Here is a 140,896-nt window from a genome sequence, read left to right as displayed (position 1 = left end):
GGCAAATGACGCACCTCATTGTCCGACTCCACCAGGACTTGGTCATACTCGCTCAGCGCTACCAGGAACATGATGGAGGTCACATTCTCAAAGCAGTGGATCCACTTCCTGCGCTCGGAGCGCTGACCTCCCACGTCCACCATCCTGAGAGAGCGAGCGTGTGCGTGAGAGAAAGGAGAAGAAGCACCAGCACGGCAGACAGGAGAAGATGGATGGACATGGGGGACCAAGATGGTAAGGGAGAAGGGAGGGATCGGCAGAGGGAAAACAACAGGGAAGCGTAAAAGAAAACAAAACAGGAAGGAGGGTAGAAAGGAGATAGGAAAGGAGATAAATGCCAGGGGCGAAGACGCGAGAAACAGAGCAAAAATATTATTAAAGGGGTCCATCCAAACCAGGAGATGTTCTAATGCAAATACTCTAACCTAGGGTCAGACTCGAGTGTGTGTGTGTGTGTGTGTGTGTGTGTGTGTGTGTGCGTGTTGATGTGAAGCGATACCAAAACAGCCATTCCTCACCTGCACACGCCGCACTAGGCACCAGGGGCTAGTACCACGAAGCAGGATTTTTGGGTTAGCATGAAAACTTGTCAGATTTAAGGTGTTCTGGGCTAAATAAAAGTGAACGAAGTTGAAGTCCGTTGAAAATCGGTTACCTAAAATCCAACAAGTTATCCGTTTAAGCAAGAAATCCTGCTTTGTGATACAGGACCCAGATACCAAGAGGGTCCCCTTACTGTATGCAAATATCAGATGTCTGCAAACTTTACTATAGTGATAATGTAGATACAGGGATGAGACAATGAAGTCAAACAATAAGACCTTTAAACATATAGATCAAACAGGGAGGGAGGTAAGGAATGGTACTGAATTTCCTATTCATGTGGCTGCTCATCGTGGATTTCAGTTTGACTAATACTATTAATGACACATTAATATACAATCTTGTCAGTAACCACTAACCAACACACTTACAGAAGGACAGTTCTTATGACAGAATTCTTAGTTTTTTTTTTTTTAAATCACCGAATCGACTTACTTGAGCAACCAAGTCAGAAATTTGGATACTCCTGATAGCCTGGCCTGAGTAAGATCACTGTCCTTCCGACAATGTTTTTCCAATTCAGCACCAAGAATAGGCCTGTATGGGCAATAGTGAGATCATCGTTTCCAAAGAGATCTGAAGCACCTTCTTAGTCTGGACCCAGGGCTCTGAATTTCTGGGTTTTATTTCCAGTCTTTCGGGAAGCAAATAACATTTCTACCCAAACCTAGTGTAGAAGTTAGCCAATCAGGAACTCCAAATGGAGTCACATGTCAGAATGAGTTGAAGTGTGTTGGTGTAGGGGTGAAGAGAGCACATGTACTCCACCTCCTCTCCTCTCCCCTCCCCACCCCGCCCCGCCCAATCCCCAGGCACACAGAGAAGCAGGACCACAATGCACGGCGCTCCACCCATTTCCCCAGTGAGCGTCCACAGCAGAAGCCAAGCAGCGTATGAAGAGGTGCAGCGTCCGGCAGGTGAGAAAAGAAAGGGGGCAGGTGGTGACATCAGAGGGCACCTCTAACAGTCCTTCGTGGTCCACGGCTCACATTTCCAGTCAACCAAAACCAGCCCACTGGCTCCGAGCTTAATGCTTAATGAGGGGGTTGGGGGTTGGTGGGGTTCAGGAAGAAGTCCCACAAATGACAAGTGCAGTGGAACTGGAGCACTGGTATCCGCCAGCAGGCAGGGCTGTGTGACACACCTGCACTTTGAGGATCAGAGACAAAGGTCCAGCTGCAACGGTCTGGTGCAGATTAAACAAACGTGAAGGACGGAACAAACAGGACCCATTAAAAAACGCTGGAATACCCTAAAAGCAGGTATAAGGGAACCAGTCAGAATCTCCAGGCAACAACAAAGCCTGTTTTATCAAGTGACACACTATTTTATTTACATCATTGTATTCAAGACTTTTGACCAGAGGTGGACATTTCAGGTGCAGAAAGTAAAAATCCAGATCAATATTTTGTTTCAAACCACAAGCTTAGTATAAAGAGGCACAGTCAGAGTACTCAGCTGGTTGGCTGAAACAAAATCTTGGTCTGTATTCTTACTTTCTGCACCTGAAATGTCCACCTCTGTCTGTGTCCAAAGAGATTTACAAGGAACAAATCAGGGTTAAGGGCCTTGCTCAAGGGCCAAATGGTGGCCACAGGATTTGAACCCATGACCTTCTGGACAAGGGAACAGGTCCCCAGCCCGTCAAGCACCACACCACCCACTTCACCCTGATTACTCTACTGCTTCACTCATGGCTGAAGGTAAAGCTGTGGGTCAGAGACCCCCTTACTGATGGCCCCTCTCCATCTCTAACTTTTGTATTCATAGCTTATTAATGTCTGATACAAATATAAAAGGATAACTGTCACAATGTCATCCCTTATGTTCTGTAATGCCTAAGTTTGTTGCTTTAGATAACTGTAGTTCCTTACTAGCTAATATTCTTAATGAGCCGCCTATATTGTCTACAAGAGGCTCTTGCCTACAATTTAAACTATTTAATCATATTTATGCTATTTTCTAATGAGAGTCTATATTAGTTACATTGTCTGGGAATGGACACCTCTGCTCTGTGCGTATATATCTCCATGACAGCACCCGCTAAGCTGCTACGGATCTACTCTACCTCAGCCTACTGCGGCCACCGGGGGCGCTGACAAACGGGGCCCCTCTAGGAACAGCCTGCCGAAAATAACACTCCTTCACATCAGCCGACCTCGTTTCCTGTAGAGAGGCTGTGTGACCTACTTATGGGGATGGGCACGCCAATGTAGGACGAGCTCAGCTGAAGAGATGGGGGGGGGGGGGGGATCATTCTTTACTTCCCAACTTCAGCAACGAGACAGACGGCTCAAGCAGCAAGCCTCTGAGAACAGAGGGGGCCGCGCTTCTCGTAGGGGGAGCCTTAAGCAAAGGGGGACCATGTTAAAGGGAATACTCTAGGTGGTCATGTGACTAAGAGCCATCAAGCTGTATCTGCTTCCATCCTCCTGATCCCACAGACACAGACCCAGTAACAACAGAGGTACAGAGGCATCCCTCTGGTTCACCTCTCTGGTCCTCCCAGTGACAGCTGACCACCACGCATCCCAGTTCCCACACAGCCTCTCTATCCCATGACACAATGCTGCCCCCACTCCGATCTTCCGGTACGGTACCACCTACCAACACGTACACACACACACCTTGCCGACCCAAAGCCCCCGTAGGCCACACGGCTTAGGGACAGAAGACCGGGAAAGTTCTACGGCCGCAACGTAGAGACGTTACCCACGATACCCACTGGAAACCTGCGCTGGCTTTTAAATCGAGCCCAGTCTCAGTGGAGTAAGACATTCCAGGGGCGGGGGGGGGGGGGGGGAGAAAATCTCACACACAAATGGCTAAAAAAAAATGTATGTCATGATAAGTAGTACTAGTAGATGGGCTGGAGATAATATCTGTTGGGGGAATATGGGGGGGGGGGGGGGCGAAGGGGTCCTAATAACGACGAACAGGGAGGCGCAAAACGGAAGCGATGCATGACGAATGGCTAAAAGACAAAACGGGGACCGACACGGCCCTTAAACACACAGGTCCGACTCGGTCTCCAAACGCACGATGAGATGCCCAGAGAGCATCGAGGGCGTGACATCGAATATACAGGACATGCATAAACGCACGGCCAGCATTTACACAGGCACATTGGATTAAAACACAAACGAAAGGACTAGAGTTTGTAAACCGTGGGCATCTTCTACCTGAAAATGATGCTTTGCAAGTCGAACGGGTACTCAATGATCCCTGTGGTGGGGATGCGAACCCTAAGTACATCTTGTTGGGTCGGCAGATAGGACGGGTCGGCGATACGATCCACATCACTTAGATAGCTATAGACAAGGAGAGATACAGAAAGAACACAAAAAAATTGAAGTATGACAGTAGTTAGGGCAGCCCTCTGCCCCTCTACTGGAGCAAGTGGTTTGGTCCGGCCCTGGAGTAGAAAAGCCCTCAGGGGATACCACACGTGGCATTCTAAGAGATGCGGGGGTGGCCACTTCAGTCTGCTTCCCTACACCACCAGTAAGTTAACCCCAAGATCTCTCAGAAAGCGTGCACCGAGCCCCCCTACCGCCAGCCGCCTCCCTGAGACTCACATGGTGCCTGCAGACTCCGTTTAGAAGAGCACTTTCCCGTCAGTCAAGACCCGGCGAACGTGAAGCCAAATTTCACAAATGACCTATACAAGCGATTAGCAAGAAGCCTGATCGAATGAATGATTCTGCTTAATAGCACATCCATCTTCAATATGAATTATTTAAGCATTTACTGGCTGCCAATTTCCTTCCCACGTACTTGGGAAATCGTCCAGACCCTTTGTGGCATTTTTCAGCGGCTTTGCGGATAATCTAAACAGCTGGAAGGATGTCACATTTAGCGATAGGCGAGGGAATCTCACCAGCTGAACTAATGCAGGTTTGGAGCTTGGGACTGTAGCCAAGCCTTGGGCGCGAGCTCAGGGAGGGGAGGCTACACCGGGTCGGCTGGACAGACAACAGAGCAGCCGCGAGAGCAGCGGCGGCGGCGGCGGGAATAGCGGCGACGGCGGGTGGGCGGCAGCCGCAGCAGTGGCAGCATTCTGCACCGATACCTGAAGATTATATTCTCCAGGTCAAAGGGGTACTCAATGATGCCGGTAGTGGGCACTCGAACCCGCAGCACGTCCTGCTGCGTGGGGATGTACCCCGTTGAAGACACACGTTCTAAACTGCTAAGGTAGCTGTGGAATGAAGGGGGAAAAGCCTACATATAGGTATACAGGCGCACGCGCACACACACACACACACACACACACAATGCAAAAATATGCACAACAGAATACAACCTATAATACATCCGACATACAATTATATACACATATATAGACAAACATATGAAGCACATCGGAAAAAAAAAGGCATTAAAACCGAATAAAACTGGGATAAGTCGTACACAGTCCACTGCCGCTTCAGAAATGGCTTCATCATGTTCATAACAGCTGACAGAGCGACATGGTGGCAGAGCAGACTAATCCGACAAGGTGCTGCAGAGAGGAGCTCGGCATCCCCCCGCCGTTCCACACGTTACTAGAATGGCTTGCCAGTGATGGCCCATCTGCCCGGAAGCACTGGATCCGCCCCCAGTCTCGCTGAGGTCCCTGACTGACAGGCTGACTGACCAACTGGACACATCCATGACACAATCAGAACTAAACTAACAATATCAGTAAGATCTAAACATTTTGGCCCCAACGTAGCGCAAATGTTTAACGGAATATTAATGCTACGCTTCGCGTCTTGGGATGTCACCCCAACCCACAGAAGGCCAGAATGAAACCCCCCCCCCCCCACCTCCCATCCCCCAACTCCCAGCATTGGCACCACTCACTTTGTCCCAGTTTTTCTGCCTTAGTGGGAGGGGATGGCCTGATTGGCCAAGCACTACCCCTGCGGGAAGTCAACTGCCCTGCAATTGGTTCGCGCAACTTGCAGGGCCAATCTGGCGTATCAGCGGGGGGTTTAGGAGGTTGGGAGGGGAGGTTGGTAAGTTTTAGGCTCCACCCAGAGAGTAAAAAACAGCTCAGAGATTTGACACAAAACACGGGAATAAATAGATTCAAACAGCCGTGTAACTTAAGTCCCATTATCATCCGAGCTCAGCCAGCCGACCAACAACCAGCTAGTGACTAACCACACGGAGCCTGCCAATTTCTACGCATAGGAACGATTCTGCCTATGGCCTGTGCTCCAGCAGAATCAACCGTCAAATCGGCCGCCAGCCTGAAAAAGGGCCTTCTGTTCTAAATGTGCCCCATTGTAATTGAAGTGCCACTAATGAGGTAAGAGTAACCAGGGATTTTTAGGTCGAAACTGGCAGTCGAAGGCTGTCAACATGGAACAGTCAGGGATCCTTCCAAACTCTTCAGAACAAAGTCAAAAGCAGGTCGCCCTGGCGACGACAACCAGACCCTTATACTAGAAGAGCAGTTTCTCGCGCCATGGCCACAATCAGAAGTGGAGCTGTTGCCCCTCTTGTAAGATGGATCACGGGCCAACTCTGCTGTGCCAAGGACGGGTGCTACATTTAACTAAACCAGGCACACGGACGGAAGTCAAAGTGGCCTGAGAGGCAGCCATGCAGAACGGAGAGATCTCCGGCTACCTTGCCGGGCTGAGAACAGTGACTGGCATCGACTTTCAATTGACCTTCCGACACCTCGAGCCTCGGAGAGCACCCTGCACCCCGTCGTCCGTACGTACTATTTGGTGGAGTCAGACAGTTGGTATTCTCGCCGGCGGTCGTACGACTCCTGGATCCCAGGGTCTGCCCACAGCATCTTTACGGCGTTAACGTAGGGCTGCTCGAAGGATGACACCTTCTCAATGTCCACCTCCTTCACCACTGCGGCGTTAGCCTGGACAGAGGGGAAGTAAGCAAAAGATAGCATGCAAATTAATCATTTTGCCTACAAGCTTCTAACCATAATAAAACACTACAGACACGCATTAAAAACCTATAGCACTGCTGAAATTTCTTTCAAAATTCAACGGGTTTAACATCCAAATAAAATCATCCAAAAAATGTTTTTATTTTTTTTTTTCGATAAAGATCTTGGGTTGTCCAATGCCTCTCGCCAAGGCTCACCTTGTTCTGCTCATACTTATACTGAATCTTTAGGGTTTCCATGGCACGGATCATGGACTGCATGGAGGTGAAGATGTTCTGGTAGACCAGCTTGGTGAAGCCTCGCTTGTCCTCGTCGGTGTAGCCGGCTCCATGGATGATGCGCATCTGTTTGATGAAGGTGCTCTTTCCGCTCTCTCCGGTGCCTGGTGACGCATGCAACCGGCATATCGACGTCATTACAAAAAAATGGCACGGCGAAGTTACCAGGCGGGAAGAAACAGAGGCATCATGTTGACCAGGGCTACTCAAAGCTGACCAGACAGACATTTGGGACTGTAGTTGAATCAATGTCCCAATCAGATTAATAGATAAAGAAAACATGAAAACTCAATGCTGATCTATCCACATACTAGAAAAACTATCGCATCAGCGCAGCATAAGTTCCTTGTTAAATGCACCATCGGGACGGATTCTAAAACGATATTGTGCTTCTCATCCACAGCACAAAATCCTTTTTACTGAAGGTGTTCGACTCGCTGACATTCAGGTTGACAGGCTGACTTACATGCTGTCAAGATGACCTTGTGTGGGTGGACAATAGACACTTCGTTTTCTCTAATAATTTCGAAGAAATTACTTTACAGGTTAAACACAGTCAAGCCCGAACACAACGACTACGTAGGAGTAGAAAATCATGGTGGAAGGAGGCCAGGTAAGAAAGGGGACATTCTGGATCCATGTCGTGCGGCATTAAAGAACCCCCGCCCTGCACCCAGGCCACAATTCCAGTAAATGATCTCCTCAATCCTTCTATTTACCATACAGAAGCCATCAGTCCTGCCTTGCTAATGCACAGGCGGAGGTTATATACCATCTTAGAGTGTGGTGCCAGTGGTGGCCGATGGATGTGGACGAAACTGTAGAGCAAAGCCGGCTTGTCTTCGGGATGGTAACAGCGGACTGACTTTCACTCCACCGGAGAGCCCCTCCCCCATCAGACCGGCGTCTGGGAGACGACACCTCAGCGGCTCCGGCGTTACACACTGCGCTCCGCAGCCCGAGGGGTTATGTGTGTGCGAGTTACGTAATCCATGTAACCCACGGTGCCAGCTATATATGGCAAGCTGGCAGTGCCGCGTCAAGCTGCAGAAGAGTACGAGTGTGTTTATGTAAGCGAGGCGGGCACAACATGCAACATCTATACACGCCAGCCCAGCCGATCACACACCCCTCGAAAAGAGGAGTGATCACACACCCCTCGAAAAGAGGAGTGATCACACACCCCTCGAAAAGAGGAGTGATCACACACCCCTCGAAAAGAGGAGTGGACCCCCCCCCCGCCCCCCCCCAAGTATTAGCAATGCTAAACTAGAGGGCAGCTTCAGGTCAGGCCTGTCAAAAGCAGACACTAGCGATTCTTGTTTGTTCAATTCAAAACCCCCCAGGAGGGTATAAAAGGATGGGGGGGGGGGGGTCTAAGTAGGTACTGCTAACCCCAAACGGTGCCACTATATACAATGTGGCAGTGGCGTCAAGCTGCAGAAGAGTACGGGAGGCCAGTCGAGCCCCTGGGCAGAAGATTGTAAATAAACAATAAATCATTATCTCCATTAAATCAGACACAACTTTTCAAATTGAGTTTTCAATCTTCCGGTTGGTTCTAAGTGTGATGACGCTTAGTGAGGGGGGGGGGGTTCCAACCAGGGTCACATTGTTACACACAAAAAAGGGCAGCGGAGGTGAGGACAGGAGTCGAACGGTGCCCCCACCAGGACAGACACCAGGGAAACCAATGAGACTGGCACGCACTTCCTTTAGCTCTGTTATGCTATGATCTGCTATGCTACCTACCCACTACTAAAGAAAATAAGGGAAAAGAGAGGCCTCTGTATGTGTCTGGGATGGGGGAGGGAGTTTCAGTCAGACCTGACAACCAGCTAACATATACCTACGCACACAGTGACACATGAAAAACACACAGGCACACATACCACCAAGCACCTGACTTCTCTCCTCGACATTAAACCATAAAGGCACAACAGCTGCCGCTGACTGCCGGCAGAAACTGCACGGCAAATAGAAAACGGACCGACACCAAATATTTGCAGTGCGAGAAACGCACGCACCTACATTCGCTGTTTGAAGCCACGGCAATTTTAGTCGCCACAGCAACCTGCTTTGTTTTGCAAAGATGGCAAATATGATTGACTGCTCGTAGTGGCTACTCTGCTCAGTACCATAATCCGGGGCGAATCTACCACTTCGGTATCTCCCAGGCGTTATAAGAACGAACAGAATTACTGAAAAGCATCACCGGAAACAAAGATCTTTCCTTCTGACCGACGTCGGTGTTAAAGAGTTGGAATTCATACATATGGGCGATGGCAGCATTTTCTCGTAAGGCCGCCCGTCCCAAAAACCCTTCTAGAGGAGAAACACAAAATGGAGCCACGTTAACCGACACGGCAGAGTCAACATTTAAGGCTGCGAGGAGGCAAAGGCGGCCGCTGGTCATCAAACACTTCTAGGCCAGCTATGCCAGGGGCTCTTTCACCCAGAACTCGCTGCTGGCACTTGAACAAGGGGCAGCGCCAGGTTCCCCTGCTTGGGGACATTTCTGCACTGCAGCTGGACGGGCACCACAGAGCGCTGTCACACTGGCTCACTGCACACATGCTCCCATTCAAATCCACCTCGGGAACGGGATAAAAAAAAATTTAAAAAATGGCACCGGAGTGAGGGCTGGGGTTGCCATGAGGATGGAGACAGACTGCCCCTCCCAAAGTGGTGCTGGGGCCATGCGCTTTTCTGAATGCCATTCCTGGACCCGTCTACCAGCTAGCGATACAGTAAGAGAATAATCTTAGAACAAAACAAAACTCGCCAAAAAGCTGCTCCGACCCCAACCTTCACAATGCATTTCTCTATTGTGTTCACTGGCCTCACATCCCCTCCTCCCCGAACAGACATTAAACTGAACGAACAGGAAAAAAAAAAAAAATTACGACATATCACATGATGCCGATTCAAAGATAAGTTGGCTGATCCTGATTTACTGCCCAAGCCAGCTGAGCCAATGAAGTACCGTTGCAGGTACAGCTGAAGGACGTGTTGCTGCTTTGCGTTAGACGCTGATCTTTAGCCGGCCAGTTAGCTGCTTACTAATTAGGCAGCCGTGTTCTGTCTCTCTCCCTTATCTGCATTTTTTAGGGTGAGCTGAGATCATAAAACCATAATAATGTCAAGGGTTAGTCGATAAGTGCATTTTGAATCAACAGCCCCTAATATTTTAATGTGGCATCAGTCATTAAATCGAAGCCACACCTCACACCCAGGAGACCACAAAGAGGCTCCCCTTTGTTGCTCCCCAGCTACGCAGTTAAGAAAACCAACGCATCGCACACTTAAAGACTGGGGCCAAGCGGGCTCCATTCACCTCCCAATAAGCAGACGCATGGCGGATCTCTCCCAACCCCCAGCACGCGCACACACATTCACGCAGCGGATCTGTGACACACTGGTGCAGAAGTGTGCGCGCTCAGTCTCGGCAGCGCGGCGCTTGGAGAGACGCGACTGTGTAGGAGGTGGAGGGATTTAGAAACCCATGTTGCCGTAGAGACAGTCCTGAAAAGCCTGGAACCCTACCGACCAGCCTGACTCGCAGGCAGAAGCATTTAACCGTCTGTGTTTCAGCAGCACCTGTTACCACCACCCCCCCCCCCCCCCCCCCCAGGCTGGATCGATATCCGGCGACTGGACTGGGGAGGTTCAAATCCCAAGATGGGCCCAAGTGCTTCCATAAATGGCCACCAGTGCAGAACTAAACGTAAAGGGGGCCACGACAAGGTCCCACCTCAGAGATCCTTTGTCACAAAACTGTCTGGTGCTTACACCCTGCCGTTTGATAGGCTGACACACATTCGCAGCAGCCAATCATGACCTGATCCATGTCATCTGGCTTTTTAAAAATAAATGCCAAAGAACACACCACTGGCGTAACGTGCTTCTCAAATCTGTCCCACCGCAGCACTGGAAGCAGAGACCCAGCCGCTAAACCAAAGGCCCGAGTCGCAATACGCCGGGGCAGCAAATCCCATGTCGTGCCAGCCATTCGCATCGCGGTGTGGTGGCCCTTATGCAAATACCTAAAGTCAACAAGTTAAGATCAACAGGGGGATTGTGCTCCACGACTTCCTCTGGCTGAGCGCACATCTTTTCTACGACGTACAGAGAGCAAAAGTGAGATAAGAACCAGTATAACCACCTCACAAAAAAGGGCCAGTAACTCCAGGAATCAGGACAACATACTTCTGACAACAGAAGGTAGCCATTTAGGCGCGTGCAAGTTCAGCGCGACTAGATCATGAAGTGGCCTCCCAAGTCCAACTTTATAATGACACTTCACTGATCACCGTGGAAATTTTATTTTCCCCATAAATTCTATTTATTTAAATTTGGGAAAACAGAAATAAGAATGACAAATTTCAGAAAAGTCAAGCAAAAACCACAGATTTAATGTTATATTAACGCCAAATGGGTGGAACCGGAAGATGAGAAAAAGAATTACAAAAGAAAAAAGCACCTCAGATACGGAAATCTCCTCGATTCAAGTTCAGAAGTATGGCTAGCTTCACGTCCACATCGCCGCACCCATGTCCCAAAACAAGGCGCATATCTGACGGGCTTCGAGCACAGTATAGCTGCCCAGGATCGGCACACGGAGGACAAGCAAAGTCTTCAGTTTATGACATAAGACTACAGCAACAGCACATCCCTCAGCAAACACGTATGGTGGAAGCTTAGACCCCCCCAGATGGAAGCGGTGGTCCTCAGATCACTTCACAGCACATCCACCTCAAAATTACACGCGCGATGCTTTGGGTGCTTGGCAGCACGTAGGCAAAGCTCTGGTGCAGGGACATGGGCAACAAGCTGCCAGTGTAGCTACGGCAGCCTCAAAGCCAGCATTCGCTTCAAACCGTCCCAGACGGGGTTGAGTAGTTTCTCCAGCCTGCTGCCATTACACATCCCGGGCGGCTACGAACTTCCACGTCAGCCACCACAAGCAGAATCTCCGAAAGGAGAAGTACAAAAAGCACACAGGGCACAGACACGCATTTTCGTAAGGGGATGCGAGCTCAACAACACGTCCTCGGCAGAACAGACGAAAGCGAGGAGCGAGCCAAGCTGCAGCTACGAAGCATCCTGACCCATTTCTGAGGATGCGAACGTGCGAGCTGTTACATAAAGGCCCGCCAGGGTCCGTCTGTTTCCATGTCGATAGCTGGAGCCGGTCGAGTTGGGTGGATATCAAACAGCACAGTTTGCTATGACGCTCCTGCCTCATGCTCGCAAAACAGCCCCAGGGCTCTGGGGCTTAAACGGATTGAAATGCAGCAGGTGCCTTGGGGTGCCGTTCACCGATGGAACGAGATGCCCAACGACCCGGTGCTCCCCACTGCCGACCAAAGGCGTCATTAGGGCCCATGCTATGAGTGTCAGAGATCAGGGAGACAGCACAGATATTGGCAGTCGGCCTTCACTGGACTGGACGTGCCGAAGGAATTTCTTTATTTCCTTCCAAAACATACATTGTGGCATTTGTGCAATGTGGGTGACTGTCCTGTGCGAGTTCCAACCTTCCATTTCTAGAGGTTTTAATTTAGGCAAAAAACCAAAGTGGAACAGGAGGACAGTATTTCTCGGGATGGGGGGGGGGGGGGGGGGGGGGGTGTGATGAGAGTTGTAACCACCCTTTGCATCATGGGATAGCATGACTCCCGTATGCCGTGCTTCACAAGATGCGCACCCAAAGGCAAGATGTGAGATCGAGAGAAGCTGCTCCGTGGAGCAAAAATTGAGTCTGAAAATAAATAAATCCATTGTTAAAATTCCTTTGCAGCAACAAAACTATGCCAAGCAGCAGTTTGCTATGTTACAAAAAGGGGGGAAAAAATGCAGAAAGCTCCTGTGACCCAAAATGACCCCCAAAACCTCAGCAGCAGCTGTTTAAGGCTTTTATCAAAGGGGAAAACATACACACCTTCATCCCCGCTGCAGCCCACCCTCTCCCACAGAGTGGGCTGCGTGACCCTGCATGTCAAGCTAAGTGAGTCCCGGCTCTGGCTCTGGGTCTTGGCAAAGACCGGCAGGCTCCTCAGCACCGAGAAAGCTGCTGTCTGGTGTCACACAGCAGGAGTAACAAGCGGCGTGTGGCTAGTTTATGAGCTGCAGGCCTGACAGGTCTGTCAGCTTAAGGGTTGATAAAGAAACACATGCAGCCTTGCCACACCTCTAACTGAATAAATAATTGCTGAACATATATATATATGGATGAATTCACAAACCAGCTTCATGAAAACGAATCCTTTAGTTGGTATTTGCACAAGTACGAGTACAGGTATGTTGTAATTCTTCTCACATATACCATCTTACTCTCCTTTCCAACACACACACACAGTTGAGAATGGCCGGTCAGGGCACTTATCTGGTGTCCATGGAGTACTTTGGTGGGGGGGGGGGGGGGGGGCTGTACTTATTCTGCTGAGGCCAGGGATCAAACCGATGATCTTCTGATCGCAAACAGAAGGCTTTACCTGTTGAACCAAGCACCACCCCCCCCAACCTGCAATTCATATTTAGTGCTGCCGATCTTTAAACACAGCTTTACGTTCTCGAGGAGTTAAATTTAGGATTTTATAGGTCGCGACCCCAACACTGATGGATATGCACCCCTGCCCTACCTGGCCCAACAGCACACATTTACACCAGACACTAAATCACCGATTATAAAAGGTTACAAGGAAAAGTCGTAGAGGTAAAAACACACCATACTCCCCAGGTCAGGTTTCACCACATTTTCTAGGCTGGGGGGGGGGGGAGAAAACGCCACACCGATGATTAACAACCAAAACGTATCCTAACAGAACCTGATGTTACAGTTAGAATGCGCTGATGACAGTGGCAATGAACTGACAAGCAGGTAGAAAAGCACAGTGCGCAGAGTGTCAAAGCCTCACGGCTGAGGTGCGTCATGGCCGCCCGCGCGTACTACGGTGAGCGGGCGGGTGTCTGCTCGGCACAGGTAAGCCCAGGGCGTGGCGAAAAACCAAACACCAGCTCTTCAAAAACCACCTAAACCTGTAGGCTAACTACGTCACCGCACATCATAAGGGAGAGAGAGGGAAAAAAAAAAAAAGCCAGAATGAACCGGTTCGCTCACCGCAGCTCCAGTGTGGACGCAGCCCTGCATCACAGGACCAGTCTGAAAGGATCCTCTCCCTCCCTCTCTCCCTCCCTCCGCTGCTCGCTCTCCCGCACACGGAACTGCTCCACATTCGGGTGCCATTCGCCATTTCGCCACATCCTGCACCCCCTTTGTGGTCAGTTCAAGATGACAAAACGTGGTGCTTCAGATTCACTTCAGTCAGCAACTGTTACCGATCGGGAACGACGACCTGCTCCTCAATAGGCCTCGTGAGGCACAAAGGCAGGGTTACAGAACTGTGCCAGTGAATTTATTCTTCTTGATGCATTTTGCCTTCGTGCTCCATAATGTCTCTGCCCTAATTTAAATTCCTCAGCCAGTCTTGTGTTCACCCATGGGCGTGTAGCCGTGAAGTGCACTGGCGTGCGGGTGCAAACACCCAAGGCTGTTGTAACTCCCCCGCCACCTACGGCCAGGACCGAGGAGGGGATATGGGGAGACTCTATATACCACCCCCCACAAGGTTTCCACCGGAGCTCACTCGACTGGGGGCAGTTTCTATTTATGCCAGCCAGGAGCACTACGAACACCTTCAAACGCTCCACCAAGGAGAGCCGGGATACTGGAAGGAAGAGAGTAGAAGGGAAGGGAGGGAGGGCGACGACGACAACCTGCGAGGAAGTGTAAGCGTCTGCACGAGCATGTGACTTAAACCCACAAACCGCGACGCAGAACTCGCTGGGGGCATGTGCACTTGAATACGGGACCATAGAACTCTGGCTGGTCAGCAAGCGGACCTTCATGGACCTGTAGAAGAAAGCAAGCACTGGCAACAGCTCATACAGGGGTATTCCAAAACCAGAACTTCCCCTGCACATCCAGAGAGCAAACACGGAATGCCACTCCTCTGCAAAGTTCTAGTCTCATGACCCCACTTTGCTCACTGACAAAACGTAACCAGACAAACCATGTCCCCCCCCCCCCCCCAAATAACTACTACATAAATACAGTTAGGGGATACAGCCAATTAAATGGACCTTCACACTGCCTGTCTGTAGAAGATGAACTTCAATCTTCAAGGAAGATCAAAGCTCAGCTCTGAGAATTTCCTCAGAGACATGGTCAAAGTTTGTGGGCCTAGTCCAGAAGGCCAGCAGCTATGGTGTTTCTTGCAGCACAGATATTAAAACAGCACTTCACTGACCATGTGACCACACCGGCCTGCAGTGACAAGCCGAGCTGAACCATACCGGCTCATGACAAATCCCCAAATGGATTCATGCCTTCACTTCATAACTAAACTCAAGCGACGCAAGCCCAGAGCATAACTATAGTGAAACATGCCTTATTAAACACTTAAAACCAGAACGGTCCTTTTTTTATTACCAAACCCATTCTCAGCATTTACAGAGAGGTGCCAGCAAGTTCCACGACATATTTACTTTGGAACTGAAAGTAAAAATGCCTTTCGGTTGAAACTCCACCATTCAGGGCAATGTGGCAAACCGTCCTTCTTCACATACCCTTAACTGAAAGAGGACATCCACTGGCTGGACAAATATCACTGGCATGCATCAGCATAACAGCCAGACAAGTAAGACACACAGAGACAAAGGTACGTATCGTTTTTTAGATGACTGTCAAAGAGATGGTGGTGTGCAGTGTGGCGGATTAGGGCTCCTAGTCCATGTGCAGAATTTCATGGGTTCAAATCCCATTGCTATGAGAGAGATTATAGCACATTTGGGGCAATGAGCAAAGCCCTAAAACCTATGCTGGATGCTGCCTGAGCCTGTTCTTTGATCCCAACGTCCGTATGTCACTTTGAACAAAAATTTTAAAGTTATGCCTCAGTAGGTGCAATAGTTATCTGGAGAAAAAGTTCGCTGCTGTGGGGTGAGATCCAGATCAACAGTCCCCAGGTAAAATTTTCAGCATGGCTTTGCTTATTTACAAATGATTACCAACAATTACCAACAGCAGAAACAGAATTTTGCAACACTATGAAGAGAATCTTCCTGCCCTCAAGTGCTTTTACGGTGACGATATTTACCACCCACAACGCCAACATCGCACAACCACCTATCGGCAGGCCAATAAATCCCCTGTCCATTTTGAACATAAAATACCACCGACATTCACCCATAAGCACCCTATGGGAGATGACTAAACGTCACACAAACTGTGCCGGTAATCTCCACTGGACGAAAACATACGACCGGGCCACATTAGAACAGCTTGTACCACAGTACCGCAGCCAAAAGCTCAAGACGGGGCAAAACATGGCGGAAAAACTCGGAAAACCCATACGCGTCGCGCTGCAGAGGACGTCCTAAGAGGTGAATTCGTTGAACCGATGTTACTATAATAAGAAGCGACACATGGGCTACCTTCGTGTCCACCGAGGGGGGTGTTCGAGACCCTTCCACAATGTGGCTTCTGAACACATGGCAAACGCAGGCCGTATACTCCTCCTAAACATGGGGCAAGTTTAATAAAACCTGTTAGCAGAGATTGTTAAACCGGCAGACAGCAACTTAACCACGTTAAATGTTAAGGACCTCGCCAAGACCCACAACACGCCCAGTGAGTCGATGGACACTGCTTGCCTTCCTGCATGCCGGCTCCCACACCATAATGAAGCAGAGCACATACAGCCATTGTGAGGTCATCTATTCCCAACAAGCTGTCCGTGGTCCCCTCCTCCTATATGCGTGACATTTAAACAAACAGACTTGCATTATGAAGGTTGCCAGTCTGATGCCTAACATTGTCCTGGCTGTTATGAGGACACTTAAAATGAACTGTCCCGCAGGAACAAAAATCTAGCTATATAAGCAGACATAGCTAAAGTGCTACGGATAAGTGCTGGCTAAATCTTGAAAGAGAGAGTGATGAGTTGTTTTGGGGTCCGATTTGTGGGGGGGAAAAAGAGAAAAACTGAATTTTGTATGACAAATTAGGCTCGATTGCTTGCGACTATGCCCGGAGAACCCCTAATCATTTTTAAAATAAATTACACGTTAATGAAACAGAAATACATCATAAAATAATTAAGAACTTCATATCTCAAACATACCATTTTTTGTGAATTACAAACACCCATCCATCCATTTTCCATACCCACTTGTCCTATGCAGGGTGGCGGGGGTCCAGAGCTGGTCACAGAAGCAACAGGTACAAGGCAGGGAACAACCCAGGACCCATGAGAGAATTACAAAAATGCATAACATAATTTTTACTCTTAGCAGTAAGAAAATCAATAACTGCTTCCTGCCCCCGGATCTAATCACTTTCCTAACTGGACCAATTAACAATCCCACCTCCCCAGTCTAAAAGCTTGCATATTATCAGATGCAAACCAGTAGAATTATAACACTTGCTTTTTAACAATAAAGATCAGATTATTCAGGGAGATCACTTACCCTATATTAAATCCATTTCTACAAAGAGTTCGAATTTCTCACAATAAAATCTAAATGACTGCACATCCACTGAGAACTTAAGGAATTCCAGTAAGCAGTCTCCTTTACAATAATCCATTGGGGGAGGGGGGGGCTGTGATTTTTCCCTATATGGCTTTTAAATAATGATTTTTAAGAGCTAAATCAAATTAACTGACTTCCTGCAAGAAAATATTGAGAATGGCAAAGCAAGTGCAAAAGCTTCTATTCCTGCTTGTTGCAAGTTCCTGAAACATTTCTTTGCTAGTTATCAGAAGGTTCACCCAGCCTAATGCACAATTTTAACCCAACATCACTAGCTGACCTGGACAGACTGGACAGAAGAGGCAAAGAGAAAGGCATCAAACCTGAACATCAGTTCTACCCCATAAACACCTCTTTCTGACCTGCATAGGGTCACCATGCAAAGGGTGACTGAGCAGCCAGTCGGACTAACGGGTCCCCCACCCCCTGCATCTAACTTGGCAGATATCTCACTGTCTTCTGCACACACTCATAAAATCTTAATACTGCATGATACTCACCACTGTCATGCATCTGTGATGCAGTTATTAAAACGCTGCCAAGAAATCTGTAACACTGCTGATGTTAAAAACCATGTTTAAATACGAAAATGCTACACTTTTACCACTTGCATGATAAAGTACCTAGTTTAAAAGTAAGATGGCAAGCCTCGGCCCTGAGCCAGCAAACTCCGGGTGACAAACGCAGCCACTGTCATCCATCTCCCACCTACACTGGCTGACAGTGTATTTAAAGCGCAATAAGTAAATTCTTGAGTATGAAATGAGGCGCTTCATTCACGCCGATCACTGACAAATCGCATCTTCTAGCAATTTCACCGAGAGGCGCCAAGCGAACTCGACACCAGCATTTCCTGCACGTCCCGTATCTTAACCGAAAGCCATTTACATGCGGTTCAGGAGAGCGGCTCCATTTAACCAAGCCATGAAAATGAGATACAAGAGATTCATGTAAATATACCACCGGCGGTCGCCAGTATTAATTCAAGCATCGGGGATATTTAAATCCTACTCGGATACATCTTTATAACCGGGTATATGCCCATATTCACAAAACTTCACTCATAACCTTATATAGGATAGGATTTCCCGAGACATAAAACACGTTCAGCTGTATTACGTTTATTAAACCCAAAAACTTTATATCTGACAGCATGGACTTTTTTGGCATTTGGCCCCTAAAATTTTCAAAACAAACAAAAACAATCTCATTAATTCCTAAAGCCGCGGGTCAGAGACACCAACAGGCACGGGAGCCCCAGCAAGGGCCAGCGTTTCGGCTGTAACGCTCGGGGACGCTCGGTAACGCCCGGTAACGCTCCCCACAGCATTAGCCACCATTTTCAGGGCTTTTTAATCAAATGTAACGCGGACAGGAAACGCTGGCGGATTACGGTCTTCCAGGGCGGGGAGAGACACCGACATCCACAGGGCGAACGCGCGGAAAGGAGCGCAAAAATCACGGACGCCGTGCCGAGCGTCGGGGGGGGGTGTCCGTGCACACGCTAAATCTGCATTTATATTATGTTATATAAGAAACCCAACGCTGACTGCTATAGCATATATCACTGCCCCCAAACCAGCACCCCCCCCCCCCGGTGCCCAGTACCCAATGCGCTGCCCGTTTTCCCAGCCGTGTTGGGGAAAGTGAGCCCCGGCCGCCCTGCGCTCTGCCGTGCCTGGGTGCCGCTGTCACCCGGGCTTTGCATAGAGAGGCGCCGGGCTTCATACGCATGTAACGCCCAGTCCCCACACAGCACATGTACCGTATTATACGTGTTTTTAAACATCTCTGGATTTTTAAAAGCCACGGCCCACCGAGCGCATACACGGCTAGGCCATCCATCCACCCATACAGCCCCGTCTTCTTTACCCATCAGCGGCCGTGTGGGGCCGCGCCTGTAAAGTCTCTTCAGCGCCGTTTCTTACCGAGCAGGAGCAGCTTTAACTCCCTCCTGGCGTCCCGCTTGTCTCGACGGAGCTGCTTGTCGATCTCGGCGTTGATCCGCTTCGACTCCTTTGCCTCTTCGCTTAGGCAGCAAGCCATCATGGACTCCAGAGTCATCCCCCCGGCTTTTCACGGGACTCCGCCGACGCGCCGACGCTGCACTCGGGGCTTGGTCGCGGGGAGTCGCGACTCCCCTCCCCCGGGTCCGGATATCGGGAAGAGAAAACGATGGCCTGGAGAGTGGAGGGGATGGAGCGGGGGGGATGGGGGGCCGGGGAGCTGGGGGGGGACGGCCTCGCTGTCTGGTAGCCCTCTCTAGCCGAGCTGGAGTCCGACCTCACTTGCGTGCGAATTTCGGAGGAGCGGCGAAGAGGAGGAAGGAGCGGGGGAAAGAGGGATAAACGGGGCGGGAGGGGGCAGCAATCAAGCGGAGAAGGTGGGAGTGGGAGGGAGGCCCCGGTGTCCGCCTTCGTGTCCGAATGCCTCCGCTAACTACCGAAGCCGCTGATTCGGAGAATCCCCCGGTAAACCCTCGCCTCTGCCCCGTCTGTTTCCCCCCTACGGTCCGCTGCCCGTTTCACCAACGGGACACGCCGGGCAGCCGCCACATCCGCACCGCAGCTCTCTCTCCACTGCCCGCAAAAAACCGCCCCGTTTAACTAGCAAGGCAGCGCCGCCGCAAAAATAGTCCCCATTCACTTAAAATCCCCCCCCCGTCAGCGGAAGGTAAAATAAATACAATGAAAATACGCCCTAGTCGACTTAAAAAGGAAAAGCTGTGCGATATGGCGAGATAGCTTGCTAGTAATCAGGCAGCTAAGTAGCCGATAGCTACATAAAACAGACGCCTATTTTAATTATTCTGATTTTAACATTCATTTACTGCTTACTCGAAGGCGAAAGATTTACAGGTTTAAAAAAAAGAATCTCAACGTGGATCGGGGACTCATCTATACGCACTCATTTCTCCCCCTTTATTTTTCCCCCCCGATGATCGCGTCTCCTTCAGCCCCCCAGTGAGAAATCAAGCAGAAAACAGGAGGGTAACGGCACACACTAGCCTGACTCGGACCAGCCTGGCCAGTCAACGTGACTGACAGGAGGAAACGAAATGGCCGTAAGTCCGTGTGTAAGTGCGGCTAATCAGACCGAAAGAGGCGGGATGAAGGAGCCCGACGGAGGCGGATGTCTAGAAGCGTCAAGTTTGGTCGAATCGCTATTTAGATAGAGCCCGTTTCTTGCGTTCGGGTGTGCAGATATTCAAAGTGCAAATTGTTCTTTATGTTCTGTTTGCAACTCGCCAACAGCCTATGAAATAAAATCGTCCAAAATATGTTACTGTGAGCGACATATTCTGTATCAACATGTCCTGCTCCGGGTAATCATAGATACTTCATAATAATAATAATAATAATAATAATAATGATGATTAATTAGTTATATTGCTACTTCATTTATGCGAGTGATACCTCAACAATTAACTCGGTTGGACTATAAATGTTAATTAACTTACGCCAGTAGTCTAACTATCCTCGTCGTTGGAAGGATCCTTTATATGAGTGAACGCAAAGAAGTGACCTATTTCTTTTTGTAGAATAAGCCCCATTAAACGTTCTGGATTTGTAATTGCACCTGTAGCACTACTGGATGTTTGGTGACGAAAAATTACGATGAAAATGTAATTGGCTTTTATGTAGGCTTTGGGGTTTCATTAGTGCGCTAAGACGAATGTTGCGGTTGACATTAACCTGAATATACAGTAAGACAATATAAAAAAAATGATCTGGTTCCATATGAAAATGCGTGTTTATTGTGGTTATGAGCATTTTGTGCATATTAGCACACTTTTATCTTTACTTATTGTCTACAGTATTCAACATTTGTTTTCACATAAAGAATTAGACCTACTCTTCTTTTTCTCGTTCATTCCAAATTAGGTCAACTTAATTATTTTTACCCAATGAGACTATGATGATTTGATTGTCTTTGCATATCTGTTGAACTTTATCCATTTACTTGTAATTCGACTTCCAGGAGGGAAGTGCTTTGTCCCAAAGCATTTTTTACATTTGAAGATACTGCTGTAATAATCATTTGTATATATGAGTTGATTTCATTTACTCTGTATTTAACTAACCAGTCAGTTATCTCTTAACAAAAAGCATAAATCATAATCCCCCAAATTAGACACAGACCTAAAATATGCACCTTTTCCCAGAGAAAAGTAGCATTGCTCTGTCACTCAAGTTAATTAGCTTTCTTACTTTAGACTTGGTATTCAATTTATAGAATTGATTAGCTATGTTTAAAAAATTCCACAGGGGTCTTTTCTATGTATATAATATTGTTTGAAAAAGTACTTTTTTCACATTGTACTCCATACGTCTACCAGATTTACAGCAATTATTTCATAATGGTTAATACCCGAGGGTCAATAATAGCGGGGCGGCATGGTGGTGCAGTGGTCAGCACTGTCACCAAACACCTCTGGGACCCGGGTTCTAGTCTCCACCATGGCTCCATGTGTGTGGAGTTTGCATGTTCCCCGTGTCGTGGGGTTTCCTGTGGGTGCTCTGACTCCCCCCCCCCCCCCCCAGTCCAAGAGCATGCTGAGGTTAATTTGAGTTACCAAATTGCCCATAGGTGTGAATGTGCCCTACAACATGTTAGCACCCCATCCAGTGTTGTTCCCTGCCCTGTGCCCATAATCTCCAGCCCTTCCATGACCCTGAATAGGACAAACAGTTGCAGAAGATGGATGGATGGATGGATGGATGGATGGATGGATGATTTTTCTCAGCAAATTGCTGGTTCAACGCCGTGCTTAAGAGAATAATTCTATTGTTGGGCATTGGAACGAAGCACTTAACCGCATTTGCTCAGGGACTGGCAATTGTTTGTATCTTTGCATGGAAGCATCTCCCGAATACATTGATGTGTTATATTGACAGTTATATAAATAGTGTTATATTTGTTTACAACAAGTACTCCTCAGGTAAAAAGGAAAAAAAAAACTCAATGCATACTAAAATAATGAGGCATACAGGGACGATTGTGCTGTCATTAGCTCAGCTGCTGTTTAAACCTGGTTAAAACAAGTTCAGTTGAACAGTTTTATTTAGGTCCACGATGATTAATAAAATAGATTTACATAAATGATGAACATTAACTTTATGACTATCGTAACATTCTTTTTAAACACACAATTTTAATAACATATTTTGAGGCATATCCAATATAGGAAATCAATCAAATAAATGATTATAATTGTATCATCTATAATATCTTTTTTTTTTGGGGTGGGGGGACACAGTGGTTAGTACTGTTGTTACACACCCTTGGGACCAGGGTTCAAGTCTCCACCCCACCTCTAAGTGTGTTATTGTGGGTTTTTCTCCAGTTTTCCCCCACAGTCCAAAAACACAATAACGAAAGTGCCAAATTTCCCATAGGTGTGAATGCTGTATGTGTCAGTATGTGTGTGAGTGTGCCTTGTAATGGGTTGGCACCCCGTCTTGGGTTGTTCCCTGCCTTGCACCCATACCCCCCAGAATAATTTCTGGACCCCCCACGACCCTGAATAGGACAAGCAGGTATACAAGATGGATGGATGGATGATTGTGCTGTCATTAGCTCAGTTGCTGGTTAAACCTGGTTTAAAACAAGTTCAGCTGAACATGGTGAATAGGGGATTGAAGATTATGAGAAATTACTTGTTTGTTTCATTAATTAGACACACCTGTTACCTTTTAGTAACAGGCCTAATTGAGGAGAAACTTTTGCAGATGTGCTAGGTCACAGTAAAGGTCAGTTAATCGCAAAATGTTTGTCTTTAAAGATTAAAAATGAGGATTAGCAAGTACAAAGCATAACTCTCCATTTTTTTTATTCAAGCCTAGTGCCTTAAGATTTTAAAGGTAGTCTATGTAAGCCTAGCCCATCAATTATACACAAATTTGTTTCATAAGGATTGCTTAATACAATTGCCTACAAATTGAAATATTTAAAATTACTACATTGTTTATTTGTAACGTCTGATTTTGAGGCATATATCAACTACGACCATCTCTACTTAAACTGCAACTGAACCATGTACAGAGCTGGTATGAACTGAAGAAACAGTGAACTGAAGATAAACAGTTCCCACTAGTGGCTGTTAGGTGATTTCTATAGGGGCTCTGCAAGTTTGTTAGTTTAAAACGGAGGTGCGATTTAAACTGCAGGCTTGAAGGACACAGAAAGAGAATTTAATGGAGACTACGTGAGTTGTCTCAATTTAAACTTCGTTTAAACAGTAATCTACATTTAAAATAATGACAGCGCAGACGATTAGGACAAATAACCAGAGTGACACCGTGTGGACATACATTTTCACTATTTACCTGAAAACCACGAATAACGTTTGCCACTAGATGGAGACGGATCAAACAATCCCGTCCCTGAATCGTTTACCTGTATGGAATATCTTATTGTGGAAATAATTGATAGATTTGATATGGATTAAAGCGGAAGGCCCCAATGCAAAATATGACATCATTTTTAAATACACGATATTAGAACAGTTTACATTTAATTTAAACATTTTAATTAAGCATGCAGTATGAAACATGTCATTAATGCAGCATAACCTGCCCTACGTGGTGAAAGTATCACTAAACCGGTTTTCCTTCTAAAGGAGAAAAGAATTCTATTGCTATGCTATTTAGCTTTTGTCACGTAAATTGAATGTTTGTTTTTTGCAACAAACCTACTAGTTTTGAATCGCAGGACAACTGCTGTCCACGGTACGATGCTACTGTAAAATCTCTATTGCATGATCTATTTTACCTCGTGATATTCTGGTTTTTGCCATTTTCCTTCGTTTGACCAACAAGATATTGCTGATGGTTGTTATATTTCACCATGACAAATTGCATACCAATAAATGGAATCGTGCACAGTAGCTCAATGGGTATATACGTAGTTTCTCGAGGAGTAACGTTCATGACTGAAACAGTTCGGAATGTATTGCAAAACAGACATTCCTCCAGAAGATATGTAATCACTTAAATTTTCTACTCTATACATCTAGTCTGAAAGCTAAAACGCAGCGTTTTCCAGCGAGCGTCCGGAATATGATTACACCCAAAAAAGTGCTTTCGTTTAAAGTGCGGCTGATTACTTCCTTGAGGCGAAATTTTTAAGGTGCCTTTCAGACTCTCAGTCTCTCTCATTCCAGCTACGATCGGCATCGACAAACACCACATTCTACATAATACGGTGTTTGTATCTACATTCTATTACAGCTACCGAAACTACCGCAGGATGCGCGTGGAATTTTCATGCTCAGTTTAACACGTTGAGCGTTTTGCATAATACGGGAAGAAGTGCAGAAATATCAACTTAGTTTTGTAACTGGGGAAGCACCGTGTTTTGAAATGATCACAACTGGCAGCGGATTGTTCTTGTAATGGGTGAGAACAATATTCCAGCGCGTCTCCTAGAGGATCATATATGTTTTATGTGGCCTTGCTATGAAAATATTTACTTTAACACCAATCGCAGTTAAGGATTCCGGTATAGTTGTTGACATTTTCTGACTACATAATTGGATGGTGGAGTTATTTTTTTTTTAACTAAACCCGCAGGCCGCAATATGGTTGTATTAATTCCTGGAAATACAACGGGTTAAAATTCAGAACTCATATGATCGGTTTTAAGAACAAGCTATGGAAGGGTGTTGGCAATGGTGCCACCGAACATGCATTTGCTTCCTATCTGAAGAAGAGAGGAAGGAGGTCGCCTTGGACAGAGAAATCGAAAGGATCTTAAACCTTCAGAAGAAAAAAGAACGCAGGGAAATCAAAGTACTTTTACTTGGTGAGTGAGAGTTTGTGAAGAAAAGTATCACCCCCTGATTACTCGTTGTGTGTTTATGTTTGCGAACATAGCGGTGTGAGTAGTGAAATTTCCATAATCTTTTATTTTATTTATTAATTAATTAATTTATTTATTTGTTTGTTTGTTTGTTTGTTTGTTTGTTTTCAAAGAAGCCCCAAATCTTTTCTAGAACGCGGTGCATTTGCAGCACTTCTCAGTCGTTGTTCGTTGTTTTCTATTGTCCTATAACAATATATTAAGGTACTGGGGAGAGTGGGAAGACCACCTTCATCAAGCAGATGAGGATTATCCATGGCCAAGGGTTCTCGGAGGAGGAGCGGCGAGACTTTGCCAAACTGGTCTTCCAGAATGTCTTTACTGCTGCAAAGGCCATGATACAGGCTATGAGCACGCTGAGGATTCCCTATGGCTGTACTGAGAATGAGGTGTGGCTGTAGGGTCCGTAAATACCCCATATGTTAGTGCTGGGTGCTCCATCTGTGAATGGGACAGGTGAAGTGTGACATGCGCTGATGCGTAACGCGAGCCCGTCTTATCCTCAGCTGTACGCGCAGTGGGTACAGGACGTGAATCCGCTGCACGTGACCAAGCTGGACAGGAGTTACGTCGATGCAATCTGCCGCCTTTGGGCAGACCCTGGCATCAAGATGTGCTACACCCGTCGCAGGGAATACCAGCTCCTGGACTCGACTGAATAGTAAGTACCTATTAGCACCTGTATTTATACATACGCTTCATTAATTGTCACTGAATCAGTAGATATACAGACTTCTCAGTGGCCTCATGCCCCACGTATACAGGCTTTAAAAGACTTAAAAATATAGTCCTAGTATATTTATTCAGTTGGCAGACAATAAGGAGTTTTTTAAAATACAGATTTTTATTGAGAACAATGCCACATTCAAAAGTTATTTCCAATAGCGGGGCCAGAAATGACAGCGTGGGTGGGCCGGCAGAAAATCAGGTGGGCCAGTCCCATAACGATTCACTTGGCCAGGAAATCTCACTACAGACTAAACTACATATTTTTAATCAGTTTTTAAATGACTTGTGGCATCACTAAGACCAAATGAACAGACAAAGAAAAATCTATTTGCCTCTCAACAGCACTTTTCCTCTAATCACACACGCGCATACTTGCTAGACATAATCACTTTATTGTACTGTATCACACTGTATCACACTGCATCGCACTGTATCACACTGCATCGCACTGTATCACACTGCATCGCACTGTATCACACTGCATCGCACTGTATCGTACTGTATTGCACTGTATCGTATTGCATCGCACTGTATCGCACTGTATTGTACTGTATCGCACTGTATCGGTGGGGTGGGCCCAGGATCACCGTGACCACCTGTGCCAGGCTGGTCGGTTCTTTCTGAAAGAATAGGATCTGGTCTACAGTGATCAGAAAAACTATGCACTGCCGAAATGAACCATGTCCTGCCAGTAGAGGGAACCAGATATGTGCAAACGCATACATTCAGATCAGAGCTTAAGCACTTCATTCCAGAATGTAGGACTCCCTACAGTACTTCCATTAACACTGTCCTGTAAAGTCCACAAACTGCTTTGTGCTGACCAGTTTTGCTCAGTTGTTTGAGGTTCAGTGTTTCTCTTCACCTTACGTATTAGTCAAATATGATGCCTTACCAAATGAGAGGAAAAAGATAAGAATTATAAGAAAATATAATTTAAGCCATAGCTAGAATGGTGTTTTTTCGGCTGGGGACTGGGGGGGGGGGGGGGGGGACGGAGGGCCTAAATTGTTCAAATTAACCCTGGCAACAAAGGAAAGCAAATCGAATGAACTAATCATGTTATGACTAATTGTAGTAAGTTTAAATCAGAAGCGGTTAATAGTAGAGTCTTTAGGCGTTGGGTACAGTCACCATTGACATTTAGTCATGATATTTTGCTCCATTCGCCATATGTCCCTCAAAAGACAAGAAATCTCACAGAGCATCGCAGTTGCCATGGTTTGTGCTCACGATCGCCATTACGACCCTGAGAGCAACATAAGTCACCCCTTCCTTCCTGACTAGCTTCATGACGAACTTGGAGCGTTTGGCCACCCCCGGCTACATTCCCACCGCTCAGGATGTGCTCCGTGTCCGGGTTCCCACCACCGGAATCAATGACTACTCCTTCACACTCGAGAAGATGTCCCTCAGGTAGGTTGCCTAAGCACCTCATCCTAGAAGAGATTTTGCCACACCAAGCCAACATTGTGTACTTGATGGTGAGATCCTATCACCTTCAGATAGTTGACTCTCCTCCATCTTTTAGAATTTAGGTGCTTTTAGGGTCGAAAGACTCTATTAATTCCAAATAAAAACACTCAGAGCAACTCAAGGCATTTGATCTGTAGTACCTAAGAAACTGTAACAGGTTTTGCATCCACCATCGATCAAACTGGCGCTAGAGACACAGTAATGGCATGAAGCTTTGTTTGGGTGGTTTTATGCATTTGCCCGTTGATCACCAGTCCTGTCAATGCAAGTAACTGTTATTGAATTCATTCTCAGGGACAAACCTCTATCCCACACCTTGTTGTATCATATCACCACTATTGGTGCATCCCACCGGCGAAGGGGATTTGTCTGCAAAACTCATGAAGCCAATTATCCTAACCCCCACTGGGTGACACATCCATTGTAACCTCAGTGTTTTATCGATTGTCGCCCCACCCCCCACCCACCCACCCCCAGTATTACCCCATCTCTGAACATGAAGACTAGTTTGTTGTGACATGATGTGGAGGATAGGGGTCGTAACGGCGGCCGTTCGGCAGCGAGTGCAATATGCGGCCCCCCTGACCGTAAATACGGCAAGGCAAGCTGTGAGAAAACGGGCCTGGTGCCTGACAGCAGGAGGAGGGAGAGCAGTCAGACATGAGGGTGGGGGGTCGGAGGCTGTGTGTGTAGCCAGGCGTCTGCACTGCACTGGACTGATTACTTCAATTGTACCAGCCAGGTAGTGGGGGCAGAGTGGCCTTTAATAGAAAAAATTAAGTTGGTGGGGGGGCATTCTCCAATACACTAATATTAATATTTTAAAGCAGTCTATATCTTAAAACTCCAAAAAGAACCAATATTTGTCAGCCTCACATTCAATCAATAGAACAGGTGACACTGACCCTGCGATGTCTAGGTGTACGATTGATCTGAAAAGCCATTTTTGCACGGCATTTTGCAGTCCCGCGGCTGTCCCATGTGAATAACTGGTTCGTTTAAAGCGAGCAGGTATTGATTTCTGCAGTGAGCGTCCTGCGCCGCCTGACCCTTATTCTGTGCAGGATCGTGGACGTGGGGGGTCAGAAATCGGAACGCAGGAAGTGGATCCACTGCTTCGAGAATGTCACCTCGCTCATCTTCCTGGCCTCTCTCAGCGAGTACGACCAGGTCTTGGAAGAGAAGGAGACGGATGTAAGTAAAAAGCTGCCTTTGTTCCTGCGTGTCTTCATACCCCTCTCAATGTCCGCATTTGTTCTTCCTTCTGTAGCAGTGCTCCCACGATCACATTCATTCCCTAATGTTTTTTCCCCCCTCATTGTGGTTGGCATGACAACAGCGTTGTTAAAGCCCAACATTACCGCCACCAGTCTCTCTCATTCTATCTACCCACCCTCCCTCCTTTTCTCTCTCCCACTGTATTTTGTATCTCCTTAATTTTTTTCTGTGCGTTCTACTGTCTATGCATTTAGGTGCAAGACGTAACTTTAGTGTTTTGGTAAGACGCAGACTCCCCTACCTTCTTGAGTACACCTACACAATTTTAGTGTGAGTGAGGATGCTTAATTTTTTCATTCCATCCTGTCTTCCAACGTCCAATGGTCACACGCTGACTTGTTTTTTTATGATTAAACTCTCCACCAATAGAGATGATGCATGAAAATCAGGTCTATTTTAAAAGGCTTGCAAAACATGACTGAATATTACGTACTGAACAGCTTGAAAGAAAGATCATTTTAAAAGCTTTAGATCTAGCACAATTTTTCTTTTTTTGGACAGAAAAGTTTGACCATTTCAAAACTCAAGGTTTGAAAAGTATCAGAAAATAAATCTAACCATATGCCAGAACAGGTGCAGTTTGAGTAGCAGAAGAAGATCCAGAATAGTTCATTATTTGCAGCACAGAGATGTACACACCTAACTCTGACCTTAATGTTTGGATTAGAACTTTATACTTGGACTTGGGGATGGGCTCCCCTTTTGAGTCTGGTTCCTCTAAAGGTTTCTTCCTACTAGGGAGTTTTTCCTTGCCACTTTTGCCTCTGGTTTTCTCTCTGGGGACACCGGACAGGGATAACGTTAAGTGCTTTGAGATAATGTGATGCTGTGAAAATCTGCTGTGTAAATTTGAATTGAATTGCATTCCCAGTGTCCATCACTTCCAGTTTGAGGTTTGAGAGCTAGTTTACTGTTAGTTCTGATTTGAGGAAACTTAATCATAACTAGCTGGGGATAGTTTGATTACAGGACATTTCATGAAATGTTTCTGCATATAATATGTAACATACACAAAGGGTAATGGAAAACATTGGCTGCCGGAGTAGAGAAGGTTCAGACCTTAGTAGTGGCAATAGGGCCAACTTCACCATCAGCTAGATATTGAATATGCAAACAAGTAACACTGGAATGAATGGGCCTTTCTCGTCTGTATTGGCCCTTAGGTTTCAGTGCTGGGTCCTGCTCCCAGCTCATAACCCTGCTGTGATTCCTTCCTTCTCCCCCAGAACCGGATGGAGGAAAGTAAATCGCTCTTCTACACCACCATCCACTCGCCCTGGTTTATCCGATCCTCCATCATCCTCTTCCTCAACAAAAAGGACATACTGGCCGAGAAGATCCAGACCTCCGACCTGCAGACATACTTCCCCAGCTTTAGCGGTACAACAGACGTGCTGAACCCCTGCTGACAGAATTCCAGCATTGACACAGGCCAGAGTAGTACGAAGTCTAATCATCACATTAGCCATGTAAAAATATTCTCAGATCCCGATAAGTGGCAGTAGGGCAGCACTCGCACTTCAAATACAATAAGCAGTAGTTTGTGCCCAATTCATGTCCATATTCAGTACTTTTAGGTTGGGTCACCGGACGTCCTAATGACACTTTATACTTTTATGAAGACCTTTAGATATTTTAGTGAGTCATTGCCATTTGTTAAATAGATACCATATCACTGAGTCACTAATACTTCAGTCCTCTTCAACCCTGGCTGTACTGTTTATACTGGGGGTATATCTGTGTAATGAAACTCCAGTGTGGATGAAAGTATTACTGTTGTCTTAATAACACACTACAGCAGCTCTCAAGTTGTGTGGCTATAGAAATGTCCTGGGGGTTGGTAGGACCTCATACACAGATGGTGCTCAGCGTTTTTCCTATATGGGAAGAATGAGACTCGAAAACCCACAATGAGCTGTCTTATCATGCTATTAGTCTCTGATTGGTTTAACCCAGTCCCCAAAGGTTTTCCATTGGTTACCGTGCTGTCAGTCTCTGATTGGTGTAACCTGATCCTCACTGGTTTTCCATTGGTTACCATGCTGTTAGTCTCTGATTGGTTTTACCCAGCCCCCATTCGTTTTCCAAGCAGTCATTGACAGGAGATATATGCTCACACAAAGTCTTCTATCTCTCATCACTGCGGAGATGCTCTGGTTCCATTTCACGGTAGAATATGGAATGCGGGAAAGCTGCGGTAAACCCTGCGACATGGAGCTGACAGTCTCTCATGAGCCTCTCCCACACCCTGGCTGTGCTTTGTCTTATTCCCCGTGTTACCCATGGCAACCATATATACCCAGCTCTTCTCCTCACCCAATGGCACCCCTAGGGGGTGGGAGAAAGCGCTCTTGCCATCTGACTGCACATCAGTATGGGGGGGGTGCAGATTGCATATTATGCAGTGTTTTGGTTATTCCCCTTCCAACCTTCTTGCTGCCAGGGTCTGGCGACCTTCATGCAGGTGATGCGTCTTCAGCGCTGAATCTCTTGGGTGTTGGAACCGGGTTGCAGGGTGACGGGATTGACATGCGGTGATGGTTCCAACCAGTGCAGTTTGAATTCTTCGTTTCCCCTATCGCCCAGTACAAATTACAGGACATTAAAACTTTTTTAGATACAAAATGAATGCTAAATACATTACTGTAATAGTCATTTTAATTGGGGGCACAAAATAAAACAATCCTTGTTTTATTTTTTTTGTTTTATTTTTTTTGTATTAAACTATCTGCAGTTAAAAAAAAAAACAGGATTGTAAAGATGCACAAACATCGCAGGAATCTGCAGCCACGCACATGGAGAGCTCCTCTGTTCTGCCATCCAGTGAAATGCTCTGTGGTGAACAGCCGCACTGCCAACTGCACAATTTCAGCAGGTCCAGTTTAAGCTCACAGCTCAAATCAATATACCTAAAGAGCCCCATGCCTCAGGAGTCTGCTCTTCATTATTAGTATTTTACTTCCTCTCTTGCTGCTGCTCCACCTCTTCTGCACCTTCATCTAACAAGCTACTTTTCATTCCTGCTTTCTATTCTTCTTATAGCAATTTTGCAATTGTCAGCATCTCTATTCCTCATTCTTTCAGTCCTTTCTTCCACTCATTCCCACTGGCTGTCTGACCAGTCCCCTCGCTTCCCTGCTCCACTGGGCCCCGCCCCTTTCTCCGCCCCCTTGACGGTCTCTCAACTCCCCGCAGGCAAGAGACGTGACGCCGAGGCGGCCATGCAGTTCATTCGGCTGATGTACCTGCAGCAGGCGGTGAAGAAGGACAAGGGGAAGGACGAGAAGGACAAATCCATCTACGTGCACTACACCTGCGCCACTGACACCCAGAACATCCGCGTCGTCTTCAGCGACGTCAAGGACACCGTGCTCATCCGCTCGCTGGAGGAGTACTACTTGATTTGACCTCTGACCTGTCTGCATCACGTCGGACCATCACCACCACTGGTGGCGGATTTCCTCGGGGGGGCGGGCTAGGCTGACATCTGCATGGACATTAACGCATTGTCTGATGTTTGCCAGTGGCCTAGGCTGTAGCCCCGCATTGTACTTAAATTAATCTTCTCCTGTCCACCATTAATTTTTTCACACCATAATCTTAAGGAGAGGCCACCCTGGGACTGCTGAGGAAGCACTTGTAAAGAAGTTGCAACATGAAATATATTGAAATATATTTATTCTACTCATGGCAATTTACTGGTATCGACACTAAACATCCCATGGGTAATGTGGAACTGCTTGTTATTGCTGAGTGCTGGACTCTGCTGTAGTGTCATAAAAAAAAAAAACAGGTTATAGCTGATGGAGCTAAAGTTAGGTGTCCAGTTACAGGCCAGTGTTAATGCATCTTTGCAGCATAGTGTCTGGCGTAAAACAGAAGTGTTACACACAAAATTAATTTTGAAATAATGCAAACTGTAAAGGTTGTTTTGACAGCACTGGAAAGCAGTGATTATAAGATAAAGTTAAGCTTCATCAGCTATTATGGTGCATTGGTGGGCTTATTTTAAATGTCATCATACAGGGATTGGATTATACACTTGATAGTAATTACTGCCTACTGGTTTTGTGCACATCATTACCTGTTTGTAGGTAATTTAAACATTAAGATTGATAGACTTAAGCAGAAAGCGGATATGTCCCAAATGTGGACAAACAGCCTAGCATCAAACACTATCCGAATTCTGTGCTGCTTCTCTCAGATGTTTGGAGCATTTTTATGTGTTACTAATTCACATTTTGGAATCAAATGACCACTGAACTGGATCCAGCTGAATATAGAATTTGGCTGCATGTTCCCAGGGATGTTCCGTAGCTTGTCGCTGATCTGCATATTGTTATTTATCAGTGCAGCATGCTGATGCAGTTTGAGTCCTTGGATTCCGACTTTTTTCATGATTTTTAAAGTGATTGACCCCTCTGTATGGGATGTTTAAATGATCTTGATGTTTAAAACTATGATATTATGCCAGTCAAAGTGTGTCAGCTTAGTCATTTAGAACGTCTCCCAAAGTCACCCCAGGATATGCAGCAACCTTCTGATATATTTCTGCACCATTTCTTTATTTTTTTTGACTTAACTATTACCTCACCTTGCTAAAGCTAATCAATATCTCATCGAGTTATTTAAGTTAAATTTCATCGCCAGCTAAATTAACAAACACATGGAACGGCTGAGGTGCCCCTGAGGAGCTGAAGTGGTGCTCATCTAGCCATCCAACTAGATATCAGTAACTTTTTGGAGAACAGAAGACATTCTTATTTATTTTTATATCGTGTCACTGTTAATTTGAATGTTCTATAGTCTTAGATTGTAGTAAATATAAACCCAAATAAATAGCCTTTCCTTTGACTACCTAAGACTTCAGCGCAGTACTATAAGTTGCTAGTAGAACCACCATAAAAAATTATATCTGTGTCTGCAGTGTCAGGTCTTCAGAATTACCTACCATGCAATTCCTCCCCACCTTTAAATGGCACAGGACAAATGGTGCATGTTATAATGAACATTTGTTTTACCCGTTGCGTTAATTCTTTCCTGGGCAAACTCCCCGGAGCCCCCCAGACACACGTGTCACAGTCCCTTGGCACAGAGCCGAAGCTTTAGATTGTCCTCACTTATGACAATTTTAAAAGGCAAATTTGTCATGGGGGGGGGGGGGATTGAGAATAGTTGGGATTTCATTCTTTATGGAACTTTCTGCAGCTTCACTGTTTATCTAATTATTGGTGGCACGGGTGACGAGAATTAAACAATGCTGTGAAATATTATCGTAAACCGGCATGGCGCTCCTGCAAAACAGTGAATTGTACAGGTAAAATGGCACATGCCGGAACATGCGGGATTTCCAGTGGCCCGGCTAAGCTGGAGGGGAAATTGATTTAATAGTAAGAATGAAGAGGGGGAGAAGAAAAAAAAGATTAGCCTTTATATTTCTACCTTTCAAATACCCAGGGTGGCTGCCATTGAGGGTTTGTTAATGAGAATTTTCACATCCTGAACCTCTGGTGCTGGGAAGCTGTTATTAAGCTCTTAAGCTTAGCCGCAATGGTTATGTTTTTTTTCCTCACCCTCGTAGCAAACGAAGGCCAACTGCTTCCTTAGAAAATGAACTAAGTTAGGCCACAGTACCGGGGAGGGAGAGGAAGCCAGAAGACGAGCAGTCTGCCCAAGTCCCAGGAGGTGTGGCCTCCCTGCTACAGCTGCTATAACATCCTTTTCCCTGCCATTGGTCATACCGTCACTTTTCTTTTTTCCCCAAATTGTGTAGATGCCTAATTATCCGAATCAGCACCTTCCCTTAAGAAGCGAGACCTGCTCTCTGTCCACTGACTAATGTACCCATTGTTTCCCGAGGTTTGCTGCGTTGACCGTTACATAGAGTCCTGGAGCCTATTAACCAGTCATTACCTGCTCGTCTTGGCCGCCGTTCATCGTAGATGGGGAGTCATTTTTAAAGCCCGGCTCGGCATTGTTTCACCCCCGCCCCCCCCCCCCCCCCCCCCCCCCGAGCCTGGGATGTAGAAATAAAACTTGTTTTATGCTCATTATTATCAATAAACTCAGAAAGGGCACTAAAGGTGCTTATTTGTTCATATCTTTTTTTTTTTTTTGTAATTGCCTGTTTACAGCGGTTGCTTATATTAGTTTTATTTTTAATGTTTTTCCCCTTAGATAACATGTACTTTACTGAGTAACAGATTTGATTTATCTGCTGCTTCTAGTGTTGCAGGTTATTAAGGCCGAGGAACACAGAGGGGGTAGAAGACTCAATTAAAACGGACATGAGACGAGTTGGCGAGCCCCCGCCTGGCCGGGCTGTTAGACAGGCCTTTGAGCACAAAGACTCTGACTTGTTCTTGCCGCCTTGTTGCGAGCGCATGCCCCCCGGGGGACGTCTGCATGCCCGAAATGTGCCTGGCGATGCCTGAGGAGCTTCAAGGCCTGGGATGAATATGAAAGACTGCAAATCACACAGCAAATGTGGCGTGACTCCTTAAGTCAATCAGGATGAGAGAATCTGCTAAATTATTGAATTTAATAGCGGTTTAGTGCCGAGAAATCTGATTCCCGTGCCATAATACATCACGAAGATGGTGAAACTTAAAATGCTACCATCGTATTAACATTTTAAAAAGATACCATTTTGGTAATATCCTTACAGTTTTGACGAATGATTATATCAAGCGGGTTAGTGGTTAGCAGTGTAGCCTGACACCATCTTGTCGTGAGCTCAGGACCCTCACTTAGCTCTGTACGTGTGCAGTTTTCATGTGCTTCCTGTGTTTGTGCAAGTTTCTTTCTAGTCATGTAAAACTAGCCCTCTTTCCTTTGTAGTGCAAAATCTGCGTGTGGTTCACATGAAACTCCAGTCTCACCATGAGCTTCCACTGGGTAACAAGCTATGGAAGGTGGATGGATACCATTTACACATTAACAATGTTAACATATATATATGTTCTCTGTTTATCAGTTAGTTCCAGATACGTTCTTAATGGCAGGTCAACACAATAAGCAGTAATAAACGATAAATGAAAATAAAATAGCATCTAAGGTAAAATAAAAACGAGGGATAATTGTTTGAGCAGGTTAACTGTGTATTCTGATCAAAGGCGGGATGAACACAAGCTGGTTTACACTTCACCTCCTGGCTGTGTGATCACAGACATCACAGCTCCTCCCTTTGCCGTAACCCCAAGCGGGCGGCTCAGGGTGAATGCTGAGACACGTTCCCTTTTCCTTTTCTCAGATGCCTTTTTGAAAAGGCTGTCTCTGGGAGGCAGTGCTGCATACATGCTGGAGGTTTGCAGTGCTGGTTTGAGCCTTGCTATCGCAGCCCCCTTTTTCTGACCCAAACCATTATGAGGTCTGTGATAAAATGACCCAGCAAGTTGCAGTGGTTGTTAACCGAACGAATGGAATTTTGGTGGGGTTCTCCTGCCTCTCACTGTGACACCCTCATTAGATATGGCAGCAGACTTAATGGAATAGTAATCGATAGTCATGCCAGTGAGCACCAGTGACCTGTGTCCGCTCGGAAACAGGCCATGTGCAAAGAGGAATTCCACATGAAGTGATATCAGGCTTATTCTCTATCAGATAATGTTCACGGAAATTATTTTGCAGAGCAAACAGACTGTACCCTGAAGTGTGCTACATCACTGTGATTTCTTAGTATCCAAGCAGATGTTTCACAGCATCTGTCCATCATGCCCCCCCGGGAATCGCACAAAAGTGTCGACGACTGGCTGGGAGCCGCGCGGCCAGAAACGAAAAATGAAAATGCGAACCGGGCGTAGTTTGGTGGAGATCCCTACGGGGTGAAAAAGAGGGAATAAGTGGACTGGTGAGGCGTGTCACAGGATGTGGTTTCAGCCTCATCAGGACGTCCCAGCCACCTGTTTCACCATTACGGCTGAAAACCCTGATGGGGACACAGCACTGCCGTAGGAGCTCATCAAAGGGCTCAGATGGGCAATGTAGCCCCATAGCCCCAATGGGCAATGTAGGACCTCTTACCTCTAGGGTCCACAAGGATGGGGACTGGCTCTTCTTCTCTGAAGAGAGAGAATATAATTATGAGACTCACTGAAGCATGCTGAATTCACATTAAACTTTATACCAGGAGTTTGCAGAGTGGCACACTCAGTAAAGGTTCTCTCCCTGAATGCAGGACTAGTTCCATAGCCGAGGCCAAAGTTCAAATCAGCCGGGGAAGTGGAGTATGACTGATGCTGTGTCGGATGGTCTGGGTGCCTCTCAGTGTTTATCACGCCTTTGTTAACAGTCTTCTCCTGCATCAGATGTAATGCCCAGAGAAAGCCGGTGGGACACAAAGCCTGGCTCTGAAGCCACGTCGCACAGAAGCAGGGTTGCACAACTCTGGGAATTTTCATGGGAAGTTGGAAACTTTCCATGGGATTTAATGGGAATATATGGGAGTTAATGGGAACAAACTGGAAATTTGCAAAATTGCAGGTTAGCCTGTAAAAGGGACCTTAAATTTAGTTACAAAAAAAAAAGATCTTGACCGCACTGATAGTGATAAAAATGCGTAATCAAGTGCTCATCTGTAATTATGTGTGCATGGAAACACCCCAAAATAAACATCTGCATCATAAGTCATATTCATGCGTGTTGTATCATTCGTACAGTTTGCTTTCTTTGCGTATCTGACAGCTCGTGTGGAGTTCCACAGAGTTCACTGTTACCAAAATCCCCCAGCTTAAGTTCACATGGAAAGTTTGTGGAAATATACCAGAATTTTTCCGCCCCTTTGCAACCCTACTCAGAAGTTACCAAAAGTTTTACACAGAAACAGATTTGGTTGAGGGGGGTGGGGGGCTATGGGAGAAATGGGAAAACGTAATTTAGTTGCTCCGAGTCATTAGTGGAAATTAGCAGAAATCCATCTTGTTTTATTTTAGTGCCAATTGTTCCTCACACACTGAGATGTAGATTTGCAGTGTACTGATGCTCCTGGGTTGTCACCTAATTATCTGTGTGTCTCTATTGCAGCAGCTTACTTTCCTGAAAGAATACGAGGTCCAGTAGGAAGTCTCATAAAAGGCTTTATTTAAGGAACTGGAAATGAATTTCCTCAGGCAAAGGTCTCAAACTACCAGGCCGCAGGCCAGATCCGGCCCACATGATTGCTTTGTATGGCCTGTCATGTTTTTACTTCATGTAAATCGCCAAAATCTGTGGTTCGGTCTTTCGTTTGGCACTTATTCCAGTTTTTCATTTAAGCGATCAGCGTAGTGTTCTTACGTATTCGCAAAATATAGATACTTTAAAAAATAATTTCCTCTCTCTCGTTTTGCCTTTTGGTTCAAAATATTTGCTGGAGTGGCCCCGTTGGGAGACGACCTCCTAGCAATGGACCCCCAGTAATTTGGGTTTGAGACCCCTGACTTAGGGGAAAAATGTAAACATACATACATACACACACAGGGATGCACATTACTGGTACACAAGTATGCATTTAGCATATAAAGTGATACGTGCAGCTATTTCTCGGCGTAGCAGTGCAAATGCACATAAAACAATTATGCATTTGCGCTGTTATGACAAGAAATTACTGTGCATTTTAACCTTTACGCTGCATACTTCAGTTGTGGTATATATGCATGTGTGCGTGTGTGTTTGTTTATATGCACACAAACACGATCACGGTCAAAATGTAAAATCAATTTAAAAAAAAATTAAAAATTTAAAAAACAATCATGTTCCATGTTCTAACTCCTGCAGCGGCCTCTCACATTTGCCAGGCCCCTGCCTTGTCACCTACAGACGCCTTTATCCCGTCACACACATTACTGCTGTGTGCTCTTGTGCACAGAGCCCTGGTGATCTGTTCCCTTCTTCATTTTACACCTCCAACAAACGGTCCTCATTAGACTAGCCGTCCATTGTGCTCTTCTAAGGACACGACCAAAAAGTAATATAATTATGAGCCTTTGAAGGTAGCCTGGCAGAGGGCAGATCGCGTTGAAATGATCTGATTCATTACTATAATTACATAAGGAAGATACTGGTAATGTAATACCTTTTTATATCAGTGTTGAGGTCTAGTGTTATTCTTTAATATTTTGGTACCTGGGATAAAGACCCTCCGAAATGATCTGGAGCTGGATAAGTCATATGTACTGAGCTGGTAATCGGAGCGATTATCACCATGTCTGTCTCCATCCTTATGCCCACTTCTGACGTCACATGTGGGCAGCCTGGAACGTGAGCTGGTCGAAACACCCACACTGCTTTGTCATCCAGAGTCCATTCAGCAAACTGGTTCCCCATGACAGCCGCGATCAGGGCGGCTGGGGGGTTTTCGGAGGGGGAGCAGGTTAGGGTAGCATCCTGCACAGCCCTGGCTCGGAATGCACCATAAGCCAAAAATATCTAGCCGCCGACACAGTATACGGCTGTGAGGAATCTGTGCGGTGCATATCAGTACGACAGTAACGAAGACGATACATCCTGGGGATGGACGTGTTACTAGGAGTTTGCACTTTTTCTTGAAAGTGCTGCAAGAAATTCAGCTGAAGTAATTCTGAAAGCGGTTGGTCATGGGCGGATCGTCAGATAATATAGTGGAGAAGCAAAAAAAGAGAGAGATAGTGTTTGAAAACAATGCAGTAAAACCCCTTTTTCAAGTCTCTCATTCCAGGCTCCACACACTAGTACTCTCATATCTCCCAGGTTCCAGACAGCACCACACTAAATAAATCATAGTGAAGAGAGCCAGATATATTCCTGGTGCCATTATTTATCAACAACAAATGAGGGGTTTTCATGAATGCGAACTTGACACTGATCATTAGAGCAAAGCCTCTGAATTGACAGAGAAAGCAGCACTGAGGAAGCAGGTAAAATACGGATTTTTGTGGACTCAAGCTTGTCTTTTTGTTTGTTTTTTTTATTTAGTCTTTTGTGCTTTCGGAGAATCCATTGGGGAGAGAGGGCGGAATAGAAGTGCAAGGAGACGCAGAATGTCAGTAGGTGTGTGACGTGGTCCTTGTAGGGGTGCGAAGTGGCCATGTGCTCACGTGTCACGTTGTGATAGGAGAGGTGAAGTTTGAGGGAACTGGTGTGAGTGTTAACCTGTCCACCTGAGCTGGGGACCATTCCAGGGGACATGGACTTAACTGTGAAGGAGCGCTCGATCGTGTTGTCATCTTCTAAAGCACCCCCTCACTGTTTCTCACACGGATCACACAAAGCCTTGCCGGAACTCGCTCATCACTACTCGATGCTGCTTTGTATAAGCGGAGCGCTGTCAGCGGGTGTGTTTATGTTAGTGCTCCCACTTACGGTGTTTATGTAACGCGTGCATGTGTCAGTTTAAGTATATGCGGCGTGTGTGCGTGTGAAAAATATGTGAGATGTGGGCGCGTGGTACGAGGTCCACATCACCCTCCTTTCACCTTTATTTGGAATCTCAGTCTCGGTGCTGTTTCGTCTGAATTACTGAAGAATAAGCGTAGTACCACGGTCTGCCGGTGCAGGTATGGCTGCCAAAAACAATAAGCGCTTTGTCACGGTACCTGGACTGACACGTCACTCTGGCTCTACATAAATTGGCAACGTATCGTCCGGGGGAACTACGATCTGAGCCACAGTAAGCGTAAGAGCAGTAAGAGGCCCTTCATGAAGTTTTAAGTGCAATTAAACAGTGCCGGCTGTGTGTGGTGTCGATGAATGAGAGAACTGAAGTACAAAGGACTTCTTTTTTTTTGTGAGTGGTTAACACAGAGCTAACAGGACAGATGAATTAAAAAGTTATGTCTATGTAACGTCCAGTAAAAACAAAGGTTCCCTGTGAAACATGGTTCCGGAGTTCAGTATGGCTGACAGAATTCGTTTTATTTATTTTGATGACTGACACCTGAAACACCCAGTGAAATGATGGTTTATAACATTAACTGCTTCAGTAGAGCAATTAATTTTAAAAGTAGCGTTGGCAGAAATGAGGCTGTGGATAGACTTACCATGCACTGTCAATTACAGTTTCATTTAACCCAATGGGAATTTAGACGTAACTAGTGGGAAACGGGTTGAGCATGCCAGTGATTACCAGCCCACAATAATCCTGCTCACTGTGGATTTCTAAGCTTCGTTACTTATTAGGGCAGCGGAGAAAATGTTCATCAATCTGCGATGGATCAAAAGTGACCCCAGGAGCCTTAATGACAAGATCTGACCATCCACCCATTTTCTCCCCACTTGTCCTATTCAGGGTTTGGAGCTTATATCCCACAAGCTATGGACACGGTGCCAACAACCCACTGCAAGACACATTTCTCATTCCCAGTCACACTCACACCCACAGACAATTCAGCAGCCCCTATTCATTTTAGAACCAGGATAGAGACTTGAACCCCGGTCCCAGAGGTGAGTAGACAACATTCCCCCCTCCTCGGATCTGACCACTCCGAATTAAAAAAAAAAAAGGTCATTATATTCCATGTCATTGATCATGAAACCTTTTTCGGAGGATCTTTGGATGCCTAGTGCCCCCCCCCCCCACAACAGCGTTCAAAATGCATGTCCCACCCCAGCAGCCTGCCTCGCTCTCCTGTGCTGCCGCAGAGGGACTGCGATGGCTGCGGGAGCGAAATCTCTCTAATTACTCCTGTAATAAAGCAGTTTCTCACACCGTCTCTGCAGACACCCTCTCCGCCACGGCACTGCCAAGTCCTCCCTTTTGTCTTCAGAGACAAAGGCCGTGCACCAAAGCCAGAGCTATAAAAAAACAAAACAAAACACGAACTTTAAACAGAGCAGTACTCGCATTTTGACCTACTGTCGAGAAAAAAAAAGCTCTAGAAATGTTTAATGAGGTATACAACCGGAAACCACACAATACTCCATGGATGATTTTCTTCTCTGCATATAAACAATGTAAAGGATAATTTACCAGAGGCTAATGACCTCATGCTTTACTGTCCATTATATCCACAGACATGCTGCACCATGAATGTGGCAGATCCACCACAATTACATAGGAATGTACAGAGGTCCGAAAACCAGACAGGAAATATAAGGAGATACAAGTAAAACGGTTTGGGGAAGAACACCGAGCCTGTGAAGACTCAGACCTCATTATTAAAACCATCCTTTGAATCCTTCGAAACACTAAATCACTGCAGTTACAGAGAATATTTAAATTAAGTTTGAGAATGTTTCTGCAGTCATTTATTTATTTGTTTGTTGGCTTGATCATTGGGTGTGTTAGTCAATGCCACATGAAATTAATTCCTCTGAATACAGATAGTCTACACCCAACGGCACTGGGAGGACACAGTGTAATCATTTATATAAGGTCTGTCTATTTTTGGGGATGAATGAAGGTAAATTAAATATTGGGGGGGTTATGTTCCCCCTCCCCCCAGTTCCAACGCCCCTGTGTACATTTTCACCTTTAATGACACATACCTTAGATCTACTCTGTACATTCTTTTTTCTTGTATTTCACTTATTACCCGGCTTTATCCATTCATTATTACCGCTACCCTGTCAATCTCCCTGCTCCTTAATTCTTTTCAGTCCTCTTTTTCTCTCCACCTCATTTAGTACTCACTCTCAATTCTTATCTCTGTTTCTGTCCGTCTTGCTCTTTCCGCCGAGTTCACTTTCTCTCCCCCTCACCCGCTTTCCCTTTCCACCCGCCGTGTCTGTTTTTAGTCGCGGGGAGTGCACCTTCGGAGGCGGAGCTAGGAGAGTCGGGAGAGCTGTCTGCCGCGGCTGACGCGGCGCGACGGGAAGTGCTAGCCCTGAAAGCGATCAGGGATTCACACAGCAGAAAGGCTGCGGGCCCAATCTGGCTGGAGAGAGAAGAGCCATGTGCCAACAGAAGTCTCATTAAGCCTGAATAAGTACATTCTCAATAAGCCTCTCTCATAACAACAGCTCATATGTGTACAAAGCAAAATTGTAGCTTGCGGTCATTCATTATACAATGCTAATATGGCAGACCCACTATTATGACCCTGATTATAGTCAGGATTAACACAAATTATGTGACGAATATATAATTGCTGTGTTGATGTTTCTGTGGTGTGAGAATCGATCTATTGTCAAATGAAATAGCCTAATAAAGCTGGGAATTACCTCAGGAGTCAACCGCCGCAGGCAGAAGCTCAACATGGTACGTCGATTCAAAACTGTCAGCTACCCTCAATACGAATCGTACAAAAAAACCACGTTGAGGCAAGCATTCGACAGCCTTTCCCTACCCCTTTCCTCAAACATAAAGAACACTCCGGAAACACACAGGAGTCCATTTCCCAAAACCACTAAGGTGCTCTTTGCAAACAAAGCTTGGTACAGACGAGGTGAGGATTTCCACTGGAAGGGCGATGCGCCCATCGCTCATCGAGAGCAGGGGAACAGATGGGGAGTGAAAACGCGTATGGTGCAAACCTAAGTGCCATTCAGAGCATTAGTGAGGGAATGCAGATGCACATGAAGAGCCTCCACCCTGCAAGAATACAGTGCCCAGACAACACCAGATGGAGTCAAAGCCAAGACCTATGGAAGAATGCAGCATGACAGAGAATGGGGAGGGAGAGATGAAAGCAAGAAGAAAAGGAAGAAACCCTTCAGAAGAAGGAAGGGGAAGTGAGAAAGAGCAGATAGACATCAGACAAGAACCAGATCAAAAAGAAAACACCCAGGCAGGCAAGAGCAGCTCCATAGTAGAGTTTCATCAACCTTTTTGCACCTTCATGCAATGGTCCAAGCAAACATATGCAGGGGATGTAGCAAGGAAGAGAGAGCAACCCTGTCTACAAGTTGCATGCAATAGGTGACAGAAGAAAGAAGACAGTAGGATTGCTTTGGCTGACATCTTTGCATACAGGCAATCATCCAGAAAACAACTGCACTCAAGTTGAGTGTCCAACTGCACTCAAGTGACTCATTCTTTTCTCTAACAAGTGCATGCAAAGCCATGTGAAAAGCTGAATAAAAACAGCTCTACCGTTAAGATTGAGGGCTCCAGTCTTTACACTTCCCTGATTAGCTCCTTGGTTCTCCGCTATTTCCCTTTCATTCCATCTTGGCTTTTTTGCAGCATTATCCTAGCACAGCTCTGTTACTTTATTACACCAATACAACATTGTTTATGTTTGTCCCAGTTATGTTCATGTTTGTTCCAGTTATGTTCATGTTTGTTCCAGTTATGTTCATGTTTCTTCCAGTTATGTTTGTGTTTCTTCCAGTTATATTTGTGTTTGTTCTTTGGCAGAGCCAGTGCATTTAGGTTGTGTCATGTCTTGATATGCATTTTAAAAGAAAATGGTTCAGTATGAGGAAAACACAGTAGTGTGCATTTAAGAACAATGTAAAGGGTTATTGCAACAATTTCTGCTGTCAGTTCACCCATGACCAGTATGTTTGTTGTTCTTACACAACACTGATCTACAAGGGCGGGCTTTTCCTGTGGACAACGTAAAGCTGTGCTCTAAAGCAATCTATTAAGAAATTGCCTGGCTCTCAGGCTTCAGCTAGTAATTCTGCTTATACTGAGGAAACGAACTTCTGTCCATCACTGTCAAAAAATATCTTTGATGCTCCTCAATGTCCAGCCTAGAAAAAGCTGAGCTTTTTTTTCTCCTCACAAACACTTGTTACCACTGTGAAGAATCACTTCTTTCTCAATATGGCAAAACACAGAGCAACACACTCATGCTCTTCAGAAAACCACATTCTCCTGATATCCTTACTAGAATGTGGACCCAATAAAAAACCCATGCTCTATTTTACTCCACAAAGAGGACAACCCCCCCCCCCCCACCCCCACATTCAATGCAAAGCATGTACGGGTGAGGGTCAAGGGTCACAGTGGGTCCAATGGGGTGTACAGTAAATGTTAAAAACCACTCTGAGGGAGAGCCATTGAAATCAACTGAACACTCTCATGTCTCATAACTCTGCAGATTTTACCCATCTTTGATGAGATATAAAGGACACTAAATGATATATTCACCTGTAACTTTAAAGCTTCCTTGTCTGCTACTGAGTGATTTACTCTTTAAAGAGCTTTTGATCTATAACCATTTATCTAACCAATTCAATCAGCTCTGACCAGCATGGACAATATGGTTAGACTAGCCCCCAGTCTCCATGCGGGGACCATGACTGCTGATCTTACCCATAACCCTTCATCTGTAGCAGTGACTCAGTCTCTGCTGGTCCACTTGCCTCCCTCCAATGGTCAGGCTATAAATACCCTGATGATTTTAGAAGCAACGCCAGCGCAAAAACAGCCATTTTGTGTGTGTTTTTTTCTCTTTTGTAAAGCCAAAGATTAATACCAGAAAGATAATGAGAAACCCCGCAGCTGTCACTGGTTCAGAACCTTTTCGTTCTCTTAAGGTGCCACCACAGTGAGGTAGAAAGGTGCGTATGTTTATGTGTGTGTATATGTGTCAGTATTTGGAGGGGTGCAGCTATGTGGAGCTTTACGGCACAGTCTGAGCCTGAAATCCCATTAGCCGTCCTGTCAGAGTCCGATGCCTCCAAGTCAAGAAACATGGGAAATTAATCCTCTAATATCCTTTCATACCTTTTTAAACCTGAAACAAGGGGCTGGAAGTCGAGCAGGGAAACCAGACGAGGCGTAAATAAGAGCAAGGAAGAGATACAGGCTATTGATGAAGAAGATGGACATTGATGGCACAGAAAGGGAAGTATCTCAGGTGACAAAGGGGGAGTGAATGGAGCAGGAGGCGATTAACAATGGAAGCGAGGAGGGTGTGGGGGGGACGGAGCACTGGGAGAAAGGGGAGAGACAATGGCGGAGTGAAAGACAAGAGAGAGGATAAGACAAGAGGTAGAGAGACAGATGAGAGAAGAAGAGAGGAAGGCGGCACAGGGAATGAGAGGGGCAGAGAGACTGAGGTGGGAAGGAGAGGAAAGGACAAACCAGCAGGTCCTCGCCCACTGGTTCCAGTTTATAGGGATTCCAGCTAAACCACACCAATGTGTATGTATTCGAACCCCTCTGCTGTACTGTGCAAAAGTCATAGCAAGTGAAAATAAATCTTTAAAGTGAATTATCTGGGTGGTAAGTCCACTTTTGCTCAGATTATACAATATAGCATTAGAATATATGCAAATTAAGAATAGCACAGTAAAAACTAGTAGGAATTTCTCCTGCTCTCCAAAAAGTCACTGCTATCTAGCTGGCTAGATGAACACCGCTTCAGTTCCCAAAACTACACTCCAAGGGCTCCTCAGTGTATCTATTAAATTTCACTACTTAACTCACTTAATTAATCGATTAATGTAATTAGTCAAAAAAAAAAAGTAATTCCGATAAAAACTAGCTATACAAAGGTGTGCTAGTGGTCAGGTCAAAAAGTACATGGGTGTATTGATGGTTGCTGCAAGCACTGGAGTGATTTTAGCAGAAGTTTTGAAACGGCTAAGCTAACACAGTTCTACAGGCATAATAGCAATTTTGTACCAACATGAAGATCATTAAAGCAACATTTTCTTTGCATGTCTAAGACTTTTGCAGAGTGCCGTACATCTGTGCTGAACTACTCTGTGCTGTATGTATGTATGTATCTCAGCTACGTTTATTATTGCCCCAAGTCCACTCCAATTCCGCTGGGAACACTGGAAGGGTGCAGCCTCTTTCACTGGTTCCAACATGACCACAAACACTTCATGCAGCTTATTTCTGACTGTTGCCTATAGTCTGATACAACCAAACTACCAGCTTTTAGAGTAAAGCTAAATCAATATATATAAAAATCAATGTTTAAGGGTGTCTGTACTGTAGCACTGAAAAATGTTTTAAACATCAAAGATGAATATAAACAGACTGATTTAAACCAAACAATACAAAGGAATACAGAGCAGTTATATCATGTGCAAGAACGAAAACAATAAAAACTTGACCCCAGAAGTGATCTTATGGCACCGTTTAAACTGTTGCCAAGCAGCCTATCAAAAGAAGCACGGAAAATTCTAGCTGAATGTTGTTTACTCCATCAGAACTCTGTGTTTCCACGGGTTCATTAAGAGCTGTTTTATAGCCCCAAGCAAAGCAAACAGAGCAGGACAGGGACGCCATGGAAACAAGATAGGGGTGGTGGTGCAGTGAGGGAAGGAGTGAAGGGGAGGGCAGGGGTGGAATAGAGCAGATTAGGGTCCCGGTAGGTTATAAAGTGGTCCGTAACAGCGTTAGGGCATGCAGCTCGCCAGAGTATATCGCATGATAAATACCAGGAGCAGATGGAATGTGCAAACACGGTGACAAGATGTGGACACTGGCAGAAGGACTGGGGAGTGAACATTGGGGGGGGGGGGAGGGACGCAATATTCATATCGGACCTCCTTTACATTCGCAAAGGAAAGACGGCAGAAAAGGATGTGAGCCGAATGATCAGAGAGACCATTAAGGTGTAAACTAACCAAGCATTAGTGGTACGTTTGATCCCAATTGACTCATATGATATTCTCTGTTAGAGTGACATCACAGGACAAATCAGGGCTCTCTACAGAGGGTCTGTGCTAATAACCGTGTGCACCTGGCCCCTCTCCTATCAGCAATACCCCCTCGCTCTCAGGAAGTGGTCACATTAGATTATTTTCTAAATGGAACCTTGGTTTGACTCTCAGATACACAGGATGGGGCCCCGTATTAACCATAAACTACATAGGAGATTCATCAGACACCAATATCATGGAGGTATCATGAAAACCAGCCAATGAGCATCCAGCTGTCGAGCACAAAAAATGCACAAGATAGCAGAAAATGTATAACTTCAAAAAAGACCAACATCTACCTATCATTTGTTGTTTGTTCTTGTTAAGCATTACAGGGCATATTTAAAAAAAAAAAAAAAAAAGATTGCAAAAAAAAAATCGCTAAATTTAATCACACTGGAAAGCGTTGGATGTGGAAATGTTTTGAGATTTGCTTGGGAAGGGTAACAAAACAGAGACATGTTGTACAGGGATGGGGTGGGACAGAATTGGGAATTTTATTTAGGGATGGTAGTATAGATGGGTGTAGCTGGGGGACATGAAAATGAAATAAGAATGAAGGGCAACGCTAACAGAGAACTCAGTCGTGCCTTGTCCCTGACCAATGAGAAATGCCTGTGTTCACTTTTTGACAATTGTGACATTTTACTATAAATAAAAGACGCCCGTTCTCCTCTGTCTACTGATAGCGTTTGACATCTAATTGGCCAATGAAAAGATGATTAGTGAAGTCACCTATTTAACTAGTGTTTATGTTTGTACTAATTAACATTCATATTCATGATGTTTCTTTCCATGGGTTACTTTATATCGTTAATTCTAACGACGTTGATAGCTAGATATCTAGCTAGCTAACATCACTGTTAATTGTGAATATAAATCAAGAGTAGTTTGTATCTTGTTGACACTGACATATTTCTCTCGCTGACAACAATCAATAAAGTCCATTTAAAACATTAAACTGTTTACTGACGGCTGTGTAAAGATACGTTTCTATTTGTGGTGCTAAGGCTCTCATTACGTTGTTTTAGGGTTATTTTGTTTCTTTTTTTTTCGTAGCCCTGAAATAATGGATTTTTGCAAATATGTGTTTTTCACTGGACAGCGACAATATATAGATCGGAGGGAAAAAACAGGCGAAGCTACTGAGTGGGCTGGTTACCTGACCTTGCCCTTGGCCCAGGGTGCCCCTTCCGTCCAGCTTCTGACACTGGTATTGACCAAAGAGAGCGATCTGGCACAACGCAGTGAACATTCAAATCATTATTTATCAGCATCTTTATGCCCGCCCCCACAGGCCCAGCATGGGGCATTCTGGGTAAAGCCTGAATGTTTGTATCCCAGGCGGAGTCTTACTGTGGTTGGCACTTAATCTGAACGGTCTTTTAAATGGGCAAGAAACATAAATTACTTTTCATAAAAGCACCAGCTAATCGAAAGTATAGCAACAACAGGGTGTCTGTGCTTATTTTAAGGGGAACGTATCGCATTTCATGGGAGAAAATGAAGGTCCAGTGTTAAAATGAAATAAAAAAAGCATACACAACTGTGATCGTCGCAGCCGCTGCCTTCAAAACGGAGAGCAGTGTGTTCGCGTTCGGGCGTGATTGCCTGTCCCCACACTGCACCGGTTTCCTTGGCTATTACAGCTGGTGTAACTGTTTATTTGAGCTCTGTGGATTCCGTAATTTCAAAAAAGCAATTTTACGGAATGTTATGAGGGTGTTCCACTCTCATCCTCTAATTTGACATTTTTTTAAGTGGTGCCAAAACAAAAGGACTTTGAAGGTGATTGATTTGGCATGTAATAATGAGAAAGGGCACAAAAAAATTAAGCTCGTTAACAATTCTGCTTTGACTCGACTGTTTTTATACTCACCTCCAAGCTTTTAGACAGGGGGTCTCCATACGAGGTCCGGCTCACTCCATAACCAAGCGCAGGAGTAGGTGACGAAAGGAACTAAAACCGGTCATTTTCTGTGAGATATTGCGAAAGAAAAAGATGAACGTTTTTTTTTATTTATTTTTTTATCTAGTGATAAGGGTTGCTGGGAGAGACGCAAAATGCTCACATGGGGCAGAGAGGGACAATATCTGTGTTTTTCAGGAATATTTCTGTGTAATGTGCTCCAGCAGGGCTGGGCGATGTGGGGGGCAGCAGGCTCCATTTAAAAACCATTAGGAAATGTCTTGCCAAGCATGTGCCCAAAACACAAATGTAATATCACATGGCAGACATTCTCATAGAGAGCGGGGAGTTCAGAGAAATCTGAAACTGTGCGCTAGGAAGGAGTGGGCAGTGTGGGCTGAGCCGGGGGCGGGGGGGCCGGGGCACGGATTGTTCCCCTGCATCTGAACGTCAGCTGCAATAAATTGGGCAATACAATTTAGCCTCCCCTCATAATATAAAGTGATGGCACATTTGCCCCATTATCAGAAAGTAACTTTAATGATGGAGGTCCTTGTGCGGATTATAGACACATGCACTGAACAGAGAGCAAAGCCATTGACAGGAACAGAAAGGGTGATGAGGGAGCTTCTGAGAAAGACGATTTCAGTTCCCCGTTTCTCTCAGGACTGTACGCTAGGATGGGGGCAGGAGCAGGCTAGGAAGAATAAAACAGACCACCAGAAATTAAGGGGGACATTCAGAGCACCATGGAAACCCTAAGTGAGGGTTGAGTGCAATACAGACTGTAATAGATGACGAAATCTAATGGGTGAGGGCGGTCGAATTCTGGAAGAACAGCCGGACCAATATGGCTGTGACTCCCAACAGCAAGATCGCCTGAAAGAAAATCTAAATGCTTGCAAGGTCCATTCCAATGGATGGATAATACAGTTCGTTCTAATTGTGGAGCCCAAAGAATGGCATTTCTCATCCATTTGGCATCATCTGCTTCCACTCAGGTGGATCTGAACTTGTGCCAGTTGCAAATGTTGGCATAAAATCAAAGACTGTAGGTTTATATCCACGTAGCACGTCATTTTACCGAGCATGAATCACGTACATCTTCAAAACAGAGATTATTTTTTAAATCTTTCTCCTAGTTAAAATATTTGAAGACACTTGCCTATTTTCTTACAAGGTAGAGGCACGGCCTCAATGGGGAAATAATTCCCTTTGATTTGACGGGAACAGCACTGTTAATCAAAGGCTAAGGTAACGGTGCTCCTTCTGCTTGATGCTTTCGTCTCTGGTTCTAATTAATGCCTTGATGCTAATTCACAGGTGTTCTCCACTGCTGGTCTCCATAGCTACACCAAGGAATCCCATTTCGCTCTGTGTCTGTTTACAGGGCACTTGCTAATTTGGACAACAGCAGCAAGAACAGTGACAGGACCAACAGCATATGAGCTACTGTATACGTTAAACCCACCTTTCTCTGCGGCTACAGTGAGCTGCAATTAGTGATGGAAGATCCCATGCCACCTGCAGGTTTCCCCAAGACGCTGTTTGCATTGTCAGGTCAGAGCTGCAGATACCCCCCCTCTGGCAGCATGTTGTTGGCAGGATCATGACACCAGGGTAACATTGCATTGTTATTTACTGGTTATTGATCCAATTAGGTAGTATGTTGGAGCGAAGCAATTCAGGTCAAGGATTGCATTCAACTTGGGTGTTGCCCAGGACCAAAAATGCAAAGATCATACTTATGGTCTTGGCAAGAGCGTTCTTGCTAATTTGTCTCCCAAGAATGAACTCAGGACATGATGAATCATGGGATTGACCTTGTTTGGCAAGGATGCATCCGATGCATTCTTCATATTTTGGGCAGAGCAAGAACAATATGCGCAGATTTCACTGTCCTCTGTACTTTTGTTCTTGAGTATGGGAACTATACTTCGGCATTGGAAGATTGCATCTATACCAAATTAAACAAATAAATAGTAAAATGGCTGTAAAAGGATAGCGAATGACTTATTGAACCAAAGTCATTAAAATATAGATGGATTCAACCAAGGACCTTGAATGTAAGTATTTTGTTATCTTTTACTGGACCAAAATGTAATCAATAATAAGCACAATTTATGATATACATACATACATACATACATACATCCATTTATCTATCTTCCAACTGCTTAACCAGTACAGGGTCGCAGTAAGCTTGGTGTCCCAGGATTCCCAGGATGCAGGGGATGCCCTAGTCAGGATGCCAGTTCATCACAGGGCATAAACTCACACACCAGGGGCAATTTAGAAAAACATGGAAGAAAAGCAGCACGGACATGCAGAGAACATGCAAATCCACTCACACAGAAGTGGGCGGAATTGGAACCAAACTCACTACTGTGTAGGTGAGAGGCCAGCAGGCCCGCTATGTTTTTTAAATGAAAAAAAAAAAAAATCCAGTATTTGCTTTGTTTTCAGTATTCTACAAATCAAACCACTGCACTGATTTGCACTGTTGCAGTCTGAAGTCGTGTCACAGCACTGCACAGTGACGGGGCTCGGGGAAGATGTAAGAAAAACAGCACCTTCACTCACAGACTAGACAAGAGGGGAGCTACAACTGGCTCAATTTTTACATGACATTCAGGGTAAAAAACATCAAAAGTGATTTCAAGTAGAAGAGATATCGTGATATCAGGTTATATGAGTCTGCACGGGAACCAGAATATCAGAGTAAATATTCCGTGCTTCACACATATTCACTCAACTCAGAGAGTGACGGGAATAAACAGTAAGTTGCTTTTATTTAAAAATGGAGAGATGTATAACAACCATTGCAAGGAGCAGATCCCCTCAGATTTCAGCAATCAAAATCGCACATGAAAGGACTCCAAAGCCACCACAGAACAGGTTTGAATAAAGGTTGCCTCAGTCAACATTAGTCTCAGAAATGCCGTATTTGTCTGTCCGCGAGCAAACACTCCGGGGCGTATGTTCACTTAACAAGTGTGTCGCAGTTTCTCGGCCACCCAAAACAGATGCACACACTGATAAGGGCTGCTAACATGCACCATAATTGGACATTGAGGATGCATCGTTTGAACCAGAACCAGGACAAGAATAAAAAGCAGACATATCTATCCAATTAAAATCAAGACAGAACACTCCTTCTACTATTTTCTCACAAATTAAACTTGGCACATGTGTTAGGATGGTTCACCTCAGGGAGTGGTGAAATTTCTGTTGGTTTCACAAAACACTCTCTGCACTCGTCCTCAGCTAATTAAAGACATCTTTGTTTAAGTCCTCCTTTATATCTTGGAGACTTAATCATACACATCCTGTGTCATTTTCCTGATAGCTCGTTCACTATATTTTCTTTGAAGGAAGCTAACGGTAACAAATGGCAAGAAGCAGCTTTATGGATGTGAAATTATTAGCAACAGTGTACATGCTACAGAGTATTCCAAATCATCACTGCTATTGTTGTTGGAGGGCAGCTTGTATTTTCATGCAATTCCGTGCCTCTTAATTCCCAGATCGAGCCTTTCGAAGTCCAAGCAAACTGTTTATTTTTCATGAGCATGATTTTTTTGACTGTTTTTCCTCATCTGACATGAGAAGATACCGCCAGGCTGGTGAAAAGCCTGTTGATACTGATTGTATCGTTTGTTGCGTTTGTCTTTGATTTTACACACCCTGCAATCATCAATACTTCCAGACCCACCTTCATCTCTGCTTTCAAAGACCCCCGGACAGATGAAGAAGTCTCAATCAGTGAGAGACCCCATGTCAACCTGCTGCTGTTCCCCCCACTGCCCCCCAGTGACAGCTGGGCTTCTGGCCAGACACTCCCCCTTCAGTGACATGCAGACATCAAATTACCACCCTCCAATTTTCATCAGCACCACTGCTGTAAATTTAGCAAACAAATAGAAGACTGCACCATAGCTTTGATAGAAAAATATATCCTGAAGATTGCAACCTGGCACGTCCAGCCCGCCATGTCCACCTGACCCTCCTCTCTACATAACCCTAACAAACCACACCTATTACTCATTTAATACTCTTGTCCATAACCCTCGTGTTAATTACTCCCAGCTGCCTCTCATTAGCTCTCTTGTTAGTCCAGTATATGTGCTTCCCAGTCCTGTGTTCCCCGGTCCAGTCATTGACGTTGTACGTTCTTGTTCCCTGTGCCCTACCTTGTTCCCTCACAATGCTCTTTTTTCTCAGCCTTTGTTCATTGAGTTCAATAACATCCCTTTTGGTGTCCCCACCACACCTACCCTTGAGTCCTTTGTCCCATCTGTCATGACAGTACCAGCGATGACCTACCCCTTAAAATGATTCAAGCACCTGAAGTGATACAGTCTCTCATCCATTTGGTGAACATTTCATTTTTCTCACTGTTCCAATTGTACTTTTAACTTTCCTCCATGTACTTCTTAGAATCAGGAATATTTTTCACTGGAATTAACTCTGCTAAATTTATCTTATTTTATTTGAAAATCAACTGTTAGAGACCTATAATTTGTAACAGGAACTACTATGTGAAGAATCGTGACTGAAAAGTGCACTCACAGCAAGCGTACTATACTTTTTCACTTACCAGAATAAAAAAATACCTTTCAGACAGAGCAAAATCCTTTACTTCTATCTAATGCAGTGCACAAAGGTATGAGACCTCCTAGTTCTCTAGAATTATACTGACAGCGAGCCGTTTAAGCTGCCACTGAAGTGTACCTTTAACTACAAATTTCCTGGGGGAAATTATTTTTTCCGTTCTCCTGCATCTGTTGAAGTCCCCAAAGAAACTGTCAGGGAATTTCATCCCTACTAATGAAAAGTAACGGTGATCGAGAAGTTTGCTCAGACCTTCTAAATGCAGGATTTATTTAAACATGTGTATGTTCTGTAAGTGGTCAACTACTCTGACTTGCCCTCGCACGCAGTCTACCAGAAGGCAACAGCCCTTCGGTTGCCATGGTAACATCTGCCACTCTGAGATGTAGCTCAATATAGTGGCTTGATGCTACTACTGCCTCTGGGGTCAATAAAGTTTGATCTTTGGCAATCTTTTCCATGGCAGGGAACGATAGGATGATCTCACAGGCCAGTAAGAAGCCTTTACGTCTAGAACAAAGCAAGGAGATATGCTTGGTAAAGGGGAACATTAAGCAGAATTATTGTCCCCCACGAAGTCACATTCACAACACAGTTTTGATGCTTTCATAAGATAAGGCTCTCCCAAAGCTAGCTACATCTCAGTTTTTATTGTGTCTGTAAGCTCATTTCTATGAACCAGTGAATTGGGACATTCAACAGTTACAAAAACCAGAGAACCATTGTGTTTAGCTCCATTTATCCTTTGCAAAATCCAGACTGTAGTATCTCTACAGTAGTAGAGATAAATGCAGATGTCTAACATCGAAGTTAAGTAATCTGTAAGGTTGTAAGGCAGACACATCTAAGTGGGCCCATCCCCAGTAAGTACCATCTTGGACCTTCTTTGGAACCTTGTTGATGTGCTTTAAGACGTACAAAGCGATGAAACAGCTCAATTGCTGGTTCATGATGTAGCGGAATTGCAGTATTTATTTGGCACAGAGAATGGGTCATGAATGATAGTGGTATCCTTGTGGGGGGTGGGGACAGGTTACTGTGATTAGGTGTCCTTAGCAAGAAGTACATCCTTGCCCGGATAAAAAAGGCTAAATTGCTGGTAGCTGGCAACAGTCTGTCGAGATAAAAGGAGTGGGTTAGTCAAGCCAGGGTTTGGTGTAAATTTCATTTGTGATCTTCCCCCCCCCCAGTTGTGTACCACCCAAGATGGATAATCGTGTGTTCCATTTGAACTGGGAAGTTCAAAACTGAAGTTTCCGACTGAACCCAATGAAGTCTGATTTCCGACATGGAAAGTTGGAGGAACCTCTGCAGCCAAGATGGCTGCACCCCTCATCAACAGGAGCGAGACCTGTACCTATATACTGTTTATTAGCATTTCTGTCTTATCGTGTCTCATTAAATCGGTTGTACACACAGTATTGTCTAGCTTCGTTCTGTGGACATGTTGCTATGGTGTTTGCATTGTTATTCATTAATATTGCTAACAATAGAGAACAATGAAGCTGGTTAGAACTGGCATTGCTAATGGGTATCCTGGATAGTTGTAGTGGACCGTGGTTAATTCGGATTTGATGTTATTCCTAACTCTGGCTCCCAAGAAAAATGGCACACAAGGGCAGGGGGGTGCTGTGATGATTGGGTGGCTTTAAATATGAACAGAAGGTAGGGATTCCTCCGGAGCTAGTGTTCAATCCCCTCTGACAACATTCATTCTAGGAATGTTTGCTGAACGTTACAATCCAGGCATGGAAATGTTCAAAATGTCCAGTTTTCTTGATGTTCCCAGAACATTATCTCATTACTACAACTAATAATATCAAAACCAATGAAGGGCACGGTAGAGCAGATGGGCTGGCATGGTGGTCCAGTGGTTAGCACCATCGCCCCCTGCCTCTGGGACCAGGATTCAAGTCTCCATCAGGGTTCCGTGTGTGTTTGCTTGTTCTCTCTATGTTCTCAGGGCGTTTCTTCTCTGATTTCCCCCCACAAAACATGCATATTTTTCAGCATTAATTGCATTGAGAGAATGTTCAAATAATAATGTTATCACACTAACCCTTGTTGAATTGTAAAATACGGAAATAACGTTTCATTGACATCACAGTGAGAATGCTCTCTGCCACCTTCGAGAAGACCTCCACATTGTGTCAGCTGAAGTTCTGGGGACGTTCCCCATTATGTGGGATCACAACGCTCTATAAAGGTGTCCGTGCTGTATGAATGAGTGGGTTTAACTATCTGTGCCAACAGGACAACAGACATTTTTCCGAACAGGTAAAAGAGTAGCTGCTTGAGGCTCTGAATTTTTGTTAGTGGGTGGTTTAGAAAAACCATTTTTTTCTGTGCCGAGTAGGATAGCAATGCGATTTGTTTAGTTCTCTTTTTCCACTGCTGTGTTCAGGAAAACACAACAAAATGATAGTTATCTGGTGGTGATATAAAAATAAATAAATACACAAATATAATGGCTAAATGTATTCCATTTCTTTGCAATGATTACATTATACTGGTTTAAGACTTTCTCTGGGTGGGCTGTCACAGACAAATACAGGTAACAGGGGATGTGAGAACAGAATAGGGCAGTGAAGTAAACGCAGGTCTAACAAAATAGTTTGGAAGATTGACACTTAAAAAAAAACTTTTTTATGTTTGGGGAAAACAACAACTCAGTCTTATGTGATTGATACTAAGGCAAATGTTAAGCAGTGAAGCAGTGTTTATGTAGAAAGATCCAGTGATTTAAATAAGGTAGGAAGACGTTTTTAGCTCCTAAAAATCAACCATCCAGATGAGAAAAGCCCTTGGCAAGTGAAAGAATGGAAGGTGGGGGGTGGTTTAAGTGTTCCACCCCCAGAAAACCAACTTGAAGCTGACTTTCCGGAAAAAGAAAACTGTTAACAGTGCCGGGAAGTGCAGGATGATGGAAGAAAGGAAGGAAGGAATTAAGAAAGGCGAGAAACGTGGTCATCCTCTCGGCCATCCTGTTCTCACACACCTGCATGCGTAATCTGTCACTCTACATGCAAATGCAGTGGCAGAATTAGTGTTAGCTGCGTTCCAGTGAATGTCCACCATGCAGGACACATCGGAAAACCCTCAGAAATTACAGTCTCACAGTGTGAGGACCTGACCGAATAAAGAACATTGAAAAGAAATGGACCTTGGGATGATTTATTCAGTATGGTTTATTATACCAACTAGTCACTGGCTATGCCATTAATTGTCACTTTGATAGATGAATGCAATACGCCCCAGATTTCAGAAGAATCACCAGCCACTTTGGTTTATAATTACATGTTTAGATAGGGAGCGTGACCTGCAAAAAACAGGTGGCCCAACCTGTGCAATTAATTTAGATATATTCTAATATCTCTTGTTAAATGTCTCATGAATTTTAAGTTGCCTTAGATGGGGATGCTTGGCAAACTGTCGCAGTTTGCTATCAAATCATCTTTCAGCCTTATATTTCCTGACAACAACGATCTCGCCTCTTAAAAATATGCCAACTGAACCAGGGCATGGAAGCCTATGTGGACCATGCAAAACCACGCCCACGTGGAAATTGATAAAATACCACTCATCCTACATCACATAATGATCCCTTGCTAAGTAGACAAACACCTCCATTTATTTTCTAGCTCTCTGGTTGCTATAGCAATCTCTCGGCCAATCACATCTTACAATTTTCACCTTGTGCTCCCTGTACCCAGAAAAAAAAAAAGAGATGAAAATGTTACCCCCTTTCTCCAATTGACTCTGCCATATGAAATCATTTTTCAGCTGTGAGCCCCTCAGGCATTCAACTGGAAATCTCTACAGAACCTAGAAGGTGCTTCATAGCACATTTCAGTAAATATCTGAAATCTGTAATGACTTGGGCTAAATGACTGAGAATTAAATTACCCACTGAGGGATGTGGTCCATAGCCAAAGCATGTTAGCCATGTCAGAGTAAATGTCCAGTCTGATAGATTTCCCCATTGTTACGCTAAAACATTGGGCCAAAAAAAGCCCAGTATTAAAAGACTAGAATATTCTTTCATGCCTTGTAATTAACCTTGGGTAATTCTTTGCAAAAAAAAAATACAGAGACGAAATATCTTGTTCCACGACATGAGCTTCAGATATATGGTGATGTTAAACCGACAATGACATCATGCAGGAAAAAGAGTGAGAGATGTATATTAAAAAAAAAAACCAACACCCCAGTGAGTGAAATATGGATCATCGAAGCGCTGAGTTATTGGGAATGACCCCAAGGAATGTCAAGCCAGGCTTTATACTGGCATTTCCTTTGGCTCGCCATACAAGGCGTCAATTCCAAGCCTGAACCTGAGAAGATCAACAACGGGCTTCAATACTTCCAACCATTCTCACATGTTTCACAAAATGATGATCTCAGCGGTTAAAACACAAGTAAAATACGAATTACAATCATCTTCCAGTTATACAAGTAATGTTGTTTTATTTCTCATGTGGATTTGGTTTGCAGTCTATGCCAGTAATATTAAGACATAAGAAGCCTTTATTGTTATTGTACAAAACAGAAACAGTATAGCAAAAAGGCTCATTGGGTGAGAACGTATCTAAAATGCATAGATAATAGTGAGTAGAATGATTTAAATTAATTACAATTATGACTGAAATGGATAGTAGCAGTATTCAATAGGTAGCAGAAATGGATATTATAGCTGCGGCAGCGATGATTTGGATAATTTGGAGGTACTTCAGTCTGTCAGTGCTGTTCCAAAGGTGCACAGTAAACCATAGTGAATATGAGGATTATTCTATCATACTGCATTGTATCAAATAGTGTAACAAAGGGAGATTAAAGTAATTTGCTACATTTTATTGGAATTACCATATCAGAGGTACTTTGCGAAGCATTTTGCGGCTAAAGACAAGCCTCATTACACCACACATCATCCTCACTAAGAGGCGGGATCTTCTCTGACTTTGGTTGCTTTCTTATATTTTTGAAAATATTTTCTGCCGATCGGCTGTATGTATATTTGAAGATGCCAAAGCTAATGCTGATTATTGAAGTGCTCTGGAAGGCAGAGGCTGTGAGGTTTCAGCAAAGCACAGAACATGTCTATACATTCTGAGTAACTCTTTAAGGAAGCCAGCCAGAGGGCTTCAGGTATGAATTTAGAGGAGTATTTCTAGATCGAGGAGAAACTCTCAACACTCCTGGAAAAAAATGGTATCTTAGTTTATTTTGAGACGCATAGCAAGTATCTCAGAGAAATCTTAAACCAAGAGCATGCCTAGTTGCCTTTAAGACTCTTGTACTTCTTTAAAGCTTATTGTAAAGTATTCTGTGCAATGACTGCTGCCAATTTCACTCTCTTTGAAAATAACGGAACTCCGATTCTTTATGCTACCTTACAATCCGGCTGTCTGCCCTTCTAAGGTGGTGTTTCCCAGCCTGGTCCTCGGGGACCGACAGATGGTCCGTGCTCCCTCCAAGTTCCCGGAGAAGGGCAAAAACATGGACTGTGTGGAGTGCCAAGGACTGGATTGGGGAAAACATTTCTAAGGGAACTACTATGGATTTAATAGTGTAACGAAAATTTTGTGGAAAAATGCAAGATCTTGTCATTGTCAGCTGAGTCCTAGCAGGTTGTATACAGCTTGGTAATGATGTCTGACACATTGTTTCAAATACATGTTCAGGACTCGAACCTGATCCCCTCTACAGATGTATTTTTATGAGTAAGGTACAGGGACGGCTAAGGGTATCAGTTTACATTCATACTAGGTATATCTTGATTGCTCTTTAATTTGGTAAACGATCATGTTTATACATGTTTTTATGGATTAATAAGATGATTATTCATTACATTTACATTTGGCTCAGGCTTTTCTTTTTATATCTTTAAACAGATTGATATTTTATCAGACTTGGAGACAGGATATTCCTAGAACCAACAACCTTTTGGGTTTGTGAGTTAATTTCTGCAGCCACCATACCACCTGCCGCTGCGCAGTCTGATGTATGTATCAGTCACAAACACTGTGTTTCTTTGACTGCGATGATCTGGTACCAGCAGGTTCCATTTCACCACCTCCATCTTCTAAGTGCTCTACCTCAAGCCAAGTGGCCCCCCTATCATCATGTTAACGTAGACCTGAGTCATACAGGGGCACAAGCCTCAAATTGTTCAAGTGGCTAACTCTGGGAAGCCATATTTAAAATATTTATCAACCAGGAAAGCAGAGGGTTCTCATGCCACTGGTATTACGGTCGGTTCACAGAACTTTTCCCACAGAATCTTTCACAGAACTCTTTCACAGAATCTTTCACGGAACTTTTTCCACAGAACACTTTCCACACATCCAGATTCAATCCGTTTGCACAGCAAAGAGTAATACACTGAGGTGTTGACACCGTCTCTTAAATTTGATCTAACATCGTGGAATGGCTCTCAGGGGTTTTTCGGTGAAGAGGCACTTCAGTGCTCTTAACATTTAGCGCGGTCAATAATCCGAAAAAAGACTCCGTTAAAAGTAAAGATTTTTTTTTAATGATCCATCCACAGCTGTTCTGAGCAAGTGACACATTCAGGTGAAAGTGCAAAGGCCTCTGAAATTCTATTTATTAATTTCATAGTATGTTTGTCTTACAGGAGCTACAAAGAGGCATCGGTGTGGGGTCGAAAATTGTGGAATTTAATTTCGATTTTATTTATATTTCGGTATTTAGACTGGATGCATCAAGCTTTCCCTTCTGAAGCACCTGATAAGTCAAAAGCAGCAGGTTGACTTTTTATGGCACTGAGATTGCGTGAGTCCTGTCTGTGTCATTTAACATGTGATGCAACCCTTGTCAATCTGACGAACATCTAAACCTGAACAACACTGAGTCCTTGTGTAAAAACAAGCGTCAGTGACATATCTAATAATGACGTGAAACACAAGCCCAGTGGCTTAGATTTGACAAGCAAGTAAACACAAGAAAAGGCAATGTAACCAAATGAACACCGTAAAAACAACTTGACGTTCAAAAATACATATATTTTGGTAGAGTAGTGCCATATCTGCCCACCTGCCGCTCCAGCCATCTGATAAGAGTTTGATACAAGTGCAGCAGCAAAATAATTGGCAGCTGGATTCAAGTTCCTCCCCTAATCTACAACGAGCTAAAGGTAAGTGATTAGGAATGATGGCCTAGAACAAAGGGTGGAGGGTCAGAATGAATGCCAGCAGCCTCAGGGGGAGAGGAAAAAAGCCTGTCCAGTGTGGGGGAGTTCTCACGCTAGGTGATTTGTACGAGCACACAAGCACGAGCATGTATGATGAGGACGATTTTGATCTATGGCAGAAGTGCAGCATGTTCCGGCCCGGGAATGTTAATTGCAATGCGAGTGCAGTGGGGGGGTGAGAAATACCCGTTTGTCCTATTTGAAGGCATGGAGGGTTCCAGAGCCTGTCCTGGAAGCTTCAGGCACAAGGCAGGGAACAACCCAGGATGGGATGCCAACGAATCACAGGGCACAAGGCAGGGAACAACCCAGGATGGGGTGCCAACCAATCACAGAGCGTACTCACACACCATTCACTCACACATGCACACCTACAGGCAACTCCAGTTAACCTCAGCATGCTTTTGTACCGTGAGGGTAAACTAGAGAACCCAGAGGAAACCCCACAATGACACGGGGAGACCATGCAAAACTCCACATGCATGGCAGAGTCTTGAAGCCTGGTCCTAGATTTCAGTTCAGGTACGATTAAAGTATAAATGTGAGACCGCATGCCTTGTCGTCCACTATCATGAGGAAAACCAAAGGGACCTCAACTGGAAAGAGACAGATTGTTGTTGACCTATACAGATTAGCAAACCAAGACATTTTGGACAATTCTACGCTTCCAACTTTGTGGAAACAGTTTGGAGAAAATCCTTTTCTGTTCCAGCATGACTGCGCCCCAATGCACAAAACAAAGTCCATAAACCCAGATCTTGACTGGCCCACATAGAGCCCTGATCCCAATCCCATCAAACACCTTTGAGATGAACTAGAATGATGACTGCGAGCCAGGCCATCACGTCCAACATCGTCTTGACCTCACAAAGTGTCTTCTGGAAGAATGAGGAAAAATTCCCACAGACCCCCCCAAAACCTCATGGAAAGCCTTCCCAGAAGAGTGGCAGCTGTCATTCAAAGGGGGGACGAGCTCCACTTTGATGCCTATAAATATCTAATGGGACGTCATAGAAGTTCCTGTAGGTGTAATGGCCAAGTGTCCCAATTCTTTTGTCTATATAGTGTAATATGATTGATCATTCATGCTTTGGGGCAGTTTTTTTCTGTGGGTCCATGGGTTCTTGTTAAGGTAAATGGTGATAATGAATTATGTATCTTGATATTTTATTCTTGCTTGTCAAAGGTTTGTATGTGACTCAGTAGGCTAAGCGTCATGGCCTGTGTCCAGAAGGTGGTTAGTTTGAGGCTGGCTTTCGGCAGATTAGTCACATGTCTGCAGGCCCTCAAGCAAGGCCCTTAACCCCTCCGCCCCCCCAGCTCCCTGGGTGCTCCATATTGACTACCCACTGTAACTCCCACGATTGCTCTCACTGGCAAGATGGGACAAAGAGAATTTTCCCATGGGAATTAATAAAGTATCTTTATTCCATTCTATCACAAATCCAGTTTGCTACAGCTCAGAGGTTGAAACTTGGCTATAGACTGATCTTTCAGTAAGACAAAGATCCCAAAAATATGTCAAAATCGGCATAGCAATTGCTGTAGGAACACAAATTCAAAGTTTTGCAATAGCCTCCAAGCTTGAGTGTTATTGAAAACCTGTGGTCTGATTTGAAAAAGGAAGCCCGCTAGCACAAATCAAAGAAAAAAGAATTTTCATAGAAAATGTTCTGTATGGAGGAGTGGAGAATGCCTGACACATTGTTATCCTGTCTGGGGAGAGGGCAGCTTCAGTAAATATTAAATGAAGGGGGTTCAACAGCTGTCTTAGTACAAAAATAATGTACTATGCAATAAATTGTCACGCTCACCAGGAAACGGAACGGCGATCGTGCGGGCAGGAAGGCAAGGAACAGGCAAGAAGGCGAATATCAGGGCAAACTAGGGGTTTATTGCGGGGCTAGGGCAGGACAGAACACCGACACACAGCACCATCAATGACAGACGAGGAACTCAGGTAAGACACGGACTGAAATAGACAAGCCTGATCAAAATAATCGGACACAGCTGAGGACGATCAGGGAACCACACGTGGGTAATCAGGGGGCGTGGCACACATGAAGAGCGTACGAGCCGGGCATGACATAAATGTTCGGCATTTGAAAAATAGTGCTGATACACACACACACACACACACACACACAGTGCTATGCATAAGTCTTTGGCAGTCAAAGAAAATGGTGTTTAAATGATCTTCATCTTGATTAAGTCTTTGATATTATGTTTGTCAAAGTGTGTCAGTTTAACAATATCAAGACATACCCTAAAGTCACCCCCTGTATATGCAACAACCATCCAATACACCCATTATTTTTTTGACTCAATCACTACCTCACCTTGTTAGGCTAATAAATAAGTTATCAAGTCATTTAACTAATTAAGTTAATTAACTCATTTAGCTGAAGGTGAAATTTAGCAAATATATAGAATGGCTGAGGTGCCCCTGAGGAGAGGTTTGGGAACTAAAGTTCATCTAGCCATCCAACTAGATATCAGTAACTTTTTGGAGAACAAAAGAAAGTCTTGTTAGCTTTCGTTGTGTAATTAGTATATGTTCTAATGTTAAATTAGAATCATAATGGTTGTTATGAGCAAAAATACACTTACTACCCAGATTAAAAGCTTTAAACGTTTTCTTTGGTTTATATTAACATACATAATTTCATACTGACATGTTACTAAACATGTGATAATCAGTGTTCTCATGATTGACTGACGGAGCTGAGTTAAGCAGCCTTTTGGTAAGAAATGCTCATGAATCAGGACTGCTAAGGTGGTCCTCACAATGCTGAAGCAGGATGAATAATATAATCCATAACCAAATGTAAACATGAAGCAAATGAAACTGTTGTGCTTGCGGGGATGGGCTGCAGGCTCCTGGTGAACTGGGAGTGTGTGAGCAGATAAGTGATGGAAAGGTGCTACAAGCAGGTCCTTCGGCGGTTGCAGCATAGCAAATCTCTTTTGTGTTAACGTGTATTTTGATGTTTACTTAGATGTTGGTTTTACCCAAAGCAAGTTATTATTTTGTGCATTGATACGTATTGCTGTTGTAAGAAATTCAGCTACACCGTGATTTTCAGGAACATGATACTAAGTCAGGGACATAGTAGAAGCATGAATATCGTATTTTTTTTGGTGGGGGGGGGGGGGTTGCAAGGTGACATTTTGTCAAGGGGCTCAAAATTCATATAGCTACGACCCAGATGACAGAAAAGACCACTCTGGGACTTAACCACCATGCATGCACTGAACACTTACCCAAATATCTCACTTGATGCCAGTGTGTCTGCATTGTTGCCCAGTTTGTAATATACAGGCCAAGCTTTCAAAGGCAATGTTTACTTTTATTGATCTGCATAATTGTTCAGTAAATAACAACATACCGCCAAGAATCTTTTAGCACACATTAAACCCACTAATAAACTCAGTTTTAATCTCTTCCAAAATACAAACACGTACATGACTCAAACACACTATCCAATCCATCGTTTTCGACAACACAGAATTAAAAGTGTTATACATGAAAAAAGAATGTGACCCATCATTGATAAACACAAAAGGAAATCCGGCATCAAACAAGACCTGACACTTCGTTTTTAATAACCTGCCTGAACTTCAACACGTCAGTACGGCATCTTTAATGTGTTCCAGTGAAATATCATCAGAAACCGTATCAAACCACCTCCCCCACAACGAGCCACTTCGTCTCCGCAGACGAGTGGAAACCTTTCGCAGTCCGTAATCCGACGGATTTCTGCCCATCAAGGCCTCTCACCCCTCGGCGTAATTAAACCGCCGTACGACTTGGACTAGCGATGGCAAATTAATGGGAAATTTAACACCTGCAATTTGACAGTAGTTTAATGAACGCTAGAAATAGAAATTGTAATACCTTAATTAATGCTCCCAGTAGTGGAAAAAAAATCATGTTAGAGAGGCTCCAGTATGAGATCTGAGAGTCTGAAACACAGACACCACAGGTTAGTGGTCTGCCGACAGATGGATAAGAAGGCTTCTGTTCTGAGAGGCAGTTTGGCCATGAAAAAAACAACTCGTTTTTAAATCACTAAAGCAGTGCCTGCTTAATTCCCCATCTTGATATAAAACTGCGAATTGCAATCCGATTACTTGTTTGGTTGATGATGCTGAAAAGAGGAAGACCTTTCGTTTGGACACCGTGTCAAACGTTACATTCTGGGTATTAAAAATGTGCAATTTTGAACAGGTTTGAAACAGTGAACAGTGTTTCCATCGATAAAATATTCTGTGCATATTATTGTTAAACTGACGGGGAATACTAGATGAAGAGGACAGCAAGTACCTTCAACCTAAAACAACGAAGAGCACTTAAAACAATTTTGCTGTCCTACACATCTACTGCAAAAATAATTCACAATATTTGGTAGGCGTACTCTGGCGATTAAAATGGAACACAATATTTATACCACCTCACGTACTTAAAAATGTCAAACGCGAAGTAAATGTTTATCTCCATTCAGATGGACAGACTATATTAGCCAACGATGGCGGGGCGATCTGTGGCCCCCCGTTATATGAACGGCACTTATAAAAAACAGTAATATTTTTAAATTTATTACAGTGCACTTCAAGAAAACTTCTGATGCACATCTGAAGCATCGCGACGGTGTAAGTCATAAAAAGATGACGATACATTATAATACGAAGATGGAGCCCCATCATTGAAAACGTCAAGTGAAGCGCTAAATGGGCGACGGGATCTTCTGTCGGGAGTCCTGGATCCCCTGACACCGTGCGAATAGACTACATAAGTGCAATTACACACCGAAACACACTTGGTTTCTGTTTGTCGTGAACCGGAAAATCCTGAGCACTACAGCGCTGTCTGTACGACAATATCATGCAGTTTTTTTTGTTTTTTTTTTTTAACACAACATAGTATATCTTGTGCAGACATGCAGATCCTGTAACGGATGCACAAAAAGAAACACCGATATATATGTATAAATACTGTTATACTTGACAATTTTGCGAGTTTGGGGCCCCTACATCAATAACGCTTATAAATCTTTTACAAAGGGCTCTAACGCCAGCCATTCCGCACACACGACAATACTCCTCCAACGTTTTAGCAAGTGAAGCCACTCTTTGTGAAACTTTAAGTGTCATAAATTGCTTAATAAGGCTTGTGGGTGTTCTTTTATGAAGTCATTCGCTACACAAAATGAAAGCTCATTATAGGGCCGGAATAAAGGCAGCGGTTTTGGATAAACACCAAGAGCAAGCATCAGTGCAACGTATGAGGACTCGGCTGGTGCTGACAGATACGCGGAATGTTATAAGCAATCTCTGAGGAGAGAGCAATTCTGCAGCCAGGGCACCCTCTCAGTGGCGTTCATTTGCATTTCGGATTATTAAACAACACAAACTGGCACTGCAGGGACCACGAGGTACTCTTAAGTGGTTGATACCCAAATAGACTGCATTCATAATATAAAGTCATACGTGGAAGCACGCATGTACACACGTCGGCTTAATCTATCGACCTGAATCAAGGTAAATTTAAAGTTCGTCCAACTGGAGGTTGAGTTCACGGGCCGGTGAGATGCATTTGGGGACCAGTAATGGAGGCAGCTATGGCCAGCAGGACCAGAGAACTCTACTTTGTGTACCTGGAGAATATAGTGAATAACTGCTGCTGGGTCATGATACTCTCTTTGCCAATGCTGACATCTCCTTCCAACGAAACAGGAAGCGATCTAAAGCCCAGTGATCAGCTCCCTGAGAGGGATCTCCCTCTCTCCCAGCCGCACATCCCTCTTTAGGCTGGTCCCTTTGTTAACCACCTTCATCTTCACGGCCATCTTCTTCGCCTGCACGGAGGGCAACGAGTCAAAGAAGAAGTCCTCGTTGAAGATGGGGTTGCGGCTGTTCTTGACAATGGTGCTCCTCTGTTTCTGCACCTTGCCGGGGTTAAGGTACAGGACCACGCAGCAGTTGATGCTCTTGAGATCATAGGCCAGGTCGTACAGGTCCTCGGCAGCTAGCACCCGGATGCGCAGGCGTGAGGAATCCGTGTCGTAGTGCACGCGCAACCGCAAGGTGCCCCTGCGGTGCAGGTTGACAGTGTGCTCACGCTGCAACCGATCCACAGTCCCAGCCCCACTACCGGCGCCACCGGCCAAGCTAAGTGGACAGCGGAGCCGACGCTGCAGGCTGGGACTGGTGTCTGCCGAGCTGCACTCATCCGTGGAGAGGGAGCTGTGACGCGCGAAACTTCTCTTGGCCTTCACTACCTTGGCCTGAGTCTCGCTGGTGAACATCTTGAGGAGGGAGGCAGAGCGGGAGAGCAGGGGCGAGCTGAAGGGCGACGACTCGGCCGAGGAGCAGGTGTCGCTCTCGCCGCCGCTGAAGTAGCGGTACGGGTTCATGTGCGAGGCGGTGCAATCGGCTGGGTTCAGGTGGTTGCCCTCGGCCTTTTTGCGTTGGGAGCTGGGCGACGTGATGGGACTGGTGTGCTCGCTGTGGAACAACGACTCCTTCCGGCGAGTGTGGGGGCTCTCCATGAGCGTGGCGAAGCCGTAGGACGTCTGGGCTTTGGGTACGTATGGCAGCGACATGGCCGTCTGCGCCTGCGGGTCGGCGTTGGTGGCGGCGAGCTCCCCGATTTCCCCCACCGTCAGCTCGTCGGCGCTCTCGATCTGGATTATATGCCGGTTAGCAGCCTTCAGTAGGTTCTTGGTGTCTCCGCTCAGCCTGCCCATAAGCCGGGGGCTGCGTGGACTGCGGGGGCTGCCTGAGGGCTTCTTGCTGCCGATGGCCTGGTCGGAGCTGGAAGCCCGGATCACTGCCTGAGGCTGAACGTCAGGGGGCTCCCCTTCCGGGGGGCAGCAGACCAGCTTGGGGGGGATGAAGAAGTCAGGGATTTTGTCCGGAGTGAGGACATTGCTGTAGGTGGGGGCCTTTCCCTGCTTCTCCCCGGCCTCTGCCTGCCGAGACGAGCTGCTGTCAATTGACCCGCGGATCTTCTCCAGGAGCCACATGGTTCAGCTGGACGTGTCCAGACCAGCAAGAGGATGTTGCTGCGAGTTAAAAGGGGAAACACTGGTCACTGTCATAATGCCATAATATTGGGTACCACGTTACAATAAGGCTCCCTTTTGCCACTTGTAAATGGTTTTAACTCATTCATAAAAAGAAAACTGTTATAACTTGTTTAAAACTGTCTATTAATAATTTGCAAAAAGTGTTACAACCTAATTAATAACAAGATTATAAACCATTCATAAACCCTTTATGTGGGAAGCCTTATTGGCGCTGAATTAGCTGCCCCTTGCAATGTCACGAAGTCACATATGGGTTAAATGCAGAGGACACCTTTCATTGTTGTGCACTGTGTGCTGTGGTGTGTCAACAATGACCACTGATCACTAAATTCTAATTCTATTGTAAAGTGGCACATAATATTGTCTCCCCTACCCCCGTTTTAAACAAAGATGAGACGATACACTGCAATTTTGACATTATAAATTCCAGGACAGAGGTTACAATTAACAAACATCCTCTGTAATACTAATCTAACTGAAAGCAACACTGAACATTAAGCACAGCACCTGTAGTAACTTGTCATTCACATGAATTTATGTTAGAGGCTGATGTTCAACAATTAGGCTCAATTTCCCACCGCCATTAAGTGGTGTTCAGGCCTGGAGTGTCGCTGCCATAATGTACTGATGTCTGAAACTTTGATAAACGGCGTGTTCTTGGTGTCAGACTGACTTACTGGGGCTCTGCCACAAGAATGGAGGTGACATAGATGGTGAGGTGACAAGATTCGATCTTGAAAAATGTGGTCCAAAGATAACTGGTGTTTATGATGCATGGATTGTCAATAATGCAATTAAATATAGACAGATTAGTCCATAAACATTCGATTTGCTAATGAATTCATCTGGGAAGCTTGTTACCGCAGGTTGACTGGCATGTGTATAATTCCATGTTCACCTCTTACAAATATTTCAGTGCGTCTGTGCCCGTGATCAATAAGTCTGCGGGCCCTTGAGTTAGACCCTTAACTCCCAGTTACCTGGGCACCGCCACAGGTGACTTCCTTTCGCTTCCGGTTTGCTCTCACCTACGAAGTGCAAGTTGGGGGAGGCATAAAGAGAATTTCCCCACGGGGATTAATAAAGTATATTTTATTATTCCCCCCAACAGCATCGCTTCACTGTGCCAAAATAAATAATCGACCTTTCGAACGTGAAAATCGAATGGAGCACTGATTTCCGTTTCAAACCATGCATGAGTTCAACTAGTTATTTCATTACCCGTTACCACAGAAGTAGAAAATTTAAATGTCACTGGAGAACTCAAAAACTGTGATATTAAAATAAAAACGGTAATTAATGAATATATAAAGTGACTCACAGCGCAGATTCCGAGCAGAAATTAGAGATTACACAATCTATATATACATACATCGGCCAATTTGTAAAGGGAACTACGTTATGTTTTCGTATTTATGGGGATAGATCGAACAACTTACACGGCCAGATAAACGCGGTTTCAGACAGAAGATGCGAGAGGCGCAATCGCTTGCTTATCTGTGCAACTTAATTAAAATGTGAGCGTATATTTCTCTTATGGTGTTTTATGGTTTCTTCCTTAACCATTGAAGGTTTTTGGTACTGCGATATAAAAGGTTTAAAAATCGCGAAGAAATTGTTTCATTTTCTCGTTTAACATTTAAAGTTTATTACAATCATGTAACAAAGTGATTTTAAGCTCCGTATGTACTTCGTAAAAGGATCGACGATGTAGCTGGGGTATTAGAAGCTAGCCGGTAAAACAACGCATTCATCTTTCATTCATCCGCAACGACTAATTTAGCCTCATCTTCCTTCCCAGTCGGTCGCACATTTGCACATTTATCTGCGAAATAAATAAAGCGGTAAAGTCACCATTCGTTAATAAATGTTATTAGACTGATTATATTTAACTAACTACAGTTTATATTGATGTGTATAGGCTATTACATTCTGCACGTAAATCACAATTTACCCCAAATATTTAGATAAAAGTAATTATTAAACCCACTTGAGGTCCGCAAAGTATTTGCCGTGCACCTGTTGAATTTAATAAACTTACTGGTGGATTGATGGGTTGTTGCTCCGCTTCAGTAGGAGAGTAGCGTGAAAATCGTCAACAAACGTCTTCTGCCCGCCTTGGCTTTCCGCGTCCTACCTCTTTCATACCAACTTTTCCAGTCTGAACTGTGAGCCAACGGTGCCCGTACCTGCTGCTTATTTATACCCGCGCCACGGTCGCGTTCGCTTAAATCAGCCAATGGGAGAGTCGCATTACTGGACTATCCGAGCTTTTTTAAGCTCCGCTGTCACTATTGACAATTAACGGTTTGCGATCCTGCTTCGAAGCAACCTTCGATTCATCTTTTGATATTCGTTTTACTTGGATAAAAATACGAATCTGTGTCCTGAAAGTGCAACGAAATCGATTAATCTAAATCCTTCACTATACCTTCCTTTGATTAAAATTCTGATTAAAAGAAGTTTAAAAAGGTCAAAGTATAGCATATTCATGCAATATTCGTGCAGCTGAAAAACTTCACCTTGTGTGTTCACCTGCTGCTTGAATGTCATTAAAGCACGTATTTATGTTGTCAAGCAAAATGTTAGCATTTTTAATATTAAAATGTTAGTATCGAAATGTTTTGCCCAACAAATCTCACTTTTAAATCAGTTTAATGAGGGCATTATCGGGGTATCTTAGCCTAAACTATTCACACGACCTCAGTAATAAAACCTAATGAGGATGTTTCACATGGATGCTAAAGTTTACCGTGTAAAGCCTATTTAAATGACGTTGGCTGAATAATGAAATATAATGTGTTTCACTGTCTTTGGGTCTATTCTGACCCTCGGTTTCCCTGGAAACCAGGAGCTAAGGCAACAAGTATATTTATTTCGCGATGAAAAAGAGGGGGTCTTGGAATGGTGATGTGATACCAAAGAGATGGAAAACATCATATAAACATATCGCGCAAGAGTAACAGTAACAACCGAAGTGTTGCTGAAGTCAGCTAGCTTGTAACAGTTTATTATGAAATATTATGACACTCGTGTTATTTGCTATTACAATGCAGTTTCTATACTTGATATACATGAAATTTTAATTGGGAACATTCAAGCAAACCGGAAAGAAACATTATGCTAACGATAGCTTCGGCATAATCATTGAAAAACCGAAGCAAACTGCAAGTGACGTTAGTTTACCTGCAGATCTTGTATTTTCCCCTCTAAATGCTCCAAGCATGAAGCACAAATGCATTTGAAATACCCGAAATATTACATTAGTAGTGGGTTTGCCTCACCAGTCTGGTCGTATTTTATTCAGCTCAGAGAAATGGACTATAACATAGCCTCTTTTCCTGCGAACATTAAAATGCAATTAACTAATTGCCAGGAGAGGAACTGCACGTTGCAGTGGTTGCAGTGCCCTGGTGAGCACATCTAGTCTAATTTCCCTGGTTTCCGGTAAGTCACGGATGACTGGCACCTCGCTAATGTAAAAGTCCCTCGCTTATTGTTGTGCTGAATGTGGCGAAAATGTATTCAGATTGTTCGCGCAACAAATAACTTAACCTCTACCAGAAATGTAATAGGGATTGAACATCGAAATCGAACGGGACAGGAGAGATCTTCGAAATTCTTGATATCAAAGTGGTTACCAGGTAGGATGGATATGTTGTTCTTGATTCACTCACTCAATCTCAATCTTTCTCTCCCCTCCCTCTCTGTCTCTCTCTCTCTCTCTCTCTCTCTCACACACACACACACACGCACACACACGTTTGTATTTATATCTTTGTGGCGACCGTCAATTTGTTTTGTTTTTTTTTCTTTTATTGGAAGAACCCAAATGCTAACAATGACAACCTTAACCCCTACCCAGCCCCAAGCTTAACCAAAAGTAACCAAACGAAATACAAGACTTATGGGTATTTTTTGTATTTATTATTATTATTATTATTATTATCGCGTTCACAGATTTTTATTAATTACAAGTTATCCTTGTGATGACCGAAAAAAATGTCCCTATAAGGTAAAAGGTTACAGGTTTTTGTTACACTGTGGGGACATTTGGTGCCCACAATGTAATATATACAAGATCCCTACAACACACAACCAAACACACACACACACACAGCCAAACACACACACACAAACACACGCACGCGCGCGCGCATAGTGCCACTTTCTACAACGTCAGGGTTTACAAACTTCTTGGTCACTTTCTACTGCTGAATGCAAAAAACAGACACTATGGTTTGTTCACCGCCAGCTGGCGACACTGTCTACTGCAGTTTCCAATTGATTGCCGGCATCGGACCTTGTCTCATGCTTCCAGATGGACACGTAAGCGTGGTTTGCCCGGGGGAAAACTACTTGGCCTCGAATCTTCGCTATCGAGAAAATATCCTCTTCGGCTAAGTAGAAAACTGTTGGTGTGATTATGGAACATTGTGCGATTTTCTTTTAAATGTTACAAAGGCTGACAAAATATACCACAAATAAAAATACATCTGTTTGACATTTCAAGTCCTACATAGTGAAATAAAAGCAGGCTTACGCAAAACTACTCAACAGATGACTATCTGTGAAGTAAAAAAAAAACCACAATGCATAAAAACAATACACATTGACATCGATTTGTGTAGGTAACTGACTATGCTATGCAATAACGTACATGTATTTTTAAACAAGTCTTTAAACAAGTGAACGCACATTGAAAAAAATATTATCATAAGCTTGCATGGCTTTCTGAACTGTTCCACGCGCTGAGACTCCCCACTTGGAGCGCGCGGGGCGTCCGCGCGCCTTCTTGACATCCCCCGTAAGTTGCGGGCCGGGATGAAGCAGACGTGTGACAAACGCTGCGCCATTCTCCTCACTTGTCTCTTTCCAATCGGTTTCCATAGCGACGAAGCCACAGTTTTCTGACATTTGGCAAGGAGTTTCCCCCACCCTCCCCTCCTTCTCCACCTCATTCTCAGCGTGAGGGCGCCGGCAGAACTCGCTGGCCGCCGCACGCCACTAGATGCACCCCGCTCCCCGCTGCGTCCGAGGCCAGCCCAAAGACTCTGCTTCACCAGACGGCAGTGCCATTTCCCTCCATAAAGATGGAACACACCCCCACTTGTCCCAGGAACTAAGCCAACCCCCTACGTAAATGAGCAACGCAACTTGAACAGAAAAACTAAACAAAAAAACAGTGAACATAACTTAGGGGCGAGGAGCCCAGTTGATGTTGGAGCACAATTACAGTGCAAGTGTGCCAAAAGTAATGTGGCCAGTTCCCCGAAGTAAGTGAGTGTCGCAATTTAGCCCCAGTCTGGTAATTCCAAAACATACGACCAACCCTAGATTAACTCTCAGCTCTTAAACAGTATAAGCATAGAGAGACTCAAATGTGTCATGTGACAGTGGTCAATAAATGTGTTCCCATGACTCTAAGCAGAGGACGAAGGCTCATAATGTAAACTTTTTTCACCACTATGATAATAAACTTATATATTGGATATCGGGCTGCTTAACAATCACTGGTAGTCACTGGACTTTCAATAGTTTTATATATTTGTCTGATGAAGCAATTGTGACCATTCTTTCGGGTCCAATATGACTTAAACTGGAAGCCTTCATTTTATAAGCCTGCGTCCATATCCAGCAAGCCGCACAATCCACTACTATAAGGCACAGAGGTGGGGCCTTGCCGCATTTCAAACACACAAATGTCATTTTCGATAGGACCACACGCCAGGTAACGGTAACAGACGGTACAGTGTGGCTGCTTCTTAGATACACTCAGACTAAACATTTTTTTCAGGTATTAAAATAAAATTAAAAAAAAATCCCACATTGGACGGCAAATTTCATAATCTGCACTTATATTAACAAACCTCCAGCCTGACTGTCATCAGACCCTGTACAGACTGCCTGTACACAGACCTAACAGGACCGTGGATGCGGACAGCAGACTGCCTCTGCCCATTTCGATTTGCCTGCTTGCCTGATGGGTTTAATGACATTTCAGGTAACAAATAAGTGGCACGGCAATTAAACGCAGCAGAAGCTTCACTGCCATCTATTGGCTAAAGGGTCAAATTCCTAATCTGGGAGATTACAAAACATATGGGGGTAGGAGGAGGGGGGTGGAGGTAAAAAAAAAGCTAAACAAATCCATGCAGGCTTTTCAGTGTGTTTATTGAAGAGTAACAATTGTTCATCTTAGATGAGTAAACCAATCCCCCTGTACAGAGTAGGCGAGGAAGGCATCAGGAAATCCTTTACTGTTGCCACTGCCCTTGATAGGGTGCCTAAGGTGTACAGACCATGTGCCTCCTGTACCCAACAAAGCACCCCACGGGTTTTTAGTTGTACTTAGCCCAAAACTAGTACGGGTACTTTTAGTATAAGTAAATCTTTATGGCAAGTAACTGACTAAGGTGATTTGGGAGACGCTTGGCAGTCATAAAATGTCCACAAGACAGGAACGGCCTAGAAGAGAACAGAGTATGGCTAGGGGTTACAATACCCCTGAATAATTCTTAGAGCGCTATGCACTAGGCCGAAGGCATTGTCCACATGTACACGGGTATTTTTTTAAAACGTAGTTTTTTCTATGTGTTTCGGCCTTTTGTCCACAAGTCACCGAGAACGGAGCTTTCGCAAAAACCCATCCAGGGTGAAGATTTTCAGAGACTCCCATTTTCAGTGTCGATGTGTAGAGAAAAGGGACCTTTTGGCATGTGACGTCAGATTGTGCGCCATTGTCTACTTTGACATTGTCCACACTAGTCGTTTGTAGCCTAGCAGAACTGCTAACAAGGCTTCTGATTGGCCAACAAAGCCAAGTTTTATCATTGGCTGTTGCTTTGGCAAGCTCTTGACAGCGCAATTTAGCATTTCATGTGGACAGATCTTTTCTTAATAATGGAAGATAATTTTTAAGAAATACCCATATACACATGGACAAGGCCTAAGACTCAACACAGAGCCTTGTGTACACCGCCCTTAAACTCACCTGGACTGTAAAACAGCCTCATTAGGTACCAGATATTTATGTTTGCCTTCACCTTTAAATCAGTTTCAGCTCTCAGAGCTAATGACGCAGCCATCAGGTGCTTTTAAGCAAATATGACAGTAACATAGCACGTTAGAAACCCACGCAGAGCAAAAAGCGGCACGTGTATGTTTTTTTTGTGGAAGACATACGACTCAGATTGAGACAAGCAACACCCTCGAGTACAATATGTACCACCACACAGTCATGTCTACCTGCCTGAGGCAGCCAGAGTCCCATGCAGAGCTTGGGAAAGGATTTAACTGGCCCTCGCAGCTGCGATACCACTCAAATATCTTCAGTAGCAGGTCCTTACAAGAACTTCACAAGAATTGGACACAGCGACGCTACCATTTAATTCACAAAAACCTATTAAAAGGTTATTTATTTCAGTTTTAAATACATTTACAAACCATAAGAAAAGTGATCGTCAGCATTTCAATGTGTGCATAAAGATTGTAAACAGTCTGCAAGCAGAGACTTGGAGGACCTTCACAGCTGCTGGCAGACTCAGTGATACTTGGGAGAGAAGGGGGGGGAGAAGAAAAATCCATTTTCCTTTATTCATCCTGAGATTGTTTTTAAGCTTTCAAAACGCTCAAGTGTCCTTGCCGATGCTTTTGCCCAATTAGACTGAGGAGGGGATACATGATCATGAATCGCGGCATTAAACCCATTCATCCGAACAGAACACAATATTCTTAAATTTTATATTTAAAACCAAGATGAAACCAGAGCAATTTGGACATCCTTTTAAAGAAATCCTTGAAAAGAAACTGCCTAAAGGGAAGATATGAGATGCACAAAACACAAGTACATTCCATACGATGGGTGATCTTACCAGCTGGTTCACCTACAGCCGTACAGGCAGACTTCTACTATATCAGCCTGTGCCTGCAAGGCAAACAGGCCGCAGTTGGTTTGCACTCAATTCAGACGGATGACTACAGGTGGAGCCCTCTCTCTCTCTCTCTACCAGGAGCTTTACCTCTTGTGCACAACTAGCATTTCAGTTGTTCTCATTTTATTCCTTGCCAGGAGCCATAATACAGTGGGGCTGCTTACAAAGCGCTGGCTGTCACTGGCATCTAAAAACTTGAGAGTTGAATCAGGAGTACAGAAGTGGCCCCCTCACACAGGGGCGAAACAAAGGCTGACTTTTCACCACGGTGTAGAAAGGGTCACAGGGGGAGTGGCATGAGCTACTAGCTACAAGGTAGCCTGTGCTTAAAAAAAAAAAAGGGGGGGGGGGGTAACATTTACATGTCCACCATGACTTTGAAACCTCACACACACATTTATTGCTAAGCTGGCTGATCTCTTCCTTCCCATGTTCTCAAAAGCCAGGGAGTAAAGGGAAGGGATGGTGGTGGGGGCGGGTCACCGGGGCTTTGGCGATTTCATTCGAGGGGAGGGGCTCGAAATACCAGAAGCCTGGCTTAGTGCGACACCCAGAGCCAAGGCCTGTTTAATGCAGAGAAGTCTGGGGGCCATGAGCTGGGGGCGGGGTCATCACTTGGTATAACATGATCTGGGTTAATGAACATACACATCCGACAATGAACACAAATCTAAAACGTTTGTAGTGTTTCAAAAAACTGATTTGTATTTAAAAAGCGGGATGCAGCCGGGCACTCTGGGTGGGGGGGGGGGAGCACCCGTGGGGGGGGGGGCACTCTGAGCTGATGTGTGAAGGGCTGAGATGGGGATGGGAGACGAGTTTAGCGTCCTTCGGGCAGGAAAGGCGTCACGAATCCTCCGTTCCAGAGTCATCCTCGTCGTAACAACAATCCTCGTCAGCCTCATCCTCCAGCTCCTCGTCATCGTAATAGTCATCGTAGAAAAGGTCCGAACCCTCGTCGGGGGGAGGTGCACGTGTCCGGACACAGTACTCCGCCAGTGTGGTGGGCACTTTCACGCCATCGCGCTCTGCCTCGGCTTTGGTAGCCTGCACCTGTTTCCTACACACAAAGATGCACAAACAGGTCACAACCCCAGGAGCAAATGACGCTAATGGTCCCAACCCACAACCAACACCACCGTCCTCACGACGCGCGACACGGGCACCTGATGATCTCCGTGTACTCCCGGTCCTTGCCCTTGCTGTCCCGCCACTTGCGGTACATGACGGAAGCGTCTACGTTGGCTGGTGACGAGGTGTTGGGCTCATTCAGCAGAGAGATAACGCTCAGAAGAATGGTCCTTCGAGTAAGAGAGAGAGAGCGTCATCTTCTGTGCAGGCAAACCAATATCGATTTGTTAAATTCAGAAAGGAAATAACACCGAGTCAGCCAAAGTAAATTTTTGCCCAACAGTTTTCTAGAACAACCACAAAAACCCAAATATAGCCCTGGTAATACAAAGCACCACTAGTATTGGACTTATTCAAATTCATAGCAAATACCTACAATTCCAGAAGCAGTAAGATCAAATAATCCGAGACAAGGGACCCACAATGAGGGGAAATGCAGATCCTGACAACCTGAGGTCAGTGTTTTATTGAAGGGTTATAGTATGATATTTGGGGGGAGGGGAGGGTGGCAGGACAAGCCACACAAATCACATTCCTGCAATATCAGACAGATATTATTCTAATATGGCCACAAACAAGGCAGCCAGTTATACAGAAATAAAACCTGTTTTCACCTATTCTGAAGGTGGATGTTAGTGTTGGTCACTAGTGTTCAAGTTAACACCAACACTCCAAGATCATAACTCCCCCTCTTATGCCAGCATGGAGTGCTACCTGACATTCTGTGTAGGGTTCCATCGCTCTGAGGGCAGCTCCCCACTCTGGGGGTCATCCACTGGAGGGTGCAGGATGGAGATGCAGACATCACCGTTCTGGAAAATATTCATAGCGTCATGGCCTACGCCTGTAGCCCCATAAGCACTTCGAGACCACCTGTTTAGCTTAGCAAGACGAGTAAACGGTTCCTACCTCATAGATGTTTGGGTGCCACATCTTGGTAAGAAAGCGAAAGGCCGGTGGGGAGTATGGGTAATCGATGGGGAACTTGATACGAGCCTGGAAACAGAAATGAGAAAGTTGTTAACAGGTGTACTCAAGATCACTTCAAGATTTAAAAAGAAAAATACTCATTGCTCAAAATAAGGCATGTACTAAAACGTTCAAAATAAATCCAACCACCATTAGAAAGACCTAGAATGTTGAGATGCCCTCAGCTGTCACCATGACTCTCCTCCTCTAACATATCGCTCCTGCTCACAGATCACCTGCCCAAGCCTGACAGTCTTGTGCACCATCTGTTCCAGGTCCACCAAACCTCAGTAACAGTTCCCTCTCCCCATGGATCAGGAGAATCTGATCAGGGCGGGGGGGTACACTTAAACCCCAAGTTAGCAGCCACAACTGCAAATCAAGTCTGCACTTTGAAACTTAGTGAAATGTGTGTATGGATCCCAGTACTCATGTGCCAGCTCACCATATAAAATACCTTTAATTCCACTTAACATGCTCACCTCATGTGTGCCTGCATCCTATCCTACTACAGCAAATAAAATTAAGCTCACCTGAAAAGACAGCCTGTTTTTTCCCCTCCTCATACAAATGGCTTTATTAAAGTCAGCAAAAAAAAAAATCTCTAACAGCAGCACTGCGCTTCCACCTACAGACTACAAAAGTGTTAAACTACGACCAGGCTTGGTCTTTAAAGAAAGCAGGTGGGCTTACACATAAGGTGTCATGCTGAGTACAAAGACTCCTAACAAGGCTGCATGCAAACTAAGCACCGACCCTACATACCATTTAGAGAGAATTCTGAATCTCTAGAGATCCATACAGAAGCCATACAAATTTCATACACTCACTATACTTCCTAATGGCTCCTCAAGCACTAAGGGCCGATCAAAAACCACAGAACCAAAGAAAGACTGTGCATCTGGCCACATGTTTACATCCATCACAGGAACAGAGAATGCCAGCACATCGAGCGGCAGAGCGTTTAAAAGTACACCCCTCCCTTTTCACATCACACACACTCCACTTCTGCCTCTAATACTATAACAACCCCTCTTCAACCACGAGAGGGAGTTCTCCCCTATTCCACAACATCCTAAGCAAATAAGCGACAAAGATGAGGATCCACATCAGTAAATATTGAGTGGAGTGGAATACAAAGTCTGCTTGTGGTAAAGATGCTTTTTAAAAGTTCTGCTTAAAATGCCTCATGGATAATGTAGGTGTTATATCTGGAACGCCAACCGTCTGCCAATCTGAAGTGTCCAATGATTGTGACCCAAACCCCATCTTCAGCAGTGCGGGAAGGCAGAACAGAGCAAATGTGGACTACGGGCACTGGATAAAACCAGATCAGCACACCTGAAGCCAAAACAGTAAAAATCAAAATGTCCTCCAACTTAGAGAGGGCACCAACAAACACTTCACGGAAAGTAAGAGTCCAAGAAACTCCAGATCACCTGATTAGTGACACTTCTAGAGCAGAGGGCAGGCTGTAATCTGACACTGGGTGGCTCTGGATCAGTACAAGTGCCTCTGCACCCCTCCAAATCAGTCTAGCAGAGAGTGGGGTGTTTTCTCCCCATCTCTCTGGACTCCAGTGCCCTGGGACCTAGAGAACAGTTTTCTAATTTATCTGGATTCTCTTACATATATCCTGCAGTGTTAAGCAGGTTTCGCACTCCAGCTGTAAGCCTGCGTGTACAAGCACAGGGCCCTAGATACCACTGTGCAAAGCACAAAAAAAAAAAAAAAAAAAAAACAGCAATTCTGGAGAAAGCACACATTGGGCACTGTCTCTGAGCACTGCAGTTCCATTGCAGTAACAGGAGACAGTATTGAAACTCCTGGCTTAGCAGGCCGCTCCATAAAGAGAGGAAGTGTTCAGTGACACATGACATAACCCGAGTCTGATGGGATTCGTTAAGCAAAGCAACAGCCTCCGAGTTGTTTACCGGTCTGTTATCCTAGGGCTGCCACTAGCAACCACCCAATGGCGGCATAGAACCCAGGGCCATCTCGAAGCTCAACCAAAGTACACCACAAGGCCTGAAGATCTAATCAGCGCCTTTGCAAATCTAAGCCAAACAGTCAGATGCTAGCTGCTTAACTCTTTCACAGCCAGACATCACAGCTCGCCGTCCTGTGCTATTATTGCTCCTGTGTACTACCCGAAGGACCTCTATTTACAGCCACCACCCCAGCAGGATCACTCTGTCCTGGGAGTAAATGAGGGAACCACTGAGAAACAAAAGCTCCAGCCCTACAACTGAAGCTGTGTGTTCATACAAATTCATACGAGTTTAGTAATATATTAGGCTACCAGATAGGCTTCGTTACCAATGAAGACTGCTGAGTGTGCGCTCTTTGGATATACAAGCTGCCAAGAGGGCTGCTCTCTTTACACACGCCAATATACCTACACAGAAAGCAACCACAGATTCGGCATTTAATAAACACTAAGACTACAAAGCAGACGACAACCGCAATTTCATAATTCGCGTGGCGTCTTCTGCAATCTCGAGCAGATGCACGCGACACGCGTTTGTTTGGGACGTGATTTATTCACGTCATCGCTCCACCAACTCCGCCTCACTGACAACTTGATCTGCGATTTTTTTAAAGCAGATCAAGACTTCATGACAACCAGTAATCAAGATCACCAACCCAACAAATAAAACAAAACAGCTATTTAAAAGATGATCTGGAAACTGGCAAGACCTGATGGGCTTTGTACAGCAGAGAGGATATAACAAAAGACAATGCAGCGACGTGTAAGGCAAGCCAAAAGGAAATTCAACATTCAAGAGAAAAACTACAAAGTACAGATTAAAAAAAACTTCCGAAAAGTTAGAAATAACCAGCCATGTCTCCACACAGTCGTTTTTAACAAATCTGCGAATAAAACCTACCAACCACTTCAATTACAGGGTAATCGTACAAGTACAAACACATAATCCGTAAACCAGTTAATCAAAAACCAGCAGAAAAGCGACACTCAACGTTTATAAAATATATATGGATTATGCGGTGGTATTTAATTAATCAAGTAAAAAATATGCATGCCTGTTTGTCATGAAGTGACACCGAGTGGGGGTGTGGGTATATTGTCACTGACAGACGAAACAAAAAAAGAACAAAAGACCAGCGAGAAATGCGTTTCCACGTCTTATACATTATAAAATGTAACTACATACCAACGACGTACTGATGTTCCGACAAATTTTCCCTCAATCGTATGGAATACAACGACAACAAAGGAGAAAGGCGATAATAAATACACCATCGATGGCGAGGACACTGAACAAAGCAACGATGCTGGTTATCGTAGGGGCCGAAAGATGATCCGAGACCAACATAAACAAACTACGGGCTTCGCGAACACATTTTAATGTGCTTGAACTTTAAATATTCAAATAATCACCGACGGCAATTGCGGAACGACGCTACGCAGAAACCGGAATGGTTCCCCGTTCGCGGAAACGGACGTCGGCTCCCCTCACCTTAAAATATCCGCCTTCGTAGTGGGTGTTCGGGGGTCCGAAAATCGCAACTTCCCAGTTGTACAGGTCGGCTTCGTCCACCAAAGTTATCTTAAAGCCCTCGACCGGCTCCTCCTGGAGACTCTTCATCTCTAACATTAACGCCTTTTGGGAGCTCGCTACATGTTGTTGTCCATGCTGAGCCATATTCCGCCGCAACCCGTTTAGCTCCCCCCCGGCTAACCAGTTAACCAGCTAAATAGCTCTCCAAACTCCCCTCTCAAAACACGGACAGAAACTAAATATCGAGTCGCCCAAGTTATAGGGAAAGGGTCCGCCTTTTGTTTAATCTCGATAGCGACACTTGTTCCGTCGTAAATTATTAGCTTTGGCTAATATTTCGACAAGCCTCCCACACAAACAAAAACGTCTGGCTAGCTAACGGCGTTCTAACTGACCGAACAAGTCACCGGCTATCCCGTATCCGTGTAACTCGAACACTAACCCACTCACAACTCAAAAGCCGGACTATTTCGAGCGAAACCAACGCAGTCACCCTCCTTTGTTTGTTTCTTCTTTCCTCTTTAGTTCTTCACTACCAAACTATCAACCATTAGCCGTTTCATCTACCTAGCTAAACGCAACCCACTCGATGAGCTAATGCTAAACCACCGTCGGAACAGGCGCATTACAAATAAAACACCGACCAAACAGATGCTTTTCGATACCAAAAATAAGTAACTTATCCAACATTCGACCGATCGAGCAATTCTATCCCCGTCTATAACTCGCAGCTGTTTGCTAAAATGTGTCGTTCTAAGGCGGTCTCTAAAGTAAAAGCCAATCAGCGGGAACTGACGCAAGGTTCTCTGGGAAATGAAGTACTTCCAAAAGGCCAAAATTGCAAGAAGCAAACATTCTAGTGACATGTACGTTAGCGTTGAGTAACTGTGTTGTCTTTTTATATGTCGTTCGACCTCGTTAGATATATTCGTTTAAACGGAGTATCAGCTCTTTTTCCATTTGAAAGTGCATCCATAAAACTTCACTTCCCATATTCCCAGAGGTCACGCCTGAGCACGCCTTACGATGTCAAAATGGTAACGTAGTTTGGCTTGTTTTTGAACATTTGTGTAATAATATGTCATATGCGTCATTTAAACGGAATTTGTTTTGTTTACACGATGTTCTTCATTTATTTCCTTAATTTGTCTGTATACAAATCAAACGAAATGCAAATTATATAGCAGAGCGTTCATGAACACCTTCCAACGACAGGAGTGCTGTCTGTGCAGTATTCAGATTTGGTATAAATCTCTGACATATAACCTGTCAACGCAGGCCTTGGTTTGGTTTCAACATTGCCAGGGACCAACCCCCGTAAACACCCACGTTACTCCCACAGTATCGGTAGCAATATATCCATACTATGTATACCCAAATCTACACCTTTACCTTCCTGTGTGGTCAATAATACTGTATGAATTCCTTGGTGGTAGAAGGACCAAAAACTGGTTTTAATTAGAAACTGATAGTGAAGTGTATATTTAACAACCTTTAACAAGAACAGCTGTTTATGGAGAGGGGAGTATTGGCCATATCTGTGAGCTTCTTGATTAAACTTTACAAACAACACACACACTAATGTTTTGTTTTTCTCCTTTGGAATGTATATAGCAAATATTTTTCTCATTTATTGATCAGTTTCACTTAAAATCTTTACATCATATTACATCATACAGCTGAAAAACAGGAAGTAATCATATCAGATTTTCTGAATCCACATACCCAACAGGTTCAACAGCCTAAAATGCACCAAGAAAGAAATTTACTACAAGTCGACTAGAAGAAAACTTACGGCATCTCTGGTAAGTTTGTTTCAATTGCACTAAACAGCACATTTTAAGTGAAGTCGATCCTGTGGTACCTTCACAAACATCTCAAAAGTACAATGGAACCCCCGTTATTGAAAAATGATGCACATTTTTAAAACGACATTCCAGGAAACAATTTGATTTGTTCATCTTCATAACAAACATTGTATGATCAAAAGTACTCAAACGCACGCAAAAATCCTATAGATAAAGGAGGAAAAAAAAAATCATGGAATGAGTGAAGGAATTTTTGTGCCTGCATTGTAGGTCCATGGGGAAGTTCAATCATGTACATTCCATCTCATGCATAGTACAACGTATTTCCCCCTAAATACTCAACATATTTAGGATTCTTAAAAACTCATTCCTGTAGTCTTGCATTAGTTATATCCCAACAGGACATGATTTAATACTCAGTAAAGTAACAACTTTAATTACTTCAAATGTAGTGCTGACGCATGGTTAAAAAAAAACACTGCATGACTCAAAACACTCAGAGGTACAGAGACAATTACAAGAAAATCAGGACTTCCAAGCAAGAAAAACGGCAATGCCAGCTGAAACATACGCCTAGATGTGGAGGATCCACATTCCGGGATTTTATTTATTCGTCGTCATTTAAAACAGGCTGCATCATGCAGATTATGTCAGTGAAGATGGGATGGATGAAGGCAGGAAGTGAAAGCAACAAACTGTTTCAGACTCATGCTCAGTGTTAAGAAAGGTTCAGTACATCGAGTATTTGGGATGAGATGAGTACAGACAACAAGCCGCAAACATAAGCAAACTAATAGCAGATCAGAGCAACAGTGTAGACACACCAGTTTATCAAAGGCATCCATCCTCTTGCCAGTACCTTAACAGGTCTGTGAAACTTTCAACATCATATTCTGAGTGGTATGAGTGGTTCTTAGCGCCAGACATGAAACCAAGGAGTAACACTGTACCCGAAAGGTATCATGAAACAGACAGGAGATCAAAAGGGTGTCAACATACGGGCAACGAACTACGCTGCAGGATCTCTTTTGCCTCATTCTGTTCCATTCTAGAACCATGGAACTACAGCAGCTCTTCCCCAGAATGGAATCGGCTCGCCACCTCTAGTAAAATCCAGCACAGATGTCACTGCAGCTGGCCTGTATAGGGTAGGCAGTGGCACTGCACAGGCTGGTGGTTCCAGCCCATAACTGGAGGCTTTCCATGGACATCCCAGACCCAAGAAGAAACGGGTCTTTTTTTTTTCCTATGACATAGCAAATTACAATGTCAAGTTCCCGAAGATCGCAGAATCTGGTGCCCCTTGAACTTTTAAGGCTCAGTCACACAAAGAACAGCGGATGTTTTTCCCGAACCACATTAGTGTCATGTCATATTATGTCATGTGTCATATGGGAGGGGTTAAGCTACATGAAACAGTGGGAGTGTGACAAATTATGGGAGCATTATGAAGAGTAAGGCCAGTGAAATGTCGCAGACAATCAGACATGCACAGTGAACAGATCATAAAGACAGCCTTAAACAAACCCCCAAGTATAACGAAATAAAAACAAATGAAGCAAAACAACATACAAGTCAAACAAAACTGCAAATTCCAGTTTTAGGGGTTGGTTTAAAATTAAAAAAGCATGGATTTAAATAACAAAAACACAAATGAAACAGGACAGACACAACACGACCAGAGATGAATTTTTGAAGCTGGACAGACCATTGCATCAGGACTACAAATAAGTGAAAGGCAGTTCAGTACATTTAGTACAGAGAATTGGATAGACAGGAAAAGTTGTTTAGAAACAAACAACATGTGGGAAAGGAATAGGAGGTGGTAGGGGGTACCAGCCTAATGTATTGTACCTAATGAGTTATCGAAGAATGTATGTCAGTGTTCCTTGGGGGGGGGGGGGGGTGCGCTAGGGCAAGGCCCAGGGCTCAGTCAGGACTGAGAGAAAGTGAGCTTAATCTCATCCAGCAGGTTCCCCAGCAAAGATGACTCGTCACACTTGGCGTCAATCGTCACAGTCTGATCGGTCTGGAAGAGGGAGAAGATTAAAAGTTGTGGAGAATTTACACTTTGCCACATTCATTGACTCTTTTCTGATGCCGCACTTTATATTCAGTTTCACTTTCAGACATGGCTCTTCTAATCTGGCCCTCGCCTCTAAATCCAGGCCTTGTTTTCAGTTCTCCAAGGCAGTTTAATATTTACTCATTCTGATTGGCCAGAGGCTTCACACCTGGCTCACAGGTAAAGTTAGGTAGGGGAAATCAGCAGTGCTCAGCACTTGAGGACCACAATGTGAATAGCCCTGCTTTAAGGAGATAATACATTGTAGCATCTCCTTGACTTCCATTTTGGGTAAACCAGGTTTGATACACCAGTGGCCTGTACTATGAAATGGGGTTACTGGCTTATCGGGGTAACATGTCGGATTTAAGGTAGTCTGGGCAAAATGTAAGTCAACCAATATGAAGTCCATTTAAACTGTGGTACCTTAAATCCGACAAGTTACCCCGATAAGCCAGTAACCCTGCTACGTAGTACAGGCCACTGATCTGAACAGCTACATCAGTGTTCGGAAGCCTGGTCGCAAGGGGTGTAAAAGTGGACAAAATCTTGCCTTGGTCAGAACTACTAGGCAACAAATGATAGATTTAAAAATAATAAAGCAAACTTAACCATGGCTGTATAAATGCTGCAGGAAATGCAAGTGAAGCCAAAACTTACATATTTAACCAGCAGGCAGACATTATGACCCTGGATTGATCTGCTATACAAGGAGGCGCAGGAGTTGATTTTCTCCACAACTGGGGGGGGGGGAAGAGGAGAAAATAAGACTAATATTCATTAATATTCATCATTTGGCTCATCCAGGCTAACAATGTAGCCTGGCCACTAGAGGGCGCCATCTTCCTCTCCCCACCAGCATCCCATCTTCCCCCCACAGCATACCTGAGAAGTGGTGGTGGAAGCAGATCTTGGCCAACAAGTGGTGGAAGGACAAGCCGACGGCCTGCAGCCGCACCGAGCTGCCCTTCATGTCGGCCGACTCCAGCAGCTTGGCGTACGCATCGCTGCCAAGGTGACCACAGCAGTGACCATAAGGCTTACATGCATCCTTGCTCACGACCGACCTCCCTACCTGGCTTCTCTTGTAACCACGGCGATTTCCTCCTAATGATGTACACTAATTGGCCAAATCTTGTACGGGGTTAAAGTTTTTTAAATATTATATTACAATGTATTCCACTACAATAGGTCAGACTGGCAGTGTGTACAGTCATAGTATAGTATAGTAGAGTACTTTCAAACAGGACTGTTTTGTGAATGAATGGAGTCCTAAGCACCCTTTACGGTAATCCCTGCTTGGTGTGTGTGTGTGTGTGTGTGTGTGTGTGTGTGTGTGTGTGTGTGTGTGTGTGTGTGTGTCTGTCTGCAGCAGAACCTCAGGAAGCCCAGGCGTGGAATGGAAACTCGGCAGATATTCTATATGGTACCGAGAGTGTGCCCAAGTGCGTCACCCGGTTACTATAGATAGAGCGGCTCGGGTGGGTGCTGTGCAGTAGCTGGCGGGTTTTTCTCTGCAGGTGTGCACCGACCTGTAGCAAGGCGTGGTGCTCAGATACGACGTGCAGGTGAAGTGCAGTTTGAAGTCCAGCTTCTCGTGACTGGAGCCGTCGTCCGACTGGCGAGAAATAGAAGGGCGATGGGGGTCTTAACGAACGGCGGGTCTACTTTTCTGGACGGCCTACGCTTTACCTCTAAACCAGGCACAGAATGGAGCCTGTGCGTGGCGCAGCGGTAAGGGAACAGCACGCAACTCGAATGGCGTGTGACCCAAAACTGGGATCAGGTATTTGAGTGAATATTAAATACACAAGTTAATTAAGTCTGTGCCTCTCTTCAGCTCAGATACACATCCAGCAAATTATCCATGTATTTTTGTACGCATGGCTGGGCACAGCAGGCGGCTCGGCTCACCCACCTTGACGATGAAGGTGAGAGTCCCCTTTAGTTTCTGTGGCATGACGATGCTTTGAACGGAGAAGACAAACCGCGCCTCGTTGGAAACCCCTGTAGACAAGCGTGAATGTTAGAAAGGCGGATTTTTTTTTTTTTTTTTAAATGCACGGTGAAACAAGACACTGGGCTCCCTCTTCCACTGGTGAGATCTTCCAGATTACACATCCGGAATCCTGTTGGTGCCTCACCTGGGGGCAGCTGGAAGGGCACGCTGAGGCTGTCGTGAGGGCCCGCCCCCTCCGGCCGCTGCAGCTTGGCGTTGAGCGAGTCCAGCACGTTGAACTCCATGGACTTGAGGAAGCTGCTGCTTTTATTCTCGAAGATGACCGAGACCACGACCCGGCTGGAATCCTGCAGGTTTCCCTGGACGTCACAAACCTGAGCGAGACATCATACATAGATGATGGTTAGGAGAAAGTGCATAGAAAATAAAATATTACGCTCCACCACATAAAACACAAGCAGTCAACTCCACCACAGTCACCCCTGACCCCACACACCCTGCGGGGAGGTGTGTGGCTCAGCAAGTAAGGGCTCCGTACCCATGATCAGAAGGCTGTTGGTTCAAATCCCAGGGCCAGTAGACTGATGCCACCATTGGAGCCCTGAGCGCGGCTCTTAAGCCCCAGATCCAGGGGTGCTACACACTGGCTGACCCCTTGCTGTGACCACCCCAAGCTTGCTATCACCTGTATACATCTTTGTGTGTCTCATGGAGAGACAGATGGGGTAAGCAAAAAGACAATCTCCCCATGGAGATTAATAAAGGATCAATATTATTATCTTCTCACAGCCTGGAGGTTGGGATTCATCCCTAATCACTGATGTGGCGACCAGTGCTACAGAAAAAAACTAGGAACAGGTGTAGTGCATTTTGGGTTTTTTTTGCCCCATTTTCAAGGGAAGGTTGGTCTTTTTCCACCCACAGCACAGCAAAGCACCCCCAGACCTACCTGATCCACATCCTCCTTCATCTTCAAAGCGGAGGAGAAACAAATACAGAGACACGTGAGGGGAGGCTAAAGGCCGCGCAGAACCACAAAGACGGCAGAGCCAGTCATTTACAACCCTGCCAGTTCCATCAGCTTATAACCACCAGCATCCATTACAGTTACAGCGCCCAGGCCACTGGTCAGAGGAGTCACGCCCAACATGGTCACCGAGCTTAAGTTCAATGCTCAGCTGCCTATCCGTGTAGCAAGGACAACACCCTCAGTGCGATCCAGTATCGTTTTAATTGCAGGGCGTTTGCGCAGTATTGGGTGTTTTTTAAAAGACAGAAAATAAAAGATAGCACTGTATATTTTCCAAAATGTAAAGGTATCTTCCTACTCCATACTGTCTCCCCAAGCCCAGGAATCCCCCTCCCCCCCCACTCACCATCTTGATGTAGATGTTCTCAGCCAGGAGACAGTAGTTGGACATTGGCTGAAATGAGAAAATGTATTTTATTGGAGGTACCAGAAACAGCAGTTCCACAGATCAAGCTTTAATGGAGTTTGCGGTCAGTGATGACACTACAAGCAATGAATTCAGCACTTAGTCCTAGGTTGATCTATCAGAAACAAACACATAACTGAATAAAAATATGTATGTTTGAGTGTGTATAGGAAGGCCAATAAATATGTTCCTTTTAGTTATGGGGATTGGGGGGCAGGGGATTTCCCAGCTGAAATATCGAGAAGTCTGAGATTCTTAGATTTCACAACAAAATTCCATGGAAACAAAACGAAATTCCAGGTCAGCTCCTGGATATACTGGTTCACCAGCCTCCAAGTCGCCACCTTCCTCTGCCTGCCACACCTACCATGCGTCACTGAGGTGTGTCACGCTCATGTCACTGGGGGCGGGGTCACAGACCGCTGTATTTATAAGGGCTTACCGGCAGAGGCTCCTCCTCTTCCTCTACTGTGCCATTCTGCACGGACTCCTCCTCCTCCCTGTCGGGGACACGGTGCTGCTTCTTCTTTTTCTTCTCCTCTTTCTCCTTTCTCTGCTTCTTCTTCTTGTGCTTGGATGATTTCTGGGGCATAAAGGCACCGCAGGAAGTTCACAGGCAGTTCAGGCAGAGGGGAAGTGACCCGAGAGGCACATCAAAGGCAAAAGGAAACTCACAGCATCCTCCGTGTCAGATCCCTGGGCGGGATCAGCAGGCTCTTCTGTGGTGGACTTCGAGGTGGTTACGACAGCCTCCTGTAAGACACACCTCTCTGAGTGGCGAGGCGGGGATCGTCATGGATACACAATGCAGCAGCACGCACACAGCACCATGCCCAGTGACTCAGTGTTTCATGCTAAAGTAACAGAGTCCCACTATCCATCAAGACCAGATTTACTGGAAAGGCTCTCGTGAGTCTTAGTTCTTGTGATTTTTTTGTAAGTAAAAGGGCAACCGAGGCTCTTATTGTCATGGTTACCATTAGTAGTTTTCACAAAAACATCCGTGTAGGGGGACAAGTTGGAAGAGCGGCAACGATTTCCAGCTCAGATATTTTGCTCATTATCCAGAGCAGAAAACCAAAGCACTGGGTACTCGAGGGTTTCTTGGAGACCGATGAGCGGCAGCGAGACGCAAAATGCAATGTGTGGCAACAGAGTCATCTACCTGAGATTTCGATGGTACCGGTTCATTCGAAAGCCAGAAATCCAGATCCTGACAAGGACAGTTTGGGTTAGTGGGTCAGGGAAGATATTTAAACAGAAAATCAGAGTTTCCTTGCTTCATCATGCGTTCAACACCCATTGTGACATCATACTTCTGCTGGCGCGCTTGCAGGCGGGACTTCCTGTTTGGATTTACTAGGTGATTGGACAGCTTCCTTCTCTGGAGCAGGTGGGGGTGCCTTCTCCTTTTCCCCTGCGGCCTCCTCCTCGGCCTCATGGCGGTGTTTCTTCTTTTTCTTCTCTTCCTTGCTCTTCTGCGGGAGAGATGTTGACCACCACATTCACCGAAACACACCACTAGTGACTTGGACCACGAACCAAACACATTTCCCAAGAACGAAGGCCTCAGGAAGTCACCCGGTGGCCATTTTAATGGAAACGCAAGCCTGGCTGCATGTTTCAGCCCGCAGCAACGGGGGCTCCCCAGCCTCACCTTCTCTTCCTTCTTCTCCCGCTTCTCTTTCTTGCTCTTTTTCTTGAGTTCCTGGGGGGCCTCTGGTTTCTCACCGTCTTCCGCCGGGCTTTTGATGGGGTCGGGGGCACGGTGTTTCCTGACGGGCAGCTTCTCGCTTTCCGCTAGGGGTCTGTTGTTGGCAGAAATGCCAATTAGTACCTTGCCCTTTAAGCAACATGAACATCCAATGAAACACACCAGAGGATCCACACTCGGGATGCTACCGCGGTTTGCCGATCACATCACACAATCTCTGGTATCCCGCCCAGCTCTTAGGAAAACCTCCCCCTTTACATAATACCCATGATCCTGCCAACCAACAGGATGGCCAGGGGGTCCCAAGCCAGTTGGTCTTGCTGGGCCAACGTGAGCCAGCAGTCATTTAACTGCAAACCTGTACTGCTGACATAAGAATATATTCAAATCACAGGCAGGCTTCAAGACGTTCAAGATGCAGTGCTGTGTGAACCTGCTGCAGGACATGCCCAGAGCTCCTCTTAAACCCGTCCACTGTGGCCATACCACTTCCTGTGTCAGCCACCTCCCAAAAGGTTTTTCCAAGGAGCGGCGGAGAAGAGACTCTCCCCAAGAGCGAGACCGGCCTAGATTCTGCTCCTTGGCCGAGATACGGGAGTCTTTGAGCTCTCCCCGTACGAGTTTACGAGCCCGAGGAGCTGCAGCACGTTATAAGGGGAGACAGGTAGCTGTCACCACAGAGGTAGATGGCACAGCAGAAAAAAAAGAGACATTCCAATACAACAGCACACAGAACAGAACGTCTGTTGCTATTTATATTTCCATACTGAGGCACTGCAAAAAGGGTGAAGGGGATTGTGGGTAAGAAAAGAAGCGAAGAGGAGGAGGATGTGATGAATTTAAGGGAAAGGCAGTTGTAACTGCTCACCTGTTCTGGCCTTCTTTGGCCACCCTGTGTGTGTGCAGGAGAGAGACACAGGGAGAGAACCATAGGACTCGATGACCACACCGTCACAGTTACGGTCACACGGGGTAAGGATGCTAAGTAAGCTATTGTCCTTGCACAGACCCATGCTTTTTTAAACCAGGGTGACAACTGGGATACGCCATCACTTAATCTTCAGTAGGTGCTTCAGATAATCTCCTTACCTTCCTACAGCTTATTACACCTTCAGTAGGTTTTTTTAGTGTAGAAGTTCAGCTCATTTAAGGGCACAACAGTAACCACCTGATAGACATGTACCATGACGTTATTAAATCACAAATTTAGTTCCTTGAGCATGGTGCCACCTGCTGGACAACCGCGGATGCAGACAAGGAGTCATGAAACTGCAAAGCAGTCTGACTCTCCAGAATTTTACCGAGCACCACAGCTTACTTCCTAGAACAACACGGAATGTCTAATGTGGGAAGTCAAGGGTCACTGGGTGTAGCGCTTCTGTTACATCTGTGTCGCAATTTACTCTAGAACCGGTCTCCGATCAGGGCTCTGCAGACAGCTGCAGGAGTTCAGAGCAGATGCAGAGCAAGGCGACGATATGCAGCATCGTCATGATCATCCATGATATGCAACATGAAAACAATTCGAGGACCCTCCACTATGCAGTGATAAATATGCATGGGACACCACCCCCCATGATAAGAAAAATTTAAGACCCCCCTCCACCCCAGTCCTTAGTTCAGTTGGTAGAGGGCGCCTAACTATGTTCGCTTTTATTTGAGGGCTTATGGTTTGATTACCCCCCCCCCCCCCACTTTAAAAGGCTCAACCAGGTTATCATTTAATAAAAGTTCTGTTTCAGTGGGGGAGGGGGGGCAGTCAGACCCTGAGATACCCTGGAGATTGAGGTCAGATCCCCCCCCCCCCACCCAGAAGGACCTGCTAAAACTTACTTGTCCAGGTCAATGTCCAGAGCTCTGTATGGGTCATTGGGGTCTCGGTCCTCATCATCGCTGGGTAAGGCATTCTGGGGGGGGGGGTTAATAAGTTAATAATCCTGTTCAGAAGCACATCACCGAGAAAGCGCTCGCATCCAAAGCTCCCAGGCCGCACCTCCGGCATCTCCTCGGTGACGATGTCCACCGTCTGCGCGGGTCTGATGTCCTCCTCGCTCTCCGGGCCCGACTCATTGCGCCGATCGCCTCGGCTTCTCTTCTCCCGCTTCTTCTTCTTCTCCTTCTTCTCCTTCTTGCCCTTCTCCACCCTGTCCCTCTTCCGCCGCTCCTCCTCGATCTTCACATACTTGTCAGACGTGGCCATGCCTAGGAGGGGCATTGAGGAGATGGGGGGGCAACCAAGATAATTGAATCTCCTGAACCTGGCTGACTGACATGTGCAAAGTTGGTCTCTCAAGTCTAGGTAGAGTGGATTTTTAGTCGGGCCGCCACAGCTCAGGGTGAATAAATCACATTCGAGGCTAACACACAGAGCCAAACGAAATCCACATCGCCCCCTGCAGGCCTGACTGGAGGCTAGCATGCACAAACGCCCACCTGGGACTTTAAGGGGCACGCTGAGGTCAATCTGAACGACCGGAATGTGCTCCACACCCATCGTGTCCTGGTACCCCTGCAGGCAGAGAGATGTCAACCTGAGGCACATCAAAGAGACGCAGGCGGCAGAGGTCGGCTCAGCCTGCTCGGGGCATCGTCATACATTATGGATTAGTACCGGCTGAAAGGCCAGGCTCTCAGGATGGGGTGTGGAACGTGCCGGTCCGTGTCTGCAGCTCATCAAGCTGCCCAGGACCCTACCTTGGGGGCTGCGGTGGAGCCCTTGATGTAGAAGGGATTGTTGGCCTGCTCCTGTTTCCTTTCCTCTCGGCGCTAGAGAAATGAGGAGAAAAGCAGCATAATGGACTCGGAGAACCATCCACTGGCATGACGGAAGGGGCACGCGTGACAACGGCATGCAGCACGGGAAAGGCCCTGCGGCGCCCCGCAAAAGGCAAACCACCGTAGAGGCAAATATGTCATGACTCAGTTTGGAGACAACATCTGTCACAACCTCCGCTGCCCCTTTATGATGATGAGAATGCTGATGGCAGGGATTGGTGTTGATGAGATTACTCGGAACTATTTTTAATGAAAAAGTTACTCACAAAAATTAAAACTGAATGGGTTCCGTTTTACAAAACATCTTAATTCACCTCTGCTCTCTCATTTACCTACCTACTACACATATGATTGAACAGTCAAAGAAACTGTAAAGCCCTGTCTCAGTTGCGGTGTAGTTACTGCGTTTGGCCTTTGTGGGGCAGTGTGGTTATGGAAAAGTTAGCAAACGCGCTAATCGTACCGCTGTTCCCGTCTGCAAGCCCTTGGATTACTGCACCCTGTAGTGTGTGCGGCTAGGGCAAGGCAGAATAGTGGAGAGGCGTACCCTGGCCAGCTCCTTCTCGTCGACCTCTCGGTGGCGTTGTCGTGGCTGCTGCGGCTCCTCCTCGGCGAAAGCGGACTTGGACTTCTCGTCCTCCGACTCGGGCTCCGACGGAGGGTCGTTGATCCAAGCGTCCAGATCCAACCTGAGGACACAGCATGCATTTCCAGCGCGATAACACCAGGGGGCGGTATCCACAACAGCAGCAACAGCATTGAGTAGAAATCATTAAAAAGACTGTGTTAAGCAGCGAGTACTGACCCGTCCGGGACAGGCACTTTCTTCTGGGCCTTGGGGGCCACAGGATTCAACTCTCCTGCGAACAAGGCCGTGACCTCCTCACCAACGTCCACATCCTTCTGCTGTAACTTCTGGATGTATTTTACTAGCTGCAAGAAGCAGGAGGCCTAGGAGGAGAGATGGACAGGAGGGCGGGTGAGGATTAGGGTGATTGCAGACCCCTTAATGTTCACCACCGTCCCGCTCCAAGGACTCCCGGTCTTGCTCACCCGTTCCTGCACCTCCAGGTCGGCGCTCTGCACGAAAATCGGCAGCTGGTCGGTCAGCAGCTGGATGGTCTCCTGAACCGCCTGGCCGTCTTGTGACCCCTGCTGGCCGTTACGCAGCACTGCGGCGAACAGCTTGGCAGCGTTCTGCACGTAGACAGCCTGGATGTGCCCCGGTAGGGTGGCCACCCTGGGCCTCAGCATGGCTTCCAGGGTCTGTACGGGGTCCTCCAAGTACCTATGAGGATTATGGTAAAGGTTTAAGGTAACAATCCATAAGAATGGCCAAAAATAACTCAACTAATAACATCTTTCAATGTATACAGCCCACTAGACAGAACTATATCTACATTTGCACTCATTTATCTGACCCTTTTATCCAAAGCAAGGGTTATAATTTACATGTGCTCCTTGGGATTTGAACCCACAACCTTTACGTTATTAGTTTAATGCTTGTTGAGATATAGGAGCGGGATTATGGATAGGATGGGACTTACTCTGAGAACTCGCCACAGATCCACGCCGCAGCATACAGCACTTCACAGATGCCCTTGCGCTGCATGTTTCCAGACAGCAGGGGGGCGCTGTCGAGCAGGAGGGCCATTTGGCCCACAGCGAAGCTCCGGATGGCCTTCACACGGACCGCCACGTCCAGCATCTGGGAGGCGATGAGGTGGCCATGCCGCGTGCCCTCCAGTCGGGTCAGCTCCACCAGGATGCTGATGTACCTGAGCGGCAAAGGGGGTTATGCTTTGGTCACTGCAGCTGAGAAACCCGGATGGAAGTTGCAGGTCACAGGTTTTCACTCACCACTCGAAGTTGGTGATGTATTGGTAGTTGCTCTGGCTGCAGATGTCGATGATCTTGGTGAGCAGCTCGTCCCGGTAGGTTGTGCCCTCGGCCTTGTCCACGTGCAGCATCAGCTTCTTCACGATCTCCATCAGGTTCTTTTTGGACACCTAGAGAGACACACACCGGGCCTCAGGAACCATCAGAACTCTTGAATGGACGGCCTGTGTCCTGGTGACAGCTCCGTGTTCACCCCCGCGCTCTCGTGACAGACTGGCGGGCACGTGTGCATGCTGGTCAGCCTGGCACAGACGGGCATGACACAGAGTCCGATGACGTGTGGGCCAGGCGGTGCTATGGCACAGCTGCTAGCGAGTTAAACGTGTTACATTCGCTGGAAAAAAAAGGTACACTCTTCACAGAAGACATGGAGAGCAAGAGCTTAATGCTTAAACCTGAACTCAGCAGCCTCCACCTTTAACCATCATTAAATTTAAATGTCATCGCTCTCATCGCTGAGGGAGCGTTATGCGTCTCGGCGGGTAGGAGCGGCATGCCAGTAACCAGAAGGTCGCCGGCTCACGTCTCAGGGTAGGCAGAGTGATTTCACCTATGAGCCCTTAAGCCCCCAATTGCTATAGGGACAGCTTTCTGAAAGACGTACATCGCTATGGATATAAAAGAGTCTGCTAAATATAATCTAAATGTAAAATCCACAGAACAAGTTTCCTGAAAGAATTTAATTATTTGTATTTCTTCTTGAAAAGCCAAATATATGAAATATGAGGAAACTGGAGAAGAGTGTTATATGTAACATCCGGGACACAAACACTCGGCTGGTTTGTGACTCCAGTCCCATGTGCAGACAGGGTGGGTCTTGTCTCTGTGTGTGTGTGTGTGTGTGTGTGTGTGTGTGTGTGTGTGTGTGTGTGTGTGTGTGTGTGTGTGTGTGTGTGTGTGTGTGTGTGTGTGTGTACACTCCTTACCATGCCATAGAGCAGATCCAGGGCTCTCAGGCGGATGGACTCGTCCTTGTCATCCAGACACTGCAAAATCAGATCCTTGTGGGACTGGACTGACTTCGGATGAGTTTTCAAGATCTTAGACATGGCCAGCAAGCCCAGGTATTTCACTGAAGGAAAGAAAGAAAAGCAGAGTTTCACACACAGACACACAGACTGATCGACTGACAGACCGACACAGACTGATCGACTGACAGACCGACACAGAGACCCAATGAGCCACTTACAGTTCTGATCCGAGTCCTCAATCAAGATTCTGAGCTTCTGCACACACAGCTGGGGGTGGGCAGAGAGAGAAAAGACACAATAGAATATCAGCTTATCATACGAACTATATTGCAGATATTTGCATTAGCATCCATCCATCCATCCATCCATCACAGGGTGATGGGGAGCCTGGAATGTATCCCAAGGAGCATAAGACACAAGGCAGGTGACACCCTGGACAGGAAGCCCCCCCCCCCCCTTCCTGAAGCAGACGGGGCTGAAGGTATTTCAGCCAACCTAGGATTGGAGAGTGACCTACCTGTATACTGGCGCTGTGGTTGGGCATTCCAGTTGAGAGTGAGATGAGCACTGGAATGACAGAGCCAAGCCTAAACACCAGGTCTAAACAGCACTCAGAAGATACGCTTCACAATATTAAGTGCAGAGAATTATCGTCACGCAATGACATTTGAACTTAACTTATTTGTAGGGATGTGCAGAGGGAGGGGGTTGCTGGGGGTGTGCCCCAGTTCCAAGGGGGACCCGCTTCTCCCCCAAGCAAGCACCCTCCCCTCAAAAAAAATCTTATCACTGCATATTTGCCCATTTCAGATGATCCAGTACTTTTATTGCAAATCATGTTAATTCTGCAGCACAGTAGCAGCAGGAACCAAAGTATGAACTGACAGTTGAAGGCAATTAAAGAAAAAACCTGCACTGACCTGCAATTACGGTGTTGACACACTCATAGAGCAAAGACATGGCCGACGTGCTGAAAGGACAAGCAGAGAAAGTGACTGTGAGATCACAGAGCTCCTGCCGGAAGCATCTTCACCCGCGCAGGTGTTCAGGAGACTGGCCAGCTGTCCGTACCTGTGGATGAGGTTGGTCAGAGGCTCGATCAGTTTCTTCCCCAGACGTGGCTCCAAGGGGGTCAGAGCACCGAACTGAAACCCAGCAGAAGCGGTTATACCCGACTGCATTGTAACATTCAGGCAAACAGATGCAGACGAAACCGTGCAGGGAAACACACACAGACAGCAGACAATCGTCAGCTTACAAGCTTTATAATCTTGATGAGGACCCAGTTGTTGGTGGACGAGGTCATGAGTTTGAAGAAAAGGGGAGCCAGGGACAAGTAGTTCTTGGGGTTCCTCCTGGCCAGTTCACAGATGACGTTCACCGCTGCCGACTGCACCCCTGGAGGACAGAGTCACACCCAAGGATTTAAAGCCCACTGCTAAGATGGGAAGTGGCACTACAGAGTCAGCGTCTGCCGATTTGCAGCCCAGAGCCATTTTTTGCAATCGTCTAGCAGTAGCTCCGATCCTCATTCTACAACAGGCACTCGCCCACCAAAAAGTTCAGGAACCTGGTTCCTGGGCCGCCTTGACCAGAATTTTTTAGCTCCCGGCCACTTGCGCATGTCGCCATCCCACCACGCAATGGGAATTGGGACTTTATAAATAATTTTACCGCCAGCATATACCGCCGGTTATAGAATTTTCCAATGCAGAAATATGGAGATGCATGCAAAATGGTATTCATTAATGCATCATATATAACTGAGATACACAATTCCAGCTCCTTATTTTTTGCTACATTACTTTTCTTCTACATGCACTTTCCCGTAAAACTACCTCAGAAGAACTACAATCACACCAAGTTCCTGCGGTGGGAACGAGTCAGAAGTTCCGGGTTCCTGAAAAAAGTTCCTGCGGTGCGAAGGTGCCTAATAACTGAGAACTCAGCTACACTCTGACCACTGAAGAGAAAAAAAAAATTCAATAGCTATTTGGGCCAGCAGGTGGCGGAGTCCACTGGCGATGTCTACTCAAATGGGTAAATGTCATTCAAGTCATTCAAGCTGATCCAGATCAACACCGCTGATCGGTCCTGAACCTCGAGCATCTCACCAGGGTCTGGGTCGTCCAGCTTCTCCTTCAGCCGGGGGAAGGCAGGCCGCAGCGATTCAGGGTACTTCAGGAACACTTTATACATGATGAGCACAGCCTTTTTCCGGATATAGGGCTTCGTGTGTGACATCTGACCAGGGAGAAGAGGAGAGCGTGAGGGCAAGGTTGGGGGGGGGCGGGGGACGGGGCAGCAGAACGGTAAGGACATGGGAATATCCTCACCAGCGTCATAATGTCATTTGCCAAGTCACGGGAGAGGTCAGGGGTCACGAAGCAGGACAGGCCTGTCAGAGCCACACCCGTGTCGTACTGGTTTGGACTGTTGAGGTCCTGAAGAGAAAAGACAGGTCAGGTGTCTCCTCCAGCTCCAGATGTAGGCTACAAAACAAAAAGGGCAGTCGCTGACCTTGCGGATCTGATTGGTGGTCAGCATGATGACATCAGTGCCGTCGTGGAAGCTCTGCGAGGCTGCCAAGTAACCCATTCTCTGCAGAGGAGAGAGGAAGCAGCAGGAGGACCATGGAAATGAGGAAACTGCGGCACAACGAGCAAGGACAAGGGCGAGAGAGACGTGGACTCTTCAGGGGACCGAAGCGGAAAGACTTCAAGGAGTCGCGTACCGCGCACGCAAGCTTTAACGGCTGATTCTGCTTCCGTGCGTGAGGCAGAGGGCTCACCGGGGAAGGCATCTCACCTTGTACGTGAACTTGGAGGAACTCATGACCTCCACGATGTTGAAAGCGGCCCAGCTGATGTCATAGCCCAGCATCTGCAACTGTGGAGGAGAGTTCACATCAAAGCGAGAGGCTTACTGTGCGTGCGCGTGAATGCGGAACCAAGCCCCAATAAAGCAGTGGATGTCATGGCACGAGGCCACATGGGCACAGTGGTCGGAGGGGCCGCAGCATCATGGTGTGTAGGGTGCAGGTGAGAGCCGGCCTTACGTAGGTGAGCTTGCACACGGCATTGGCCTTCACCGAGATGTTTTCCTGCTTGAGCTCCTGCTTGATTTCATCAATACAGGTGGAGATGTACTTGGCCTTGAGGGGAATATTGGACAGAAATCAGGGTGTATCAAAGGGCCCCTTCACTTACGTCTGCTTCAATAAACTCTGAAAAACAACAGCTGTATAATATCCCTAGAGTGAATACACAAACATTTTGAGCTGGCTTTCTGATCTATATATATATATATATATATATATATATATATATATATATATATATATATATATATATATATATATATATATATATATATATATATATATATATATATATATATATATATATATATATATAATCTGGAATTTTTTTCCCATCATTCATACGAAATCCTAATGCCATTGTTGTCATCGTGGATAACAACATTTAACAATGCTTATTTATATCAGTTACAATTTAACCCTTGAAAGCAATTTCATTTTGAAAAAAGGCATCGACCCCAAATGGTAAAAAGAAGAGATTTTTTTGCAGGATAGAATATATGTCCCTCTAATGGAGGATGCTGGGATATATCATAGCAGAACCATGTCTAAAAATAGCATTTCATCCAGGACAAACATCTCAAAAATATCTCCACCTCATAACACAAACATTCTTTGATTTAGAGATACTTCACTCAATACAAAACTCAAAAACATTTTTACACGTGAAAAATCACGTGAACTCAACTATCATTTATGTCACTGTAATATTATGTTCTTCACTTGTGTACCGATATGATACTTCTTTCTGTTCTCCAAGTTACACACAGAGTTGAACTAAGAAACAAGAGAAGCTGAACTGTAGAACTAGTGTTATTTTGTAAGCCCAGCAAGAGATGCTGAATGACTCTCACTCACACGGTTCTGCGATTCAAAGTTTCTTGGTCATGGAGCACGAGTCATAAGATGGTCAGTGACAGAGGCAGGGTAAGTGAATGAGGCAGGGTAAGCGAATGAGGCAGCAGGGTACCTACAGGTCCACCGACACAAGAGCTCCATTACCACGATTCTGAATGAGACCTAGGATGTGTGTGTATGTATGTGTGTATGTGTTCATGGTTTTAAGGGGTCCAGAGCCAACCGCAGAAGCTACAGACGCAAGGCAGGGAACAACCCAGGATGGGGGGCCAGCCAATCACAAGGCACACTCACACACCATTCACTCACACATGCACACCTACGGGCAATTTGGTAACTCCAATTAATCTCGGCATATTTTTGAACTGTGAGGGGGAACCGGAGAACCCAAAGGAAACCCCACGATGATACAGGGGAGAGCATGCAAATTCGAACCCAGGTCCCAGAGGTGTGAGGTAAGAGTGCTAACCACTGCACCACCCTCACAACTGCAAAGCATGTATAAATATGTAATTGTAAAATGAAGAGTCCCGTGAGGTGTCAGATGAGCCGAGACAGACTCTGCATTGTGCACAGCTAGCAGGACGGCGGTGTAGGATTCCTGCGTTTGAATTATTTTTGCAAAATATATACATTATAAAGTTATTTTCGAGGGGGGTTTCTACATCAGTTGCTTAGTGGGTCTTATATTAATTTGCTGCGTCAGTCGTAGATTAAGTGGCCTTTGAAGTCGAGGGCTGCTCACCCCTCTACTGGATCCCCAAAAACAGCCGGTGTGTTAAACAGGTGAAGATGAACTGGGAAAGCAGAAGTGCAACCTTGCGCCCCGATTCCTCGAACCAACAATGCTGTACTTTGCAACTATTACAGTAAAAGACTCAGTCATGACAGAAAATGTCAGAAGAGACAGACGCCACGCACACAAACACGAAGACACTGAGAACATGCATCGCCAGAAGCCATTAATATTTCAGTGTACAGCACCATGTTGCCTGGGAAACAGACATCCTACCTGGATGTGTGAGTTCACAGAGCAACACTGACCCAGCAACCTGACTCAAGGGACAGAAAGAGAGCGAAGCCCTACAGTAGCCGTTTCAGTTTTAAACCAATATTTCTTGTCGAACTTGGAATTTAAATGGAAGTAACCTTTACGATTGGTACCATTCAATCCTAGTGTAGCATTTTATCAACATCTCTAACGCACACAAAGGCTTGATCACTTGCATAGCGTTCTGATTACGCAGAGGCCGCGTCTGCAAAGCACGACACGCGTGCACGCGCCCTTAATTGGTCACAGAGCGTGAGCGCGCAGCCCGAAGGCACACACACACACACACACCCCCCCCCCCCCCCCAAATGGCAAAGCATCCCACAAGCAGTCAGTAATACTCAAAAAGCCAATTGACCACTAAATATTTCCAAACAAGAAGCATCTGTTACGTTATGAGCCGGAATATTCATTTTACATATTTATTAATCGTTATATAACGTATGTATAAATGTATAGAGTAATTAGAAAACCGATCGTAATAGTAGAAATATCGACCTGTTAACGTGAACACTACTAAGTAAAGTTTCTTATTAAGTCTGCACTAACTGGCCAGAGTTGTCTGTGTTCATTAATAGACCTATTAGACAAAATACAGATTTCGTAAATAGGTCGACTACCACACGGCAGGATCAATTCACATTCAAATATAATATAAATGCAATAGTTACATAGCCGACAGAATGCCAGGTTTAACACGAAACTGAATTCAATGCTGAAAGGCAGGCATTCTCACGTCGGTGTGATCACAGAGTTAGGGGTATGTGTGAAGGGGTTGGAGGGCTTGTGTGGGGAAAAAACCTTGCACCACTCCCAGAGATGCTGACACGAAACAGAAAACAGACCTAAAGGCGGCCCATCATCATGCACAGCGCGGCCACCATACTGGAGAGGCATCACGCATCATATCACGCAAATATCCCGAAAATGCGGGGCGCAGGCGCATCACGCAAATCACATTATCAAGACTGGCTAAATGTGAGCAGTATCCTTCCAGCCATCGACACCCTGCCTAGCGGTTTCTACAAATAAAAGACTATTTTGGAATGAACTTTCAATAGAATGTTTCCTATCTGTAAAGAAGTAGAGTCAAGTAGTTAAATTTTATCAGTTACATTTTATCAGACGCTTCAGAATTATGGCTTTCAAACTCTACCTGGCGATTGCATGCAGCAACACATGAAAATATTCTAATAATTTTCATTGTTAAAGTGGTCTGGATTATAATAATAATTTAAGCCTAAATGAACACCAGTCTCTCGTTTCCATTCTACTGCCTAGTTTATGGAATAACGAGTTCTTTGAAATAAATGTGCATTCGTACATGTGTATTAGTTTTAATTAAAGTGATAATCACCTTTACCTCGTCATCCTTATGATTCCTGATGCCACGTACGAGGTCCTGTAGGTTTTTATCGAATATCCGATCGATGCTCCCTTTAACTTTTTTCAAAGCCATCGCTGCGGGTCGTACGTGTCACTTTCCTGCGGGACGGAGCGGCGTAAACGCGGCTGTTCCCCCGGAGTGGCTTGACCGCAGCAGCACTGCGCCTCTCCCCAGCTTACCAGCCGGCGTCCTGGCAAAGACAACCTGCGCTCCGGTGCAGTCCGCCCTGCCGTAGCCGAACGCCGCACAGAAACGCAATCCGTGGATGCAGCCAGGAAATGGCTGACAAAATGGCTTCCCGGTCAGCTGACTGTCAGTGACTGCATGCATGGGGGGGCGAGGGGGGGGGGGGTGACAATCCAGGCGAGTTATAAAGGCGTTTTTCTCAAAGAAGCGCTCACAATGCGATCAGATGACTTGTGGCAGGTTAAAAAAAAATGCAAAAAGTTAAGAGCACGAAAAGACAAATGAATGGGGTTTCATCGTTGTTAATAGAAAAACATGTATAATAAAATATAGACACAGCAACTTTATCCAGTAAAGTTGATATAACGTTATACAGAGTGTTATACGGAGTGTGTACTCGTGCAGGTTTTGCGATATATGGATATAACATAATACATGTACTTTAATATATAATATGTATGCACTTTAAAATATATTCAATTTGTAACATGGTATTTTTCATTCTTTAGGGTCAAACAGTGCGAAAATAACGCAGTAATACAGAAACTTCGGGACGTTTTGCTGACCACTTTATAATTCTGTGGCACGTTGCGGACGAGTGGCGGGTGAATACGGTCCCTGTTTTAGTACCATTGGGTAACTCTGGCTGTACCTGTCCCCCCCCCCCCCCCCCAAAAAAAAGTGTCATACATTTGTTATCCTGTATGAATGTCAGTTTTGTTTTTACACGTTGACCTACTGATTCCGGTCTATTTTGAGTTTATTTCCTCACAATGGTAATGAATACCCAGACTTACCGCAGACCTTAAGGCAGATGGCACAATTTTCGCCTCTATATTACCGCAATTGTTTTTTTTAAGCAAAGCATAAACACAACGATTTTCACTGATTTTAAAAATAAGTCAAACAAAACTCAGAAGGCCACGAAAATAACGGTGTTTACAGCCTATTAGCATGACGTTGACAGCAAATATGAAAATAGCTTTATCCAATACTAAAGCAACTCAGCTTGGTATCCTGGTAGGCCTGTTACGGGAATGCTGGACTATATTATGAACCACTAAATATGTTTATTATAGAACTATAGTTTAAAATAATAATGGGTACAATTCAAGTGGATATTCTCTCCACATTACTGTAGGGTTCCTTCCACAGCCCAAGACACGCTTGGCGCTTTCCGTGACAGACTCCGTCTAACCTTAACACTAACTGAATAAGCGGCCGTCAATAATGTATGAACGGTGTCAAGTATGTACATTGTAACAATAGAGCAGATCACATAATTTTATCTACAAAAGACTTAAATCTCTTATTCCAAGCAGTATTTTACACACTTAGACCATGTAATATTTCACAGTGTGTAATTAGACAAAGTAACTTGACAAAAAAAATAGCAGGAACCCACCAGAAACCTGAGCCTCATCCATCCGGTTCAGCACGATACCTGTTGCCATCATTTAAATATTTCAGTAGCTGTAAATATCAGTTATGCGTAGTAGCGATTGGTCAGCTTTTGTATAATTAAGGTGGGGAGGAAAAACGTGAAACATTTACTGCACTGTTATTAGTGAAATTCGCACTAGAAATTCAATTCGTCGGCAAAAATTTGTCCATTAAATCTCTGAGCAGAGTAACTTGTCCTACACTAACGCAAGACATTTCCTGTATTGAATTCTAAAGAAATCTCAGAGATTAATGGTGGTGGCTTTCTAGGTGATAATGTACCAGAATGTTTTAAGAAATTAAAGTCTTAAAATGAATTTCAATAGGTCATTAGCATTTTACGTTTGGTGTTAAAAATAATCAAGATAAACTATTTTAGGAAACAGATCAACAGTATCAGGTAGACAGAGGCAAACGAGGTCGTCAGTGATGACAGAAAGACGAGCGATAAAATGCTGAATATGTTGGGCTCTGAGCCAAGGTAGTGGCTAGTTTTACAATAGTTAGTTTTACAGTAGTTACATAAACAAGGGAAACAACTAACGGTTGTACACTTTGTTGCATTATGATGGTCAATATTTGGCAACGTCAATGAATATCCATAAAACAGCTCAGGAATTCGGATGCAGAGTTCAACTTAATTAGGTCGGTCAAAAGGAATCAGGATGTAAAACAGTTCATATACAAACACTTATTGTATCATATAGTGATTTAGTAATGTTTATAATTTATCAGCAAATTCAAAACTGTATGCAGGCTAGTAAATGCACCCAAAATACACTAAAGAACTTGACAGTCAAGATCTGGAGTGATGGACTCTCCCCCGCTAAGGGCTTTCCCCTGCTTTGTGCCTCACGATGCATACAATGACCCTTCAGTGGAGAGGCTCGAACACAGGGGGCAACTTGTGGTGAATATAGAAATAAAACATCCATTGCAGACGGCGGAACCACTGAGTCGACGTTTTTATTCAACTAGCATCTAACTGTTACTTTTAAAAATCTTTTTTTGTGCTTTACACTGCACTTAAAACACCCAGTTATCATATGCAAAAGATTATGCCTATTTCAAACAGGCTTGAACTGAATGTTACAATCGCGTCTGAGATGCTGAAACACTAACTGAAAAGGATCATAGCAATAAACCTTATATGTGTATCTGTACAGAAAAAGTACCTTTCCCTAATTAATAGGTGGAGAGCAGTAAAAGTTGAATGAGGACCAGACAAGACGTGTACAATACCTCTGTAGTATTCAGCAAGTAACCAAAAACTGTATGCAGTAATTGTTTAAAGATGTATTTTTCAGTTGGGGGGAAAAAAAACAAACTCCCATTGACAGACTATCTTAAGTGGGACTGTCTTTTTTTTCCAAGAAAACCAAAGAAATTAAACATTTAAAATAATCTTGTAGATACAAGTTCAAAACAAAGTACTGTTCACAATTTTCTTCTTTCACTACCCAATCAGAAGAGACTCTTGGCTCCCATTGGTGGGGATTATCCAATCAAGGCAAGAGACTAAGGTTCTGATGGAACCGACGCAGGGGCCAGCACTGCAGCTAAACATCTCTCCAGACATCGTACAGCTCCTCTCCGATCCCGTTCAGAGTGCTAAATACGCAATTCCTTTTCTTTCTTAAACACACACCATCGTATGAATCCTTGATGCTGAGGACAGGTCGGTTTAAAAGGGAATCGGTGGATCTTTCATATAAAAGTCAATGAGAGTAAGCACAACAGGCAAAGGATGATGCCGGCAGATCCACAGAGCTCCAACGGCACCGCCCTGTCCGGCACTGGTCACGAGTGCCTCCCCAACACAGCCCCACCTCACCCCGGCTCGCCCCGCAACCCCCCCCCCCTCCCCCGCACTTTTCCTTCGGGTCCCCTCAGCTCTCCGCGGTGGCGGGTTGTGTCTCCGCAGCGTTCGCGTGGTCCGGGTCGTCATTGGGCCACTGTGGTTCCACTGGACTTTTGGGGCTGAAGAGCAGAAACAGCCATTGGCTTAATCAGAGGAATTTAACGCTCTCCTCAGTTATGTGACAATTACATACGTTCTACATCCAGCACTGAAGCGGACTTCGCAAAAATGCAGGTATCGTCATGGTAATGTTTGTTGTGTTTGCTAGAGCCTAAACCTTGATTTCTGTTTGATGCATCTTGAAACTATGAAAAACTTGTCAAATTTATACATTTATAAACCCTTTGCTCAAAGGAGAGAAAAAAAAAATAGAAAAGCACTCACGTAGCAGGGGGTGAGGTGGTCTGGTTGTGGTCGTTCTCCTGGTCCTCTTCTTTGGGACTACGGGTCCCATCATCCTCCTCCTGTTTTAGAGCGTCAGACTCCCCATTTACCGGTGCTGTATCTAAAAACAACCAGACAGATGTAAAGGGAAAAGAGCTCAGATCTCCCATGTATGGCGAGGAGGAAACCAGGCAAAGAATCCTGCAGCCTTACCGTTTTTGGTCTCCTTTGCGCTGTTCACTGGGTCCTTGTTTTCTGGCTGGGATTTTAGCGCCCCCTCTGTCTTGCCTAGGAACTGCATTTTCAGCTTATTGTACACCTGGCTGGCCTTCTCCATCACTTCGCTGCTGGCTTTATAGCGGCGAATCTGAGGCAAGTGACATGAAAGTTAGGGGCAAAAAAACAACAACATAGAGACAAAAGAACAATGTCAAACAATGGTCATATCACCTTCTAGGGTGAAAAAGATACAGTAACCATACATGTTCAACAGACAAGCAGGGCTATACATACAGGAAGATCATTAATCAACCTGTTTGGATTAAAACCCAAGCAATTCAAGTCATGCACAGATATAAGCAGAGGGGTCCACCAACCTTCTTCAGCGTGGCAATGACATCTGTGTTTTTCTGGAGGAGATGGCTGGTGACCGGTACAGAGCCCAAGTCCTCTAATGCCTGCAAGCAGCGTTTGATGTCCTGGGTGGGTGGGGAGGCAGTCAGGGAAAACACATTTTACAATGCAGTAAAACTGGCATCACAAGGTCTGTGTTGCAGACTCGCTGATTGGCCCATTAGTGAATGACAGCGGGTGAACTGTCAAAGGGGATTAGCTGTGCCAGTCACTCACCGGACTGTCGACCTTCAGGGCAAACTTAATGTCAGTGTGGAGCTTCTGCAGCTTCTCCTCTGGACTAGGCTCTGCCAATGGACACGCAAGTATGCACACATGGGAAGAGAACCATATATCAACATCAATGGAGGAAAAAAAAGGGTACAACAGGATAAGGAAAACAAAAGTACAGAAAATTGTGGTTTCGAAGTCACTTAAACTTCTTGTTCGCTTTACTTTGCATGGAGCTATTAGCTGCATAAAAGTAGATATGGTAATGCATGTGCGGGGGGCTCACCTTTTTTCTTTTCCACCTTCTTCTCTGGGAGGCGCTCTGGCTTACGTTTGAGTTTTTCTGGCTTGGAGGGCCTGGGGGGGCAATACATCATGAACAGACTGATCCACGGCAGCGGTCCCCCCAACAGGTTAATGTCACAGAAGGACGGGACTCAGGACGGCCCCTCCCTCGCCCACACTCCCTGTCACCCACCTGCCGCGAGACTCCACACGCAGCACCTTCTTCTCCTTCCTGTCCCTCTCCTTCCTGTCCTTGCCTTCTTTCCCCGACCGGCCTTTCTTCTGGCTGTCCACACGCTTGGGGGCCTTCTTCATCTGAGCGGTGGGGGGAGGGGGGGGACGGTAAACAGATTAGCCACAAGACAAAGGACCTATGGAGAATTTACCGAAGCCCCTCCCCCCCACTTGGCATGCTAATGATCCACCGTATTCATAGGGACACCCTGAGACCCACCTCAGTAGGGGGTGGAGAGTCCGAATCCGAGGGGGCGGGGATTGGGGCGGGTGGTGGTTTTTTGGTCTTCTTGATGGGACGATCATCGGGGTCCTCGTCGGACCTGCTGCTGCTACTTGTCCCGCCTCCACCTCCTCCCCCTTTTTCTTTCCCTCTCCTCCGCTTCTCCTCCTCCTCACGCTCCCGCTCCCTTAGCCTCCGCAGCTCCTCCGCCTCCTCCCGCTTGCGCCGCTCCTCCAGCTCCCGGCGCCGCTCGTCGTCGCGCCGCTTCCACTCACTGATGCGGTCCGGCTCACTGCTGCTGGAGGCCGAGGTGACAGGCGTACGTGAGCTCACACGTGGGGGGGGGAGAAGGTGCGGGATCACGTGAGGGAGGATGGGGAAGCGGGGCGGTTCTGCACCCACCTTTCGCTGTCAGAGGAAGAGCTGGGTGCTCGGACCGGGGCGGGTTTAGGCTTTCGTCCACGTGGTTTGGGAGGGGGCTTCTCGGCTATAATTGTCAATGGGACATTAGAACCTTCTAATGGCAAAAATGGCAATAGCAACAACAATATTCCAGAAAAAAAATCTATTCAAAATCAAATCAATTCAATGTGGTGTAATATTTTGATCAGAGAGCCCCTATGAATTGCCTTCTTACCTTTCTTACGTGCCTGTGGAGTCTTTCTTGGAGGCGGGTCAGACTCAGAGTCAGACTTAGATTTGAACCCAGACCCAGACTCAGAGCCGGACAGCGCCGGCCGCGGCTTCTCGTCTGGTTCGCTGCGACCCCCGTCGTCATCGGAGTGGGACGCGGAGTCGGAGTCTGATTCAGATGCTGGCTTCTGAAGCAGCAGAGGCAACCAGAAGACAAACAGCAGGAGGGCGGGAGAGGGAGAGAGAGAGGGAGAGAGAGACATTCAGGGGCTGCTTCCTGCTGCTGTGTCAGAATCAAAAGCGATACGAACAACAGTATTTCCCTTACTTTTCGCCTTCCTCTCCCAGCTCCTCGCTTTCCACCTTTGGGTCCTGCCTTCTTCTCCGGAGTGAAGTCCTGGCAAAGAGAAACACATCAGCCTGCCAGCTTCGTGCCCTTTACCCCGGGGGCGCCACGGACAGTTACCTGGTCGCTGTCCTTGCTGAAGTCCGAGTCCGAACTGGGGGATGGCTCCGGCTCAGAGGGGGAGCCGCTCTCCTGCTCGTCCTCGACACGCTCCGGCTCACTGGAGGAGCCACGCGACCGTTTGAAGGGGAGTCGCTGCGAGCACAGTGACACACTCAGGTACAGGCAGATTCTAAATTGTACCACAGTGACGATATTAAATTCAGATACCGGAACTCCTTCAAAACTCCTTATAAAAATGCCATCTGTTATAGGGCTGGGCATTTAATCGAATTTTAACTTCAATTAGGTTTTTGGCTTCCAACAATTATCAAAATGAAATAAATCGAGATAAAACGATTATTGTGCCGCATTTCGTTTCGCAATGATGCTCCCGTTTTGTCTTGTTATATCCAAAGCACCCATTCCATCCGCTTTGTTTCTCAGTTGAATTACGTTTAGTTCAAAGTTCAAGAAATGCACGATATTTCAGTCAATGAAAAATTGCGTTAATCATCATCTCAGGACTGATGGAAACAATCGTGATTATGACTTTTCTCTCTCCAGAATCAGGCAGCCCTGATCTGTAACGACTGAATGATTAAGCATGGGCACAGTTAAGCTATCAAGTGATTCCCTGTCCTCAGCTATTCTTTTGTTCTCAAATCTCAGATCCCATGAGACACTAATGGTGCACCCGTCTTTCCAAAACGATAAAACACCAACCTTAGCCGCGGGGGCTTTCCGCTTTAGCCCTCCTTTCCCTCGTCCTGCGTCCTCACTGCCAGAGTCGAACTCTTCCTCGCTCCCGGAGTCGGCCTTCCTTGGGACCGCCGCGTCCTCCTCGGCGTCGCTCCCTGCTTCGTTGGCCTCCGCCTCACTCTCAGAGGAGCTGACCGGCTGGGACGACACGGAAACAGGAGAGCTACATACGGCAAAGTGTCATCGGGGACGGGGGACGGGGGGGGGTCATTGTAACCAAGCCAGCATGCAGAACACAAAAATGCAGCCCGCATGTTTGCGGCAGGTCTTGGAGTGCATTTCTGGATCCATTCATTCATATGATGTGGCAATAATATGCTAATTCCACTAACACAGGGATGGGGCAGAGACTCGAACCCTGGTGCCAGAGGTGTGAGGCAACAGTGCTAACTGCCAGACAAGGCACACCCTCCCTCCCCCATCCCCCCCAGCTGGAACAGCAGGTCAGGGATGAGGCTTTAGCTGCCACAGCTTATGGAGGCTACTTTAAGTTTACACAGTGAGAAGCTCAGGTTATCTTCACAAGGTGAGACACAAAAAAGTGAGCCACACAGACAAAGCGCTAGCAGGAGATAAGGCACAGCTCAGCACTGTGCCTCGCAGATGGCAGTGTGTGATCTGTTACCACAAGTAAGTGTGTCTTACTGCAGGCATGCTGTAGGACGCGTGTGGGTTGTTCTGGATCTCCCACAGGCCCTCATTGAAACCCTTCCTCTTGTTGGGTTTGCCATAGCGGTCGCGGTACTTCTCGTAGGCGAAAAGGTCCTTTGGAGCGAGGAAGGCACTGGGGAGAGAGAGAAGGCAGGAAACAGCCAAAACTATATTCAGGCAATAAAACATTTTCAATACTTATAATTGTTTTTGTCAACATGGTGGTGCTATTGCATCAGCTACAATTGTTTGCATATTGGCTGAAATTAGAATTAAACCTACCGATAGCAACATTAGTAGACACTGTGTTATTCCTGATATGAAATAGTACAGTAACCTATCCATCCATTTTCTGTTTCTGTACCCACTTGCCCTATAGGTCTGGAGTCTATCTTGGAAGCAATGTAAAAAAAGCAGAGAACAACCCAGGACGGGGTGCCAACCCATCACAGGGCACAAAGCAGGGAACAACCCAGGACAGGGTGCCAACCCATCACAGGGCACACACCCACCATTCACAACTACAGGCTATTTGGCAACTCCAGTTCACCTTAACAGGTTTGTAGACTGGGGGAAATCCCCAGGGGGACACAGAGATAGTATGCAAACGCGACACAGGGAGCGATGGTGGGGACTCGAACCCTGGTCCGACAGGTATTAGGCAACGGTGCTAAGCAGCACATCTACATGAACCACTGTGGATTTCAAAGCATGTTTCCCTATTGACTAATTCTAAGCGTGACAACAACTGTTAAAGTTTCTTTCACGGATGGTATTTTTGGATCTTTTTCAAAAAAAAAAACTTAAAATTTCAGATTAGATACTGATAATGACATGAAAATTGTCAATAAAGTCTTGTTTGGTGCCACCTAGCGGTAATTAAAAGTAAGCTCGCATCTGCCATTTTACGAATAACAAACTCATCGTATTAAATTATTCACAACATCAGCTCCGCCAAATATCTAATTTTTAAGAGAGGTTTCCAAGATTTGGCAGTATTACCTAACTGCATAGACAAAGCCCATTTCTGATATTGGCTATGAACTAATACATGTATGATACCTCACAATTTATAGGACAAAAATGTGCAAACTTTGCGGGGAAAATAAAACTTCATTTTGAAATAGTTTGTGTCACGTGTACCAAAATGACACAAAATGTAGATGCATGTAAATGAAAGTCACAGGAGTAATGGGATGAATGTGAATGACTAGGACCACCACCTCCTCCCTCACTCACGAGCTGTACTCACGTCTCATGGGTCCCAAAGAAGAAGATCGGAATTTTATTTGGTGGAGGTTTTACTGCCCCCTCAGCCACATCTTCGATCTGGGTGGAGTGAAGGGAAGAACGTCACATCTTGCAAGATAAACTGAAACGCTTGGAAAGAGCTCTTCATCCACTACTCTCCTGCCATGCACGAAGGCATCCTAATATGTTAAAATGGTGAGCAACAACTCGTAAAGGAAATACTCTTTATTGTGCCTACTGCCATAACATCTGTTCTGCCTGTATTAAGATCGCCAAGCAGAGTTGCGCAGGGCGGTTTTGTTTTACAGTCTTTCACGCTGCATCATTGGGAAAAAACGAATTCTTATTTCCTGAGGGATTTTATATACGGTAACGGGTATAGCGTATATAAAATATAGCGTATATAGGGTATAACGTAACCACGTGCAGAATTCTGGAAAAACGGAGTAAGTTATGAGTAACATATGACAACTGCTACAAAAACTACATCTACAAAACCGTTACAAGTAAAACTTGATTGTTCAAAAATGCCATGTCAAAAAATTACAATAAAGTTTGCATTTCTTTTTTGCAGGTTAAAACCTATAAAATAAAACACAGTAACAGTCGTTTCAAAGTAGCAGACGTTAATTGGGCTAGTTATTTCCCACTCAAGACTCACTGTAAAACTTGGGACATTCTGCAACCCTGAAGCCAATAAGGAAATGAACACGGGAGAGCGACAAAGATGAAAAACATACTGATTTCCATGAGTTCCAACATACTGAAGATAACGCCTTGCAGAATTACACATAACTATCTGCTGACACTAACATCTCAGCAACATGCAATATCTAAAGGAAGCCACTAACTATCGTATGCTAAACAGACACGATTGTTCAGTCTGTGTCAACTAGAAAGCTTGCACACCGAACCCCCTGGCGACGCAAACGCCCCCCATCACTAAACCCCGCGGTGCGGTGCAGGCTTACCCGGGCCGGCCAGTGGGGGTACCCCTTCATTTTAGCGAACACCAGGTCCCCAGGCTGAAAATTGTGAGGCATCTCTCTGTCCGTACGATCACTCTAAGTTATATATCCTTTCTTCTGGCGTTTTATGTGCCTCGTACCCCTCAGGTTTGAGGCCGACACGAAACCTGCTTCTCACCCCACAACACAGCGCGAGACGGCGGCTGAGTTGGACCGTTGCTTCCTGTAACTCTCAGGGTTACAGACCGGATGTCCCGCCCTCTTTTAACATTTCTATTTGCGAAGCTTCCCGTCATTCATAGTCTCCCACGAATGGTACAGCGCGGTGTGTAAACTGCAAAGAGAATCCGGCCTATGATGTCAATTAACGTTATTCAATTAAATATATTTTTTTCCGTTAGAAACATGATTTCGAACACATTTACCTGAAAAGATTTTTTTTTCCAAAACGCAGTATGTATAGTAATTATGCCGATATTCTAAATTTAAGTTAAAGCAAGCGACTTCGCGTGCGCAACCAGATAATGAATTATGAGCTGCTTATATAATAGCTAGGGGGTACTGGATATTATCTTTGGGTTAAACAGATTACAGGCAATCAAGATGCTTTAAAATTTTAGCCTTTCGCTTGTTTTGTGTAATTGACTCTCCGTAATGACACAAAACGCATTTGCTGATTATTCAACCTTATTATGATCTGTAAAAATCCATTTTAATTTTTAAACCATCTTATTGATTGTAGTACAAACAGCATTGATGTTATTATGCTTACCTGACTTGGGTAAAACTATAGGCACAACTGCTACATATATGTCACAATATTTGCATTTCTGATCAGAAACTAATTTAAGTATGATGTCTGTTTCACACCCTAAACAGTCAACGAACTTGTATCACAAGTCATGTACAGAACGACTTGATAACATATAGTATAGTACATGCAGGATCGTTAGGAAAAAGCATGGGTATCAACAGATGGGATCATAATTAAATAATGTATCGCTGCATGATGCCATGACATTTTTTGTACAATGCCTTCATTATTCCTTATCAAACATTTAGTGTCTTTCCTTACAGTCTACGTCGTCCTATTTTCTGTGGTCTGCTAAATCTTTTCTGTTCACCTGTTTATGCTGCAAAATATTCTGGTAACTTCATGTAACTTGCTCTATGCTATGAAAGGACCTTTAGTTTCAAAATGTTTTTGTTAAATATGGATTATCTATATTTTTATTAGACTATTTACTATTTCTCCCACCAGATATTGTAATTTATGTTCAAATGCACGTTACATACACGTCTTTCTTACGTCTTTATCACACTGTATTAGGCAATTCAGTCCATTTCAAATTCAGTTATTTGATACAAAAGTACAAAATCCGGGTTCATGTTAGTGCTAAAGAACAGTCAGTTAAAAACCAGGGGTATAATGAATTTAAAGTGTTCGTATTTGCAAGATATTGTGAGTCCATGTCCAACATCTCCCGACACGCCTTCTGGCAATTTGTGCTGGGATTTGTAGTTTTATGACTTGTCCCTGCTTGCGAACTGGAATCGGTGGGACCTAAATAAGAACTACAAATCGCAGCAGGCCGGAAGTCACCTTACCCCAGCATCACAGACAGGGGCGGGCGTATCCCGAGCTGGAGTTAGCGGTCCTCTGGTAATTATTTCTGAAAATGTTTTCTTTTGTTTTTTGTAATAACAATTGCTATTATTGCAAAATCCGTTGGGTACATATACCGCATGGCTTCTCTGTTGTTCTCAGAGATATTGAAAATTTGGACTGGTTAGTCAAATCATCATGTGCACAAAATCTTTTTTGAATGGAGTGATGCTCCGTGTGGCCGATGAGCTCGCTAGCTTTACATTTGATACAAGAGCTTGCTACAAGAGAGCTTGCTTATATGACTGATTTGCGTTTTGTATTACTTATGACAAGCAAAACAGTTTTAATTTGCGTAATGTCCAATAGCCTGTTTCTAGTTTTACTTAATGGTTATGAACCAGTTGACAGCCTGGCAGAGTCGCATGACTGTGGAAGATAAAATATTTGCATTATTTTTGTACAAAAAAAATATCGTGAAACATGATCACTGCAGAAAATTAAATTCATATAATTGCTTAGGCAACATTTTACGGAAATGGGAAGTTTACTGAATTATTTGTTTGTGTGTACAGTGAAACTGGACAGCCGAAACGATCGCCATAATGCCAGGTGAGTCCGAAGTTGACCGCAGTTTCACATGACCTGTCCGTCTCATGTCTGCAAAGCACGTCCTCGTATAAGCGGACTTTTCTTGGTTCTGTTTCTGTGCTCCTAGAGGGTATGAACAATTTCCCCCCGCTGCCCTGGTTCATACCCATCAAGCCCTGCTTCTACCAAAATATAGAGGAGGAGATCCCTGCACAGCACCGCCGACTTGTGCGTCGGGCGTACAACCTTTGGATCTGTGAGTAGAAGGGTTAATTAATATGATTATATGACTTGTTTTGCGGAGTGCATGTGTGAGTGAATGGTGTGTGAGTGTGCCCTGCGATGGGCTGGCCCCCCATCCTGGGTTGTTCCCTGCCTCGTGCCCATTGATTCCGGGATAGGCTCCGGACCCCCCGCGACCCAGTAGGATAAGCGGTTTGGAAAATGGATGGATGGATGGATGGATGGACTTGTTTTGCCTAAATATGTTATTGTCTTATTTTTCGATGTTCTACTATACTGCATTTTTTCAAATGAATAATAGCAATTCTCCTTTTACCTTTCTCCTTGCTGCAGTGTACTCCTTAACATTATGCGTGAACCTGGTGTCCTGCATAGCCTGGTGGGCTGGTGGGGGCAGTGGGGCGAATTTTGGCCTAGCGCTATTGTGGCTGCTTCTATTTAGCCCATGCGGTTACACCTGCTGGTTTCGGCCCTTGTACAAGGCATTCCGGTAAGTTCTATTTAGATCTGCATACACAGTACTACATTTTTAAAAGCCAGCCTGAATGTCCTGGTTCATCCATCATTATACACTCGATATCCTAAAAATAAAAACTTGATGTGCCAGTCAGAAAAATGTGCCACAGAGCTGCTATCCTACAAGTATGTTGTGTTAGGTGTTGCTGGGGGTTATGCAGTGAGGATCAATAGTTCATTTTTTTAGAGATCAGTGTGTAAATGGGGAAAATGAGAAAACAAATCTTACAGTGTGTGTGTGTGCGTGAGGGAGAGACAGAGAAATTCAATGGGAGATACACTTCATTGTGTTAGTGATGCTTCTAGATTTTGGAACATCTTCATCGAATCTCTTTGTACTGTATTTGTTGTACGCAAAGCTAACTTTCAGTTGTTCTTTGAAATATATCTTGCTTGTTTGTGGGAGGAGATTAATACCATGAATCGTCCTTGCTTTCAATTTGCGACGAAACATGTGCGTTACACATGAAGCCGGGGGTGGCGTTAACTTGGCGTGTAGCCAACATTTATGCAACTTCTGACTGGTGGATGATACATGAAGAAGGATCATCAATCAGTGCAATAAGAACAAAGCAAAGACGTCGGGGTTACACAATAGGACGGAAATAATAAGAGCCGGTGTTCTTTCCCTGCAGGGCGGACAGTTCCTTTAACTTCATGACGTTCTTCTTCATCTTCTTCCTCCAGTGTGTGATTGTCGTCATCCAGGCTGTGGGAATCTCTGGCTGGGGTGCATCGTGAGTGTAGGGGAGTTTCCCCCCAAATTATCCATATTTTTAAATAAAAAAAGTATTTTTTGCAGTAGTTATGCTGGGGGCTGAGGTGACGTTCTGCACTAGATATTGGATAGAAAACTCCTGACAGGTGACCATTGAGCAATCAGTAACATGAGTCTTAACTCCACCCCCTCTTCCTCTGCCCCTCCTCCTCTCTGGCCCTAGTGGCTGGGTGGTGACAGTCCTGTTTTTCTGCATCAATGTTGGCTCTGCTGTGGTCATGCTCCTCTCTGCTCTGCTCTTCACCCTGGTTGCAGTACTGATGGGCCTGGTTCTCATTAGGGTGAGGATCGTACATCTATTAATGCAACTATTGAAACAGACAAAGATATAGACAGGCTCTTTGAAAATTCTTTATGGCAGCCACGTGCCCTGTGTCAGCTTGAATGTTTATTAACTTGTTTAGATGTTAGTGTGTTTCGAACTGCGTCTGACCAAAACTGCCCCTTTCATGGAACATAACAACAATACTAGGATATTCACTAAAGTTAGGCTTAATTAGTCTTGCAAGTAATGAAAGTTGCACTCATATTAGAGTGTATAAGTGTTTACCATGCAGGCACAGACAGAGACCAACCACTTAGAAATCTATCTTGGCAGGTACACCGCCTGTATCGGGGTAGTGGGGGCAGTTTGCAGCATGCCCAGGAAGAGTGGAGCAGTGGTGCCTGGAGAAATGCTCCTGTCAAGGAGCCTGACTTCAATGCCATCCCCAGTGGGCCAAGTCTGCCTCAGTACCCAACTGCAGTGCCCAGCTACCCAGACAATGGGCCGTGGTGATACCCTGACTGTACAGCAGAGGGAGCCCTAGTACAATGTTTTTCTGGTGAAACTGTGAACTGGATATAGCTCATGGGTAAACTTCACACATTAGTGTCAGGAATATGCTGGAGGGAAATGTTATATTAAAAAGAAAAGCATTCGAGTTACCGCCCATGTATATGCCATATTTCAGTTGGCCACACCTTGTTTGGGACAAATGAGAGGAAAGCATTCTATTATTTCTTGTGTAAATTGCTTGGTACAAAAAAACCTTTATAGAATGTTCGGTTTTATAATGTACATATTATGAGGCTAGAGATCTATGGGGTTATGGAGAAAGAGAAGCATCTGGAATTCTCAGTGTAATGTAAAGCATTTGCAAAGGTTATTGGGAGGAGGGTAGCTGATTGATGAAGTCAACATTGCTAATGTCAAAATGTCATGAGATAATAGTGACAGTGAATTCATCCACACAGCTAACTAAAACATTGGTTATGAGACAGTAATAATAATCGCATGGCTTCTAGCTTGTTGTGTGAATATTTGTAGTTTAAATGCTAGTGAGCTGTGGCTAGAATTACTGTAGAACACCGTTTGTTCATAGTAATGTAGCAAACATGGTGTCAGCCAACAGAACAAATAATTTGCCAATTTGCTCTTATTTGCTATGACTCCTCAATAATCATCCTCTCCTACTAGACATAGCGTCATACTCACATGATCATGCCAACATGATTCACTTCACATAATGCCCCAGTCTTAGTAAGAATATTATTTGACAAAGAGATAAGGATTTTTTTGTCACGTCTTCAAGACCAATGCAAAACACATACCAAATGTCTCAGCTCAGAATGTATTGTGTAAGTCAAAATGTTTTATACGGGATAAAATTGTTAAATACTGAGCTGCAGGAGAATTATTTTGTCATAAATCCAGGTAATAGTTACACAGTTTTTCTGTATGATTATATATATAGCTTGACCCTCTCACTCTGTGGCAGGTCTTTTTGTTGGTTAGACATGGCCTGACCTTATGTGTATGTGCTGTGGTTTTAATGCAGCGAGCATTAGATTAGGGCCAGTGTCTAGGCCTCTGACCAAGCTTGAGGTGAATGGACTGAGTGGAGCGTTAACAATGTGCCTGAGTTACCACACTTCAAAGCTACATGAACTTTAGCTGCACTGTTTGTTGTTGGCGATCCGTATTGCTGCAACACTGAAAAATGAACACAGGAAATGTACCTGAATTGTACAGAGACAGACTTAGCAAATTTAGCACCTCAAGCCATGCCCCCCCGTCTTGCATATTGCCTTAATTGCGATTGTCTTCATGATCCAGGGGGGTGTTTTGGAAGCTGTTACATGCACCTGACATAGAGCTGTTTGTGTAGGTTTGTGTTTTTTTGTACATGGAATGTAGCCACTGGCTTTCCTCCATAACCCAAATTCCATGTTGTCTTTGAGCTAGTCGCTGTTCCATGACGGTTTCCCTTGACGTCTCTTCAAATGTTCTGTATATACAGCCTTATGGTCTGGATGGAAAGACACCTGTTTTGCATTTCTGAACACTTGTTTTGAAATTGTGATATGTTCTATTTAAAGTTGTGTTTTTCTTGTGTTTGCACTTTACAGATGTTCTCGCAGGGATATGATCTATATTGCTCTGGATACATACATATGTTATTATTTAATGCCATTTATAAATGATGTATGCATTCAGATATAACTGTGTTATTGGTTTTTTAATGAATTTTTTTTAAATGCAGCTATAATTTTCATGCCTGCGTAATTCACCGGCTGTTTTAATGTTATGTCAATAAAACAAAAAATATGTTATTGCATTTCCCTGTGATGCCCATGGGTGGGTATATTCATTGAAAAATTCACAGATGATGAAACATAATGTTAAGGTATTATTGGTACTATATCTCCTTAAAAATGTATATTGTAGTATATAATGTATATCTAAATGTTAATTTTCCTTTCATTTTAATCCAATAACAAGTATGGATTAAATGCTGCACCTTTTATTATATTACTTTCGGCCCCAGACATTTGAAAAATGTACCCCTCCTGTTATACATTATGCTGCAATATAGGAGCTAGAAGGAAGAAAAAACATGGACTGTCTGGGGGTGCCCAAGGACCAGGTTGGGAAACATTGGGGTAAGAGGCAGGAGCCACCCACAAATACATGAGCCTTTGAACTGTGTTAGAACATATAAACTTTTAAGACAATTTGTTGGGTACTCCTTTTGCGCGTGCTCTAAAGACTTTCGTGCTCTACCACTCGGTGGCGCAAAAACAAATACGTTTCAATGACACGTATCATATGCTATTGCCTCACATTTTCAATCACTTTATTCTTTAACTTTGAAATAAATAAGGGAGACATTGAGAATAAAGCCAAAGGAGAGGTTTTAGTCACACTTTTGTTATGTGGGCAGATTCGGTAGACATGCTGAACCGTGAAGCGAGCCGGGAGAGCACACGCTAAAGTGACACCGATTGTTGTGAAAACTTAACCAAGACATATATCATAACGTTTTAACCATTTGTTTACCAGGGATTTGAAGTTCCATGACATATTCCACACAGATTTAAGTGCCGTGAAGATTGTTGGACAGTGCATTGAAAAAGTCGGGGAGACGTGACAGGATTTTAGCAAATCACATGCAGCGCAGGGCACGCGTCAGGGGCCCGCCCATTTTCATCTATTACGTTCTGGAAGATTGAATACCTAAACATAACTCTTGAGAGCCTTAGGGTTCATGACTTGTAGTCCCCGCCCATCTTATCGTCAATATACCATCAAATGGGATGCGTATTACTTAGGATATTTCTTAAAGATAAAAACAGAATATATGAAACAAAATATCAATCTGATTAACCAAACCTACTGACCAGTTGCAGTGACATGCATCCCGGACGTAAATTATTTAACTTAGACAGAAAGTTTGACGTGACTATCCAGCATTCTCAATCAGTAAAGAATTTCAAGAAGTAAGCTTGACAGGCCATCGACCTTGAATTTCACGCGTTTTCATTTTATAAAATAATGTGTCATTCCTTCTTGTACAGTATCACGCGACTCACGTAAAATACGCCTCTCTGAGCCAGCGCAAAATGAAGAAAACACGCATGCGCAGGATGTGATTTTTGTCAGACTAAGCCCCATTTGTGTGGCCATTTTTAAGCCTGATTTAAAACATTTAACCTATGGAATTTATTAAATCAATTAAATAATATTAATTTTGTTTCAAATATTCAATAGTTATTGTTTGTTATATGACTTCCAAATCAGTTATATTTAGGTATTTTATATTTAAATAGTTGACGGTGCAACATTCTATTTACGCGACAACACTGAAGAAGGCCCCCTTAGTTTGTCTGTTCGTCATGGGTTCGAGGACACACAGTCGATCAAGATCCAGGTCCGGGTCTCGATCTCGGTATCGACTCAAAACGAAAAGAGACAAAAGTCGCTCTCCTGATCGGAGGGGCGATCGAACCTGTTTGGGAAAAACGGAAGTTGAAAGGAAATCCAGGAGGGGTGAACGGTCCGATAACAGCGGTAGTAGAGAGAGGTATCGCTCCGGTATCGGTTCTGTTCATTCACCACACGGCTCCGGCACAGACTCAGGCAGCGACAGGAATTCACGGAACCGCGGAGAGCCCGATTTGAGTAGAAGACGTGTATCCATGGATAGGTCTAGGTATGTGGGTGTACCTGAAATCGTTCTTACGGTGCTGGTTCGGCAGTACGTACCATTTTGTTATAAAGTTGTTATTAAACATATGCATTTTATCTGCTATAGTACTCAAAGTTTTACCGTTATAATCAGCAGTCGTAAACCTAAAAATGTTTAAAACTTGTTGTACATTTTAGGATTTCTTTGATCACAATTTATTTCCCCAGCTCTGCATCAGAATATGATACAACAGAAATGAGAAAGAAAAGTAATAAAAAGAAAAAGCCCAAGGATAAACACGAGGAGAAACAGAAAAGAGAGACCAGAAGCATCTCACCGTCAGGTTCGGATTCCAGCATGGAGAGGAGGAGGAGGAGGAGGAAGAGCAGCGAAAGGAGAAGTCAGGAGAGAGGGAATAGGAGCAGCAGCTGGGAGAGAGGGAGGAGAGAACGAGACAGAGAGAGGAGAAGCCGAGAGAAAGAAAAAAGAACTGGAGACAGAAAAGCAGAGAGAGGTGAAGGAAGGGAGCGAAGAAATGACAGAAACAGAAGACGCTCCCAGTCAAACTCCTCGGTGTCTTCCCAGTCTTCGGGTTCGCAGCCGGCAGACAGAAAGGGCTCCCCAGGGCCAGATGAGCATATGTTAGCCCTGGAGGAGAAGAAGAAGAAGAAGGAGATGATGAAGGCCCTGGAGACACCTGAGGAGAAGAGAGCACGGCGACTGGCTAAGAAAGAAGCCAAGGAGAGGAAGAAGCGGGAGAAGATGGGCTGGAGCGAGGAGTACATGGGGTACACCAATGCAGATAACCCGTTTGGAGACAACAACCTGCTGGGCACCTTCAAGTGGCAAAAGGTAAAAGCGGAGAGTTAAAGGTGTACGGTTATACTGACCAAAATGTGAAGGGAAACTGCTCCCTTGCTAGTACTGCAGAAAGCAGTACAAGTCTGTAGGCCAGCTAATGTTTCTAAACCTTTTTATATATTTGTAATCCCACTGACTTTTTGGAGAATTGGTACCATGAGCTATCTAATAGGGCTCTTCTGTTTACCGAAGTGTGTTAATTGTGTGTGTCGGGTGTCACGCCCTAAACGCTGCATGTGTGTCGGTGGCTACGACAGGCTTTAGAGCTGAAAGGTATCGGCCACCTAGGTGAGAAGGACCTGAAGGAGAGGAACAAACACATCCAAGAAGAGAACCGGCGAGAACTGCAGAAGGTAAGACCACGCGCCATTGGCTGATGGTCAGATAATACAGGTGCTTGTAGACCTGTTACGATGTGTGCTAATAATAATAATAATAATAATAATAAATAACTAATAATGTTTTTTATTGAGAAAGTGAGAACAAAGAACTGGGGATTATTTCCTTAATTATCACATGAACCAAAAGAAAATGATAAAATATTTATGCAACACATTAAATTCTTATTCAACTCAAAATTAAGCCATTTATGATAATAATTAAGGGCGGCATGGTGGTGCAGTGGTTAGCACTGTTGCCTCACACCTCTGGGACCCAGGTTCGAGTCTCCGCCTGGGTCACATGTGTGTGGAGTTTGCATGTTCTCTCCATGTCATCGTGGGGTTTCCTCCGGGTACTCCGGTTTCCCCCCACAGTCCAAAAACATGCTGAGGCTAGTTGGAGTCGCTAAATTGCCCATTGGTGTGCATGTGTGAGTGACTGGTGTGTGAGTGTGCCCTGCGATGGGCTGGCCCCCCATCCTGGGTTGTTCCCTGCCTCGTGCCCATTGCTTCCGGGATAGGCCCCGGACCCCCCGCGACCCAATAGGATAAGCGGTTTGGAAAATGGATGGATGGATGATAATAATTAAGTTATTTCTGAAGTGATATTACATTTTCCCCCTATAGAATGGATGTTTTGGCAGCTTTTTCTGAGGTAATGAGGACAGTGAGTCATTAAGTATTTTTAAGTCATTACAAACATATTTAACGGTCAGTGCCCATAAGCCTTGGTGTACGGTGCTCACGGAAAGACTTGGGATGCTTGCTTAAGAAGTTCATTGGGAAGCAGTCTCATTAGGTGCTTCTCAATTAGTAACATAAATAGCATGAAACACCAAACATTTGTGTTAAGTATCTCTTTGGTAGCCAATGCCTATAAATGCAATTAATGGCAAGAACAGAATTGAATGAATCCATAAAAAAAGACACTTAAGAAAACTTCTGTGTGGAATATATGTGCATGGCCCTACAAGTAGTACATCAGCATGTGTTAATTCTTCCCGTGTTCTGAGCTATGTGGTAAACATGCTGCAGTGTTAGTGTGCACCCCTTTGTGTGCATTTGTGCAGTACACACATGTGGCCCCTCCCCCAGGTGAAGCAGCTGCGTCTGGAGCGAGAGCGTGAGAAGGCCATGCGTGAGCAAGAGCTGGAGATGCTGCAGCGCGAGAAGGAGGCGGAGCACTTCAAGACATGGGCGGAGCAAGAGGACAACTTCCACCTGCATCAGGCCAAGCTCAGGTAAGCCCCCTCCCGGGCCAGCTTGGGTGTCGAAACACTGTTCCGAGGTCAGATTCTTGGCTGCAGAATCAAGTCGTTGGTTGTGTCCTCCAGGTCGAAGATCCGAATTAGAGATGGCAGGGCCAAGCCCATTGACGTGCTGGCCAAGTATATCAGCGCTGAGGATGATGACCTGGCGGTGGAAATGCACGAACCGTACACCTTCCTGAATGGCCTCACTGTCACAGACATGGATGACCTGCTGGAGGACATTAAGGTGTGTGTGTCTCTGTGTTTTTCTGTGTGTGTTTTGACAAAATCACTCCGCTCAGATTGTAACCACTGAAAACCTCTACACATCACACTTCTTTTTTTTTTTTTTTTTTTTCCTTCAACCTATTTTTGTGCCTTTATTTAATGGAGTGTCAACAGTTTTTCTTTTAGTTTTTTGAACCCATTTGATTGGGTTAGCAAAAGCCAATTGGGAGATTAAGGGCAGTGTGGTTTTCATTGTCCAAACAAATGTGCCAACAAATTTTAAAAAGTACACAAATTGAATATCCTGAATGCTGTAGGGTTGCATAAATATATATTTTCAGGTAATAATCAGTTAGTGATGGAGGAGTGTGTCAAAGACAAATTTGTGGTGAGTTTGCCTGCCGACCGCCATTTGACCTTCCCGTGTCCTGCAGGTGTACATGGAGCTGGAACAGGGGAAGAACGTGGACTTCTGGAGAGACATGACGACCATCACGGAGGACGAGATCAGCAAGCTCCGCAAGCTGGAAGCGTCGGGGAAAGGGCCAGGTGAGGTAGAGGTGGCACCACCCCACCCAATCTCTGCCCCAAACCTTTTCCGGCTTTAGCTTTCAGCTGACAGCAAGGCTGACCTAAAACTGACCTTGCTGACTGAACTCCTCACACTTAATGAGCTGTTCACCGTGCATTCAGGCGACCGCCGCGAAGGCATCAACACCTCCGTCACCAATGACGTGCAGACCGTGTTCAAGGGCAAGACCTACAGCCAGCTGAAGGCACTGTACCTCAACATTGAGAGTAAGATCCGGGCAGGAGGCTCCAACCTGGATATCGGATATTGGGAGAGCTTGCTGCAGCAAGTCCGCGTCTATATGGCCCGTGCACGGTGAGTATAGCAGCCCTCGCCTCCTTGTGGGCATTTTTATGGGCCTGTGTGTGCATGCGCATGTGTTTCAGTCACCTTTAACATCGTGCGTCTGTGTTCAGGCTGAGGGAGAGGCACCAGGATGTCCTGAGGCAGAAGCTGTACAAATTGAAGCAGGAGCAAGGGGTGGAGAGTGAGCCGCTGTTTCCCATCATCAAAGAGGAACCTGCACCACCGCAGCCTGTGTAAGTCCCGCCTTCTCTGCCAGTTCCACCAATCAGCTCGCCTGATTCAACCGATCAGCTAAACGTCAGGATCTCTCTTAGCTAAATCAGGAGAGCGAATAGCTGGATTTTAATCATGCAGTGGCTGGGGTCCTGGCTAACATAGCAGTGCACTCTCAGATTCATCCCTTTTAGTGTTATTAACAGTTGAGATTGCCAGAGTGGTAGTAGAGGAGTGTGTTTGACACTGAAAATGCAGCCTTTATTATGGCCAGGGAGCCAAGCATGACTTGGAGGTTGGTTTCCTGTGACAGGAGTTGCTGCTTGTCCGTTGAGATTGTTAGCCTTGCCTCTCGGGGATGAAATCTGAGGAGGTTGGTGCTGACTGCAGGCTTTTACTGGTGCTCAGTTAATTAACATGGAAAAACTACACACACCTCACGCACTGAGCTCTTTATTAGGCACACTTTACAAATCCTGGGTAGGGCCTCCCTTTGCTCTCAGGACAGCCTCAGTTCTTCGTAGCATTGATTCTGCTTGATGCTAGAAACATTCCTTTGGGATTCTGCCCCATGCTGATGTGATTTTGCATCATGCAATTTTGGAGGATGTGTCAGCTGCACATCCCTGCTGGGAATCCCGTTCTACCACAACCCAAAGTGTTCTGTTGGATTCAGATCCGGTGACTGGGAAGATCACTGAAGAACACTGAACTCATTGTCATGTTCCTGAAACCAGTTTGGAAAGAGACTTGCTTTGTGACATGATACATTATCGTGCTGGAAGTAGCCATTAGAAGATGGGTAATTTTGTGGGGATGATGCAAAGTACCCGGTCAGCAACAATACTCAGATAGGCTGTGACATTCAAGCAATGGCATTAACAGAGAAAACACCCCCCTGGCACCATTACAGCATCACCACCAGCCTGGACTGTTGACCATTGGGTCCCATGGATTCATGCTGCCGACGTCACATTCCGACCAGAACATCTGTGTGAATCAAGATTCATCCAAACAGGCTGCATTTTTCTAGTCTTTAACCATCCTGGTTTGGTGAATCTGCACCCACTGCAGCCTCAACTTTAGGTTTTTGACTAACCGGAGTGGAACTCGACGTGGCCTTGCGCTGTTCCAGTCCATGTGACATCCAGTGCATTCTGAGATGCTTTCCTGCACACCAGTGTACACCGTGGTAACGGCGTTAGGTCATTTTCATGCCATGCTGAGTGAACTTTAGAGACTGTTGTGCATGAAAATCCCAGGAGATAAGCAGTTATAGAAATACTGAAACCAGCCTGTCTGGGTCCAGTAATCATACCAAGGTCAAAATCACCCCATTGTGGTGTTTGATGTAAAAATTAACTAAAGCCCCCGACCTGTATCTGCACGAGTTTATGCATTGTGCTGCTGTCACATGATTGGCTGAGTGGAGAATTGCATGAATAAGTAGATGTTCCTAATAAAGTGGTGAGTGAGTGTCTAAGCGAGACGGGAAGCAGGTCCACAGCTCCGGAGGTGACGTCCTCTGGGCCACCGTACCATCCTCATTCTCCAGGCTTGTTGTTCTAGATCTGGGTGATCTTCTAAAAAATGCCAAATCGCCACAATTACTTGTACAAAAATGAGCAAGTTAATTTTGTGTTGAAATTAATCTACTGTTCTCATCATTCATTCAGTAGCTCAAAATAATTAAGAAAAACTAATTTATAAAGGAAGGAAAACACAAAGGCTTTCAGTCTTGGAAATATCTTTATTAATCTTTTTATAATTAAATGGCAACTTTTTTTATAGAAAATACTTTAAATAATTTTTAACCGACAGTCTGTTCTCTGCTGTGAATCTAACGCTCCCTTTAGCTGACAGCTTGATCAGGGTGATGTGTGAGCAAGGTGAGAAATCCCCTCCTTGGGTAGCCTGGGGTCGCCCCTCCCTCCCAAGTGACATCGTCACGTTGTGGCGAATGCATCATGCTTTCCTGTCCCATCCACAGGACCAGTACAGAGGACAGGAGCACAGACCAGCCTGGGCCTTCCTCCTCATCGTCTCCCCAGGGTACCAAGGAGGGGGAGGAGGCTGGGGAGGAGGGGCAGGGGGATGCAGAGGGAGAAGGCAAAGTGGAGGCCGTTCTGACTGAGGAGGACCTGATTCAGCAGAGCCAGGCAGAATACGACTCGGGTCGATACAGCCCCCAGCTGCTGCTTCCCTCAGAGCTGCCCCTGGACACCCACACAATGGAGCCCGAGGAGGACAGGCAAAGGCTACACCTGGCCCGACGCCAGCTACAGGTCACAGGTCAGTGGCTCTCACCCTACTGTCCAATCAGGAAGCTTTAATGATCTGCCGCCGGCCAATAACCAAACCATACTGAACTACTAGAATCATTCAGTCATTCCCAGCATGAGCTAACCTCGGCGTCTATCCCCATCCGTAGGTGACGCCAACGAGAGTGCGGAAGACGCGTTCGTGCGGCGCGCCAAGGAAGGCATGGGTGCCGACGAGGCCCAGTTCAGTGTGGAGCTGCCACTCACCGGCAAGATGTACCTATGGGCCGACAAGTACCGGCCCCGCAAGCCACGCTTCTTCAACCGTGTGCACACTGGCTTCGAGTGGAACAAGTACAACCAGACGCACTACGACTTCGACAACCCGCCACCCAAGATCGTACAGGGCTACAAGTTCAACATCTTCTACCCGGACCTGATCGACAAGCGCTCCACGCCACAGTACTTCCTAGAACCCAGTCCCGACAACAAGGACTTTGGCGTCCTGCGCTTCCATGCCGGGCCGCCCTACGAAGACATCGCCTTCAAGATCGTCAACCGCGAGTGGGAGTACTCGCACCGGCATGGCTTCCGCTGCCAGTTTGCCAACGGCATCTTCCAGCTGTGGTTTCACTTCAAGCGTTACCGCTACCGCCGATAGGCCCGCCCCGGGGGCCCCTACCCATTTCGATTTCCTCAGAACTCGTTATGGTTGTTTTCTTAATGCTCATTTTTAAAGTCCCAGAGATGTGCCGATCATTAAAGTCATTCTGCCTGGGACCAGTTGTTCCAGAAACAAGGAGTACAGACTAACAGGCCTGTTTTTTTATGTGAGTACCCACCCCACCAAAACATGTTTTATAAATTAAACACTTATTTCACACAGTGCTTGTCTCCTTGAACTGTGTAAGCGTTCCCTAAATAAATGCAGAACAATGAAGTCACACCCCAAGGAACTTGATCATTTCAATATGTAAAATTACAGCCCCACCTCAACCCTCACCCATAAACTGGTACGAGTGTAACATAAGTGTATTTGCTTGGGCTAGATAAGACGTGAGAGATGGTTATTTGACACTCCTCTTCCCAGGTTGAAAACAAAGGGAACGCTAACAAAATGAACCAAATGTTAGAGAGAATTAACTGAAGGAGCTTTGAGGCGGGATGATAGTGGCCTCTCTCCGTGAAGGCTTTCCTTGCACTCCCACAAGCCCTGCACTCTTACTTTCACGCATGACGGGTGTTTATGGTTACCGTGCTGCGGTTGGGTGCGGCTAGCTTTAGCAAATGGCCCTAACGGCCTATATGAGTCAGTGGGCGGGGTCACAGAGGGCTGTGCCTCAGCTTTACAGTAATGGATTTCATGCCCTTTTGCCTGTAAGCCTCCATCTCTGCTTCCTTCTCTCAATAGTTGCCTTCAGCCCAACCTCAGAGCGGCTGATCCTGTCGGAAATGTAGCTAAACGCGTGATCTTCTACATCCTGCCGTTAAGGCGGAGGAGTAACTGCTACCCACACCTAAGCCAGTATCCCACGCTAAAGCTGGACTGAATAAAAAAAATAAATAAATCAGCATTTTTGTCTTGAATAGGGCTTCTCCCCATGAACCAAGCAACTATAATGATACTGAAACTGACGAAAATGGTGCTCAGAATTGGTTTTACCGTGGTTTGTCATTTTAAATGCCGTTTCCTTCAAAAAGAGAATACTTAAACTAATATTTTGTCGCCAGATAAATCGGACCATAAGTTCGATAAAATACGCAGTTACTGTGTTTTGCCTTCGTAACACAAAAACTGCATGAAGAAAAAAAAAATCATAAGTCTGTACACTGCAATGTACAAAAAAAATACATTTTAACATAAAACATTCACGGTTGCTAAAAAGACAGCTGACAGAGCTTAGAAAGCCTGACTGAATATGAAAAAACCAAACAATAGTTTAAAGGAACATCCATTCATTGGCGTGCATTCAATGAAAACCGGTCTGATTTTTGTTTTGTCCAAACTATTGTGGCAGCAGGGTGGAAGCCGTGAAGAACTGGGCTGAAGCAGTGGCTGAACAAGTTTGATGGTAAAGGCAGGGTGAATGGGAGGAGAGGAACATTGCCGTTTTAGTGTGTAGAAGTATCAAAATATCATTAAAAGGATCAAGGCTAGAGAGAACAGTGCAATTAAAATCCACAGCTGTTCAGTTGATGGAAATTTGTGGAAAGGAGCAGGTCACTGCATCACTGAAATTGGTCCCGGCCGTTGAATCCAATAAAAAAAAAAAAGTCAAAAGCCAGTATCTCTGCAGAAATGAGTACAGCTTCAAGCTACTCCAGTGTGAGTACCAGCTAAACTGAGAGACCACTTTCCCAGTGCAAAGGCAATCAAGCATTTCACGAAACGTCAACATGCACCAACGGCGATGTCTGAAGCCAGAGCAGCTCTGGCTGCTATTACATAAATGAGCAATGAGAGGTCCAAGGGACTGATGGAGGAACAGGATCAGACAGGCTGCATCCCGCTTTGCGAATTTCCAGTAAGATGGCAGCTCTTGAAGAAACGGGAGCCTGCACAAAGCCTGGGGGTGTGCAGCCCGGACAACACATATCGCGCTCTAATAGCATGTAAACAGGCGACGTGGCAGGGTTTGTCACCTGTATAGTCTTGCCCAGGAAAGGCAGTGAGCGTTAAGGCATGTAGAAACGTTTTTTTTTATTAACTCCTGCCAAAGGAGGCTCCATACAAAAACAGGAAACCAACAAAATGTCATTTTTTTTCCCTTTTAGTTTTAAAAAGTCTAATTTTAGAAATTAGGCAAATGTTGGTAAATAGTATCAGAAACCAAAAATAGTCCTTGGGAAATAATGTTGTGTAAAAAAAATAAAAACAAAAAAAACAAAAACACACACTGGACAGGTTTCTCCAGACACATTGACATCAAGCTTCAGTTCAGTTTCATTTTCTCCCCCGTTGTGGGGCGGGTCCGATCCATGCTTCCGAACCTGACAGTCATGCCAGGCAGGGTTTGTTTTGGAACGACAAGCTCTCCGCAGGCAGACGTCTCCTGAAAGCTGGAGCTTCAGAAGCAGATTCGACTTTCACGAGGCTCCTCACTGGCTGACCCGAAAATTGGCTTATTCGCCTTGAAATTTAACACTGGAATGAAATATGCAGCTGCTTTTACGTGCTGGGATGAAGGCCGTCTCCCTCTACAGGGAGCCTTCAAAGTACAGGGGGGCCAAACTGCTGAGAATCCTGCGAACGAGGCCCCCCCATTGTCCTTGTCACACAGTCCAGCTGCCTTATGTAGCTCCGCCTCCCCAAAGGACAGGCGGACTCATCAGGTTCCCTCAGATCTCAGACTCGTCGGCGATGAACTGAGGGTTGAACATGGAGCTGCCGTTGGACCTGGGGGTGCCAGGTCCGTCTGCGGGGAACGGGAGGCCGCAGTGGTTGTTGTTGGCGCTGCGGTTTGCCAGCAGCTTGATTTCGGCCGGCCCTTGGTGATACCCCTGGTTATGCAGGGGTGGTGGTGGTTGGGGGTGTCGGCGTGACCCTAGGCACCACGGCAGGGAGATATGTCCCTTGCAGAAGTCCCACACCAGTAGCATGGCCAGGAGCAGACTGAGAAGCACCACGGTCACCTTCAAAGCCACCGTATTGCAGGCCTCCCTCTGTAGGCCCGGCATGGGTATCGATGGGTCGGTATTCCCCGGCTGCACCAGGTATGTGGCCACCTTGGTGACAAAGCCTCGCTCCACAGACTGACACTCGTACAGGCCCGCCCCCAGGAGCGGGTTGCCGAACACCAGCAGGCCGTCGGCGTGGACATGGGCGATGTCTGGAGCGTCGAGGGCCTTACCATTCAGCAGCCAGACGGTCTGAGCCAGATTGGAACCCTGCTGACAGGGAAGCTTCACGTTGATCCCCGCGTCCAGTGTCACATTCTTGGGCTCAGTGCTCTCTGGAAAGCAGACACACAAATGCACTGAGTAGGGCTGCAAAGGGGGGGGGGGGGAATTTCAGAAACATTCCATGGGAAGTTAAGCTGGGGAATTTTGGAAATATTTCAAAGTTCGAAACTTTCCATGGGTATTAATAGGAATATTCCCATAATTTTGCAGTGCTAACAGATTTGCGGGGGTAATTTTGCTAGGGTACTGTTACCAAGGTAACATCCCATGTGCTCTTTCACCACCCATGACCCATTTTCCTCCCTGTTCCCCCATCCTACTTAAGACCCCACTTTTACACATCTTACCGACTCTCGGACATAAGGAACCATTCCCATCTTTCACTCTCTGAATCAGCTCCCTAAGAGGCAGAAAAAAAAAAAATCTCTTTAGCATCCCTGCAGCAACCTTAGTGTACATCCTACGTAATCAGACCCAAATGTATTATAGCATTCATCAGCAGGGTAAACCTGAATCAGAATTCTGCACACCCTAGGAATTCGTCATGTCAGCATTGGTGAATACATTCAAACAGCACTAAATATAAACGAAGAAAAGTAATAATAGGCAATAAATATAAAAGTACATTTGAAGGTTAGAGAAATAGTGCCACCCAGTACTGATTAGTTAGTAAATCAGTATTTACAAAATGTGCAATATGTTGAAATGCAACTAGATGTGCAACTCTAAATCAAGTACTAAGTACAGATGTACATATTTATGTAGAAAAGGACATAGAATTCAAAAATGTGTGGTCAGCGATCTACATGTAAAGAAACGTGTAGTTAGCTAATCTCCATCAGAATTGGGCCGATCGGCCCCGTTCTGCTGCCCTCATGCCTCCGTGGCACCTGCATGGTGGCAGCAGAGTACGGTACCTGTCAGGGGAGGGCTCCCCCGGTGGCACGGCCACGCAGGCGCCCTCTGCCGTGTCCCACGCGCAGTATGGGTCCCGGGCCAGAACGCAGTCCAGACACGCTTTGTAGCGGCTACACCCTCGCAGGGGTACCTGCACAACGCCGCTGGACGAGCCCGCGTAGAGTGCGCCCTGGAGCACAAAGACCCAAAGCTCTCACACGGACATGTCACCGAGCTCAGAGAGGAAGGGGCCCACGGTTATCGGATTCCGGGATGTTACCGTGGCAACAGAGAGGCGGAGGACTTCGACGGGCACGCCGTCGCCGAACAGGTGCAGCTCCTCAACGATGACCACGTCGCTTCCGTAGTTGACGGCCTTCAGGACGGACCCGTTCTCTGCAGAAGAGCGACTGACGAATCACCGCCACGCTCACCAGACCTCATGCGTCATGTGACCGTGTCGAGCGCCGCCTACCTGTCCCGATGAACATGACAAAGTAGAAGTATCGGTCCAACGCTAGGACACTGTCCACCACGATGCGGGTGAAGGCAGGCCCCCGCTTGATGAGCTGCGGCTCGACCTTCAGGGGCTGGACCACCGTGTCCATGAGAGGCTGCCCCCTCAGGAACTGCAGGGTGCCGTCTGGGATGTCCAGCGACTGCTTCACACCCATGTTTCTGGCCGCGTCATCGATGCACTGCAGGCATAAACCCAGACCCATTAAAAAGTCCCTCAAGCCCAAACTGAGACCCGACCCGGTTGTTTAGTGGTACTCACAGCTCCGGGGCGTGGCTGGGGCAGCTCCCCGCCATACGGGACCCACTTGGTGTCGGCGTTTTCCACATTGATGGACTTCTTGAACCTCCCTTTGGAGAACACCAGGCTCACGTCTTCCACCTTGTACGCACAAACCGCCGACATGTTCATGGACCCCCTGCTCATGGTGAACAGGAAGCAGGAATGAGTGAGCGGCTCCAGCCCCACACACACACACAGATTATGTATCTGTATCCTTGTGGGGACTGTCCATTCATCTCTATGGGCATAACCCTAATCCCAACGATGACGACCTTAACCCCCAGCCAGAACTAACCTTAACCAGAAGTAACCAAACAAAAACACAAGACTTTGGCATTTTGAGTTTGACTGCATTCACAGGTTTCCCCTTGTGAGGACTAAAAAATTGTCCCCACAAGGTCAAAATAACATTGTGGGGACACTGCAATATACACATAACCCACACACATATACACACACAAAAAACATTCATAGAGGCCTCTTCGTGTTGCTAGTGAATAACTGGCCATGGAGCATACAAACGGCACAACCCCCTCCCCACCACCTCTCCTGAATGACAGCGCCCCCCAAAGGACGGGGCTTAGCATCGACGGGACTCACAAGGTGAAGACCGCATAGAAGATGCTCGTCTTCCAGTTACTGTCACGCCACAGAAACGCGTCCTGCATGATGAAGGGCATGCTGGACTCCAGAACAGGACAGTCAAGCCGGGCCTTCAGGAAGGACGTCCACCGCCTCTGTAAGGTTCGCTGGCCGCCCAGATCACCCTGCAAAGACGTTCATGACATCACAGATACGAACTACTGCATAAAGCAAGAGCGGGTCCTTATCACTTAATGCCGGTTCTCAGAGACCCCCCCCCCCCCCCAGACAGTCCATGTTTTTGCTCCTGCTAGGAGCTGGAAGAGAGGAAAGACCTGGACCGTCAAGGGATCTCCTAGGACTGGGTTGAGAAACACCAGTTTAACTGGAATGGAGAGGAAACCAGGGCCAAAAGGGGTCCACCGCAAACCCAGCCCGACAGAAGGGGGGGGGGGTATTCTGGAGATCCGTACCTTGCAAACACGTGCGACACGTGACACCATCAGCTTCTTGTAGAAATCATACTCTACAGCCACCTCGTTGAAGAACAGGTAGACCTTATCGTCGTCGCCAGTTGAGCTGCCCAAACTCTCAGGGACCTCAGTCATGTAGATGAAACGGGGGTCTGAAAACATGGGGCGACACACGTCACATTTACACACAGGAACAGGACGAAAATACACAGGCTAGCGTGTGGACTGCTGAGCTGTGGCGAGAACAGCATGTTATCTGCAGTGCGGTTAATGGTTAACACTACAAAGAGGCACGCAGCAGAAATGTCAAGCGAACACCCAACATTCAGCTCTGGAACGTCAGCCTGGGTTCTGACCCTCATGTGGACTCATCGTTGCTCATCGCATTACTCATTAATGGACCAAAGTAACCTTCAAAAGTAACCAACGAACACCTCACCAGAGAGCCATGAGTCTTGGATCTCAGTGCTCAGCTGGGCACGGGAGTTCCGGGTGAGGGCCGAGTTGGAGCCAAGGAAGTTCAAGGTGGTGGCAGAATACAGGTCATCATCTGGAGGTAGGGGGTGTGCACAGCACGGCAGGAAAACACAACTTTGATTATGGCAAAAACGCAGGAAAACAGCAGTGCCACTTTATTCTGAAGACTAACATCCATTATCGAGGAAAATGAAAAACGCAGTTTGAGTTTCTGGATTTGCAATAACCAGAGCAGGCTGACTTTAATGCCTGGGTGAGCACGTATACGAAAAATAAAAAATAAAAAATGAAATCATCCAGGGCCGTAGCTGTGAGCCATTTGTACAGCTGAACCCTTCACAGAAATGTTAAACACACAGTTTAAGGGTACAACAGCAGTAACTTAAAATCCCATGAACTAGTAGTCTTCCCATTGCAAATCAATATTTGGAACACAGCTGACCTGCTGCCCTAGAGGGAACCAGCCATTAATGATCAAAGTTGCTTATCTCTGGTTCTCGAGGCAGACGGCCTCACAAGTCTCCCCAGCGCACGCAAGCATGCCAACGTACCAGCCATGAGGGAAGCGTATCTCTGATGTGGGTCAAAAGGACATTTCCCTTTTCCATCCTCCTTCGAGCCCTGCAGCTGCAGCTGGCCCTCGTTGTAGGTCTGCAAACGCGCAGCGCAAACAGTCAGGTGACAGCACCTGCAATCTCACACTGTGGTAAAGCTAAAGCGGTGGTCAGGTGGCTGGGCTGATGATATGGTACCGGTACGGGTAACAGGTATCAGAAGTGTAAAAGGCCAGGCTTGTACCTCCCCCACCATGCAGCCACATATTAAAATAACGGGTTTGAATCCCCCCCCCCTCAAAAATGTTTGTTACCAAATCAGCCTATTAGTTAGGTAGTAAAATTACTCAAGTCTAAACCCCCACCATAATCTACAGAGGGTCCCCCCACCAATCAGCAAAACGTTAAGAGAGGGGGGCCTATCGGCAGGATTGCTGGACACCCCAGCATTTTTTTAGGACTCAGACCCAGCCCATTCCCAGGCCGCCATCAAACTGACCATATAGGTGCAGAGTGGGCTGAAGGCATTGGTCCCACACGCATAGATTCGGCCGTCATGCACCGTGTGCAGGATGCGTATGTAGTTCTGACAGTCGACCTGGAAACGACGAGCGACATGAGCATTAGAGTAGCTGCCATCCGCCCTTAAGCGAGGTCGTGCTTCTGCATGCAACATACAGGGACTGTGTCGCTTTTGACAAATATATGCACATATACACACACACACACATATATATATACAGCACTGTGCAAAAGTCTTAGGCAGGCAAAGAAAATGATGTTTAGATTATCCTCATGTTGGTGTAAAACTATGATATTATGCCTGTCAAAGTGTGTCAGCTTAGCCATTTCAGAACCTCTGCTATAATCATCCTAGTATCAGCAGTGACCGTCCAGTGCAGCCATGTATTTTTTGACTTGGCCACTAGCACACCTCATACAGCTAGTCAGTCTGTCACTGACTTTTTAAACCAATACATTTAATTATTTAATTGAGCTGTTGGTGAAATTTAACAAAATCGTGGAACGGCTGAGGTGCCCCTGAGGAGAAGTTTGGGAACTGAAGCGGTGTTCATCTAGCCATCCAACTAGATATCAGTAACTTTTTAGAAAACGTAAGAAATTACTAGTTTTTAATTGCATTACTTTTCATTTGCACATGTTCTAATGTTACATTGTGTTTTTTGTTCTAAGCCAAAGTACACTTGCGACCCAGATAAACAGCTTTAAACATTTCTTTGGACTAAAAAGACTTTTGCATAGTACACACACACACACACACACACACACACACACACACACACACACACACACACACACACGGAGGATGTGATACCTCAGCTTTTCCTTTAGTCATGCACATTTCCTGTTCTCTTTTTGTGATCGCCCATTTAACCTGCAACACAAATATGAATCATGGGGTGTGCATCAGAGTGTATGTCATACAAATGATATCACAGGAATATATGTCACTGGTAGAGTGGGTGGGGACAGCAGCTCATTAGTGTTACCTTGATGGGGGGGGAGGGGGGGTGGAGTTTGGGATAGGCGGGAAAAGGGGCCAGGGGGTGCTTTACCTCAGACTTCTTCCTGGAGACATTCTGCATGTCCAGTGCATAGATAACATCTCTGGCCCCGACCAGAAGCAGGCCCAGGTCCTCCCTCAACAGCATGCAGGAGTAATTCGAGACCCCCTCCTCTCTGAACAGACGAGCATTATCATCTAGCCCCAGGACAGGGAAGCAAAAATATGTATACCGTTGGCAGGAAACACGATTCCATAGGAACAATTGCATCTAGTCCTTTTACAATTTTATTTATTTCGCAGAAACTTTTTCCAAAGCGTGGAACTTTTTAAAGAAAGCAGAGCCGGACAATCCGTGGAACAATTGGGGGTTAAGGGGCTCGAGCGTGACATCACTATGCCAAATCTAGGATCTGAACTACCAACCCTCCATTCTCAGGCATGGGTTCCCACCCCACGGTGTCAGACACCACCCCCTGGCAAATTCAGCCTCCTCAAATCATAGCGAAATGACAACTAATTGAAAATAGACTATTAATATACCTACAGCACAGAACAAGGTGCACCACTAGAACATAAGAGGTGAGATGGAAGTGGGAGAAGGGAGAGCTCACCGAGGTGCGGTACGGTCATCCGGGGCAGAGCTAGGGGAGAACTGAGCACCGGCACAGCAAACAGGGTGCGGAGGACGAACAGGGGCACATACAGAAGCATATCTCTGGGCTTGGTGTCGCGGGAACACGGACGTGAATCAAAGTCCTCTGACTGCAATCACACAGCGAGCGAAGAAAACACTCAAAAAACTGCTCAGCTCCGACTGTGGCTCCACATCACTGGCCTGGCAGACGTCTGTCTCCCACACAAGCAACGTCCGCTTTTCTGAGCAATCTTGAGTCATTTCTGCAGAGGTTCCGTGTTCCAGAGAAGCAGGACCAGCTGAGCAGCCTGCATCTGTGGGCCAGAAGACCACAAAGTCTCTAAAATTACCTGTGAAAGGAAACGGTCATAATGACATCATAAAAGTTCCTCATCTATTTGTGACCAATCTGCAGTGACGACTTCTGCTGAGCTTTAACTTGAAAATGCACACACCGCTTTGCCTACTGTCCAATTGTAGACAAATTCCACATGTTTTTAGATGGTATACAAGGGATAATTCAAACGACAAGCAAATATTAGTCAATCAATGCTAATTAACCCAAGCAAGCAGCTGCAGAAACTCAAGATGCACCTCCATCTCTGTAACTTTGGCTTCTTTGTGTGCTTCCAAATAAGTACACAAAAAAAACAGACTTCATTTTGATCCATCTCCTTCTATTCACCTTTGCTTTGATTGGCTGGAATGCAGCAGGGAATGCATTCAGGTTGGGACATGCATGAACACACCCCCCCACAGGGAGTCTGTATGATTAGGAGCTGAGTTGACATAACTTTAAGTTGTAGAGATTGTAAGAGGCTCCGTGGTGCCTTTCAGTCAAAAACAGGGTTCCTGCTGGGCCTGAAGACTTCTGGTGACTCTTGGCCTGTCTACTAACTGCCATGCTGAGCAGACTTGAATGTAAAAATTCTTTCATGACAGGGATCCCGACCTGCCCACTTTCGTGCCTTACACGCATCTGAGTCACAATGAACTTCCTCCATGCATCACAGTTCCGTAATGGAATAACTCAGGATGTTATACATCTCTTCTACGTGCGGCTTATGGTTTCTGCACAGAAGTTCACATTTTCAAAAATGTAGGAGGTGCAGTACAATAAGCACCATTCTGGGGTTGGTTTTCTGGAATCATCTGGAACTCTGTATGTGGCAAAAAAATGCAGGAAAAAAAAGTATCGCCACTTTATTTCAAAAACTAACGTTCACTATCGAGGAACATCAAAATGTTTTCACTACTACGATTTGAGTTTCTGAATTTTCTCAAAAGTTGGAGCAACATTTCGATCTTTAATGCCTGGGTAAGCATGTATTTGGAGCAAAAAGTGGACCGCGGACCACGGAGATGGATTCCATAAAAATGTACATAATGTTCCAGCAACACGACACCAAGGTTCGAAGTAGATGATGGATTCAGGCTTGGTCACTGGCTAGGATCTGAAAACCGGCAAGCAAAACCTCAGTGTCTCATTACCTGACACGCACACCGGGACACTGCAGGTTGTAGCTACACGCACACCGGGACGCTGCAGGTTGTAGCTACACGCACACCGGGACGCTGCAGGTTGTAGCTACACGCACACCTGGACGCTGCAGGTTGTAGCTACACGCACACCTGGACGCTGCAGGTTGCAGCTACACGCACACCTGGACGCTGCAGGTTGCAGCTACACGCACACCTGGACGCTGCAGGTTGCAGCTACACGCACACCTGGACGCTGCAGGTTGCAGCTACACGCACACCTGGACGCTGCAGGTTGCAGCTACACGCACACCTGGACACTGCAGGTTGCAGCTACACGCACACCTGGACACAGTAGCTATACCACAAGGACCCTGCACATGTTGATCTCTCAGGGCTCAAAACAGACATGGATATGATTCTCTTGTATTGCTGGAGAGGATATCAGGATGAAAAAAATTAATTAAAAAGTACAGCAGCCATGTGGTCACTCAGTGGGAAGCACTATTGTGTGACACCTGTAGGGTGTGAGGTATGAGGCAATGGTGACTATTGTGTCACACCCAGAAGCACATTAACATGGTCAGAGGCCCTTGGGCAGTTTCAGTCTCAGGTCTCAAATTGCCCTTAAAGTTGTTGACCATGGGGGCTGGGGGAAGCTTTTTAAGGTGCGGGTGGAGTGTACATGCTCGTTTTGGTGTATGTAGATTTCCATCTTCCTGCAGTCAAAAGACATGCAGCTAGGTGTTACACAATGTCTTTAAAACGGCCCCTACTGTTTGGCCGCCTGTGTATGCGCTGTAATGTACTCCCCTTCCCCCCCCCCCGAATTCTTAAACTATAGTTAGTTATAAAACCAATTAAAGGGCTTAAACTAGCTGGTTGTTTTTGCGGCTTCCGTCCAGAACCAGGTGTAAGGAAACAGCGTGTGAAACTGTAAGAGCAGGAAGACAGAAGCCTGACCGATCAGTGTCGTCGTTCATATAATCAACTAATAAAAAACATAATGCCCGCCACGCTTCCCAAAAAAAGCGATTAGAAAACATAAAATACGCCACAAGAAATAATACAACATTAGAAAAACAGTATAATACATACAATCTCGCAAACCAAAAACCCATTTTTAGCCACGTTTTAATGTTTTACTTGACCGACCACACAGTGTATTCATCGATTTTGTTTGCAATTATTGCCGCACTTTAGGAAAAACGCAATGTCACTGATGTTACAGTTTCACAAAGACTCCAAATATAACACGATTAACACCAAAAACCATATTCAATAAATACCTACCAACTAGCAAGTACTTTCCTTAAATTTGCGCAGCTCGAAGTTGTATCTGCTATCTTTGTAGTTCAGTGAATCTTGCAATCTGCGTCTGTAACATTACAGATGTATAGCCCGGTATTCATACGATCAACTCGGGAGTATCGCAGGTTGCGAGGCGTTCATTCATTAGCAAAGAAAATGAAACCTCATGAATATCGTGGCGTATTGGTTTTGCCTGGTGAAAGTTCGATTTAAAATACAAATATAAAATCGCGCCATTTTGAGGCGATTCGGACTTACCTGTGGCAGCTGGATCGGCGTCCGGACGCCGTGAAAACACCTTTATCCGCCCTCTTATCCTCCACGCTATTAGAAATAGGGCAGCAGCCGCTAAATCCCACCTCAGCCTTTGTTTGATTACTAAAAGCGCATGTTCCAGTGTTACTTTAGCATCCAGGCTTTAATCGTACTCCAAGCGTACTCCAAACTGGAAACACGTGGCACCTTTTGAAACTTTCAGATGTTAAGGAATGGCGGCAGCAAGGTTTAAGGTAAAAGCGGACGTACTCGGCCGAAAGGTTGCATTTTAAAAGATGCTGTATAATACAGACAGCGCTGCCCTTAATTCTACGCTAAGCAGCAGCGTCGCGCGCCATCCACCTGCCGCGAGCGAGCGTGAGCAAAGCTGCTATTCGGCAACAAAACCCGCAATTTTTTGCATCGGACCCCCCCCCAATATTACTAAAGCCGAAGTTAACAAAGGCAGTTTATGTTTAATTACAGGTTTTTCATCTACCTTGGCGAGCAGGAAGAGACTGCAGCAGATCGGCATTGTCTGACTGTGCTTGACAATAGGGGCGCGGTCAATCCTACTCACCCATTACACTTTATAATATGGTCTGCGATGAATGCATTTACTATCTCGTGTAACTATTTGTTACCTTTTTAATCCCAAAAGGCCGCCTAAAATGTCCTATTCCCACGATTGTTAATTAAAGCAATGTGAAAAAATTATTTAATTATGTGTTTAATTAAATTGTTTTTTTTGTATTAGAATCGCAGATACATTGTGTATTGCGTGTAAGTGTATGTGGATTTGTATTTAGCTTGTGGAGACATTTCTTTAGATCCCGTAATATAAACCTAAGTTTTATTTGTTGGAATTAGGGTTATGCCAATAAAGATGAATGGAGAGTCCCCACAATGACAAGAATATATGAACTTTGTGTGAGT

The 140,896-nt window shown here is 45.4% G+C and overlaps 9 protein-coding genes and 1 long non-coding RNA gene across 22 annotated transcripts in view; 4 read left to right on the top strand and 6 right to left on the bottom strand.

The window, feature by feature from the left end:
* The window catches only part of LOC125716548 (guanine nucleotide-binding protein subunit alpha-11), a 26,950-nt gene extending 6,484 nt beyond the window's left edge, over window positions 1-20,466 (bottom strand). The window contains exons 1-5 of one of the 3 annotated variants that reach the window (XM_048988979.1): window positions 19,314-20,466; window positions 6,709-6,893; window positions 6,324-6,478; window positions 3,786-3,914; window positions 15-144 (exon numbers count right to left, since the gene is read on the bottom strand). In XM_048988979.1, the coding sequence (XP_048844936.1) occupies window positions 15-144; window positions 3,786-3,914; window positions 6,324-6,478; window positions 6,709-6,893; window positions 19,314-19,449 (735 nt within the window). In that variant the 5' untranslated portion in view covers window positions 19,450-20,466. Of the gene's footprint in view, window positions 1-14; window positions 145-3,785; window positions 3,915-4,675; window positions 4,805-6,323; window positions 6,479-6,708; window positions 6,894-7,561; window positions 7,837-19,313 lie in introns of those variants that run through there. The other 2 variants (XM_048988978.1, XM_048988980.1) reach the window with 2 other exon arrangements.
* A 3,689-nt stretch (window positions 20,467-24,155) lies between these two features.
* On the top strand, window positions 24,156-33,588 carry LOC125716546 (guanine nucleotide-binding protein subunit alpha-11-like). Of its 2 annotated transcripts, none has more exons than XR_007384351.1 (7): window positions 24,156-25,191; window positions 25,453-25,637; window positions 25,755-25,909; window positions 27,265-27,393; window positions 28,518-28,647; window positions 29,958-31,606; window positions 31,927-32,061. XR_007384351.1 is itself a non-coding variant. In XM_048988976.1 (7 exons), the coding sequence occupies exons 1-7, from the start codon at window positions 25,041-25,043 to the stop codon at window positions 32,136-32,138; spliced, it is 1,116 nt and encodes a 371-aa protein (XP_048844933.1). In that variant the 5' UTR covers window positions 24,163-25,040; the 3' UTR covers window positions 32,139-33,588. The 2 variants fall into 2 exon arrangements, 1 of the variants encoding a protein (XP_048844933.1); XM_048988976.1 differs by having other exon boundaries at window positions 24,163-25,191; window positions 29,958-30,111; window positions 31,927-33,588.
* A 5,680-nt stretch (window positions 33,589-39,268) lies between these two features.
* LOC125716588 (uncharacterized) lies at window positions 39,269-43,666 on the top strand. The gene is made up of 3 exons (XR_007384363.1): window positions 39,269-39,602; window positions 40,973-41,127; window positions 41,698-43,666. It is a non-coding gene; the product is annotated as an uncharacterized LOC125716588 (long non-coding RNA).
* Window positions 43,667-64,300: 20,634 nt separating this feature from the next.
* On the bottom strand, window positions 64,301-70,237 carry LOC125716531 (C2 calcium-dependent domain-containing protein 4C-like). Its single transcript, XM_048988943.1, has 2 exons — window positions 70,104-70,237; window positions 64,301-68,038 (listed from the first exon to the last, which is right to left on the bottom strand). The coding sequence occupies exon 2, from the start codon at window positions 67,997-67,999 to the stop codon at window positions 66,716-66,718; it is 1,284 nt and encodes a 427-aa protein (XP_048844900.1). The 5' UTR covers window positions 68,000-68,038; window positions 70,104-70,237; the 3' UTR covers window positions 64,301-66,715.
* A 5,211-nt stretch (window positions 70,238-75,448) lies between these two features.
* On the bottom strand, window positions 75,449-82,397 carry cdc34b (cell division cycle 34 homolog (S. cerevisiae) b). 2 transcript variants are annotated; one of them, XR_007384353.1, is made up of 6 exons: window positions 81,579-82,397; window positions 78,037-78,123; window positions 77,842-77,939; window positions 77,163-77,297; window positions 76,776-77,056; window positions 75,449-76,734 (listed from the first exon to the last, which is right to left on the bottom strand). XR_007384353.1 is itself a non-coding variant. In XM_048989017.1 (5 exons), the coding sequence occupies exons 1-5, from the start codon at window positions 81,762-81,764 to the stop codon at window positions 76,843-76,845; spliced, it is 720 nt and encodes a 239-aa protein (XP_048844974.1). In that variant the 5' UTR covers window positions 81,765-82,397; the 3' UTR covers window positions 76,766-76,842. The 2 variants fall into 2 exon arrangements, 1 of the variants encoding a protein (XP_048844974.1); XM_048989017.1 differs by lacking the exon at window positions 75,449-76,734 and having other exon boundaries at window positions 76,766-77,056.
* An 807-nt stretch (window positions 82,398-83,204) lies between these two features.
* Window positions 83,205-102,967, bottom strand: LOC125716508 (AP-3 complex subunit delta-1-like). Of its 2 annotated transcripts, none has more exons than XM_048988891.1 (33): window positions 102,615-102,967; window positions 99,307-99,402; window positions 99,057-99,137; window positions 98,769-98,849; window positions 98,585-98,692; window positions 98,363-98,492; window positions 97,507-97,646; window positions 97,320-97,393; window positions 97,169-97,218; window positions 96,766-96,815; window positions 96,467-96,515; window positions 96,204-96,349; window positions 95,239-95,387; window positions 94,926-95,156; window positions 94,432-94,666; window positions 94,184-94,329; window positions 93,926-94,067; window positions 93,298-93,369; window positions 93,037-93,112; window positions 92,597-92,805; window positions 92,437-92,510; window positions 90,547-90,697; window positions 90,206-90,367; window positions 90,055-90,102; window positions 89,565-89,642; window positions 89,332-89,472; window positions 88,830-88,877; window positions 87,638-87,827; window positions 87,412-87,500; window positions 87,026-87,111; window positions 86,379-86,500; window positions 86,154-86,233; window positions 83,205-85,457 (listed from the first exon to the last, which is right to left on the bottom strand). In XM_048988891.1, exons 1-33 carry the CDS (start codon window positions 102,714-102,716, stop codon window positions 85,362-85,364), a joined length of 3,732 nt encoding a protein of 1,243 aa, XP_048844848.1. In that variant the 5' UTR covers window positions 102,717-102,967; the 3' UTR covers window positions 83,205-85,361. The 2 variants fall into 2 exon arrangements, with proteins under 2 accessions (XP_048844848.1, XP_048844849.1); XM_048988892.1 differs by having other exon boundaries at window positions 102,621-102,967.
* A 2,253-nt stretch (window positions 102,968-105,220) lies between these two features.
* Window positions 105,221-113,058, bottom strand: hdgfl2 (HDGF like 2). Of its 2 annotated transcripts, none has more exons than XM_048988929.1 (16): window positions 112,817-113,058; window positions 111,847-111,923; window positions 110,589-110,727; window positions 109,908-110,081; window positions 109,203-109,337; window positions 109,065-109,133; window positions 108,741-108,924; window positions 108,506-108,590; window positions 108,101-108,401; window positions 107,840-107,961; window positions 107,648-107,718; window positions 107,368-107,438; window positions 107,115-107,216; window positions 106,732-106,885; window positions 106,519-106,639; window positions 105,221-106,253 (listed from the first exon to the last, which is right to left on the bottom strand). In XM_048988929.1, the coding sequence occupies exons 1-16, from the start codon at window positions 112,886-112,888 to the stop codon at window positions 106,163-106,165; spliced, it is 1,968 nt and encodes a 655-aa protein (XP_048844886.1). In that variant the 5' UTR covers window positions 112,889-113,058; the 3' UTR covers window positions 105,221-106,162. The 2 variants fall into 2 exon arrangements, with proteins under 2 accessions (XP_048844886.1, XP_048844887.1); XM_048988930.1 differs by having other exon boundaries at window positions 108,101-108,398.
* Window positions 113,059-113,148: 90 nt separating this feature from the next.
* On the top strand, window positions 113,149-119,139 carry LOC125716567 (secretory carrier-associated membrane protein 4-like). 3 transcript variants are annotated; one of them, XM_048989026.1, is made up of 8 exons: window positions 113,160-113,266; window positions 114,336-114,476; window positions 114,995-115,031; window positions 115,138-115,266; window positions 115,587-115,743; window positions 116,405-116,506; window positions 116,711-116,828; window positions 117,146-119,139. In XM_048989026.1, the coding sequence occupies exons 3-8, from the start codon at window positions 115,025-115,027 to the stop codon at window positions 117,323-117,325; spliced, it is 693 nt and encodes a 230-aa protein (XP_048844983.1). In that variant the 5' UTR covers window positions 113,160-113,266; window positions 114,336-114,476; window positions 114,995-115,024; the 3' UTR covers window positions 117,326-119,139. The 3 variants fall into 3 exon arrangements, with proteins under 3 accessions (XP_048844984.1, XP_048844983.1, XP_048844982.1); XM_048989025.1 differs by having other exon boundaries at window positions 113,160-114,476; XM_048989027.1 differs by lacking the exon at window positions 116,711-116,828 and having other exon boundaries at window positions 113,149-114,476.
* Window positions 119,140-120,658: 1,519 nt separating this feature from the next.
* On the top strand, window positions 120,659-127,870 carry cactin. The gene is made up of 10 exons (XM_048988903.1): window positions 120,659-121,022; window positions 121,226-121,850; window positions 122,117-122,212; window positions 123,335-123,480; window positions 123,574-123,736; window positions 124,152-124,266; window positions 124,411-124,603; window positions 124,705-124,827; window positions 126,798-127,099; window positions 127,239-127,870. The coding sequence occupies exons 1-10, from the start codon at window positions 120,706-120,708 to the stop codon at window positions 127,727-127,729; spliced, it is 2,571 nt and encodes an 856-aa protein (XP_048844860.1). The 5' UTR covers window positions 120,659-120,705; the 3' UTR covers window positions 127,730-127,870.
* On the bottom strand, window positions 126,538-140,557 carry LOC125716518 (semaphorin-4E-like). Of its 5 annotated transcripts, none has more exons than XM_048988914.1 (15): window positions 140,460-140,557; window positions 136,893-137,229; window positions 136,331-136,476; window positions 136,090-136,149; window positions 135,253-135,351; window positions 134,751-134,850; window positions 134,162-134,272; window positions 133,723-133,874; window positions 133,268-133,434; window positions 132,647-132,803; window positions 132,344-132,566; window positions 132,149-132,264; window positions 131,889-132,058; window positions 131,319-131,371; window positions 126,538-131,021 (listed from the first exon to the last, which is right to left on the bottom strand). In XM_048988914.1, the coding sequence occupies exons 2-15, from the start codon at window positions 136,990-136,992 to the stop codon at window positions 130,408-130,410; spliced, it is 2,268 nt and encodes a 755-aa protein (XP_048844871.1). In that variant the 5' UTR covers window positions 136,993-137,229; window positions 140,460-140,557; the 3' UTR covers window positions 126,538-130,407. The 5 variants fall into 5 exon arrangements, with proteins under 5 accessions (XP_048844871.1, XP_048844867.1, XP_048844868.1 ...); XM_048988910.1 differs by lacking the exon at window positions 140,460-140,557 and adding an exon at window positions 139,964-140,103; XM_048988911.1 differs by lacking the exon at window positions 140,460-140,557 and adding an exon at window positions 139,964-140,081 and having other exon boundaries at window positions 136,893-137,265.
* Between the last annotated feature and the right edge of the window lie 339 nt (window positions 140,558-140,896).

This window comes from Brienomyrus brachyistius, chromosome 21, assembly GCF_023856365.1.
Source record: "Brienomyrus brachyistius isolate T26 chromosome 21, BBRACH_0.4, whole genome shotgun sequence".
In the NCBI taxonomy this organism is placed as follows: Eukaryota; Metazoa; Chordata; class Actinopteri; order Osteoglossiformes; family Mormyridae; genus Brienomyrus; species Brienomyrus brachyistius.
Note: the sequence above shows the minus strand (reverse complement) of the source record. Positions and strands in the feature narration are given on the sequence as shown.

What these genes read in the sequence shown, in the direction of transcription:
- hdgfl2 (XM_048988929.1), bottom strand. Translation starts at nt 112,888, where the DNA reads ATGCCTCACAATTTTCAGCCTGGGGACCTGGTGTTCGCTAAAATGAAG. An exon ending in TCAGCAAGGACAGCGACCAG is followed by an intron (nt 109,134 to 109,202) that starts GTAACTGTCCGT and finishes TCTCTTTGCCAG; the next exon opens with GACTTCACTCCGGAGAAGAA. An exon ending in CGTGTGGAGTCTCGCGGCAG is followed by an intron (nt 107,719 to 107,839) that starts GTGGGTGACAGG and finishes TTGCCCCCCCAG; the next exon opens with GCCCTCCAAGCCAGAAAAAC.
- LOC125716546 (XM_048988976.1), top strand. Translation starts at nt 25,041, where the DNA reads ATGGAAGGGTGTTGGCAATGGTGCCACCGAACATGCATTTGCTTCCTA. An exon ending in ATGGCTGTACTGAGAATGAG is followed by an intron (nt 25,638 to 25,754) that starts GTGTGGCTGTAG and finishes TCTTATCCTCAG; the next exon opens with CTGTACGCGCAGTGGGTACA. An exon ending in ATACTTCCCCAGCTTTAGCG is followed by an intron (nt 30,112 to 31,926) that starts GTACAACAGACG and finishes AACTCCCCGCAG; the next exon opens with GCAAGAGACGTGACGCCGAG.
- LOC125716531 (XM_048988943.1), bottom strand. Translation starts at nt 67,999, where the DNA reads ATGTGGCTCCTGGAGAAGATCCGCGGGTCAATTGACAGCAGCTCGTCT.
- LOC125716567 (XM_048989026.1), top strand. An exon ending in ATCTCTGGCTGGGGTGCATC is followed by an intron (nt 116,507 to 116,710) that starts GTGAGTGTAGGG and finishes CTCTGGCCCTAG; the next exon opens with TGGCTGGGTGGTGACAGTCC. An exon ending in TGGGCCTGGTTCTCATTAGG is followed by an intron (nt 116,829 to 117,145) that starts GTGAGGATCGTA and finishes CTATCTTGGCAG; the next exon opens with GTACACCGCCTGTATCGGGG.
- LOC125716508 (XM_048988891.1), bottom strand. Translation starts at nt 102,716, where the DNA reads ATGGCTTTGAAAAAAGTTAAAGGGAGCATCGATCGGATATTCGATAAA. An exon ending in CTGACCAACCTCATCCACAG is followed by an intron (nt 97,219 to 97,319) that starts GTACGGACAGCT and finishes TTGTCCTTTCAG; the next exon opens with CACGTCGGCCATGTCTTTGC. An exon ending in ACCACAGCGCCAGTATACAG is followed by an intron (nt 96,516 to 96,765) that starts GTAGGTCACTCT and finishes GCCCACCCCCAG; the next exon opens with CTGTGTGTGCAGAAGCTCAG.
- cactin (XM_048988903.1), top strand. Translation starts at nt 120,706, where the DNA reads ATGGGTTCGAGGACACACAGTCGATCAAGATCCAGGTCCGGGTCTCGA. An exon ending in CTGCATCAGGCCAAGCTCAG is followed by an intron (nt 123,481 to 123,573) that starts GTAAGCCCCCTC and finishes TGTGTCCTCCAG; the next exon opens with GTCGAAGATCCGAATTAGAG. An exon ending in AGCGTCGGGGAAAGGGCCAG is followed by an intron (nt 124,267 to 124,410) that starts GTGAGGTAGAGG and finishes CCGTGCATTCAG; the next exon opens with GCGACCGCCGCGAAGGCATC.
- cdc34b (XM_048989017.1), bottom strand. Translation starts at nt 81,764, where the DNA reads ATGGCTCAGCATGGACAACAACATGTAGCGAGCTCCCAAAAGGCGTTA. An exon ending in ACGAAGGCGGATATTTTAAG is followed by an intron (nt 78,124 to 81,578) that starts GTGAGGGGAGCC and finishes TTCTGTTTCCAG; the next exon opens with GCTCGTATCAAGTTCCCCAT. An exon ending in GAGTACACGGAGATCATCAG is followed by an intron (nt 77,057 to 77,162) that starts GTGCCCGTGTCG and finishes CTTTGTGTGTAG; the next exon opens with GAAACAGGTGCAGGCTACCA.
- LOC125716518 (XM_048988914.1), bottom strand. Translation starts at nt 136,992, where the DNA reads ATGCTTCTGTATGTGCCCCTGTTCGTCCTCCGCACCCTGTTTGCTGTG. An exon ending in GCCCACTCTGCACCTATATG is followed by an intron (nt 134,851 to 135,252) that starts GTCAGTTTGATG and finishes GCGCGTTTGCAG; the next exon opens with ACCTACAACGAGGGCCAGCT. An exon ending in GTGTCGCACGTGTTTGCAAG is followed by an intron (nt 133,435 to 133,722) that starts GTACGGATCTCC and finishes ACGTCTTTGCAG; the next exon opens with GGTGATCTGGGCGGCCAGCG.